The following is a 115021-nucleotide window of genomic DNA, read 5'->3' on the forward strand; positions in this document are numbered from 1 at the left end:
TGGTGTCCCTGAAGGTGAAGCGCAGAAGGAACGGGTTGTGGAGCTTGCTCCCACCTTGCCTTGAGCTACACTGCGGGGGGTTATTTCCTGATGCGCGGGGGCCTTTGCTTTGTAAGGCTTCCTGACAGAAGGCAGGGTCTCCTCTGAAAGCTTGACAGCAGCGTTGGGGCTGGCTGCTGCAGAGATGACCCATGTGGGCTACACTGGGGGTGTGGGGAAGGGCTCTGTGATGGAAGTGCCCGGTGACTGTGCAGGGGCATAGGTCCTCCCAGGGCTGGCACATCCCCCCCTGTCTTGGCTGCCAGAGGGGACTACATTTTTAATAGCAACAGGGAGAAAACAGCCGGAGGGACTTGGGGAAGGTAGGTGGCGTCAGCTCTGTCTCAGAGCCCCATGGCGAACACAGTAGCAGCTCTTGATTTTATCTCTGGAGGTCCCTAGTTCCATCCCTGGTGATTCAGTCCAGGCTGCAGCTGTTGCACCAGACGGCAAAAGCATTTGGTCTATATTTATCCAAGTGCCCAACCTCGAGCAGCCAAGCGCCTCCTGTCTTCAGTAATGCTCTGTCCAGCTCTGTCCCTCTCTCAAGGGAAAGGGCTTAGTTAGTTTGCAAGAGTCTGTGTGCATGAAGAACTGACCTCAGGGCACGAAGGAGGGCTAAGGCAAAGAGCTGAGCTAGGGTGTCGTGGGAAGGCAGTGAGGCTGGCAGTTTCTCCCCTCTTGCCATAGCCTGCTCTACAGTCTAGCTCTCATCACCCAGCAGGGAGATGGCACTGGCAGATGGTTCTGGTTACATGCAATGTAAAAAAGGAGCTGGGATAAGTTTATGAAGGACCCAGGAGGATGGAAAAGGAAGCTCTGGTGCTACAGCCAGGGTATGGGATGCATGGGGTTGCAGTGCAGAGTATGCCTGGCTCTCCCAGGCTTCTGGGCTTTGCTAGTCATCATGTGGGGCTGGGAAGGAATTTTTTCCCCTCTTGCTGTTATGGGTGGCAGGACTTTTTTTGCCTTCCTCAGCATCATCGGGTGTTGTCTGCAGCCAAGGCTTGGGATTGTGACCGGGCTGTGCCAGCACTCCTGCTGAGACCAAAACCCAGACGTTCCTGGCTAGAGGGGCTTGCCTCTCCGCTCAGGTTCAGACCGATCACCACATTTGAAGTCAAGAAGGAATTTTACCCCCTGGTCAGACTGACATGGTCTGTGGGGTTTTGCCTCCCTCTGCAGCAGGGGACATGGTCTGCTTCCTTGGGTCTTGAGCATATTTTAACCAGTTCCTTCCTGGCCTTGCAGGAGCAGGACATTGGCAGGACCCTACTTTAGCTGTGGGATGAGGTGAGACCAATACTTGTCTGGGAGGGTTTAGATGGGGCTTATCCTGCCTTGAGCAGGGGGCTGGACTAGATGTGACCTCCTGAGGTCCCTTCCAGCCCCCTCTGATCCAGGAGTACCACAAAGTCCACTATACTTCCTGCATCTCCCCCTCAACTGAGCTCTGTCTGCTTTGACCGGAGTCACCAGGCCCCCTTCCAGCTGGGCCAGATAATGCTCCCTGCCAGGCAGGTCTGAGCACCTGTTTTAAGGAGGGGTCTGTCTCCAAGCAGCACTTGAGGGCACTTACAAGGGGAGACCACGTCATTTCAGAGCGGTGGAGGGGATGCAGAAGAGGATGGGGCTGCGCAGTTAGGGCAGGGATGCTGGCTGTGGCTGGATGGGGATTTGTGTCTCGGGGAAAGCATCGCAGACCTCAGTGCATGTGGCACCAAAAGGTTTGGAGGATGCATATGGCAGGCATGGGATGACTCCTGGAAGCTGGTTGGATGCCTTCAGCCTCACATGGGCCAGAGGGAGCTCCGGGGGTTAGAGGCAGAGGCAGCCCCTGCTCCCCGCACAGGCCAGATCCAATGCCGTCTGTCTGAGGCCGCTCAAAGGACGGCGCTAATGAGGAACAGCGCTGCCATATGTTGTTTTTCTTAAGCAAGGCTGAGTTCTGGGTTTGAACAGGGTCCATCCGCAGTGCCTGACTTGCAGGCAGCTTTCCTGCTGGAGACTCCGCTGGCTGCAGGGCTGGGGAGCTGGGTAAAGGAGCACTTCCAAAACAAATATTTGAGCAGAGCAGCAACACATGTGAAAAAGAGAAGGGGAATTTCGGTTCCCGTGGCTCACGTGGGCTGAGTCGTGGGACACAGAACTGCTGCGGGGTAGGAGTGGCATTCAGGGCCTGGAGATGATGAGACACTCGAGGGGGCTGGGGTCCATGCATCGGCCACGGCTGAGCTCTCCCTGTGGCCTGGTCTCGGGCTGTCTGTACTGGGGGCTTAGGTCCTGAAGGAGCCACACCAATGCACTCTCCCAACCCAGATGCACATTGGTAGCAAGTAGGGATGTGCACGGGTGCAGAGGATCCCTTACACTAGAGTGCGTGGGCTCGGCTTGCTAAGATTCCCATACTCCTTCTGTTAAGGGGCTCAGGTCCTTGGCTCTTGCTTTCCCATGGCTGCTTGGCTTGTGGATAGGCCGAGTCCTTGCCCCTCTCTCCAAATCATTGGTCCCTGGTGAAGAAGAAAGTGCAAACCTGCTTATATGAGCACAATTCAGAGTCCCCATCTCAACTGAAGTTCCCACTCTTTCTGTGGGATGAACACCAAGGAATGCATGACTCAGACGGACCCGATCCACAGAGCCGTGAATGCAGGGGGACACTGTCGACTGGGCCTGGAAACTCCTGCTGGATTCAGCACAGAAACGTGCCACCATCCGTGGCAAAGGGACACCTGGTCCTGGATCTGTTCTGCCACAGCAACACTGTGGCTGCTTGGAGCTTCCTGGATGGAGCTGAGCTGCCCTCCACGGTCATTACTTTGCGGCAGCAGCAGGGATGCAGCTGACAGTCTCCTATGCCAAAAGCCCAGGCCCCTGTACTGTAACTCATTTTATGGGAGAATCCCCGGTATCTTCTCACAGTACAGGGCTAATGATACACGGCTGAGCAGTTCTGACTGCATCTAGTTGAGGGCAGCAGTGTGCACACACCTTCCAGTCTGTTCATTGCACTGATACAGCAGTGTCCTCACCTTATCACAGCAGCAGGGCTTGGCTAGGCTGGGTTGTCATGCCTGGCAGGTCACCCCAGTGGGCACGGGTATAAAATAAATTGAATAAAGTGACCCCACTTAGCACGGTGCCAGGGCCTGTTCTTTGAGGACAGGAGTAGTTGAGTCTCCTGCCTTGGAAGAATTTATCACTTGTATCCTGGTAGAACAGGGGGCATGGACTAGAGCCCCCCTGTGTGAACACAGAGCAAAAAGGTGGTCCCTGGCCCCAAGATTTCACAGCCAAAAGAAACCCAGAGAAGCTGGGATGGGTGAGTCATAGATTCATAGAGAAGCAGGGCTGGAAGAGACCTCCGGAGATCATCTAGTCCTTTCCTGCCGCCTTCCCTGGCCACTTGCATGGCAGTGCGGGACCTCCTGGCTTCCCCCCCACGGGCCAGGAGCTCCCTTTGGCTCTCCCCGCTCGCCCATCTCAGCAGCCCAGTCCCCTGGCCAAGCCACAGCTATGTGTTTGTACGAGCAGCAGAGCTGTCAGATTTTATTCTCTCTATTTTGTGCTGAGAACAGTGATTTTTTTTTCTGGTGCCAAAACAAACCCGGCCCCATCCTCAGTGATGGGTGTCTGCGAGAAGCTTTGCCCTGACTAAGCCAACCCAAGAAGGGGGTCTGCTCTGGCCAGGACACTCCACCTCCGCCTCTTCCCCCCGGCCTCCTCCGTGGCTGGTGGGACGGAGCTATCTTCTCCCTGGCTGGGTCACTCTGGACGTGACGGGGAATCCCTGCTCAGCTTGTTTGTCCCATTCCCGGGCCGTGGGATCACCCTGTACAGATGGCAGCAGAACTGCGCTGCGGTGGGGGGAAGGTGCAGGGATCCCACCCAGCGGCTTAGTCACCAGCTCTTCTCTCTGCTGGGGAGCCCGGCCACAGGAATGAGTGAAGGGATTAGTCAGGGATCGGGGGGAAGAGCTTGGAGAGCTCCCGGCACCCCCAGAGACAATGGGGCAAATTCTGGTTTTGGAGACGCCCTTTGAGGCCAGCGGGCTTGCGCAGGCATGTTCTCACGTCAGCCGGCCCCTTCTACCAGGCTGCTTGGCCGGACCGAGTGGCTTCTGGGTGTATCTGTGCTGCAGTCACTGCCACACGCTTGGGCACACACCAGTTAGCTCCACTCACCCCCATGTTTGCCCGTCTTCTTGGGCAGGCCGTGCAGCCTGCTCCGTGCTACATTGCTATTGGCACCTGAGCTCGTTCGCTCAGTGACCTTCACATGAGCTGCAGCTGCTGCTGTGACTTCAGTGTAGGCAACCCCAGAGTCGGAGCCAAGTCTAGCACTGGGGAACGCGGCCGCTATGGCAGTTCTGGGCGCTAGATCCTTCTTTGCTGAACGTATGCAGCTCAGGTGGTGGCTTCAAGCCTTGGGGATAACAGAAAGGCAGGGGGAAGGGCCTTTATCCCTTCCCCGTCTGCATTTCACCCTCTCCATGCCTTCATCTCTCTATCTGAAAAGTGGGGATAGTGATGCTGGGCTGTGACAATGCCGTGTGAGGGGGTTTGGGGCTGTGGCTGGAAGGGCTCGAATTTGAAGAGCAGGAACACCTCCCAGCTCAGCAGAAACATCGCGCTGCAGGCAGCCCTTGCAGAAACGCACCTGCTGCCCTGTCCTGCTCCGTCGCTGACAAAGCAGGAGAGAGCGCGGGGAAGGGAAAGGCAAGGACTTATGTCTGGAAGGTGGGTCAGTCTGTGACAGAAGGTGCTGGGATCTGGAGACCCAGGCACACGCGACCCGATTGCTGCTGCCCATGGACAGGAGGCAGATGGGCAGAGGCCAAGGAGGAAGCTTGAGTTGCCCCTCAGCTCAGGGAAAGCAGGTGCAGGGCAGAAGGGATTATCAAGCCAGCCCTGGCCCAGGGAGAGGGATCAACTAGAAACCCAAGGGAAGCAGCTTAGGAGGAAAAGGACCCTCCTGAAGCAAAAGCCACCATATTCCTGCCCTGTCCCTCCCAAAAGCACTCCAGGCTCAGCAGGTTTCAGCGTTGCTGGTATTTGGGTCCTGACTGCCCTCACCCCCATCCTCTTTCTATTAATAGTGTTTGACCCTTGGCTGGCCCGTACCTGCTGGGTGGCAGTGGACCGAAGGCTGCAGAGGCTCGTTAGAGCTTGCTGATATCACCCAGGAGTTTCCTGTTTCACCTGCCTGCTATCCGATCCCGCTGAATGCTTCTTGCCTGCCCCCGCCACGTCTGGTACGTTCAGTCCTTCCCTCTGCAGGGACTGGGAGCTGAAGGGAGCCGGGCTTTTTCCCTGGGCCAGTTCAAACCACAAAAAGCTATTGCAGGTTCAAGCTTGTTTTCCACCCTCTTTGGTTTCTTGCTCAGCTCCCAGAATAGGTCGGTCACCCCATTTCGCTCATCTGACCCCATTAACCAAAGCCTGTGAGTGAAAAGTAGCTGCAGCCTGCTCCCATCCAACCCTTCGCACCCCCAGCACACCGACCTCCATGCCTGTGGCACGCTCAGATTCCAGGATTCCTAGTGTTAATGGCCAAAGGTGTCCGGGGCATGCCGCTAACACGTGGCAGGGCTCAAATCAGCACAGGGCTGGCAGGGCATTGCAAAAGCTGGGGGTCGTGGCCTCGATTGGAGTAGGGAACTGAAGCTGCAGTGACAGCCCAGGCATGTGGCGGTGGGGAGGATGCGAGGCTGAGCAACCTATGAGCAGGAAATGGGAAAGGAGCAGGAACAGAGGAAGGAGCAAGAAGGGGATGAGTGGCTAGGGCAAGGGGCTGAGAAGTGAACCGAGCTCTGCCACAGACTTGTCCTGCCATGTTAGAGATAAGGCACTTCATCTGTTTGCCCTCAGCTTCCCTTTCCTCCCTGCCTCTGTTTCTTATGAGAGAGGGATCAACCCTCATACCCTTTTTTCTGGAGCTTTGGGTGCGATGCACGGACCTTCCAGGCTTTGCATCCAGCCTGGCATAAGCATCCCCGGTATTCAGATACATCCCAGAATAATCGGAGGGGCCTTGTCTCCCACCGGCTCCTGGAACAATGAGCATCTTTATCCTGCAGCCTGTCTCCAGCCTCCGCACAGCCCAACAATACCTGTCCTCTCCACCCCTCCACCCCCAGGCACCTCCTCCCCTGCCCCTGCTCTGCCTCTCAGCAATGCCGCCTGCTGCTGCCTGTTCAGGAGAAGCATCAGCACGATGCTGCGGGATGACTGAGGGGTCTGAGCCCACCGGTTGAAAACCACTGTCCCAACGCAGCCACCTCTTCCTTGTGCATGGCCTGGCTGTATGCTCTGGGCCTGGCTAGATCTAGAGAGCAGCTTCATAAGGAGCCTGCCCATGTTCCCATGGAGCTCCATGGCATAGGGGAGGCTGTGTCTCAGGCGGGACTAGCAGAGACCCTTCTGAGAGCCCCCGTGGCCACCTCTAACACCACAGCCTGCCTGTGAGCAGACGTGCCACGAAAGGAGGTTTGCTCATTGCAGACGGGAGATGGGTCTCTCCTGTGCTGGAGTCAGGCAGGGCAAGCAAGGGTGGCAGAGAAGGCCATGCCACTGCCACTGCCACTGCAGGTGACTCTGGCGGGCTCCTGTTGCTGCCGTCGCGCTGCTGCAGAGCTCCAGCCCCCTGGGCATTACAGGGTGGTGCTTTTCTTCCTTCCGAGTTGGAGCTGTTTCTCTTGGCTCAGGCCCATGGATGTCTGGCAGGGTGATGGACTCGCCTAGCTGGGCGGCAGGTCTGTACCACAGCAAGTGTTAGTCCTGGCCGGGGACCAGTGACTGTGCTGTGGAAAATACTGGGACATCCAGCAGGGCCAGGAAGGAGCGCAGGACGTGGGATTCTGTGGCCGACCAGGGAGTGCGCCGTGATAACAAGTGTCTGGGCTGCAGCCCTTGCCCCTTCCCAGCCAGCGCCCACCCTCATCTCAGGGACGGCGATGGAGATTAGAGGTCCAGCATGCAGTACGCTGTGTGCTGCAGCGTGCACTGGGATCTGTGACCCCCAGGAGCTGCCCTCCTGGTCAATTCAGGGCCGCTGTTTTGTTTGCATGCAAGGGTCACGGCTCTCACGCTTCTGGTGCCCCAAGGGGACAATGTATGAGCTCCCACTCTCCAGAAATCCTGCCAAGCTCGCTCCCTCCTGCATTTGGGTTTGACATGAAGATGCTCTGAGCAGCTGCATCCCCCATGGAAGTCAAAGGGCCCCCTGTTCATGGCCTCTCTGGTTGCGATCCGTGGGAAGGACTGCGGCAGGGATGTGGGGCTACATTTTCCAAAGGAGCTGCTCAGATGGCATCAACATAGGAAGACCTAATTTTTGGGTGGGGGGGCTTACCCGATCAGAAAGTCCAGGCCTCTGTACGGTACCATCCACAAGAACCAGTGACCTTCGAAAGTGCAGATGGATTGTAGGCCAAGCCCGAGTGCTCCCGCCCACCCCCCAAAAAATCACAAGAGTAACTTAACCCTCAGGAGGCTTTTAACATACTAGCTTCGGGCTTCCTTGTCATTAGCCTCCTACTCTTTCGAGTCTTCATTGGTCCCCTCTCCAAAGCTTTTCCTCTGAAACATGAGAAACTTGCTTTTCTCGTGGAAACAGAGAATCTCTTATAATTACCTGATTCCAGGAGCTGAAGCACTCAGCAAAGTCATGAGAGTGGGCACCAGGGGCTGTAGCCTGTCCCTTCCCGCTGTAGCCAGCTGGCAACTTATTCATGCCCTACTTTAGGCATGACTATGGTTTAATACTTAATAGTTTAATATATAATAGTTGAATATTTATGTTTACCGTCTTGGTCTCTCTGTAGTGAATCATGAATGTTGGCAAGGGATATCTGTAACCCTTTTCTCCTGTGTTTTTTGGAAAGACCCCAGTTTTTCCTTAGTGTTTTCTTATGCCTCATGGCAGCTTCCGAGTGCTGTGTAAACAGTAACTGGTGAACTGCTTCCTAGGAATTAACTGTCTCTTTCTGACAACTTGGGAGACAATATTTTACACTTAATCCATAGGGAGAGGCTTTCTTTGTGCTCTCTGTGCGCAGTTGATTGCGTCGGCAAAGGGTTTTTCGGGATGTGCGGTATGCGCATGTGAAGGATATGGCCGGCATTTGGGAACTGAGCCTAGGGGCGTCTGATGAGACCAGCATCTCAGTTTCTTCAAAGAAGCACTGGAAAATGGGAGGTGAGTATACCTGACACCTGCCTGAGTCTGCAGAGAGCCTGAAGCCTGTAGCTCCTAGAGTCTGAATTGTCTCATTCAGCTTTATTCTGAAACCTTCTGCCCACCCGTGGGGAGAGACGGCTGCTACGTGGGGCCGTGGCCAGGGCAAGCCACGTGAGGTGCACCCCGGGTCCTGCATTGCCTTTGTTGGACTCGAGCGTGACTGTACTCATCACCAGTTTGTCTTTACACTCCAAGTACTGTTTGTGTTCTTCCCTTTGTCCCTTTGTTGCTGCCCTGTGACAGTTCAGTGCCAACCATAGAAACTCCCGTAAAGATTCAAAGAGTTTCTCTGGCTACAACCTGGCATTCACTAATGCGGCTTCGGGGCTGGGCTTGGTTGCTAAGGTGTGTTCCCTTTACTTAAGCAAGGTCTCCCAGCACAGCCACAAACATCACTTGAACTCTGGGAAGCCATCTCCTTGCTAACCATGGCAAGCGGGCATGTTTCATGTAGCAACCAGACAGGCCCCCCCACCCCCCGAGTGTGGAGCAGGGTCTAAGCAGGACTGTCATGTGAGACTCAAACACAGGCCCCACGCTGCCTGGCTCTAGCTGGGGCAACCAGCCAGATAAGAATAATAGTTATAAAATATAGTTGGTCACATTTTATTAACCTTTTAAAAGTCATTGATAGCTGGAACCTTAATGCAAAGGATTAGTGGAGGCTTTAATAAGATTTCATAGACGTTAGGGCTGGAAGGGACCTTGGAAGATCTTCGAGTCCAGCCCCCTGCCCCACGGGCAGGAAGTCAGCCGGGGTCATAGGATCCCAGCAAGATACACATCCAAATTTCTCATGAAGGCGTTGAAAGTAGGTGCTTGAACCACCTCCGGCGGCAGTCTATTCCAGACCTTGGGGGCTCGGACAGTAAAGAAGTTCTTCTGTATGTCCAGCCTGAAACGGTCCTGGAGGAGTTTGTGACCATTCGAACTTGTTATCCCTTGGGGTGCTCTGGTGAACAGACGTTCCCCCAGATCCTGGTGAGCACCCCTGATAAACTTATAGGCAGCCACCAAATCACCCCTGAGCCTGCGCTTTTCCAGGCTGAAGTCCCATAGCTCTCAGCCTCTCATCATAAGGTCTGCTTCCCTGACCTCTGATCATGCGCGTGGCTCTCCTCTGGACTCTCTCAAGCTTCTCCACTTCCTTTTTGAATTGTGGAGCCCAAAACTGGATGCAGTACTCCAGCTGCGGCCTCACCAAGGCCGAGTACAAGGGGAGAATGACGTCCCGGGATTTGCTTGAGAAGCATCTATGAATGCAAGCCAGCATTTTGGTTGCTTTACTAGCCGCAGCATCGCATTGAAGGCTCATGTTCATCTCGTGGTCAATCGTGACCCCCAAGTCCCTTTCGTCCATAGTGCTAGCCAGCGTAGCACTGCCGAGGCTATAAGCATGCTGTAGGTCTTTCCTCCCAAGGTGGAGAACCTTGCATTTTTCAGTGTTAAACACCATCAGGTTCTCGTCCGCCCATTTCCTGAGCCTGTCCAGGTCAGCCTGGATCACCCTCCTGTCCTCAGGTGTGGATGCTTTACCCCACAGTTTGGTGTCATCAGCAAACTTGGCCAGTCCGCTTCTGACACCAATGTCCGCATCATTAATGAGGATGTTGAATAGTGTTGGCCCAAGGACAGAGCCTTGAGGGACCCTACTGGTCACAGCGCACCACAACAATTGACTTCTGTCAACCACCACCCTCCGGGTCCTACCGCGGAGCCAAGTCCCCAGCCAGCGGGTCGTGCTGAAGCTGAGGCTGCAGTTGGCCAGTTTTGCTAGGAGGTGATCATGGGATACCAGATTGAAGGCTTTTTTAAAGTCAAGATATATGACATCAATCTCCTCTCCCTTGTCCAGGTGATCGGTCACCTGGTCATAAAAGGAAATAAGATTGGTCAAACAAGACCTAACCGCAACAAACCCGTGCTGGCTATCCCTCAGGATGTTGGCATGGGCTAGTCTGTTAAGAGTCGTCTCTTTGATAATCTTTTCTACGACCTTCCCCGGGATAGAGGTCAGGCATATGGGCAATAAGTTGTTAGAGCATTCAGCAGGTTCTTTGTAACCCTCGGGAAGACCTGCCAGGCACAGGTCACAGCTCCGTGGGGTGTGTTACGCCTCTCAGGGCATGTCCTCTTCCTGGAGCTAAACTCCGTCCCTTTCCCCTCTCTTTACAAAGGTCCAAGGTCCAAGCTTGGATCCCTGGCTTCAGCACTTTTGCTTCTCACTGTGGCTTTTCCAACAGATCTGAAGGAGTTTAGGTCAGATGTAAAGCAGCCGGCGAGGTATTTGCAATGACACGGAACAGCAGTTTCCAAACAGGTCAGTATGTGTCATCTAACTCTGGAATAGCATATGCGGAGCCTTTCTGGTAGAATAATTAGGCAAGTTGACGTGCATATGCACGATGGCAGTACAATTTCCCTCTCCTGTCCTGGACTGAGTCCCCCAGCAGTGAGGAGAGCCGGAGTCCCCTCTGTGCTCTGTTTCCAGTTGCAGTTCTGCTGCATTCACATGACTCGTGCACGGCCAGAACCAGCAGGGGAGGGGGATTTTGGAAAGTGCCCATGGCCTGGCAGTCATGAGGAATGACCGGTCCAGTCCGGGTTCTTCACTGTGTCCCCAAAGTAACTCCGTTCACACATTGGCAGTTCTTGCTAGTTCATTCATACCTACCCAGCCATGCCTCCGTGACCAACAGCCATCTCTCCCTTCCCTGTCCTGGGAAAAACACAAATCCCAATGGATAACAATACAACATGAGTGGGCTAGGAACCAAGTCACACGTCTTCTTTGTAAAAATAACACAGAAATTTCCATGATCTCCACAGTTAACAGCCATCAGCAGTCCCTACTGCTCACAAGCTGTAACATGCTGAAACAATTAACTCTTCTCATCAACCAGGGATCAACAGAGCCTTCATAGGAAGTGCGAGCGAGCATGTAAGTTTTATGCCTAATGGCAGTCACTACGCTGCTGTGCGGTGCAGTGCAGACAGGCATGGGGCATAGATGAAGTACCTGAGTATAGGCACCAATTTTTATTTTTACTGGGGGCACCTAGGATGATGGACAGTCATCTTCCCGAGGGGGGCCAGGGCTCTCAGGCCCCCACGTACTTGGCACCTCTGACCTGTGTTTTCCCAGCTTCCTGGGTAGATTTACAGGCCATGTTTTGCTCCAAGCTGCCATGGCTAGACTGCTACTGACACTCAAGCTAGCTAGCGTGCATACATCTGCCTTACACTCCGGTGTAGACACAAGCTTACATGGTGCTTTCCATCCCCGGTGATCTACCAAGTAGAATGTGGCTGTCCCCCTTTTATAGACGAGCAAACTGAGGCAGCGAGAGACAACCTGACTTGCCTGAAATCATGCAGCAGAACGGGGTTTAGACCCGGTTCTTCAGAGTCCCAATGTTCACGTGCCTTTCCGTGCACTCACAGCCTGAGCACCTCTTCCTGGCCTAACCAGGGCTTCATTTTGGAAGCCGACCTTCAGCTGGGGAGAGGCTTTGACTTTCAGCTTAACAGGTCAGAGAGAATTAGGTGTCAGAATGGGGTGAGGTGAGGCCAGGCCAATTATGTCAAGGAAAACTCAGCGCAAGCACTTCTTGGGGTTTTCTTCAAAGTATTTCTCCATCTTCATAAGGAGCCAGCCACCCACTTCATGCCACGCCTCGGGGTGCAGCCCAGTCAACATCCATGCTTGCTTATGACGAGCAGTGATGCTGTCACAACAACACTCCCCTAATTGATGTTTCAGTCGGATAATGGCAATGAACACTAATGTAAGCAGGAGGCCACAGGGTCGAGATATCACTTCCCTCTGATGGTGGGTATTGACATTGAGTGTCATAAGCCCTATACTGCCCATAGTTCCCTGGAGACTTTCCTTCAGCTGAGTGGCTGGGCCAAGACAGTCACGCCATTTGTATGGTACCTTGGGGCAGAGCCTCTGCTGCCTGGTACCTAACATGAAGGGGATCGTTCTTCCCTGGTCAGCACTCAGTAAAGGCAGCCCCTCCAGGAGCAGGCCAGGTAGCCCTTTCTGTATAGGGAACCCCTCCCAACTATCAGGGGTTTCTGCTTCAAAGCAACTATTGGAGAAACCCAAATCATCTGCTCCCAGTAGCTCTTTTCCTCCCAACTGGATGGTGTGCATGGACCAGGAGCAGGATCAGTGGCTCAGATCAAAGAGAGGGAATAAGTGGGGGAGGGAGAAGGAGGGTAGATAGGAAAGGAAGGAAAAGAGTAAAAAGGGAGAGTGATAGAGAGAATGGGGAAGGGAGGAGCAACGGAAAAGGGGAGTGAGGTGTGGAAGGGCAGGCGGAGAGGGGCAGTCAAAGAGGTGAAGGAGGCAGGGGTGGCTGTCGAGCAGCTCTGGGCAGCCAGGGCCAGACCCTGCTGTGAAAACACAGTCCTTCTGCAGACGTTCAGCCAGGAGCTGAGCTCCTCTGCACAGTCGGTCCCAGCTGGGCATGTTGTGGGCTTTGGCTACAGGCTGCCAGATTGGGACAGGCGCGGGCAACGGTACACAGTACTGCACACTCGGGTCTAGGCCATGCCTCACGCGATGCGCTGTCAGCTCCTTCTCCAGGTAAAGCTCCTGGCTCCTGCTCATGTTCCTTGCACTGACACACTCTGGCGCCCGCCTTTCATTTAACCTGATTCCTTGGAAGCAGACCCGATGACTGGAAACACTCTCTCTGTGGGACCTGTAGCCATAGCACCTCCGGCAGTGATCTCATTAGGCTTCATGAGCTCAGCTGTGTTGGCCTGGTTAGGCTTTGGCTGGGAGACACCTTGGTATGGCAGGACATGGGGTAGAGGAGGATTCTTCTTTCCAGGCTCTTACTGATCAGTGCAAGGGGGTGGGCTGGGCTGCTGAAAGGTCCAGACAAGGCATAAGGCAGGACATGTAAAACAGAGCCCATAGCTGCGTGTCCCTGGGGGTCCCCTTGGACACGCTCTGCAGGAGTCAGGATGTTAAACCCAGCGTCCTAATTAAACGACCATGTCAGGGGTAATGACGCCTGCCTACCGGAATTCGCCCCTGCGGTCCCAGCTGACTCATTCACACCTTCTTACAAATCCAAGCATGTTGCTGCGAGCTGTTAAGGAGCTGCGAGGCCCCAACCCAGTGCTGCATCTCAGTGGTGGGACCCTTGCACAAACCTAGCACCAGGCCTGCTCAGAAACACCTGCCATTTTAAGCCTGCTTGGATCTGGATCCGGACTTGAGCACCCAGGCTCAGGCCCATGCAGCGGTTCTGGGGCAGCGGGGCCAAGCTGGGATGCAGGCTTGCAAAGTTCCCCCCCTTCAGATGGGCAGAGCAAGCATCGCTCACTGGGACTGATGCATCGGACTCCCCAGCCCACATTAAACAGACCTGAAAGGCTGGCGGGGGCCTGGCCAAGCTCAGTACAGGCTGACAGCACAGGCAGGAGAGGGCTTCCCCAGCCCGCTTCTCCATAACAGGAGTGGCTCCGGCAGCTCCCCCATGCTCCACCCTAGTGCTCCTCTCCATAAGAGGAGAGGTGCAGGGGAAGAGGCGAGAGGGGCCACGGCTTGGCTCCCCGGGTACATTCCATTCCTGCCTGTCACTGACTGATATAGTCCCCAGCCTCACTCCGTGCACACGTCAGAGGTGCCGAGGCTGTTTGCAAGGAATTTGGCTGCTGCAAGCACTCAGAAACTCGAGGCAACGGGCCCAGCCGCCGCGCGGGAGGTAGGCGCCTTGCTCAGAGGCAGGATCGGATCCGAAAGCCCGCGAGACCCGGGATTCGCCTTCGAAATAAAGCCGTGCAGAGAAAAGCCTGAAATTGAGACCTCCAAGAGCTCCGTGTCCAGAAGGCCATCAAGGAGGAGAAGCCCTCTAGAGTTAGTTTTAAGGATCATGCGATTTTTTAAACCAAAGTTGGGATTTTCCAAGGGACTGCCCCTCGCTGCAGGCACCACCAGCTGTCCACGAGCTGCGGCACGAGGGGGGCTCATAATGCTCTTGCTCAGACAACACTTAATGAGCAAGTGATTGGGACCAAGTTACAGCTCTGGTGCTGGCAGGCTGTGGAGGGCTAGGGAGAGCCTAGCAAGGGAACTCCTGATGTCTGCATCCCTTAGCTCCTCTGCTCCATCCCTCCCTGGTCGCGAGGCTACTGGGAAGGCATGGGAGCCAATGGACAACCCAGAGGCAGAGCCTTCCAGAGCCAGGATCCTCCTCAGACTCATTCAGCAGAGCTCCAAGCCTGACCCACGGCGAGGTTTAGCCAGTCAGCATGTGCCTTCCTATGCACTTGTCCTAATGCACTAACAATAGCCAGCCAGAACCGCGCTTCAGCTCTGCTGCTGCTGAACAGAGTGGGAATTGTGCTTAGCTGGGTGTTTGAATCGCTATTGTTTGGGCAGCGCTGGCAGGGCCGGAGACGAGCCTGCCTTCCTGCTCACACCCTCTGTCCCAGTTCCCACCGCACATATGCACACGCACACACACACGCACCCCTTGCTCTTTTAGACAGGCTTCCATTTTCTCCTCGGCGCACTGTCTTCCTGCCCACCCCACCCAAGCAGCACAGCTGCACTCATATCTGTGCACCCTGGAACAAGCCAGGGCACTGTGCATGCTGCCTGAGCAGCTGGTGCCATGGAAAGAGGACTGTGGGTGGTTGGCTTTGCATGGTGCCATGCACTTCAAGAAGGAACAGCGCCCCAGGAGAGGGGAGCAAATCCTTCCTCGAACCTGGAGACAGCCTGACACCTGTCCTGAAGGATGAAAGCCCCCAGGCCTGCCGATACAGCACTCCTGGCTAACTGCGCTGAGTGTGAACGCGTGCCGTGTTGGAGCTGAGTTTCACACTGGTGACAGGGCCTCAGAATCTGCATGTGTTGCACTGGCTTTGTATGTGAGCCCTCGGGGCCAGCTGGGCTCCCAGGGCAGCCGGCGAAAGGGTCACACTGCTTCTTGGCACGCTTTCCCAGCCTCTTGTGTGCAATGGCATTTTTCCTCTCACACCTAGGTTACACGTGGCTTCATGGGGCAGGGGGGCATCCCTTTGCTCTGTGTCTGTACAGTGCCTGGCCATGAGGGGCACAGATTCAGATCCCCCCAGGGTCAGATTGGCATAGGCTGGGGGGTTGCTTGCTCCTTCCTTTACCTAGGATCCTCTGAGCCTTTCCCTACTGTTGCATTGGCAGTGTCCTTCTCTCCCCTGCTTTTGCCTGTGGCACATCAAGGTGCCCCGAGGTTTTCAGACCTAGGGCCTTAGGACTGTGTGGGGAGGACTCGAAGACGTGATGCAGGGGATCCCTGGGTGACCGATGCCTGTGAACCCCGAGTCTTGACGGCCCTTTCTGCTCTGTGTTCCCGTGACTGGGGCGTCCAGGTGAGACTGCAGAATAGCTAACCCCACTGCTGCAGGCATCTGTCGTCTCAGGCACGACACTGAAGCAGAAGCATCTGCTGTCCCTGGACTCACAGCGTCTTTATGTCATCCTCCTGCTGCCCTGTCCGGTTCTGCCTCCCTTCGCCAGCAGCGGTCTCGCGTGCCTGGGAGCTAGAGGGGAGTGGGTGGGGGGCAGAGCCTCCCCTCCGAACGTAAGAACCATCTTTGCTGGTGAAGCTCCTTGTTCTTGGCATCAGCACTTCCTCTGGACGAGGCAGCAGCTCCTGCCAACAGGCGCTAATGCCTATAATGTAAACCACTTCTAGGCTGTTGAAAGGGGCCGGCTGGCCACAGCGTGAGCAGGGGAGTGTGGCTGCATTAGGGCAGCCAGACTGAAATAGATAGGCATCCAGTTCCTGGCTGCCTGGCGCAGCTACTATTCTAAGAGATGCCCTCAAGGGTGTTAAGCCAAATACTCAGGGCAGAGGACAAGGCTGGGCCGGTTCTGAACGCTGGAAAATCACCGGTTCTCGGTTCAGCCCAGGGCTCAGAGCCGCCGCGTCGAGGGCTCTGTGCTGCTGGAAGGATGCTGCTGTTCGCTCTTCCTGGAATGAGAGTGACGGCAAGAATCCAAGTTCCCAAAACCCTGCTCAGCGGGGGGAACGCGGGGTTTGAGCGTTGCCCTTCCCTCCTCAAACAAGCGTGCGCATTACGGGAAGGAGAAAAGTCGCTCAGCTCCCCAGATCAGCTCTGAGCTCTGCCAAGGCACAAGGGAGCGGGGAGGGGGAAGCAGAGAGCCCAGAGCTGAGAGCCAAGTGTTGTCGGGTACCCAGAGGAGCCTGCCACATTGCTGAGGAGTGGGACCATTTCCCTGATAGGCCTGTACGGGCAGGCCCCCTACTAATGGGATATAATGACCCATGGGTGTGAGCATACAGCAGGCAGCAAACCTCGGGCCTTCTGCAGGGAAGCACAAGGGAAATCTGGGACTGCTGCGTCTACACTCAGAAGCCTCATCTAAAAGTCCCAGCTCTGGTATATGAGACTGTGGCAGGGTCGTCAACCTCAATAAGGGGCGAAGGGGAGGACAAAGTGCTGCCTGCTCTGGGGTGGGCGTTACATCGGCACCGGGGACTTTCCATTGCCCCGCACCCCCCTCATACATCGATGTGCGGCTGCTTGGCTTGCACCCACCCTGTTCCAGTGGGAGCCACGTCCCCCGCTGCCCTGGGAGCCACCTTACCTTTGCATGGCTGAAGACATGTGCAGCTCAGTCCCGCAGGGGGTGAAGTGGTTACACCAGGTTCGACGCCAGGAGCAGGAAGGCCGGTGAATTAGGTGCGTTAACTTTCGAGGCAAAACAAACTGATTTTTAAGGTTTAACCAGATCAGTGGCTTAAGGAGCTTAGTCAGGGAAGAGGAACTAGCACAAGAGGAGCTTAAGCACAGGAACACAGGTGGAGGGAGGGTGGCGTGGCAGGGCGAAGACGGATGAACAGAGGTGGCAGAAACAGGCATGTAATACCTTGTCAGCAGCAGGGCTGCAGCCCAGCTTGCCATTGCAACCCCTGTCCTTGCCTCCCGGGCGGGCATTGCCCTGCTCACAGACCCGTGGCCTTGGCTGCAGTTGCTGTGCCTGAGGCCCGTAGAGCTATGCCCATCAAAACAGTGGCAGGGAGGCATGAGGAACCAGAAGCTGGAGACAGAGAGAGGGTGGGGAAGAGCTGGTCAGGTCGCAGCCAAGGCTCCTGGCTTCAGCTGTTCTCCCCACACCCAAGTGCTGCAGGACCCGACGGGGAAGTTGTGATTGTTATTTGCACTGAGCATTGCTTAACGACCCCAGGCGGGGTTCTGCACTACTGCACCAACACCGAGCAGGGGCACGGGACCTGCCCCAGAGCGCTTACGGTGTGGGATAGGAGACGACAGGTTGGACACGGGCACAGGCAGGTACAGGGAGACAATGCAGCGGTGCTGGTCAGTGTGACGGTCAGTGGTCTCAGCACACGCCAGCCTGACTGCCCTCCGGTCTCAGCCAGTGAAGGTATGCAGGGGACAGTGCATTAAGTAGCGGGGTGGCCATTGCCAGGGACCTGCTTCTAGGAGTGAAGGCTGCATGGGAGAAAGCACAGAGGCGGATTGGAGGCACGAGCCAGTTTTGCAGAACAGAGCGAGAGCTGATAGTGAAGAAGCCAGGAAGGACCATCAAGAAAAGACAAGTAGCTTGGGTCAGTAGTGCCAGAGAGGGGAGCCAGCTGGCAGGATGCAGAGACAAAACCTGGTCAGAGCAATGGGCTGGGAGAACGGTCTTTGCCCTGGCTCCCTGCATGGGCATGAGCAGGGCCAAGGCCAGAGAAGGACATTGCAATAATCAAGCCTCTGAGCCCCCATCTCGGCGTGGGACCTGGGGTTGTCTGGCAGGAGCTATATTGTCAGGGTGCCAGGAGGGGCACGAGGCCTCCCTGGGACGGGGATTTGACCTCACCGGATTCTCAGAGATCAGGGAATCTGTTGACTTCGTGGAGTCACCAAGGGGGACTTGGGGGAGCTTCCTGTCCCCTGTGTGGGAGTCTGCTCTGCTACGAGCTGTTTTGTCCACGTACTGAAGTTCAAACCAGAATCTGTCTTCCCAGGGTGCAAAGAAACTTGGGACTGATGCCCAGGTCAGGCCCAGCACCTATAGCAACAGGGAGATGCCATTTGGACCTGGCCTCAGCAGCAGAAGGCGACACGGTGATACCAGAAACCATGAGGCAATGCACCGCCACGCTTGTCAGAATTCCCCGTCGCTCGCGCAGGGGCCGGGACAAGGTGGACCCCGATGCCTGGGCCTTGTGAGCCGATTACCCAGGCAGGCAGTTTTGTACCGGTCAGGCCTTGCACAATTGCCCCGGGACATTATGCAGGGCGGGATGAGTAGGGCCTTGCCTTGCACCCTTGTGGTGCACGTGGTATGTGGCCCATGCGAGGTGTGGATCCCGGCCACTGAGAAGCTGGAGAGCCCTGGTCTGTACCGTAAGTCCAGCAGAGTGCATGATTACCATGAGCCTAAAACCCTTCTCCCAACACTTGGTCTTCAGGAAAATATTTCCCCCCAGCTGATCTAGCTGGTGGGGGTCCAGGAGGAGCCTGGGAAGGGCTCAGGGGAGGCCTTGGTGGAGTTTCTCGCTGCGGGGGAGCAGGTTGTTACCTTCAGCATAGCACTCCGGAGCGAGTGCTCGTTTCCCTCAGCACAGCCACGGCTGACCGGGCACACACATTGCACTTAACGAGGGGAGTTTTCTGTCAAGCCCTTTACTTCGTTTCCTTTTCCTGGTAGAAACCTGATGGGGTTTGATTTTACGGCAGCTTGAGAGAGCCGAGAAGGATTGCCTTGAACTCAGCGCTGAGGCAGTAGAAAAGCACGAGGAAGGCACCCGACGTGCATCTGGCCACCAAAACGTGGCTTGACATGCCGATTTACCACAAGCCTCACATGCTTGCTGGATGACATGCCTCTCACGTGATGGCTTCGATGGAGCACAAGGGCAGTACGTGTCTAGCTCGCTGCAGGTGTGGGGATGCGCACAGCTACCACTGTTCCTCACAGCATTTATGCAACCGGGGGGAGCGTTTCTAATTCACCCTCTGTTGAGCTTTTCCTAATTAGCCTTTGCTTCTGCTTGTCGTTCTGCCCGAGAACCATAGCCCACTGGACCGCGGTTTGGCCAACTCATCAGCCTCCACGCCAAACAGAGCTCCCAACGGCACAGAGCGCCAGCCCGTTCCTTAGGGCCTGACTCATTCAATAAACCAGTTCTGCGTCAACTGGACTCAAACCAAACCAAGGACCTGCTGCCAGGCCTTATCTAGACTGTGTCCCAGTGAGGGCTTCTACCGCCCGTTCCTGCTGGCAGGGGTGGAGCGGGTCCGGGGTCACCCCTGGCAGGTGCTAAGGTGTGGGTCTCTCCCTCCTCCCACTCACACATTGCACGAGAGGCATCACTCAGCCTACAAGGGCCCTGGGCCAGTGCCTTGGTTGCACCCACCGAAAACCATTTACCTTCTCCAGCAACCCTTCTGCCCAGCTGGGCCCCAGAGTCCTTCCTGGGTCCGGCCTCTTCCGCCCTGATGGAACAGGTGCCCTCTTCTAGGAAGCCTTGCCCAAGCTGGCACATGCCCTCAGTCCCCTGGCACAGGGCCTGGCAACCAAAGCTTTGAAACATGCCCTGGGATCAGGGTCCCGCTGAGCCCTGACCCCTGTGCATGCAGCCAGCTCCATACAGACCAGGAGACTGGGTACAAGGGGAGCTCCCTGGGAGTCCAGTCCCACCTGCCCAGCCAGGTCTGCCATGTCTGCAACGTCTGCTTCTAAGCCCAGTGTATAATGGCACTGCAGGCGCCGTGCATCTCCTGTGCTTCTTGTGTGGCTGAACGCCCCCTGCCAGCGGCTGTGGCTTGGGACCTGAGCCACGTTATATCACCGCTCAGCAATGCGCTGCCTGCCACATCCAGCACTCTGATAACCATCACCATGGCTTGGGAGCCAGCCCAGCTGTTCCCCAGCTTCAGGATCACACAGATGACATCCGATATAAATTCGGCGGCTTCCTGCAGAACAGAACTGGCAGTCCCTGCTCAAAGTGAAGGAGGTGTGGGGAGGGAGCCCACAGCCTGACCTTTCCATGCTCTCACAACCTGAAACCTGGTGGAGATAAACAGAGGAAAACCTCCATGGACTGATATTACTGATATCACAGCTCCAGCTATCCTGAGAGCCAAGATCCCTGTATCTCCACAGCCAAAAATACCGTCTCTGCAGGCAGAGATACACAGCGAACTCCAGTGTATTGTGGACCCTGCCGGAGGCGCACGTGCCGATTGCAGAGAGGTGGGGAACCATGTGGGGCTGAGGGAGTAGCCTTGGCACTAGGGCAGCGGTTCCCAATCTGTGGTACGGGTACCACCAGTGGCACGCTTTAGCAGACTTATTATGATTACTTCATATGACAGAAATTTGCTGGTGGTACTTAAGGCTGAACTGAACATTTTCCTGGTGGTACTTCAGGTATCGTTTGAAATGGGCGGCGTGCTATCTGTCAGCGTTTGGGAGCTGCTGCATGCATTAGAGGAGCTGGGTGCCAATCCCGGCTCTCTTATTGACCTGCTTTTACCGTGAAGGGGAGTGGGTCATCGCCCCTTCCCCTCCTTGTACCGCCCGCGAGCTCTGCAGGGTCGGGGGCACAATGGGGACCTCATCCTGGCTGGGCCAAGGCTTGCAAACCAATAACAAAAGAGGGCAGCTGGGTCTCCCCGTGGCAAGCAGCAGCGAGTCACTTCCTTGGAGCACTGAACAAGGAAGGGAGCATCCTGCCTGTTCCAGCACCCCTCTGCTTGGCTTCCTCCTGCAAGGGATTTAAGGTACCCCTCCTCTCCAGGCTTTCTCTGCCGTGCCTCCAAGGATGGATCCCCAGGCTCCTTCCAGCATTTCTCTCTTGCTGGCTCTCAGTACCAGGGGCTGTGTTCAGTTTTCCCACACGCTTGGCTCTGCTGTGTCCCATCATTGCTCTCCTCGCCCCATGAAGCCTGTGACTCACCAGTGCTGGCCTGGCCCAAACAGGGGGCATGTGCTTTCATTTAGCCTTGCTCTCAAGCACACCCTTGGAAACATGTCTCCATCCTCCACTTTGAATCCTGCTCCAGGAAAGCCCCGCTCAGATCCACCCTGGCAGGCAGTGTGAGGAGCGGGGCAGGCAGCCCCAGGGTAAAGGGTGGGGGGGTGTTGGAGGGGGATCATGAGCCCTGGGCTGACTTGGAGCCAATACAGGGTGCGGATGATCTGAAAAGATAGCCCCCCGTTGTTTTCAGCTCTGAGTCCCACGGTCTGGGAGGTGGCAGCCCGCGTGCACGTGTCTCCTGGGCAGGAGGGGTGTCCGGGTCCGGACTCGGAAGCTTTTTGCTCCTCCTAAACGCTGGAGGGATGTTTTCCAGATCACTGCTCCATGTGCAGCTATCCAGGTCAGCAGCCCTTGTAGGGATATGGTGCTCGGAGCAGTGTGTGTAGGGGAAGGAGACAGGCAGCCGGGATGCTTGCTGCCCCCTGCCAGCAGTAGACCGGATCTTACAGTAGAGAGTCCCTGTCACCTTGCTTCGTCCTCGCTCCTTCTATCTTCACTCTGTCCTTTCCTTCCTCTTCACTCTTTCTCTCTGCCTTCTCCCATCCCTTTCTCCTGTTTCCCTTCTTTCATGCCCAATCCCACTCCCTGGGCCCCAGGCAGGAGCTGAGACCTTCCCTGGGGAAGTCTCATCTGAGAGAGCCCGACAGTACCATCTAGCGGGCACCGGCAGCTCCTGCCACACAGCCTCTGCTTTGCCTGGCTGCAAACCAAGCCCTCAGCTAGGACCCAGCTCAAGCCTTCTTCTGCTTCGGCCTGATTCAAAGCTGCTGAATCCTCCGACGGTCCAAGAAGGCATCAGACGTTAACCCTGGCTTCAGCTCCCTGCTTCCCCAAGGACGCTGCTCATCCTGTCCTGGGGAGCCTGACAGGGATCAAGAGCCATCAGGGATGTGCGTTGGTCCTGGGTTTGGGGTCAGGCCTTAGAAACACCCTTGGGGACCGGGTTTGTGTTGTTCTGCTTCTCCTCAGAGATTTCTGAGGCTCTTGTATCACAAGCCCAACTTGGCAGGCGTCTGCTTGTCTGACTGGGACAGGCGCTTGTGTTTTACAGAAGCTGGAGGGTCTCTGGAAGATGTCAGCTTGGATCCCGATGGACAGACACCGTCCCTGCTGCCCTCCCGCCCCAGAGCACTTGCAAAGGAGAAGGATGTGAAGGTGGAGTCATCTAGCTCAGGAGCAGCGTGGAGCCCGCAGCAGCGCAGGACACAACACATGGCACCCACACCTCAGGTGAGAGCAGGGATGTCTTTGCACAGCACAAGTGGTGCAAAACCATCAGAAGAAGCCTTTGGGGCTCGGGGGTAAAGGCTGGAAAAAATCACTCCTCTCTAACCTGAGCTCCAAGGGCTTGTGGGCACCATCAAACCAGGAAGCCTCTGTGTCCTTCAGCATCCTTGGCTTTGGCATGGAGGTTCCCTCCAGCTTGCACTTGGTGGAGCAGGTGTTTGCCCCCCTGCTCTACTGTAGCGGCAAGCACTTTAGTCACCCATGCTCACCTCAGCCATGAGCTGGCCCTCTGGCATGGCTGGCTCAGGGCACCAGTGCCAGGCTAAGAAGCCCCTTGGGGCTGCTCCTAGTTGCAGCACACACTTGCCCTGTACCACCTGGAGGTCTCAGTGTAGTGCAAGCACCGGTATGGCAAACAGGGCCCTGGCAATGCCTGCGTCTCCTCTGCTTTGACTGGAGGCTGCTCCTGGTTTCGTGCTTTGTATGCAAGGTTTTGAAGTGATTTGGGGGAATTGTTCAGGAAATGGTTGTCTGTGAACACAGAGGATGGGGCTTGATGGCCCAGAAGGCCCCTTCCCACCCTGCCTTTGCTGGCAGCTTGGACCTAGAAACTTAGGGGTGAAAGAGCCATGGAGACACTTGATAGATCCAGAGCATGGTGGTGGTGTGAGCGGGTGCCTCAGGGAAGGAAGGACTCTGGGGTTCTCACCATGTGATCCTGTCTCCGTGCCTCAGTTTCTCCATCTGATGAATGGGAGCAGCTTCCCTAGCCTGTGGCATGGGGGTCTGGCCCCGCAGCAGAGGCAGGAGCCCCAGGAGGGGCAGGGGGCTTGGGGATGGATATGAAGGGCTGTGAGATCCCCAGGGATTAGCTAGGCCAGCTCCTTGCACTGCCATCACAGTGGGCGGGTTACTTGCCTTCTGCTCACTTTATTGCCTACTCTCTGGGAACAGCTGAAAACACGAGGGAGCCCAATGTGCCCCCTATGCCAGCTCCCACCCCCCAACCTGGCTCCCTCCATCATGCCTACCCTCGACCCCGGGGACTTGACACTTTGGGCCCACAACTGCTTCTCCCACGTCCCACGGGGAGGTGGTCAGGGAATGGGCCCTTCGTGAAGTCCTGCAAATCGTCCCCACCAGCCAGCGGCCTCCGCCCCCAGGAGTCTGAGCAGCAATTTTGCAATCCCATCTCTGCCTCCAGAGACACGCTGTGCATTTGCTGCCGTAGCCACGGCAGGTGGCTGTGTGGGAGGCAAGTGGAGGACAGCTGCCGAGTGCCAGGGGCTCGTGGCCTCACCCTCTGGGAACTGGCATGAGAGACAAAGCAGTGGCGTGTGAGCCAGGCGGAAGGCTCTGATATTCCCACAGCAGGGAGCTGGGGCTGTGCAGGGCACAGACAATGGGCACATTCTCTACCATGTGGGAGCCTGCAGCCCCTTCCCCTCTTCCCTGGGGCCAGACAGGGGGCAGCTCCGATAGAGGCTCAGTAAATCCTCCTTCTGCTGCTCGCTGGCGGCTGTCGCCACCAGCAAGAGTTGGGGCCGAGGGGGCTCCAGCCTTGGCACCCTCGCCCTGTCCAGCCACGAACTCCGTGCAGTGCCTGCTGTCAGGTGGGGGTGGCAAGAAATTGGGGTTTGATGCTGCCAAGCCAGGCCCCTTTCTCCTCCTGTCACTCCCCATCTCTTGGGCCCCTACTAGGCTCTTGCCCAAAGCTACATTAGCAGAGAATGAACCTGCCAGCAAGGAGCAGCCCCCCGCTTTACAGACAGGGTAGCTGGGGTAGGAGGCCTGGGGAAGGGAGAAGGCTGCCCTGTCCCTAGTCAGAGCATAGGTTGCTGTAAGGCAATAGCTAGGTTCAGGGAAAACTACCCTGAGCATCGTCTCCCCGAAGGAAACTCCATCAGAGGGACTTGCCTGGTTGCTGTGGGCTGTCACCGCAGCATCCACGTGCCTCACAAGCACCAGGCATTTCATCATCCCTGCAGCCGGGGAGATTGCGGCCCGATCTGCAACAAGGGTTTGGTTGGCAAGGCTGCATCAGTTGAGATGGTGGGTGCACATGTGCGTGGGGAAATGGACTTGTTTAACCCCATGGCTCCTTCCCCAGGCCTGTCACTTAGAGCAGGAAGAGAAGCCTTTGCTGCACCTCTTCTGGGAAATAATAAGATTACAGCCAAGGATTTAAGATTTCCTGAGCCCCAAGTTACAGGCCTCACCACAAAACCAGCCCTCCTTCCCAACAGCCAAGCTTTTGAAAGAAACACTCCAGGCCTGACTTCATAATGACCCTTTTCCCCACACTATTCCCTAGTCTAGATCCTGACTCCCACACCCTGTATTTCCTCCTGCTTCTCTTCTCTTTCCAAAACTGCATTTTTGGACGTTCTTGCTCCACTCCCTTTCTGTCAGTCATTGCATCACTGCCAAAATCTCTTGTGCTGCGCCCCAGCCTCTGGCTGCATCGTTCATTAGACAGGTTCTTACACTGCCCCCTGGCAGCAGCAGGATCACAGAAGCACAATTTCTTTGCATCCCAGGTTAGTCCATATTTCTAACCTTCCATGCTGCACGCACAGAGAGCTTTGATTCGTGCTGATTTTTAGACTTGGCGGTTTTAAATCAAGCTAGTCTCTCCCTTTGTATTAACATTCAGGGTAAAAACAGCACAATCGGGGGACTTAGCAGACAATCTTCTCTGAAAACATACAACTTCAGCTTTAAGAAGTTTCTCTTCTTACCAAATAGCTCCCCATCCACAATCCATCCTCTTCAACTGCTGTGTAGCAGGACAGTCTTTGGTCAGGTGTTTTTTATGTAAATGAATACGGCACAAGCTGGTTGCAACCAGGCTTGTACCACAAAAAAATGCCCCGATTTTGTGAAAGATCTTTGGAACGGCTGAAGGGAAGAAGTCCAAGGAATCCACCCTGCGTGCTGGGTACGAGCTTGAGGGTATGCCGTCTGCATGGGGGACTGGAAGAGGAACTGGCAGTATTGCTGTGGTGCTGAAGGGGGGAGGTTTGGTCACTTTTAGTCTCTCTGCGTTGGCCACTGGCTAACCGGACATGATCAGTAAAGCTGCTGTTTTGTAACCGTAACCAGTGACATGTGGCATGACTTTCAAAGCGTGTGCCCTCAGCTGCTGCAAATGCAAACCTGGAGTTTTGTGTGGACCAGCCCTCTGGAGCAGCGTGCCGCCTGCAGACCTGGGACTCTAGGCACCTTGTACACCTAGCAGTGTGCAGGGAATGCACAACTGGGGGACAGAGCTGGAGCAGTCTACAGAACCACATGGCTGGAGCTGAATACAGCCATTCTGTTATTATGCTCCACCGCAGATTGCCTGCCTCCCCAGCTCGTCTTTAAATCTAACGAACAAGAGCGGGCTCCACCTGCTGATCCACCCAGACCATTAACTCGCTTCCCAATCCCAGCACAGAAGACCTGGGCAGCAGCTTCTCCAGCTGTTTGTCCTACAGGCCTGACCTATCTGCGCTTCGGAGAGACCCGCCTGCCACCACTTCCCTGAGCACCAGAATCCATCCATCACAGACCGGCTTAATCAGAAATGAAAGGGGAACATCTAGGCTTAAGTATTAACATCGTGCATTCATTTTTTCTAGAAAGATTGTAACAAAATAATCCTGTAAAGCCCACAAGTGCTGGCGTTATTTATGTAATGTCATCGCCGGCCATTGTCAAGCAGATAGGGATACAAATATATGTTATATAAGCCCGTGTTCTTCAGCCCTGGGGCAGAAATATCCTCCTTACATGTGGGAGGCAAAGGGCTTTTTCTCCTTTGAGCGTATGCTGAATTTGTTAAGTCTTTCTTCTGTTCTCTCCCTCTCCCTCCATCTCCCCGACGTTGTGGCCAGAGAAAGGACAAATCTGACAACTCTCCCCAGTGCTCTTGCCTGTAGATAATGCTGGATGGGGACTGGCATTTCAGCTTTGTTCGAGTCATTGCCTATTACAATACCATCGTCCCTATGTCTTTCTGCTCCAAACCCCAGTCCTGGATCAAGGCCTCAGAGTGCTTGGTTCTGCACACGCAAGTTGCCTGTTTTTGCAACAGAATCGGAGTCATCCTGGCCATGGGGTTCACTCAGAGCAGAAGAGAGAGGTTTAAGATGGTTATTCCAAGGGGTTCAGTCCAACAGGAGGTGTAAAAACTAATAGGCAAAGGCTAGAGTTGTCCCTTGGGGGAATTAAAGGCAAAGGTGAGCAGGACTATGGAGAGCAAAGCCATGAGCCATGATGAGCCTGGAGGAAAGAAGGTAATTGCTGTAACGAAGCCTGAGAAATCCTGAAGGCCTGTGTTAGTAGGTGAAGAGACTCCAGGCAGCAAGAGGAAGGATGGTCACAGGGCCAAGACCCAGGGCACAGACTTGGGGACCTGGGTTCTCTCTCAGGCTTTGCCAGAGGCGTCACGTGCTACCCTGAGTGAGTCAAAAGCAGCCACTGATTTGGATGCCTCAGATCTGGGGTATATCACTTACCTGCATGCTTTGCAATGATCGTTGTCCCCTGGCTCCACCTTCACTGCTCACATCTTCTGCCTTAGTTTCTCTGTGCACCTATCAGCACAAAAGTGACGGAAGATGCCCCTGCTCTCAGGTTTCCCTACAGTGATGCCACGTGGGGAAGTCACTCCCCTCTTTCCTTTGGGTTTTCCATGAGGATCACAGTTTTCTCTGGTGTCCAGCCATTTGCAGCATGTGCTTATCAAGTAGGATGAAGTGTCTAGTCATTAGAGCAGGCAGCTGAATGCCTGGCTTCTCTTCCCGGCACTTGTGTAGGCTGCTGTAACCACAGACCCTGCCTTTGAGCTTCTGGTGCCCATCAGTAACACGGGGGATAGCTCTACATGACCTCCATCTCATGGGATGTTGGGGAAAAGAATTAATGCAGGTCTCAGCTCCTTAATAAGAAATGCCATAGAAATGCAAATCCTAACAACAGTGTAATGGCAGTATGACCAGTGAGTGAGGGAAGGCACCATTGCATCAAAGGCTTTGGCATTATTTCAGTCTTAACGGTTTACCAGGGAGGGGATTTCTTTCTTTCTGAAAGGTCCTTCCCCGCAATTCCTTTAAGCAGGGTGTGCTGTACTCGGTCAAAAGCTGATTTGCAAATAATCAGTAGGGAGTAAAAAATGGAAGGCTTTAAGCCCAAGCTGTGCATTTCATACTATTAATTGAAAACCCCTAGGAGATAAAGTGTTCCTGGTCCCTGCTGAAACCTGTAAGCTGCTATTAAAGTCGTCCTTCCCACCCTGCCTCTGGAGAATGTGATCTGCATGGGATTAAGGCTGTAGCAGACCCCGGGAACCTGCTGTAATACTAGCAGTCTTCCCCTTAGAGTCACTTGGTTTAGAAAAAAGGCAAGGCTGCAGGTCAGAGTGAAAGCAGTGCTAAGGCCTGTGTATCCAGCAATGAATAATTAGTGTCTGGATGGACATGTACCCATACTTGCCTTAATCAGTCTAGCATGGGTAATATAGCCAGGAAGATATATGGTGGCCTGGGCCTATGCCAAGGTCCAGGGGCTCCAGTAGCTTGTTCTGAGCTGGCTACATTAGTGTCAGTGGGCATCCCCAGTGCGACAGGACACCCAGGGCCAGGAGAGGTGAACGTCCCTGCACTACAGTCTCAGGCACAGGTTTTGAGCAACTTCAGTTCAAAGATCTTTCCGAGCGTTTTCTTGCAGTGGGGTGTGAACACACCTGTTGTAGCCAGTGATACACCTGCAAGGGACTTTCTACGCTGACTTCTTTGAGGGCTTGCACAAGTGTTGAGTCAGGGCTGCCACTCTCTCAGGCCTTGCTTATGCCAGCAAGTTGTAGCATTTGACTCAGAAGTCCAGTGAAAGCAGCTCTGTCCCCTCTGGGGTACCATTGTTCAAGTGGTATAAGAATGCTAATGCTAGAATAGCATCTCTCTGAACAAGAAGGGGTAAGCTATACCTCTATGAAGCACTCTCCTACCAGCATCACTATGTCCAGACTAGGGGCTGTGCTGGTATAACTCTCAGGGCGGGGAAACCATTCATGGAGCTAATGAGCATGGACACAGTGGTATAAAACCTGTGCAGGCACCTGGCAGGGAATGGACCTGGCATTGGAAGGCTGGAGCTGATGCCAGGTTCCTTAGGTTTTGGTTTTGACAGGGCTATCCAGTCACTTCACTTCTTTATGCCCTATTTCCCTGGTTTGTAAAAGGGGGTTGATACTAACAACCAGCCTCCCACGTAGGCTGTAAGACCCAATTACCTAATGTCGGTCAAGATGGTCGGGATTTCCAGCCTGTGTTCTGTAAGGAAGTCTGTCATCAAAGCCCTGAATTGCAGGTCTTGCAATTCATACAGGTGTATGGCTACAAACTGCTGTGAAGTAGGAAACTGGAGAGAGGCCAAATCCTTTGGAATAATGAGACTTTAGGACCCCTCTGACATTTGGGGGGCAGGGAAGGGGCCAGAGCTAAACTTGTAGCATGCCTGCCAAAGCAGTTGGCCCCCACACCAAGAATTTCAGACAAGGGCATCCCATTGCCTTGCACTGCTGCATCAGAACTATTGTTTCCCTTGATTTCTGTGTACAGCCTAGTGTTTTGTACAATTTTTCTGACCACACACTTGCACTGAGCAATTTTTTTTATTGACTTTCCCCACAGCAAGTCCCAGATCATCTTTCTAAGTGGTTAGAAGCTAATGGCACAAACTCAACAGTAAATTATTCAAATTATTCCCTCCAATATGCATTGCTTTGTACTCAAAGTTGAATCTCATCTGCTCCTGTGCTAGTCGGGCACTGAGGGTGTGTCTGCAGCAAAATGAAGGTGTTATTGCAGCATAACCACAGTAGCTTATTTGACCTAGGACAGGAAACAACAGCAGCATGTGCTGGCACTCAGAGTATATACCCAGGGTCTCTGGGGAGCCTCCGATTGCTTACACAGCTCTTACTGCTGCATCTTTACCTGCTCGCTACCTACAGCCATAGCTGCACTTGGGTATCTGGAAATAAAGGGTATGTCTATGTAAGCATGAGGCTTCCTGCAGCCTTCCCTAGTCTCGACTGATCTACCCCTGTATGCATCCTCTGAAAGCGTTCCCACTCTGTGTTCTCCTTGACCATTAACACCAGACTGGGTACAGAGCTCATTTCTGTAACCCAGAAAGACTACTCATTCTTTGTCTTGATTCCCTTAGCCAGTTTCTGATCCATGATGGGGCTTATCTTCTTCAAAATGCTGGATTGGGAGGGTACAGGACCTTTCTCTGGTCCCTGGAAGGACTGCGTTACCTGGTTCATGCTGCAGTGCAGTGAATAAAAGTTCGGACCGAGCGTGCCCTCAGGAGAATTAAAGCTTCCCCTTTAGTCTTGTGCTAGGACAACTCAGACAGGGCCCAATGGCAGCGAGAGGATGCACTGATGCAGGAAATGGATACAGCGCCACTGTCCTAAAACAGAGGGATTCAAGTGAAAAAACCTACGTGCTCCTGCCATGCTGCCTGCAAGACGGTGTCACCCGATCGTAGCCCAGCAGGTGGCAAGCTAAGATTGCTGCTAATGAGAGCAAGTTCGTTCCCTCGCCTCCTTTCCCCGCAACATGCACGCTGTCTTGCTTACGGGCATGTCGCGTCTTATCTTAAAGGCACAACGAGTCCTTCAGGACAAGACCTCTTTCTTTCCCTTTTTTTTTTTTTTTTGAAATGTCATGTCTTAGCCCAAATCAGCTCCGAATCCCATCAGCTGAGCAGAGCTCGATGGTTCAAGTCTATATGCTGCTACAGCTGGCAAGTATCCTACGTCCCAGACTGTTTGCAAGCATCTGAAGCCCCAGATACTCCCCAATCCATGGCAGGCACCAAGACCCAAGCCAGGAGGTCTCGGAGTTCAGATGCCCCCTGCTCTCGCTTGCTCCGCTCCTCCCCTCGCATCGACACCAACTCCGAAAGACGCCGGATACCACGAATAAAATAGAGATGTTTATTCCCGTGTATCCCGCCTTCCAGAAAGCGCCCGCTCCGTACGTTCAGTCAGTCCTGCTGCTGCCGCAGCGCCGGACCCAGCCGCCGTTAGCGCCGGAGGGGCGAGGGTTACAGAACAGACCCGCTGTCTCGCCGTGAAGGTAGTCTCTGCATACATTCGTGAGTCAGTGCGATCAAAAAAAAAAAAATCTTCAAGTTTTAAGAAACGAATAAAGGAACGAGCTCTCCTCTCAGGAGTCCCGCCACGCTGAAGGCCTGGTTAAGAAAAGCAATCGCTTCCCTTCGTAGTTTCCGCAGTTCCTCGTGCGCGCCCGAGTGTCAGCGTCAGCCGGGGGAGGAGGTCGCACGTCGCCCTTTCTCTGTCCCCAGCCTGGCATCGAAGCGGAGTCGCTGCGAGGGAGCCCGGCGCGTCACCCCGGCCATCGCCCCCGCTTGCGGTGGTGGTCCAGCGCAGCGCCACCGTGCCGCTCCGCTCCGGCCGCGCGAGCCCGGCCAGCACAGCACAGCACAGCACAGCACAGGGAGCGGGCCGGGGGAGCGGGACGCGTCGAGGGTCCTGGGGCTAGGCGGGGGCCAGGCCGCGCCGCCGGGGCGAGTCGGGCGGGTCGGGCCGGCCGCGGCGCAGCTTGCCGGCGGCCCAGGGCACGCAGCTGCCGAGCGCCAGGGCGGAGGCGAGCAGGGCGGGCGGGCGGCCCTTCTTGCAGCGCCGCAGCTGCTTCTTGAGGCGCTGCCCGTGCGCCGCCGCGAACAGCTCGGCCTGCGCCGCGCCGCCGCCCAGCCGGCCCAGGCTCTCGGCGCGCCCCGCCAGCCGCAGCTCGGCCGACACCAGCGCGCGGTGCAGCTGCTGCACGCGCCCCTCCAGCTCCGCCACCAGCCGCCGCCGCGCCTCCACCTCCAACAGCCGCCGCCGCGCCTCCGCCAGCTCCACCGCGCGCACGCCCCCCCCGCCGCCGCTCCCCGCACCCGCACCGGCCACGGCACCCCCCGGCCGCCGCGGCTTCTTCTCCGCCGCCGCCGCCGCCGCGCGCTCCCCCGCCGCCGCCCCGCACACCGGCATGGCCCGACTGCGCCTGCGCGCCGCGCGCCCCTTATAACGGGCCCACCGCCACGCCCCGCCCCTCGCAGCCACCCCCCCCACACACACCCCCTCTCACACCCTCCACACACCGCCCCCTCACCCTCCTCCACACCCCTGTGCACACCCCTCACGTCTCCATACACACCTCCCCCACACACCCCATAATACACCCCCCACACACCCTCACCCACACCCCTGTGCACACCCCTCACGTCTCCACACACACCTCCCCCACACACCCCATAATACACCCCCCACACACCCTCACCCTCCTCCACACCCGTGTGCACACCCCTCACACCTCCCCCTCACACCCCATAATACACCCCCCACACCCCCTCACCCTCCTCCACACCTGTGTGCACACCACTCACATCTCCCCTTCACACCTCCCCCTCACACCCTCCACACACCCCATACACAGCTCCCCCCACACCCCCATAATACACCCCCTCACCCTCCTTCACACCCACATACACACCCCCTCACATCTCCATACACACCCTCCACACACCCCCTCACACACCATACACACACCCCAATACACACCTCCCCCCTCACCAACCTTCACACACCCTCAGACCCTCATATATACCCCCTCACACTCCTTCACACCCCCATACAATCCCCTTCACACCCTCCTCACACACCCATATGCACCCCCTCACACCTACCTACAGACACCCCCATACACACCTCTTCACATCTCCATACACACCCCCTTCACACCCCATACACATCCTTCACACCCTCCTCACACACCCATAACGCACCCCCTCACACCTACCTCCAGACACCTCCTCCTATACTGTCCCCCTCCACACACGTGTTTCTCCCCCGTCACCCCCCACACACACACACCTCCCCCCCGTGCACACATCCCCACATACACCCCCTGCACATACACACCCCCTCCTCACATACACCCCCCTCCCCACACAGACACACACATCTCCGCCACATACACCCCACCCCACTCCCCATGTACCCTCTTGCCTTTACGTGCACCCTCCAGCCAAGACCTCCTGCCCTGCCCAGCACCCCCCAACCATGGAGATCTGCCCCCCTTCCCCACACATACCTACCTGCCCAGGCACACGCTCTGCCCCCCACACACACACACAAACACACCCATGGGAAGATGGCCACACACACACCAGCATCCTTGCTGAAACCAGTGTTACCAGCATGGAGCTGGTGATCCTCAAGCACCAACTTCCCTGGACCAGACATTGTGTGCGGATGACTCCCAGGTCCCAATACGAGTGCTCTACTCCCAGCTCGGTAACGGCCTGAGATCTGGCGGTGGCCAAAGGAAGCGCGTTGAAGGCAGATCTCAAGAAAACAGGTGCCAAAATCGAGAGTTGGGAGGAGCTGGCTGCTGAGTGGTGCTGCAACCTCAACCAAGCAGCGGCCCGTTTTGAGATAAAGCACCTTGTCCTCAAAGCAGAGAAGAGAGAGCAGAGAAAGGAAAAGGAGAGGGATCCCAGCCTGCTGCCTAGCCTTCCCTGCGGAAAGACCTGCAATTTCCGTGGACAGATCTATGGCTCAAGAATTGGACTCTTAAGTCACCTCAAGATCCATCGGTGAGCCGTGGTAGAGGTCATCCTCAAATTGATGGATTGATACATCGTCCCCTTACGCACACCTCCAAATGCATACCCCGCTCCAGCATACCCTGTCGGATCACACACCGAGAGCTCTTCCTTTCCACACTGCTGTTCTGTTCACATGTTTGTACCACATGCATCTCCTTGACATGCGTGTGCTAGCCCCCCTGAACACACCCAGACACAGACCTTCCCCAGACAGGCTCATTTTCCCTTGGAAATGAATCCTGTGCCTAACAACGCCTTTCTGTTCATGGAGCAGTGGAGGTGGTTAGCCCCAGAGTGGTACCATTCATAAAACAGACTGGGGACAAGGGAAGAGGAACGGGGAATGAGCATGTAGAAAAATGACCCCCTTTGTGCACGGAGGCATCTGAGCCATCCTCACAGCTGTCTACACAGAGAATTTCTTAGTATTGGTCATTCTGGAGATGTGTTTCTTCTCTAGCCTTCTCCTCTCAGGTGTGGTGGTACTGGAACGGGTTAACCAAACCAGGATTTTCTTGTTTGTCAGTGAGACAATTAAGAAGCTTCTGGTGCTGATGACTGTTTCTTTGCCCTCTGCAGAATTCAGGCGTCTGAGCCTCTTGTCGGGTTATGGAAAAAAACAAACTGAAATGCAGCCACAAGACTGATTCGATTTCACCCATGGCCGGAACTTCAGATGTTCTCGGTCACAGCGTTGACATTGGAGATGATGAAAGCTTTGCAAGCCTCCCTGGGAAGATGCTTCTGTTAAACCGAGCTGGCAGGGGTGTCGCAAAGGCAGCATATATGCTCTTCGGATGCAACCTGTGAGTCAGTTGTGAAATTAATGCCAATACAGCATGGATCAGCAGCCACTACCACCAAGGGGGTGAGTTGCTTTCAGCACAGCGACCTTGCTCCTTGTCACCCATTCCCGCATCCCATCACTCCCCAGGAGGAAGGGATGCCAGGGTCCCCATCTTCAGAAAGAAGTAGGAAATAAGCAGATGAATCAATAAACCAAAGTGCCCCTGAACTGAAGAACCTCCATTTCAGCACTCCCTAGGTAGCATAGCATGGATGCTGATAACATTATGAGACATGACTTTGTTAATAAAGCAGGCAGTATGTGGTGCTGACAGGAGATCACAAACCCAGGCAAAAAGAGAAAAAGTGCTGGAGTGGGGTGATGCCACAGGCACATCTCATCCGAGCTGCAGAAGTGGCTATCTCCACCCCGGAGTATGTTTCTATAAGGGTCCTGCAATTAGGAACAGTCAGGCATAGGGGTGTATGCAGCAGGGCCAGTTTGATATTGCTTTCTGTTGAACTTCAGACTTGGTTGATGCTGCCCCATGCCAGTGGAGACCTCAGCCTCACGTCAGGCTCTCCTGCGTCACCACTCTTGCGGGCCTCAGCTAGCAAACTCACCTGGCTAGGCATGCTGCTTCTGCCACAGCAGCTAATACCGAAAGCTGTGCCCTGCTCCTCGAAAGGAAGCAGTAATACTCTAAACCCACTAAACAAGACATCCGAGCACACATACCGGTGCTACTCAGATACCGAGCAGTGGTATTATTTCACCTTACAAACTGTTGCTTTACAGGTGTATGAAACGTGCTATTTGAAAGCAAAAGCAAAATCTTGACTGAGGCTCAGCTGTGGAACCACTGTCATTGCCTCCAGAATAAAGAATGCTTAATGATTATTTGAGGCACACCTGCTATCATACACCTTGCTATCACATACAAACTTTTCCCTTCACATTTTCTCCCTGAATCTAGAAAACTCATGCATAGAGCATGATCTGAATTTATGACTCAGAAAAGCCTTTACAGTAATTATCCACTCTACTTTGATGGAGCTTGTACCTCCAAGGACTCGAGAGAAAAGACTAGTTGCATCTTCCCCCAGCCCGTGGGATCAATAAAGAAAGGCAAGATGAGAGCTTCCCTCCCCTGGGAATAAAACCTGATGATGAAGTAATTGCTTGTTTTCATGTTCTTTTTCCTTTAAGGTAGAGAACTAGAATTCTCTGTGCTGTATTCTGCTCTCAGGTGAGCCTTTGGGTCATGTTTGGTATTATTCTGCAGTTATATTTTAATTATTCAGCGATAAAGGACCAGGTACATCAGTGTGTGCCTGCATTTATTTCCTAAAATATATGTAATCTGTTTTGTCTCAGTCCAAGTCACATCAGCCATAGCTGGTGAAATCTGTCACAGAGAAGTAAAAGGCAGACACACCAGGGGAAAGGGATAGGAAGATGGGAAATGGGCAGAGATCTGCTTACACGAGCAATATTTGGGGTAGTGGATGCCATGTGCCGCAGTCTGTACACATACACATGCTGGTTAGCTGCAATCATTCATTTTCAAGTTGAAAGGACAGTAATTGGTTTAAGGGTAGGCTAGCAAACAGGTCTTCATCCCATGGTGCTCAAAAACAAAACAAAACAGGGATTGTGGGCTGGCAGAGTCCACGGTCAGGTGGGTTGGGAACTGGCTAAGGTGTTGAACCCAGAGAGTGTTAGTGGATGGGTCTGTATTGTTTTGGCGGGAGGTGGTCAGTGGTGTCCCACAGGGTTCGGTTCTTGGCTCCATGATTGTCAACATCTTTATCAATGATTTAGATGAGGATGTGGAAAGCACGCTGGCCAAGTTTGTGTACAATACTAAGTTATGGGGAAAAGTGGTCACACTAGACATGGGGATATGATGCAGATCTAAGCGGACTTGGGCAAGCTAGAAAGGTGGGCGAAGCAGAACCAGATACAGTTCAATACAGATAAATGCAGAGTGCTTCATCTGGGGAGAAGTAACCAGCAACATGAATATAAGTTAGGAAGAGATGTCCTGGCCAGTATGATGGCTGAAAGGAACCTCAGGGTTATGGTTGATCAGAGGATGAACATGAGCCGCCAGTGCGATGCTGTAGTCAACAGAGCTAATAGCATACTGGGATGCATTAGCTGATGCCTAATGAGTAGGGCTAAGGAAGTAATACTTCCTCTGTACTTGGTGTTGGTGAGACCCCAGCTGGAGTGCTGTGTCCAGTTCTGGGTGCCGCACTTCAAAAAAGACATGGAGAATCTTGAAAGAGTCCAGAACAATGATGAAGGGCCTGGAGGGCAAACCTTATGAGGAAAGACTAAGGGATCTGGAACTGTTCAGCCTGGGGAAGAGAAGACTGAGGGGGGACTTGGTGGCCCTCTATAAGTATGTAAGGGGTGAATATTGGGAGCTGGGAGAAAAACTGTTCACTTAAGGCACCCCAGGAAAGGACAAGGAGCAATAGCTATAAACTGTTAGAAGATGGTTTCAATTTGGATGGAAAGAAGAACTTCTTTATGGTAAGGGTGACCAGAATCTGGAATAGACTTCCCAAGGAGACGGTGCAGTCCCCAACCCTGGACAGACACCTTGCTGGGATCATTTGATGCCAGCATTATTCCTGCCCAGAGCAGGGGGGTTGGACTTTTGAGGTCCCTTCCAGCCCTTCATTTCTATGATTCTATAGTCTGTGTTTAGCTCCAAGTCAGCTTCCACTGTGCTCAGTGGTAGCAGGAAGGTTCTCAAGGGACTTAGTCCGAGGGACTGATCCTGCTGCCAGTGAACTCAGTGGTAAATCTTCTGGAGTCTTAAATTAGAACAGTTCAAACTCTGTTCAGAATACTTCATCTCTACCTGTAAAGTGCCTTACAAAGGGCCATAGACATCATTATGCCATTCCACAAATGAAACAGAGATGGAAAGTGACTTGCCTACAGGCTTCTGTAGCTGGTGACTGGCAGAGCTGAAGATGCCCTGACTCCTAGTCCACCACAGAATCATAGACTCATAGAAAATTTGGGTTGGGAGGGACCTCAGGAGGTCACATCTAGCCCATCCCCCTGCTCCAAGCAGAACCAGCCCCAACTACATCATCCCAGCCAAGACTTTGTCTAGCCGGGTCTTAAACACCTCCAAGGATGGAGATTGCACCACCTCTCTGGGCAACCTGTTCCAGTGCTTCACCACCCTCCTCGTGAGACAGTTTTTCCTAATATCTAACTTAAACTTCCCTTACTGCAACTTGAGACGGTTGGTCCTTGTTCTGTCATGGACAGAACAAAGACCATCACAGCCACTGCATCCTACAGCAATGTTGACTGAATACAGATGTTAAGGAAGGAGCATTCGCATTGGTTTTAGGCATAACAGCTGTTGTTTTGTTATTTCCATGGCCAGGATTAGTGCTGGGAGCTGCCATCTTGATGGAATTCCTACTGGAAAAGAGCATTCTTGCATGGCTGTAACACCTTTTATCGGAGACAGACGGTAATTCTCACTGCTCCCCTTTGGATACACTAATACTTACCCTAATTTACAAGTGTCTCTTTAGGCATTACAGGAATTATTAATGGCCATAATAATGAGCAGGAGATTTAAAACATCTTGAAAAAGGGATGGGGGAGCATGAAGTAACAGAGCAGAAGGGCTGAAGTGTTTTAAAATCACATATGCTGGGCGGTTCCCTTAGATGTGTTGCTAACAACACCACTGATCGGGAGGCTCCCAAGCTGTGGTCCATGGAGAACTGACTCTATTCCTGCTTTCCAGCTGGTCTCCAGATCAAAGCAAAGGGGAGAAGTGGGGGGGAAGTGAATGAAGATGTGATTGAGGGATTAATTGCTTTCAAAACACTGAGCTCATGAAAGCTCATTCAGTACTTGACAACTGCCACTTTTCTACATATGCTTTTGCTGGGCAGCGGCCCCGTTCTTCTTGATGCATGGAAAGCTTGTGGCAAATCTGTTGTTTTAGTCTCAGCTATATCATCTAACAGGGCAGAAACTAGAGCCTGTTCTTAGCTGTAGCAGGGCAGCTCTGTGTTTTCTTTGGCATGCCCAGAGCCCTGCAGTGCCCTTTCAAGAGGCAATGCCTTTGCACTCTCCACCCACCTCCTATGTCCTTCTATATAGCATGAGCAGTGACTCCACACTGGGTATGTCTACAAAGCAGTCATTTCAACCCGCTAGCTTCGGCATTGTAAGCAGTGTAGCTGCAGTAACACGGAACTCAGTGTGAGCTCTGGCGATTGCTTCACTCAATGGCAAAACGTTGCTACCTCTGGTGCGCAAAGCAGCGATTTGAACAGCTCACAGGAACCAACAGAGCAGGGACTGTAGAACAAACCTGCATCCAACTGAAACTTGCCAGGAGATGGACTATTATAAGTCGTTTTGGAACCATAGGTTCATACAATTCTAAGCCAGAAGGGGCCGTTGGACCTTGTACTGTCCCTGTATACCACAGATGGCAAGGTAAATGGTCAGGGCCCAGGAAGTTGAACTCCTTTCAAGAAGGCATCCACTTTGGATCTGAAGATGTCACAAGATGGAAGTTTGCTCCAGGTTTTCCCTATATTGGGAACAGTCAGTGCTTTCTACCCATTTTGAATGCACCGTATCTGGTTTCAACTTCTAGCCATTGGCTCTTGTTCTGCTTTATCCAGTAATTGGAGCCCTTGAGGACACAGTGCCTTCTCTCCTTGAAGGCATGTACACACAGTGATCGAGTCAGCTCCCCATCTCCTTTTGGATAAACTAAAATAAAAGATGGAGCTCTGTAAGTCTCTTGGTACAAGGCATCTCCTCCAGCTTTCAGCTCATTTCTTCATAGACTTCATAGACGTTAGGGCGGGAAGGAACCTCGGAAGATCATCAGGTCCAGCCCCCTGCCCCAGGGGCAGGAAGTCAGCTGGGGTCAAAGGATCCCAGCAAGATAAGCATCCAAACGTTTCTTAAAAGAGTCCAGAGTAGGTGCTTGCACCACCTCTGGAGGGAGTCTATTCCAGGCCTTGGGGGCTTGGACAGTAAAGAAGTTTTTCCTTATGTCCAGCCTAAAACGGTCTTGGAGGAGTTTGTGACCATTGGACTTTGTCATCCCTTGGGGCGCTCTGGTGAACAGGTGTTCCTCCAGATCCTGATGCACACCCCTTCTGTGTCTCTTTCCATTCCCTTCTCCAGTTTTCACCAGCCTTCTTGAAATGTGGCCACCAAAACTGATGCAGAATTCCTGTAACTTGCCAGAACAGCCAAGTTATAGGTGAGCAAGACTTAGTTCCATATCCTTCTAAATGCTCAGAGACTGTAATGCTGTAGAGGGTCAGTGACTCGGTGCTCTGTCCCTTGTTTAACCAACTCGGTCTGCCTACCTCGTGGAGCCCCGCTAAGTAAGAGCTAGTCAAGGGACCTTCTTGCACTGAAGAGGGAGAAGCTGTCCTCTGATCAGGAGTTCTGCATCCAGGCCACTCCTTCCTCATCCCACCCAAGCTGACTCTCAGTGATTGTCATGATAGCAGTGAGGAGCCTCCCTTCACTGGGCTATGACTCGAATGGCTCCAGGGCTTGGAGTCCTAACCAGTGGATCCTCTAACCCTGCTCCACACCGGTGATTCCAGTTCCATGGGTAACAGTGCCGGAGCGCAGGTGGGAGGTCTTCAAACAAAGCTGTGGCTATGAACTCTTCCAAACCCTACAGCACTCTCCTCCTACAGCAGAGTTTCTCCCAGCCTTCCCTGGGAGTTATTAAGGGTTTCAGCCTTTGGCACTACACCTCGCAGCCAAACTGCCCATGAGCACTTGGAAATGGATTCCTACAAAGAGGAAGCATCAAGGCAGTACCCCCCAGCCTCCCCGAAGCAAATGTTGCTCCCCACACGCCTTCTGCCTGGATCTTGCTGCAATGCTGCAGGCTCTTCGCCCATGCTGACAGGCTATTCATAATTGAGCAGAGGAGTCTGAATTTAGCAGCACTCAGAATAAAGCTCTTTGATGCAGGAGCTGGGGCTTTGAGCTTTGTTCCTTTCTTCCCAGGAATAGCCACCCCACAGTAAAAAACTGTGCACATCCATGCACACACACCTCTCTCTGGCATAGGTACCCCCAAATCCTTTGCATAAGTGGCAGCTGAAGTCCCTTGTCACCACCCCTCCAAGCCTCCCAACCAGTGGGTAAAAAAGATTCTGGGGGCACATCTAGAAGCAGCCGCTCCAAAGTAAAAGTTGAGATCCCTTTGCAGGGAGGGAGCAGCTGGTTGGGGGGACATCCCTGGGAGCAAGCAGGGGCCTGGTTTCATCTTGTTCGATGGGTATGCACATTGACCCTTCAGTTCTTGCTAAAAGCAATCAGCTCTCAGGGCTCCTCTCTGCAGCAACCTGCGAGAGAAGGCTGGCCCAATTTGTCCCAACAGCCTCCTCCTGCCATCACCTGTCCTTTGTCCCCACTGCTCTGTTCCTCAGGTCTGCCAAGTAACAGTCCGCGCCCAGGATGTCTGTCACTGCTGTGCCTCTGCCCTGCTTCTGTGTCAGCCATTTGCCTTGGCACTTTCTGCGTCAGCAGCAAATGCTCCTGTGCAATGGTATCACAGGCAAGGTGGCCTGGTGCACCTCTCATTGCATCGGCACTGCCTGCTCTCCTCCGGGTGAGATTCCAGCACATTTATATCCAGACTGTGGTAAATCCACAGCTTCCTTGGGATTCACACTTTGTCCGCTATGACCACTTGTGGCAGCAGAAGGGAGAGAAATCAGAACCTCCAGCTCTAGCAGTCCCAGGCACTCTGAGCTAAAGGAGAATCTCCATCAGTGGCTAATAGTAGACGGCCTATGACACACAGCTGAGTACCAGTAATTATGATTCTGTCCTATAGGGGTCAGAAATGCAGTTGCTGGCTCTTTATAGTCTGATTACTCCCTGCAACAATTTAGGTGGGGTTGTCTTCCTTCCTTCCATCCAAGTGTAATGGTTGTGATTCTTCGATGTGTTATCTACAAAGCAGTGAGCTAGTTCTTCACATTAGAGGAGAGGAGACAGCACTGAAAGAGGCAGTCTGAACTCTGTAACCTTTCAGAGGGATTCTTTTTAGATCCCCAAGATCTGAACGTAAGTTGGTGGCTATGTTTCCAAGTACTACGCAGCCCCAGAAAAAACCTACTTGGGATGCAGCTGATCTAAAGAAATGTCAACAGTTTAGGAGTTGCAGTCTCATGAGAACAGCCTGTGAGATCTCATTACTGTTTAATTCGAGCTCAAACAACCCCCTAGCCTGGAGTCAGCCACCGGCTCTGAGCACTGTCTGCACTGAGTCCGGTTTTGAGCACTGCTTCTTTGGTCTATCCTAGCTGTGTCCATGTTGATGTACAGTATCTGCCTGACCTTCACTGTCTGTCTGAGAGAGATCTACACAGCACCTCGTAACTCTGAACGTGGCACACGTGGGCAGTTTTTGTTCTGTTTAACTCCTTCAGAGCTGCATTTTGCTGCAGTATGCTGGGGAGATGTAGCAGCAGCCCCATGTCTGGTGATGGAAACAGCTTGTTAGTGCTATAAAGATAATATATATTTCAGCCACTTGATGTTTATATGTCTGATCTTAATAAACTCACTCATCTTGATGGGAGGAATAGAGCAGAGTCCTGGCCACTTGCAGGATTGCGATGTGTTTGTAAGACTCCATTCCATCTTAAATGTCCCTATGCTTATGTTTCTGTTGCTGGTTTTAGTTGGATATAGTTTTCTTATTTACTTCTGTGACACTGTGCAGAAGTTGTGTCTTATGAAAACCATTGACATGCTCCACCCCAGATGTAGCCGCACTGGAGCAGTAAACTGATTAACTGGTCAGACCATGGGTTGCTCTACGCAAGGGCTGGCAAGGCTGGTGTAGAAGGAGATACAGGAGCTATCCTCACTTCTGAAGCAGGATCCAACCATAGCTGGCATGGACATTTAACATCCCAAAGTGGATCGGGGGGAGTAGTTCGAGAGCCCTTCCCCGTTAAATCTCCCCCACCTGCATTGTAGCCAGGAGACCTGATCCATCCCTGAGTCCAGATGCTGCAGCTGTTCTGCCTGGCAGAGCTCCTGCTATAGCAGGTGCTTCTCCAGAGCCCTCTACAGGGAGTGCATGCTGCTCCGTCCATCCCAAGGGCTTCTGCTGCAGCAAGCCTTGCATTTCAGGCTCCTCTCTCCCTCAGTCCAGCCAGTGTGATCCAGGACTCGGACTCATTGCACCAGTTATCCACGCTCTGGCTAGCTACTCTATAGTCAGCCAAGGTCAAGTGGAAGCAGTCGCACCTTGAACAGCACTCGAGCAGCCCAGAGCCACTACATCATCCCCACTCATGGGATCCCTATGGCATTATAAGCTCGTTTGGAGCCATGAACTATCCCTAAATATTTCCAGCCCATTTAAAATCTGTGGCTGGAAGATGCCCTAGAAACACTGAGAAATCTTATTATCATGAGTTAATTAATATTATCACAATCTAGCTGGCAGTCGCTCATGGGGTTTTTTGCAGGTGTCACTTGTACTAGCAGAGGAAACTCAAAGCGGCTGCAGTGCCTTCCCCGCAGCCACCTCACACACCCTGCCCCACTTAAGGAAGAGGACAGGGAGGAAGTCATGTCTAGTGGTGTCTGGATTGCTGGATCCTGCTCCTGTGTCTGCTGCTGAGTCACTGCGTGAACCTTTCTCTTTCTCTTTCCCTCTGTGTGCCTCTACCACTTCGTCTGTCAGGGATAAAGGTACTGACTTGAGGCCCAACAGGTCCGGAGAGGGTGAAGCTGTTCCTGTTTGTCCAGTGTGTTAAGCTCCACAGCTGGCCTGCGCAGGAGGAAGACAGTCACTGCTGGTCATAAGGAAATTTGGAAGTGATACTGGTTGATGCGCAACTTCTGGGTAGATTCCAGGGCCCCTCCTTCCACCCCGTCCTGTGTGAACCAGAAACCTTGAGACTGAATGATTGAGAGGGTGTCTGGGGTCACTGAAAGCCTTTGACATTTTGGCATAAACTGGAGCATGCTTGAATCCCACTGCAGCACCTGGAGCTCTGGGAGGGGCCAGGACTTTTTCCAGATTGACTGCAGCGGACAGAGCAGGCTTTCAAATAGGCCGCCCCCTCAACCTCCGCTAACGAGGCTTCTAAGCACTCTCCAAAGCTTCCTTCCACCGGGAGCTCAGAGCCTGCGCTGCACAGACCCCAAGGAGCCGGCCTGACGTCAGCTGCTGCCTTATGTGCCGCCAGCTGAGCAGCTCTCGCCTCCATGGTGCTGACTAATGCAGCCTGCTGCTGTCACACTGAGTAGAGCTCAGCAGCAAATTGATCTTCTCTTCCCACCCAAGCCACGTTCCTGCTGTCACTAGCCCTTGGAGTCTGCTCAGTGCCCAGCCTTTGCATAAGGCCCTGGCATTCCCTCAAGAAGCAACTTCCCCAAGCACCACAGAAACTTATTTTCCTCTGGCACTGTAAGTTGGCAAAAGTATCCTCTCTGATAGCCTCGTGGCCTGCACACAGAAATCCTGCTGGAAAGCACATGTGGACAGAACAAGTTCAGGAAGTGACCTGCAGCTCTTCACGGCAAAGAAAGAGAAGAGAACATCGGCCACAAGTTTGGAAGGACCCAACATGCGCTAAGTCCAGAACATCACACTCTCCCAGGGGCAGCATTAGCAGTGGAGCCAAATGAACTGGTTTAGTCTACATCCAGTTTTGCCTTAACCCAAATAAAACTCAATGCATTTACAGCTTAGAAGGTGACAGCGGGGGTTGGAGGAATCCAGCAGACAGGCAAATAGGAACCATAGGAGCCAAATGGCTTCAAATGTGGCTGAACCCAAAGCAAAATGTCAGAGCCCAGCAGCCCTGAACTCTGGGGAAAGTTGAGTTCACAGCTTGGAGCCAGGTGTAGCAATGCAGTAATAATGAATAAATAATGCCTGGGTGGCATCTCGCAGCCTTGCTTTGTATTTTAGGTGCCCGGTGAGGGAATGGGCAATGCATTTCCTAGCTGGGTTGAAAATGCACACAAATCAAATGCCAACCAGCCAAAGGACAAAGAGCTGGAATCCAGCACAGTGCTGTCATGCCAGAGGCTTAAACCAATAAGCAGGCTTTGTGCCCTTTAGAAAAAGAACCAGCTCCTGGTAGTAACATGGTCTTTTGTACTGATCCTTCTTTCTCTCTCTCATTCTTGCACACTGGCCGGCACATCTCAGACAATCTGCATCTGTCTCAACCGCGCTCTGACTGCATGGGTTCCTCTTCTGTCTGTTGGACGCCTGCCTCAATCCTCCATTTCTCCTCCCCCAGGTGTCCAGTGGAGGCTTTGTGCAGGTGATGCACACCAATTCCTCCGTGAAGAACAAAGTGGTCCCCACCACCATCCCTCCCTTCCTCCTCTTCTAGGGGAGTGAGTCACCAGCACTCAAAGAAAGCCAGTGAGTCAGTGGGGCTGGCAAAAAAACAGAATGAATGAGTGGTGCTGCCTGTCAGGCCTGCGCAGCACAGTAGCGTCTGCAGCACGCATAATTACACACCCCTCTGTGCAGAGGGACATCCCTCAGGGAGGACAAGCACAGAAACTCCTTGCCCTCAGGCTAGTAGGGAACATGTTTGCACTAGATGCATTTTCTTTGCATTACACATCCCTGCTGCTGCACTGCTGCCACTGCCGTGGGCACCACCCCAGCAGCACCAGTGTAAACCAGTCGCTGACATTCATTTCACAGTGTGCAGAGCAGGACCATGCGAGGAGGGGACTGAAATGCCAGTGACCATTGACGTCTTGTCTCTGCTGCAGGTATCATCGCTGCTCTCAACAGTGCGTCTGTGCCAGTAGAATGTGTTAAGCAAGAATATTCGGTGTGGACAGGTCTATGAGAAGTCCAGCTGACACAGGGCTTCATCCAGAGCCCCTTGGAATCAGAGGGAAAATTTGAAAGGGCTCTGGATCATGCCCAAGTCACTGCCATACTGCAGCAGTTTTCTGAGTTAAAACTTTCCTGCCTTTATGGGTCCTTGAAGACCCACTCTGGTCAGGAAGTGTAGGGGTCACTGGACACTTCGGAGGAGGCTTTGCTTCATGTGGTTTTGCTCTTTTGTTTCAGATCCTTCTGCATTTCTGGGCATTGCAGTCGGGCACTGGGAGATGAACGCCTTCCTGAATGCCCAGCTCTTACTGTTCAGTGACAGAGCATCAAGAGAGGATGCTGAAGCTAGGAACCACAGGAATGGCATGTACGGAGCACAAAGTCTATGACCACACACCTGCAAACCCTGCTGTGGGTAATGCTTGACTACCTGGCTATTAAGCTGAAGGCCTGGTAGCAAGAGTAATGGCTATCTGTAAGCATTGGAAAGATCAGATCCTGGGCAGACCAAGAATAAAACCAATGACATATCTTTAAGGCCCCAGTTAGTGATGCAGTTAAACACATGCTCATTTTTAACCACATGCTTAAGTCCTGTTGGATTTGTCATGTTACCAGGCACTTCCAGTGGAGGACTTTTCACTCTGGAACTTGCTTCTCCTCTTCATTCGTTATGATCGGAGATTGCTGCTTTCCTGGGCTCAGTGCTCACATTTTGCTGGCCCACAGAAGGCAGCAGGGTCCAGTGGCTGAGAGTCAGGAGATCTGGGCTCTGGTTGACAGGTTAAGTAACCTCAGAAACGTTCCTTCAGGACAGCATTTGCAAAAGGGTCTGATTTGGTGTGACTCCATCTTTGTGGGGCCCAGCCCCAGGCATCGAGGCCTAAATCCCCAAAGGTGTATAAGTTGTTAACACCCATGGGGGTCGGTGGGAGTCAGGTCCCTACGGACCTTTGATCATCTCAGCCTCAGGACCTGCTTCCCAGCCCCAATCCTAGGCAAAGTCACCAAGCGCTGTGGGTGCTCAGCTACTCTGAGAATCGGGCCTGAAGTGTCTCACAATGCGCATCCCAAGTCAGGGGCCTGTTTTGCAACTGTTGGCAATAATCCAGCTATTCCTCGGTTTCCTCATCTCTAAAATGAGGGTGGCCTTTGCGCAGCATTTGAGGTCCACGCACAAAGACCACGGTGTAAGTGTTATGTCTTAATGTGACCCAGGCTTTGGCCACAGCGGGTGACAGCAGGGTGCACTTTTGCTTCAGAGGGCATGTCTGCACCGCACTGGACAGCGCCCTGCCCACTCACTCCTGCTTCACGTGCCATACGCTGGCAAGACGTCACGTAGCCATTCCCTGGCACGAGCCCCAGGCATGCCCAGCGCTATTCTCAGGTGTTCTGGCTCGGCCACGCTCGCTAGAGTCACTACGTGACATTTCTCTGGCGTGCAGCACGCGTGCGGGAGGCAGGAACAAACGAGACGCGCTTTCCTGCCAAAGCACAGTCTGACAGGGTGTGCAGATGCTGTGAGAGAGGGGTCAGGCGTTTGGCCGTAGCAAGGAGAATTAGGTGATGCTTTCTTTCCCAGACATAGGCCAGGAAAGCATGGGATGCCTCTTTCTTTTTTAATCATCTCCAAACATAAGGACTTACAAGGCCCCAGCGAGGGTGGGGGAACAGCAGACATTACACGGAGGGGAGGCCGGCCTTCGTAGAAGAACTAGCTGTTGTTCCCGCAGCGGGAAAGGTGTTCCAGCTAATTAGTTTCATACCAGTGACTCTGGCGCTTTGATTTCCTATGTGCGTTTCTTTAAATTCTCTCTTCGGTGGCTTGTTATTTCCAGGCTTCTTCAGAGAAGGGTCTTTCAAGGAGGGAGAGAAGCAGAGAGCGGCGTGACTCAGGAATGCAGTCACCGCAGATTGCAGTAGCACATCCGTCATAAAAGGATTCAGAAGTCCCCAAAGAGCCGGGGGGTACTCTAGCCACTAGCCCACGCTCCCACGCAGACTACCGCGCCCATGCTTGGAGCTGTGGTGCGAATCGCGGCTTTCTGCAGGCCCTGCTTCCCCGCCGCCGTCGTGGCATCGTGCTTCGGGCGAGTTCGCTTCCAGTCCAGTGCAAAGGGGCCGGGCTCGTGCTGCATCTGCCCTGGCCTTCGGCTGCAGAGATGCTTTCCCTTCCTGCCTCGCGCCTCTACAGGTGTCACGGGCTGAGCGTCCGAGTCCGGGCCACCTTCGCTTCTGCACCCGCTCCGTCCCCGCTACAGGGCAGAGCTAAGGCTGTCCCGACCCTTTCAGGGAAACCCTGATGCAGTCCAACCCCAAATCAGCGGCGTGCTGCAGGCGGGGCTCGAGCCTGCGGCGCGGCAGCACGCCCATTTCACAGGTGGGCAAAGCGAGGCGCCGCTCCGCGCTCCGCGCAGGGAGGGAGGGAGGGAGGAGCTGGGCGGGGCACAGCGGGGAGGAGCTTCGCGTCGGCAGGAAGCGTGTCCCGCGCGGCGGCCCGTAGGCGCGGTCACGTGGGCGCACCTGGCCAGGTGAGGGAGGGGCCGGGCGCCGCTCACCTGGCTCGGCAGGTAACGCCAGGCCCGGGGACCCCCCCCTCCCCCCCCGCTGCGGCTCGAGGCCTCCCGGCCCCCGGGGCAGCATCGGGCCCCGGCCGGGCCCAGCCCGCAGGCTGTCGGGGCAGAGAAGGGGCCGGAAATCCCGAGAGCCCGAGCCCCCCCTGGTCCCCCCGCCTCCAGACGCCCGCTTCCGCTCCCGCGGCGACCCCGGGGCACATGCCCCGCGTCCCCCGCCCGCTCTCGCTGCCCCACGCGCGTGGTGAGTATCGCTCGCTCGCTGGCTCGCTCACCCTCTTTGCACCCCTTGGTTTCCCCGAGAGCTGGGGGCAGATGGATTTTAGGGTTTTCCTAGAACGAATCCTAGCGCGGGCTTTGCAGGGAGCAGGGTCTGACCGCTTAACGCTCGGCCCGGACGTTACGCGAGAAACGCGGCACACCGACGGGCCTCAAAGAGAGCGGGGGAGAAACAGCCCGGCAAGACGGAGACGGGAGCACGTCAGCCCAGGTGCCGGGTATTTAATTTTCCTCGTAACGAGGATTGAATTTGCTAGGCGTCCGGAGCTAACCGCCTGCGTGCCGTGTTAGAGGAGGACGCAGAGAGACGAGAGCGGAAAGGAAGTACCTTTGCAAAGCAGCGTGCGTTTCGGGTCCCCGGGCAGGAGTCGAATACAGCCGGACGCGTCGCGGCGTACGTCCGAGGCCTGGCTTGAGACTAACTCGACGACAGCGTTTTTTTGTTCGTTTTCACAAAAGCGTCGGCGATGCAAACAAAAACGAAAGGCGGTCGAGTCTCTCCCCGAGGCATTCGGCACGATACCTTGTAAACAATTCACGCTAGCGCTAAATCCCTCGAATTCGCTCGACGCCAAGTAGCTGAGAGCTCCACGTCGGAGTTGGCTGCTTTTATCGCGATCGATGGGTTGTCATCTTCTCCTGGGCACGGGGTGTTTTGAAACGGATGCGGCTCGTTCTTGGAGCCCAGCTTAATCCCAAAGAATGCGAGACAAAGGGGAAATTGTTCACAGGTAGGATGTGCAAAGGGAGGCTGTCGGGTGGCCCCACCTGCAGCGGTGCCGGCCATCGTTATGCCTCTTGAACAGCAGCTCCGGAGGCAAACTCGCCTTCCAGCTGTGCCAGGGAAGCATTTTCTGAAGGTTCGAGTGACCCCGATGCCTCTGAAACTACCGCTGAAGTTGCCTTAAAATTGCTTTTCCAATTTGCAGGTTTATGCTGGAAGATATTTAAAAACTAGACAGACGAAAGCCCTGGGCAACGTGTTGTAGGGAATGAGCCTGGCCCAGAGATGGGTTAGAAGATGATTTTCTTATGGTCTTTAGACACTGGCTAGCGCCAGAGGCACGGTGATAATGGCCCTGACTTTGATACAAGCCCCTTTTGTTCTTCAGGTGTCTGAGGTGGGCAGCCATGTGGGGAAGGCGAGCAGGACACCCTCAAGAATTAAGCAGCAAGTACCCGATGAACCTGTTGCACCAGGATGCTGTGCCCCAAAGGTGCAACCCGTCCAAGGACAGTGACATCAGTCTGGAAGTGTTTAGTGGCTCAACCCCTGAACTCAAGCAGAGCCATAAAGCAGCTCAGCAAGCACGGGGCAGGAAAGCCCGCAAAGCTGACTCCAGGGACTCCAATGGGAGGGAGACGGAAACAATTTCCTTTATCTCTGGCAGTGCAGAGGCTCCGCAGGCCCAGAGCTCTTGCTGTTCCTCTTTGTCTCAGGCCTGGAGCACCTACAAAGCTGTCTTCTGCTGTATAGTGACCTGTGGGGGCTGCTTTCAGGACTGCAGCGTTCGTATCCCCTACACCGGACATGCTGAGATTTTGGTAGATGATGGGAAGAACAGAGAGTATAACGGACGGCTGTCTAACAGTAGTCCTGTCAACCTGTCCCCCACTGAAAAGAATGGGAACCCAAGCAGGAAGCCTGTTATGGGGAGCAGCTTCAGTTACCCAGATGTGAAACTGAAGGGTATCCCTGTCTATCCCAATCGGAGCCCCAGCCACCAACTAGAAGCAGATTCATGCTACAAGGAGCCCCTACCGGAGAAGACCTTCAGGAACAGCATAGAAAAGCCACCGCTCCCTGGCAGCCAGCGGAGCTCTGAGGAGTATTACTCCTTCCACGAGTCTGACCTGGACCTCAGCGAGATGAGCAGCTCCATGTCCAGCAGGGAGATTGATGTCTTGATCTTCAAGAAACTGACGGAGCTGTTCAGCGTCCATCAGATCGATGAGCTGGCCAAGTGCACGTCGGACACAGTCTTCCTGGAGAAGACTAACAAGATCTCAGACCTCATCAACAGCATCACTCAGGATTACAACCTGGATGAGCAGGATGCGGAGTGCAGGCTGGTCCGAGGCATCATACGCATCAGCACCCGGAAAAGCAGGGTCCGGCCACACGTTTGTATCCCTGCGACCCAGAGCCACGAGGCGAGGACAAGCAGAGGCAACCCACCAGACAGCGGCAACGAAACCATGCCGGAGTCCATAGTCATCAGCCAAGACGGTACGTGCAAGTTCCTTTCCTAGAGCAGCTTTGCTGCTCTGCCCCCTCTCCAAGGGCTGGCTTCATCCTGAGGTATTGAAGCCCCAGACTTGAGAGCAGTTGGATTTGGCAGGGCAGGCAGGGGGGCAGCTGATAACCGAACTGTGGATTCAGGGATTGCTTCTGGGTTGGAGGAATCCTTCATTCCCAAAATGCTAAAGAGTTTCAGTTGGCACCAGCCACCCCCGATCTACAGTGCACACTTCTAGAAAACACACTGCTCTTTACTCTGGCAGTGAGCACTATGAGGGGCCAGTCACTCTGACCCTATGATAATTTGACTTCTCTCCCCATCTGTAACCTAGTGAGACCAGGAGTCAAACTCAACAGGTGTGACCCAGCAATGTGGCATAGGCCAGAGCCCTTCCACTAAGGCTTCTCGGCTGGCCCTCTTCATCAGGGCTTGCCCAGTGCTGCTAGACAAGGTTTGCTTCCTTCTGTTGCTTTCTTCCCTGTGCCTTGCTTTCTGTCTGTGCGTGGAGCCTAGAGGACCTTTCCTAATCTGGTAGTAAGTCATGGAGGCGTAGAAGAGTAGAGCTGGAAGGGACTCTGGGAGGTCACTTCAAGGCCACCGCACTGCTCAAGGCAGGATCAGCCCTGTCTAAACCATTCCAGATGAGTGCTTGTCTTACTTGCTCTTAGAAACTTCCAGGGATGGAGATTCCCCAGTCTCTGTAGGCGATGTGTTCCAGTGCTTAACCACCTTCTTCCTCGTATCCAACTTGCATTTCTCTCATTGCTATTTAAGGCTGTTGCTCCTTGTCTTGTCCCTCGTGGCTGCGCATCAGACACTTGTTCTCTCTGAGCCTGCCTGGACATGGGGGTGAGGTTTCTCAAGTCATGTGGTTCCTAGTCCTGCCATGTTTACTCTTCAACCTCTTTGGTTGTCTTGAAAATTATTCTCCCCCAACCCCGTTTGTAACTTAGGGCTGGTCTGTGTCGTGGCAGTGGTGCATCCTGGGGAGGATGCACCGCTGCCACCCCAAGTCCACAGACACACTCCAGAACCAAGGGTTGGCCACTGAGGCTGCTGTGGTCTCGTTTCCGAGCCGCTGCCCTCAGGCCACTGAAGACTGAGACCAGCAGACTTGGTGGGCATGGTGTGTCCAGCCCCGTGTTCCCTGGGACGTGCTACTGCTGTGGCTTAAACAAATGCTTAGACTTCAGTAACGTTGCACATCATCTGGGGTGCGTGGTGAGACTGCTGATCAGGCTGTCGTCTTTACTTAAATTTGGGGGGAGGGGGAGCCTGTTAGTTACCTGCTGATATCAGAAGTCAACAGAGAAGGGGGACTGCTTGCAGACTATGAAAGCCTCTTTCTATCAGATGTGCTCTCCTGCTTCTCTGTAGCCTGAATCTAACCAGTAGGATCAGCTACAAGGCACGTTGCATTAGAGACACTTGAAGAGGTGAGTATTAGTGAGAGGGTGTTTGAAGGGAAATGGGGAAAGCTGGTCTACTTGTGGTCTCCTAGTTTCATTAAAATGTTACTATTCCTTGCATTGAAGTAATTAGCAGAGGGACCTGCAATGTTCAGGTAAGCATCTGTCCTCTTATACAGCTACAGAATAAACCAATACCTGGTTATCCCTAAGAAACAAATAATCGTGACTAGAGAGGGAGAGCTTATTATACTAGCATGCGGCTTTGGACACAGGGTTATGCACACCTTGAGGTATTTCTCTTCTCAGCACTTCCTAATCTTCTTTCTAGATTTGGCTGTGCAGATATCAGAGGAAACAGCAGCAGATGTCATAGCCAGGAACATGAGGCGGCACAGCGCTGCAGGTAACCGGTCCGTCTTGGGCTCCTAGGTTTATGGTGATGGTGGTAATAATCAGTGATAGCAGTGATGATTGGGCTTCCCCAAGTGTCAAGAGTGGGATGATACCTGGCTTGGGCATTGGAAGGTATATGACTGAGACTCGTGGACACTTAAACATTTAAATGGAGTTTGGGGTTTGTGTTCAGGGTGTTTCCTATGTAGACCTTCACTGGTGCAAAAGGCAATGAAACAGCAATCAGATCTTAGACCTCCTGCACACTGCTCCTTGGACCTGGGAATTTTCAGGCCCATATATTCTGGCAGTTTGAAAGGAATCAGAATCCTAATTGAGGATGGGATTCTGGATGCATTATACAAACTGAGGCAATTTACCATGGAAGTGAAGCAGATGGAGAACATTAGCAGATCTCTTGGGTTCTTTTCCTCACCCTTGTTGTTAAACAGCTCTGGATCAGAGAACTGCTTTGGGCTAAGAGGCTGGTCCTCCCTATAAATGTACAGTTTTGGAGGAGGAAGGGAGAACTTCACAACTCCAGGGTTATTTCTTGGCTGAGGGCTTCATGAAGCTCTCTTCTCCCTCACAGTGCAGGAGGCCCTTTGGGGCAGCGCTGTTTGTCTTCCAAAGACCTTCTAGCCACAGCGGGTGTGATTCTGCGAGGACTTATCTATTCTCCTTTCTTTTCAAGGATCTCCAACAAGCAGAGATTCCTCCTTCCAGGACACAGAGACTGACTCATCCGGGGCACCTCTGCTTCAGGTTTACTGTTAGGTAAATGGACCGAAGCGGCGTGCTGTGAGCGCAGAGGTTGCAGAGTCTTATTGCACATGGAGTTCCTCGTCCTTTTAACACAAAATATGCTGTGCCACTTTATTTTTTCAATTACTTTTCCTTGCTTCACACCTAACTTGCTCCTTGGCCTGTGGGTCATGTTGGAGGTTTTTGGACTGTAACATAACCCTAAGGAAATGGACTGTGAAACTAGTGAGCAGCAAAGGAATCTGTTGTGCCTTTGTGAGAGCTTGAAATTTTATTTCCACTCTCAGAGTTCAGCTTAGCTCCCAAAGGATCTCTGTTGTCTGACAGTTGCTCAGCTCTGAGTATAAGCTGTATAGTTTTTACTCTTCTGGCACTGCAGGCGTTATGTAGCTTTTCCTTTCACCACTCCCCCGCCCCAGCAGTATCTTTGCATTTATAGCAGTTTTGTTGAGGGGGACTATCTCAGGAAGGAGAGAGGGTCGTTTAGTCTCCACAGTTCATTTAGTGCTTGGTCTCTTTATGGAGGCGGCTGATAAAGCAACCAAATGAAATGGTGCCACCTGTTATATGGACAGCTTCGATGCGATGCACTCTACTGAGAGCCAGCTTTCATCACCGTTACTAAACAGCCAGTGGGTACCTTGCTTTCAGTCACTGCCAAAGTGGTGTGAATCGCTGACACAAGGAATTAAACAATTACAGGTATTGGTTTGTAACTTGTATGCTAATTGGGATCCCCTACTTTCCTCTCACAGCATCAATGACTTTGGGGTCTATCGTTCACTTTTTGGGGAGACCTCAGAACTCGGGTCTTGGCAGGGAAAAGAAAGACCTGGTTTTTAATTGCAAAGCTCTGCCCGTTAGCCCACAGAGAAGCTCTGCCTAGGTGTTTGAGAGCTAAACTGCCTTGTCATCCTTTCAGTTACAAAACAAGTAGCTTGTCCTTTGCTACCCTATAGGCATTACCACTTGAGAGGAGGAGCTTTGCAGCTTGCAAAGCTCCATACATTTATTTTTTTTTTTTAATCAGAACATCAAACAAAGCTGGCTGTGAGATTTAAGTGCCTTTGAATAGAAGAATGGCTGGTGGTCGAATGGACCAGCAGTAAAACCAAGGAGTCCAGTGCTGCTAGCGTGTGTGATAGAAGCAGAGGTGGGTTCTGGGCTCTGTCCTTGGTGTGCAGCCCACATCTGTACCTATGCAAATTTGAAGGTGGCCTTGGCTTAAAGGTTGACTCTACAGTCTCTGTACGTCTCCTAGGCTTGAAAAGATGTGGGTGCTGTAGTTCCTTGTCCACTCCCTGGGGCCTTCTGTACCTGACAACGGTGAGCAAAAGCCTTTGAATCGTGCGGTTCACCTGACCCGTTTCAGTCCTCCTTGGACTCGATGTTCTTGTAAAGTACTTGTTTTAAAAAAAGAGAAGAAAAATCTATGGTATTTTTGTAAATAATGGACATTGGAAATGCTTAATCATGACGACACTGACTAGATGATTGCATGTAGCCTGTTTAATGTGATTTTCATATCATTTAAAGCTGCTTCCAACCTCACCTGTTTCTTTTGGGCGTCTGTTTTGGTTTGGACCTTTGGCAGGCTCGGAGAGAGGTTCTGGAAATTTGGGGGGGTCACTGAGACTCTGGTGGCTTTGAGTGTCTTTTTGGCTTTGTTTTTAAAGCACTTGAATGTAACATTTTTAAAAGCTTCTCTCAATCATGGGAGGAGCTGATCTGGGTTGGGGCAAGGTCTCCTGGGAAAGAGAGCTTGATTTGTACATATGTAACTTTGCGTGCTGTATTTACTTGCTGGGCCCTGCCGGCTTCTCGCTTCTGAACTGATTTGTCAAGAGGTCGCTGGACAAGTTTCCATTTTTAAAGTGCTCATGTAAATGGCACGGACGAGCCCAGCAGTTTTGTGTGGGTGGAACATCTTGGATAACGCCTGAAGACGTGACTTGGGGAAAAGCTGCCGGAAGTGGCTACATGGATGCAATAACAGCTTTTCTTTTCACATGTCTCTACAGTCACTTTTCTAGCCTTTGTCCTCAGAGTGCCTTCAAATGTATGTGGATTAGCTTTGTAAAAAAAAAAACTGAGTCAGTCCCCAAAACTGGTGTTACTGTGGTATCTCCTGGGGGTCCTTCTTCATGCCTTGCCTTCCAAAAAGGTCTCTCTCATTCTTTGGCAGTTTTAAATTGCTCCATGAGTGATTGTGCTTTTAAATCGGATGGATGGAGGGCACTACTGCTGGGATCAAGGAGGGAAGGGGAGGGTGCATCGTGGAAAGGGAGCTGTGCCCTTCAGATGGTTAGCAGCAGCGCGTGGGTCTCTGTATTTAACCGTTCGGAAAAGTCTGCGTATGTTTGTTGAGTTGATCCGATGCAACCTGTTATCTGGGGAGCAGCAAGGGTCTGTGCCAGTAAAGGAGCTTCTTGGGAGCTGGCTGGGTGTGTGCTGGGAATTGTGCGGACTTATACAGGGGACCACCCTTGAAAGAAAGCTGGTACTCAGATCCTCCATGTTGAGTGTCCAAATCCTCTCCTAAAAGGCCAGGAGGGTGGGGAGGGTAGCCAGGGCTCTTTTCTTCTCCTGACCCCCTGACTTGAAGAACCAGTTTTACACTTCATTTCATTTCTCTAACTGACAGGTAGTTTGCAAAGTCCCAATCCCTGCTACAGACCAGCTCCTGTACCCAGTGCTGCTGGGACGGAGTGATAACATGGAGCCTTGGCTCCCAAGACGAAGGCAGGGCTGGGCGCCTGCTGTGTTGGAGCAACTACCTTCTCAATAGATTTTTTTTTCCCCCCCAAAGGTGATAGTGGGAGTGGGGGGATTAAGAATCAGTATCAAGCCCTTCTCTCCTTTGTAAGGTGCATCCTAGCGACGGGCAGGCATCAATAATATTGACTTAGCGCTCACTGTTTGCCTGGAAGTGTTTTAAAGCCACAGTAACTTCCTGGGTCAGGGCAGGGGCCTCTTCCACTGAACCCTGCGGTGTTTCATTTCTGAGCTGTCATTTGAACGATACTGCAAACCTACCATCTCTGTTCACTACATCGGGGCAGCCTTTTTGGCAGGTGTGCTACAAATTTAAGGCCCGCGTCCTCCCTGAGTGCCACTCCGATCCCCCTCCCCTGCTCGAGATGCTGCTCTCTTCTGTTCCCTATCTGCCACTGTGTACCAGTCCTCTTTTCCCCATTTATGAATGGGCATGGCATGACTTTGCAGCACCTTTTCACTACTGAAAGCCAGTGATGCTTGCTGCTAGTCAAATGATCTCAGCCCCTTAACTGCAGCTGGTGCCGCAGTGCTGGGAGGGGTATTCAGTGATCCGGAGGAGGACTGGAGACTGTCAGAGCAAGGACGTCACATTACAAGAGAAACCAGCAACTGGGGAGGGAAGGGATGGGATTTTCGGGCTGGCTGTTTTGATCATCATCACATATGCTTCTCCCTCGTGTTGAATAACCACCTCTGAGACGAGGCCTTCCTCCCTGCTGTTTAGCTGAGGTCTTGTACAAAAAAGCCAGGGGGGATTGTTCTTCTGTGAGACTTGTCAGAGTCATGATGGTCCCGAGTGTTAGTGCTTCTAACTGGCTCAAGCCTCTTAACTGCACATACATCTGTGGGCTCGACAGGAGCCGGTCCTGCTGAGCACTCACCTGGCAGCCTTTAGCTTCAGCCCTCCACAGGCTCGTCTAGGAGGCACACCTGTGCAAGGACTTCCTTCTGGGAGCTTGAGTCAGCAGCTTTGTTTCCCTGTTGGTTTTGTTTAATGAAGCTGGGGCTTGGCTTTGGAGGAAGAGGAACAGCAAGTCTGCTCAGAGAGCAGCACCTTCAACCTGTTTCTCTTTATGCAGTTGCAGCCTAACTGTGCCCTTGGTACAAGCCTGGTAAAGTGCAAGTCACTGACCTGAGCAGATGCACTAGTACCCCCACCGCAGGTCATGGGTGATGCGCTTGGACACGGGCTCTCTACCAAAGTACGAGACTTGTGCAATCCATGTGCACAGTCCCCCGCCATCAAATGTGTGACACCAGTTGCAGCGTTTTGTCAGCTAGGAGAGGCTCTTTCTATGAATGAACAAGCGCCACAAGGAGTTTTCCAACTATTTTAGTTGGTCTAATAAAAGATATCAGATTTACCGAAAGAACTTTGTCTGCCTAGGTCCTTAGACCAACAACCCCAAGCTCCACAATGTGTTTTAATCACTTTTAGAAAGTACCATGATCTTCCCCTGCCCCTGGAGCTCTTGAATGGCTTCTTTCTGTGTGGGCCAGCAGTTGGGAAATGGCCATTTATCTGGATTTTTACAGCTCAGTCCCCAGCAGTTTGTCCCCATCACCTTAGGACTGGGGACCTCTCTTCCAAGTCAGAGACTCATTTAGTTGGGTTTTCTCCTTCAGGGCTCTGCCATTTAATAGCTTTGTTATAAAGCCCAGGATGTCTCCCAAATGATTTAAGCTACTCTGCAAACCTCAGAAGCTGAGCCAAGGCTGGGGTGAAGTGCGGTAGGGGAGGGGAATCGGAGAATCTCCTTTGAATCTGGCAAACTCCTTTGCAATGAGTCCTACAGGCTTGTCTAAGTAGGAAGGAATGAGGCAACGTCTGCAGTCAGGACCACCACAGGGCAGTAGTCAGCTACTGATGTAAGGCAGTGTTTCCCAACCTTTTCCAGCCCAAGGCGCACACACATTAATACACATTTTCTGCGGCACACCTGTTAAGGTACTCCCCATCCTCAATTGTAGGTCGCTGCCCTAGCAAAATTCCACGGCACACCTCATTTCTGACGGCACACCATTGTGCCGCCACACATTGGGAAACACTGGTGTAAGGTACCACAGTGGAGCCCCAAGGGCTCCAATTCGAGGCTTATAGACCCATCCCTGTTGTTTGTGCTTTTGCTATTACTCAGAGTGGTGCAAGCTCCTCTTCTCTGTCCAACCTTGGCTCCTGTTAGAAGTCTGATGTGTCTCTTGGGCAATGCCAGTGCCTCTCGCACAATGACCTTTGCTCAGTTGGAGCCTGTATCCAGAGCAAGGCAGTGGGCCTGGGGGGTATTGCCCTCACAACCCTATTCTGAAAACACCAGTCTTTCAAGTTAGACCTGCTCAGCCTCACGTTTAGGACTCTGTGGCAGCACGATATCGAATGTGCTCGTGTGCCGAAAGCACTTCTCCTGTGGGTGGCAGTAATGCCCCAGGTTGTCCAAGGGTACCCGGATCCAGATTCTTCCCCGATCTCCTGCTCAGCGAGAAGCCTCAGTGACTGCCAAGGGCTTGTTAGTTTGATACTTATCCAGCTTAGATGCGGAAAGGTTGGATGTAGGGTCTTGGGCTTGTGGAGCATACTAAACTATTTAACTGCTGCCTTCTCATATGGGAGGGTCTGCAGCTTGGTCACTCACTGAACATGTACCACTCAGCCACTGAAATCACCTGGAACCAGAAGCTCTTTTCCCACTTTTGTTGCAGTTGTGCTGAAGGGAAGCGAGCAACTGGGACAGCTTTGTTCAGAGCTGTCCCAAGGGGAAGTCAATGACACCTGGGTAGCAGCACAGGACAAGGGCAGCAGGGAGAAACACCTTCTGTTCCGCTGGCTGGCAGGGGCGAAGTCCAAGGGCTTGGGCCCGAGGCCAGCTTTGGTTCATAAACAAGCCCGGGACATTCACCCGTCCTCGGATTATAAGGATTGAAAACTGTCCTGTTCCCCAAACTGCCTTGGCTGCCCAGAAGCTAACCACCACCTCTTTCATTCTCCAGATGGCCGTAGGCCTGCTTTGCTGTGGCAAATTTAGTCACTTATTAGCTCCTGCAATTGGCCTCTGTAAAAGGGGAGTCTAGTGCCAAAATGGAATAGGAAATTATTTGACTTGAGATAAGGATCGGGGTTGCCAAACCAGGCCACCAGGTGCTGTGCAAGCTGTGATTTGTACGTGAACACTCGCAAAGCGATCAAGGCCAGCCGAGTCCAGTGCAGGGAAGGGTCAGTGAAGCAAAGGAAGGCTGCGTTTAAATCGAGATGCTTCTGTCTGTTTCTAATCAGTTCAGCCACAGGCTGGCTCCAAGTAGCCCTGAAGATGAACCAGGATGTGACCTCCTGAATTTTCCACTGCTACCTATTTTGATTTGCTCCCCATAGCTATGGTGCTAGATCAGGAAGGAGCCACAAGATTTTAGTGCCTTCAGCTGGGTATCAGCCCCCCACCAGCCCAGGACTTGTTTAGGGCTGAAGCTTACCTACCCTGCTTCCACTCCTCAGTCAAGCCAGGAGGCAAAACTAGAATCTCCTGGCACTGACAGCTCCCAGACAGGGCTGAGGTGGCACTGGTGAGCTCATAAAGATGTGGCTCAGGGAGCGGTAGGGTGCAGCTACAGGCTGCTCTGCTGGATGACCAGCCCCTGCACCTGCCTCTACTTGCTCGTTAGGAGGGGCTAGATGCTAATCCCAGGGCAAACACATGGGCCAACCTTGCCTTTTACAGCCTGCCAGTGTTCCAGGTCAAGAGACAGATCCAGGCAAGTGTGGAGGGGCTTGCCCTTCGGTGACTCCTGCCTCCCTGAACTGCAGTTCAGAATAGGGACAAGCCTCAAGGCACGAAGAGCTGGCAAGCTAGGGCAGCAGACTTGGCTCGTTTGCCTCTCATACTGCAGCGTGGCTGAGGAGAGCCTGGCATAAATAGACACTTCGGGAACTCAGTATAACGCAAGGAAACTAGCCTTAGGTCAGCTACCCAGCCAGCAGGGGCAGGGGAGAGAAGAAAGGCTTGTGTGCACCCCAGATATCTGGCTTGGTTGATGTACTCCTCTGCAGTCATTTTTTGCCAAGATATGCTGTGTAGCGCCTCACTAAGCACTACTAGGACTGAAATACGGCAGGGCAGGAAGATGCAGTCATAGCCCCTATGTGAGGGTTCAGGTAATGTAGGCAGAGACTTTAAAATAGCACTAACTACAGATGAGGGTGTCTGACAACAGGACAGTACAACAGCCCTCTGGGTAGCTTACCAGCCTGGCTCCACATTTCCTGTTCCAAGGCCCATGCTATTGTGGGAGCTGACTGGCCTTGGGTCAGTTCAGCCTGGCCCGCTCTGCCTCCTGCTACTATAAAGTGGAAACAAAGAGCCCAGGCACACTGACAGTGGACTTCAGCCCTTTGTCCACCCAGTTCCTTGGCTGATGCCAGAAGGCAGCTCTCCACCCCCCACACAGGAAAGTTACAGGGGCAAAACGAGTTCTACTCCCAAACTCACAGCCCCATTCACGGCTGCAGAAAGTGGGTGGTGTGGAAAGCTGCTTCCTTGGTGGATCAGATTAGAAGAGGCCTGTGGCAAGGGTGGTACTTGGTGCAGGCTCACAGGCTCCTACTCACAGAGAATGGCCCCACACGGGGAGGGCGGGGAGTCCTCTGACCACATCAGTCTCAAGTTGCCAGGATCTGGGCACTTCAGTACAGGCCACCCAGAAGTGGTTGCTCAAGTGCTAAGGCTGATTTCACTTCTTCCCTCCCAGGTGTTTAGGACCCACCATCCTGTCCAGAACCAGCTGGCCTAGGCACAGTTAGAGAATCCTGACCCAATCAGTGAAATCTTTGGTGGTCTTAATTCTGGCTTTCACTTCCTCTGACTGTAGCAGCATCAGTCCAGGTCCTTGGCCTGACATCCCCAGAGCTACCGCCGATACCATGGCTGCCTGCCTGCCCCAGCGCCCAGGAAGTGACACATCCACAACGCACGTCTGTCACCTTTTTCCTTTATGTTACAGCTGCAGTTTTAACAGGTTTGAACATGCAGAATACACCTCACTCTAGTCAGCAGCTCAGCAGGGAGACATTGCAGGGGCACTCACTGGTCAGTCACCACTCAGAGAAAGACTCTTGGAAAATGCTGACTGCAGGTGGGTGGCAGAACAGCTTCCCTGAAGAATGCCAGCTGCACGGGGCTCCATCCTGCCTCCCTAACTGGAGACCCTCGGTGTTCCCCTTCCACAACACGGGGATCCCAGCACACTCTTCAGTCTCATCAGGGTCCCAGCCCTACAACTCAGTGAGGGTCAGCTTGTCTCACTTTCACCAACAGCAGCCAGCAAACCAACCCATCTCATACATGACTGCACCAGCGTCTGTCACAGGTAAGAGGTTATGGAGCCAGGGCTAACCGTCTCCCCACACAAGTGTGAGCACTGATGCAATGGTTAGGATGGGACAGTGACATAGAGCTGTACTGGTCTGGATCCAGGGGGCTGGGAAAGAGAAAACTTCTATACTGGGGGAACCAGTTTTTAAGTCAGTAATGTTTGCCTCCACTAAGGACCAAGGGTGACAGCAGTCTGTGAGGTGGCTGGCTCCCCTCATGGCAAGGACATGAAAAATGAGAGCAATGGCCAACTATAAGCTAGCAAGCCTTTCCAGGAGGAAACAGGCCAGCCCAGCAGGAACAGTTAAGGGACTTAGCTAGTAGGAACAGGGGTATATCACTAGAGACCAGACCAACAGGTGACTCAAGAACTGACATAACCTGGCTCAGCAAACCTCTCAATACAGCTGGGGGAGTGCTACCCTGTCAGGTAAGAATTCCAGAGGTGCTTTAAAGGCATATGTACCTGACTGCTTTGAATAATATACAGCAATAGGCACACTGAGGGAGGGGAAGAAGTGGAAGGGGGAGTTTGTTCGGACGTGCCGTGACTCCCCATTTTCAAAGCAGGAGCTGTGAGACTATGCTCCAGCCATGACTCAAATGGTGTTAGTCAGGAGATTGGAATGGTAGCCCAAAGAGCCAGATGAGAGCTGAGCAGCCTCTCCCTCCCCCAGGAAGATGTTCAAGCACATCTTACTCTGACTCTGCTGTACTTCCCTCCCCCTGCCCACAGCACAGCAAGGTCCTCCCTAACTGGGTAACATGCTCCCATAGACTATGTAACCGCTATACACTGGTACTTCAAACTGAGCCTTGTGTTTTGCCAAGATGACAAGTGAGGAGATGACACTCATGAAGCTGTTTCCACAGCAAGCTGGGTTGGGGAGAGGGTGGGGGAGAGAAGGGGTGGGGAGTGTTTATTCACCCAAGGCAGGTGCCTCATCTGCCGATACACATCCTGCCTGTACTCAGTGGATTGGCTGAAGAAAAAGGGGAAAGAAGAGGAGCTCAGTTGAATTTAGCTTTTGAGAAGTCCATTTCTGGGTGTTGTTCCATGAACCTGCAGGAGCAAAAGAAAGGGCGAGTCACGAACAGGGCAGTACACGTGCAACGGGACGCTGTGGACTGACTGTAGAGAGCGCAGTGTTACCTAGGCATTGTCACATCAATCTCTGTGCACAACCCAGCCCTGGGTCCAACGTTAGTCTCATTATCCACATGGCAGGGGTGTCCAATAAAGGAGATAGTGATGCCTCACTACTTTGTGTCCTTGGGCCTCCCTTTCACTAGCCTGTGGGTCTCATTATCCATGCTGACTTGTGCAGGGAAACTCCAGATGTGACATTATCCTCTTTCCTTCAATCCTCTGCCAGTAACACGATATTACCCCACTATCAAGGCTAGCAGGTGTAAACAATTAGCAGTTATTAATTATCAAACATGCCCTTGGTAACTATTACCTCCAGGACAGACACGTAGCAGCTGGAATATTGACTGTAGGACATAGGGGAAGTTATGATCTATGCTTAGATCATAACTGCATTCTTGCATGGTACTGAGGAGGTCAGGGACACCTCTGCTGCGGTGATGGTCAGAGAAACACCGCTCTGTCAGGCCAGACCAACTGCTCTCCTGGCAAACTAGGTGAATCTGCTTGCTGTGTCCCCACAGCAGGCTTTCAACTTGAACAAGCTCCTGCAGTCTTGACCTAGAACAAAGCTGGAAACAGCTCTACCAAGAGAGGCTGAACCTGTGGAAATAAGCCCAGGAAAGAGAACCCATAGGAGATGACCCTACTACGCTAATCCTCGTTTCACCCTGGAGGCAAAAAGCAGTTATGGTCATACAAGGGGAAGCTGCATGACCCCTAGTTACCCCACTGCCAGGCCCAGCAGCTGTGTTGCTCACCCTACATGGCCTTGGAGTTCTGTGAGTAATTTTCCTGCCAAGGTGCACTTACGCCAAACAGAGCTATAAAGACATAAATGAGCTATTGGCTTGGAGACAGCTAAGACTGGATGTGGGGAGGGAGGAGAAGAGATTATCTGGGCTACTGGATAGAGGGAGATTAAGGAACCATTGAGATCATATTAAAGTTCATTGGAGATGGAGCCTCCAGCCCCGACGCCACTGACTTCATCTTGCCCCCTGGACTTGAAACCAACCTTAGGTCAAGGTTGTCCCCAGAATAATTGAATAGAGTTGTCTACTGCTGTCTCTTGTTAACCCAAGTCTAGTGTCAGTGATTCAGCCTTCCACAGCGAGCGTTAGACAATCTCAGGTCCAACCAGTCATTCCTCTCCCTCCTAGGTATGCTATAATGTGCAAGGTGTTTGAGGATGGGGAGTACTCTCAAAAGGAACTGACTCTACATACTTTTTCAGTATGTCCTGCTTCTTCTGTTCATCCGATGTTGGGAGCCCCATGGACTTCTGTCGTTGGTCATACATCATCTTCTCTACCATGCTGCGAGTTTCACTGTCCAGGTCTGATAACTAAAACCAAGGCAATTCTGTTATAAAGGAATACACCAGTCCCCTTGTGTTCATGCATAACTGCAGGTTACAGTGGATTACATTGCAGTAAAAACAACTTTTAGGAGAACACAGATCCTTTAAAAGCAGGACAGAAAGCAAACTGCAGATATGCTATTATGAAAGCTAACCTTAATTCCACTGCAGTAGTTCTGTTCCATTCAGATTTCTAACGCCATCTTCTTTAAAGTAGGCAAAGCAGTTGCATACTTTTGCATTCTTCTGCTTGTAGTACAGCAACCCCCCTCCCCCAGTCAGATACTATACACAGTCTCAAAACATTCAGCTTCAGCAACACGCAGAAGAACTGTTTCCCAAGGATTCAGGGTGGGTCTGTCTCCCTCTTTGCATTCTCCCAGGAGAACACTCAGTGGATACAGTGCATACAGCCTTTCTAGCTAGTGGCGTGCCTACAGTGATACAGGTTGAGACCAAGTCATAAGAACAAAGATGCACACCTTTTTCCTCAAACAAGTCTCACGCACATGTGCGCCTTGATCAGCAAAGGCCAAAGAGATGACAGATGGAGTTTTACCTTCGAGTTCTCTGGGTTGATTTTCTTGGTGTTAATCTCTGGATCCGTGGAGACAAGCTTGTTCCACCATTCCATCTTATTGATCTGATGGCAAGAGAATGCAGTAAAGATCACATCACAAACACAACTGTTTCTCTGCATATGCTCATATGTAGAGAGAAGCAAGTCTCTCTAGAAGAACCGTAGTGTTTTGACAATGGCCCCAAGAAAGCCTGGATGGAGGAGGCTTCCCCATTCCCAGCCACTGTGAGTTAGCACCAGCTAGCAACGATTTCCACCGCTAGCAAGGCTGCAAGAAGCAGGGTCTAACCATGACTTATACCATCAACTGAAGGGATACAAAAAGGATACCAACATCAACAGAACCTGCTAGCAGGCACCATATACGTTTCCACGGACCCCAGCTGCAGTAGGTTTATGTTGGGCCTTCATCATTACTGGACCGGATATAATCACTAAAGACCTAAATTCCTAAGTCCCTTTCACCCTGCTGTACCTTCTCCAGGTGCACAGTGACTGTTTTCCCATCTTCAATCAGCCAAGAGCTCTCCTCCACCTTCACTTCATTGTAGAAGTCTCCATCAATCACAGGGGGGTGACCTTTCAAGCCCAGTTTCAGATGCCGTCTTTGGATGTCCACAATCACATCTTTCCCCTTCAGCCGGAAGTTCACCTTGAATGGGACTGCCAGCTGGGCAAGAGAAAGCCAGGTGTGAGGAGAGGGCAGTGACAGCTCACTTGCTTCTCCCTCCGTGCTGCTGCTTTAAGACAATCTACCCCGCTAGAGGCACATGAGGTAGAAGAGGCTCTTTGTGGGAGTGAAAAGGGAAGGCAGAAATTTGGCAACATGGTGCCCAACGTGCTTGAAGACGACGTCACAGAAGAGGCGTAACACTTCACTGAGATCCTATCTTAGAAAATAAAGGAAGGCAGAGGCGAGGCTGGCAAAAAGCTCTTGCTTAACTATCATGTCCTCACTGTGCCATGGGTGTGCTACAGCTGGACACCGTTATTAACCGCTCTCTGGGCTAGCTGCCTTGCCTTTGAGCAACAGCTTCACAATTCATAGCGGTATCTGCCCTCAGGTATCCAGGCTAGAGTTCCTCATAGCCCCAAGTGGAAGCAGCACTTACATCCAGCTCCGAAAGGGTCTGTGTCCATCTGTAGTTTGGAAGGTCAGCCCCATTCCCGGAGTTCGGTTTCATTTTCCCTTTATCCTTCTCGTCTTCTTCCTCCTCCTCTGACTCCTGATCAGACAATTTCAGCGTCAGCAAAGAGGTTGCCGAACCTGCCTATACCTTCCGCTACTAACATCATCCCTTTATGTTCACACAGGGGTCAGTACTGCATTTGCTGGCCCACATGCTCCCCAGAGATCCAGCCCCGAATGTGAAAGCAGAAGTTTCCATTACACCAGGTTTAAACATTCCTGGGTGCCTCTTGCACTGTGCCAGGCAGACAGAGCGCAGAAGGCAGTCAGTAAGGATCTCCAATACCCACTCTCACAACAAAAGCAATGGAGCGACCCCTTGGATGGCACACCTCACCCAGGCCACCTCAATGCTGGTCAGACTCTGACCCACCTCCTCTCCCCCACCACCCAGCGTAGGGATGCGTCTCTGTGGATACATTACCTGCTTGCTAGAATCTGGAGAGTCTGTTTCATGCTCAGAGGGCTTTGTAGAGACATTGTTATTCTCTTCTTCTTTTCTCTCTTTTTTCTGTTAAAAAAAAGAAAGACACCACCCCCACCCCAAAGAATGACTGGTCAGCCGATGAGGCCTGTGGCACTAAGTGCTGTTTCGAACTGCAGCACTAGGTGGCCCCGTCTCCTTCTCGAGATAAAGCAGCGGGGTTGTACATGACTCAGAGCCACGTGAAACTAGAGCTAAAGGGTTTCCAGTCCTCAGTGCACTTTGTAAAACAAAAGCCCTGGCATTCAAAAGGCTCATTCCCCTCCCTGTCCCCCTGATATCTGCATAAGAACAAAGCTTCTGACGGGATGATAAGTCATTTCTCGTGGGGCTGCACGTAGCCAACCGAGCAGACTCTAGCCCCAGATAAGCTCTCTTACAATACAGATGGCAACCCACACATGCTGCAGCTGTCACCTGGTCAAGTTCCAGTTGCAACCTTTCCGCCTCCTCCTCTGTAAGCTCTTTGATCTTTGGCTCGTTGGCTTCCTGCTTTGCTTCCTTGGCAAGTTTTGCAGCCCGTTCTGCCTTCTCACGACGTTCAACTTCCTGCCGGGCTTTTTTCTCCTTCCGCTCCTTCTGTGCCAGCTTGTTGTGGTGGTTGAAAGTATCTGTGATAAGCTGAAAACAAAGACCCCCTCAGGGACTGCTGACTTTTAAAGAGGCACCCAAATGGGGGCTGGTGATAGTCAGCTCCCAACCCCCAGCTGCATGGCACATACCTGTTCCTCAGCAGTACTCATGTAAGGCTATTGCCTTCCTTCCCCCCTTTCCCCCCCAGCATTTGACAGAATATTTGGGAAAACTCAGTGTCCAAGGCTTACTCCCTGCCCAGTTTTACTTACGCAGAGCGCACTACCCAGTCCAGGAAGTAAGGACTCCTGTGGTGCACATACTCACACCAGGGCAAAATGAATGCAAAACGATAGGCCAGACAGAATATAACCACTGCGGTTCACAGATGGACATGGCAGGATGATGCTCCGGACCCAGGTCTGGGCCAGAAATTCATTGTAGCATCTTAAGCTATTCATGTGGTCTCTGTGCCTCGCTCCTCTGCAGAAGGGGGATAACACCACCCTAACTCATCAGGGGACTCATAAGACTTTGATAACTGCCAGACTTGTCAAGTCCTTTGAGAACTCCAGATGGAAGAAGTCATGCAAGTGAAACATGCTTTCATGAACTGGATGCAGACACGAGCCAGGCACATTAAGGAAGGCTTTGTCAGCCTGAACTTTCCCCACGTGCTAGAGAATGTGTGTTCAGTCCATTCTGTAAATCCCCCTGCCAAAATTTCTAGGAGAGGCAGCTGAAAGATGAATGATATCATTGAGGAATAAATTCATATATAATCTTCTCTCCAAGCAATCTCAAGTCTCTTGTATCGCAAGGGCTCAGGTACAGCTGTGAAAGGCAGAACATCAAAGTCTACGATGTAAAGGGCTGTAGCGTTCAGAGGCAGAGCTAAGTAAACAGGCAAGAGGCCAACCTGGAGCAATAACCCAGCTATTGATAATACCACAGGTACCGTGCAAGACAGCACGTAGTGAAACTCAGCCTTCCTACAGGCATCAAGGTAATGCTTCCACAGGAAGGATACTATCCAGGGTCAGGAGCCAGATGGGAGGGAAAAGAAGATCTCTTATGCCAAGGAGTAAGATATTAATTCAAAGAAGTTCCAAGGACATGATCAGCCCCTTTCAGGATGAACTATCCCAGAGCAGCTTACAGAAATCAAACCCCCAGCTAGTTACAGCACTGACTGCAGACTGCAACGATGAAGAAGAGATTATGAAGCCTTTGCCTACAAACATGGGAGAACAAGCAAGTCTCCAAAGAGCCATAAAAATACCAGGCAGGTCCATCATGTTGGGAGGAGAATGGAAGGGGATAGGAGTCCTTCCACAATCTTTCCCCAGTCTCAAAAGGTGGTTCAGCCTGGTGGTTTCCCTCCTGCTAGATTCAATTAAATGTTTCAGGCCCAAGGGGCTGTGTTAAGAGTTCCAAAGGGGAAGGGGGAAGTGGGAGAGAATAAATGGCCTCTTCAAGCTCTAGCTGGGGGACTGTGTTGACAGAGACACAATCAGCACGGGCTTGTATTCAGTGTCCTTCGTTCAGAGGCTTGCAAAGCACTTTACAAAAACCAGTATTCTAGTCCAGTTCCAGAGGGGGCACTGGGGCAGGGAGCCATCCCCTCCTATGTAGCGCACAGCCGAAGCCAGGCATCCTGACAGTCAGTCCCTGCCTCTAGCCAATGCCTCAAAGCTCCTCTTGCTTATGCTCTGGAGTGCCAATCGGCAGAAGCTCTATAAATACAGTGCTAATCATCGTCACACATTGATTCTACACATATATGCCTGTCCCTGTGAGATGGGGAAGATTTGTTCCTAAAAAAACTCTTGCAGCTCTTTTGCAGATTTCACTCATTTTCACCCTAGCTCTGTGTTGGGGTTTCCCCATCTCCCTCCCCTTGCAGGTTAGGCAGCAGGTATATTCTATGCAGCACTGGCAATTGTAAGCTTTCCCTCTATATATGACATGGCAATGTTTCCTGAGCTATGTTCTGAAGCCACCCACTGGTGGGGTTGTAAAGCATCAAGTGTGTATCACACGCTGCTGGCTTTTCCTTATTTTGACCACCTCCGGTGCCCCCAACACATTTGGATTGTATCAGCCCTGCACTCAGAGGCACAGGGGCAGCTGCATGGGCAGGGAGACGGACTTTGTGCTTTTCTGAGATGAATAAACAAGGTAACTTAGGGTTATTGATCCCGCGGTGTCTGTCAACGTTAAGTCAGTGTGTCTGGCAGGCTTGCTTTTCAAACAACCCTTTGGCCACAGCGTGACAAAAACCTTCACCATTGATATTATTCGACAAGCAAACAAGCTCAGCCATGGACAAGGGCAGCTCACTCCTACCTTGTTTCACTGGTATATTTCTGCAGCATCGCAAACATTGGGCACAGTTTGAAGATACCACACGGCAACAGGAAGAAAGCACTTTGTGGCACACAGGTCAGATGTCTGCCAGAGGCAGGAAGCATCTCGACGTGAACAGCTGGGCCCGAGCACATAAAAATGACACATAAGGGTCTGTGAGGGGGAAGGATTAGTTGTTTTTTTACCTTCTCTGCCACTCCGTCTTCTCCACCTGTGAAGAAATCCGTTTTCCGTCTCAGGAAACTGAAGAACGTGTTCACAAGCTGGAAAAAGAAAAACACAAGAAGACAGGTAACGTCAAGAGACCTGAATTAAAGAGTCTGAGCTGCAAGAGAGCCTACAAGGAAAGGGAGCAAATCTAGATCTTAGCAGTATTGCGATGAGCAAGTCTTCACTCAGCAGGTAGCCGAGAAGACAACTTCTCGCTTCCTTGTTCTTACTTCCAAGCAGCTGATCTAGCAGAATCTTTACATGGTCGCTCCAACGATTTGGTGAAGCATTTTTGGCCTTTTCCTCTAATTAGGTTTTCACAGGGAGCCCACGGACAGAGAGAAGTAGCAGCTCGAACTGAAGAACGGCATTGCATGCTGGTCCAGATACATGGGACATGAAGACAAAGAACCACTTTTATCAGTTGGCTCTGACGGACTAGATTAGAGGAGACAGCAGAGCACGTGGTGCTCACCAAGATGGTCTCTGCCCACACCTCAGCTGGAAGCAGCGCAATGCTGGTATAAATAGTGTTGCTATTCGTTTCCATAGCCAGTGTGGGCAGACTCATTCCCAAGAACCACAATGACTTAGCCTTCCTATACCTTATCCTCCTAGGTTGCTTGAAGCGCTGTGCACCAGTTGCCACAGCAACTGTTTGATTGGGAGGATCAGCAGCAAAGAAACCCCTTCTATAGGGGCCAGAGACATCGCATTTGTGTTTCAACAGTTTCCTTCCACCATGGCTACAGCCAGAGCATGGCCAGGCTCAGGGACCCGAGTGGCAAACGAGCCACCCGCCACACCGCTACTCACCAGCGAGCTTTTCATCCCTCAGCCTGGACGCTGCCTAAACTGCAGCACGAGGCGAGACCCTCGCCTTTCTTGGATAGCTGTTCAGCCCCCGCACGCCAATGGCGCCATGCTAATAATTAACGTGACAACCCGTTTAAGTGCGAATGCTTTCCCAGCGCAACCGCCGATGCCTCCTTTAAGCGCGGGGAGTTAAACGGAGGAAAACATTTGCAACATTAAGGAATGCACGGACTGCTGGCAAACACCGGGAGGGCCGCAGGCATGGCGCTGTCACGAATGTTCGGTGCTCCTAAAACGACCCCGGAAGACGGGGCCCGAGCTGCTTAAGGCCTCTGGATCTTTATGAAGTGCGGTCTCTTCGTGGACAAATCCCACGGCACTTCGCAAAGGTTGATGCCTTTGTTCCCATTTCACAGACGGGAACGTTTGGGCACCCTTCTTATGTACTTCAGGGGCTTTACTCCAGGGCATCCCAACTTTTTTAGGCTGCGGACCGGCAAGCCACGGACCGGAAGTGACCGGTGTACTGGGGAGCGACAGCCGACCCTTTTTTAGGCTCAATCTAAAAAGAGGATTGGCTGCCGCTCCACGGTACGCCGGTCGCTTCCGGACCTCCAGCGCGGCAGCCGACCCGCCGCGACCTAGCGGTCGGGAGCCTCTGCTTTACTCGCTCCGCCGGAGTCGGTGCTTCGTGCTTCTGAGAGCCCGTGAAAACGACGTGTTTGGCGGCGGCGGCGGGGCTGAGACTGCGTCACTCGACGCCTGTAGAAGCAGCTGGCAAAACCAGCAAGTCCCCTCGAGACACGCCGGCGCTCGTCCCACGACGGGCGCGAAGCCGGACTGTCCGCACACGCGCAAGGAGCGGGGGGCTCCCGCTGCAGCAAGGGGAGTCGAGGTTAAGTACGGGCGGAAAGGGGCATCAGGCGCCGAGGCGAGGGGCACGGCCTAGAGGCTGCAGGAGGAAGAGGAAGACCCCCGCCCCCCGGCCGCCCGGCGCTACCTCCCGCACGCCGCCCGGGTGCTGCTGCGCCATGGCCAGGAGCATGCCATCGAAGCGGTCCTCCTGCTCCGCTACCTCCTCCGCGCTCAGCCCCATGGCGACCCGCAACCGCTGCCCGCGACCCCTCGCCCGGAAGCGGAAACGGGCTCCCCCACCAATCAACGCGCCGCATTCCTCCCGCGACCCCTCGTTGATTGGCCGCCGCCGCGCCCAATCCGCAGACGGGGGGGGGAGGAGGGCGGGCGCTTAGCGCGGCACAGGCGCGCGGCGCTGGTTGCTATAGAGACCGGCGCCGTCTCGCGCCTTCCAGAAGGCTCCGCGTGGCCCGTTGGGCGTCGGAGGGCAGGGGTCGCGGCTGGGTTAGGCCTTTAAAGGGATGGTTGAAAGGATTCGTGGGGGAAGGGGGTGACACGAGTGATGGGGTCACAGCCTTGCCTGGAGGTCAGGGGTCACAGAGGGAGAGGTCACCCCTAGCAGCGCAGGGTTGTGGGGAGGGGAAGGACCCCCCCCACCTTCTCCCACACAATTCCTCCCTTGCTCTCCCGCCTGGGCGGCTCCGCAGCGCAAGAAGACGGCGCGGGATAGATCCGGCGGGGTGCGGCGCATTGCGACGCGAACGCCACGGCCCAGAGCAGCTGAAAGCAGTGGGCCGGCAGAAGAGAAGGCTGAAGCGGGATTCGATGGCGGCTTCAACTACCTGAAAGGCGACGCACGGAGAGGATGGAGACGGGCTGCAGGCAGCGGGGCTGGGAGCCACGGACTCAGTCCCGTGTCCCCCCCGTGTTCCATAGATTCATAGATTGCAGAGTCGGAAGGGACCACAGTGGATCATCACGTCCGACCCCTGCCCCTGGCAGGAAAGAGGGCCGAGGGCAGACGACCCTAGCCAGGTGACTATATCCTCCTCGTGAAGATCTCCAAGCTAGGTGATAGCACCACCTCTCTTGGGATCCCGTTCCAGATCCTGGCCACCCTGACTGTGAAAAATGTCTTCCTAATATCTAACCTAAATCCACTCTCAACTAGTTTACACCCCTTATTCCTAGTCACTCCCTGGGGCGCCCTAGTAAACAGCGCTTCCCCTATCCCCTGTTGACCTCTCCTAATAAATTTATAGGCGGCCACAAGGTCTCCCCTCAGCTGTCCCTTGTGAAGGCTGAAGAGATTCAGCTCTCTCGACCTCCCCCGTAGGGTCTTTCCCGAAGGCCACGAATCATGCGAGTGGCCTCCTCTCGATCTCTCCAGATTCCCCGCGTCCCTCCTGAAGTGCGGCGCCCAAAACTGGACACAGCACTGCAACTGCTGCCTGACCAGTGCCACGTAGAGGGGGAGCGTCACCTCCTTTGATCTGTCAGTCATGCACCTGCTAATGCACGACAAGGTGCGACTGGCCTTGTGGATGGCCTCGTTACACTGCCGGCTCACGTTCATCTTGGAGTCGATTACGACTCCAAGATCCCTCTCTGCCTCCGAGCTGCTGAGAAGGACACTCCCCAACCTACAGGTGTGCTGGGGGTTCCTCCTTCCCAGGTGGAGCACCTTACATTTATTTTTATTAAATTGCATCCTATTTCTCTCTGCCCATTGCTCCAACCTGTCCAGGTCAGCCTGAATCTGCTCCCTCCCCTCCGGTGTACTAACTTTGCCCCATAACTTGGTATCATCAGCAAACTTGGAGAGGGTGCTCTCCACGCCCTCATCCAAATCGCTGATGAAGATATTAAATAATACCGGTCTGAGGACCGAACCCTGCGGGACCCCACTGCCCACCTCCCTCCAGGCCGAGAAGGAACCATCCACCACCAAGAGAAGGGAAGGGAGAGGCTCTCTCGAGATGTTGGTTTAATGAAATCTGATTCTCAAACCCCCCCGTGTTTTTCTGACACCAGGTACCCCAGGTCCCAGCCTTGATCCGAGAACCAGATGCCCTCAGTCCGTTGGGTTTCTTTTCGTTATCTGTAACGACAGCAGCCTGCTGTCAACAAGGTTAGACAAACAACCTGCTGATAACATGACTTCCAGGTTGCTCTTTCCAAGGCCAGAGCCTACAGGTTGTTTGCCACCGGGCTCCTGCTCCAGACAAGTGCTGTGTGTGCATGTGCGCGCTCCTTGGCAATGACACCTGTCATACAGTACTGCCTGATTACGCATCGGGGCCTTGGTACCATGGTACAGGCTGGGTTATCGACATTGTTTATCCTGTTTGGACAACCGAGATAAGCCAGCTGCCCAGCCTGCCATTCTGTCCCGTCCTCCTGGCCCTGGCTGGCACTTTCATTGAGAAAACACTTCTTGACGCCACATGAAGAACTCGCTTCCCCAGCCAATCAGGCGAGAGTCAACTTGTTTTTTAATGAATGCTGCTTTGTCAAAGAGAGGTCAAGGGTGGAAGGGGGTGTTCCACTCACCGCCAGCGCCTTATAAATACCACTGAGCGTAGCAGCCAGAGGGTTGAGGCAGCTGAGCTCAGTGGAAGAGGCTGCAGTCGGAGAGCTTTGACGGGCACAGGAGTTCGCGGTTGTGCTCACAGACTCAGCCTGTCAAGTGCACCCAGATCACCTCCTCCTTCAGAGTCAGTGGGATCTGCTTGGTGGGCAGAGCTCTGAGTGCAGGCAGCATGGACGTGGACTATGAGAGATGCCAGTGCCACAGCGAAGAGAACCGGAACGCCATCCTCTATACCCTCCTGAGCCAAAACCTGAACCACAATCATAGCCCATCCCAGCAGCGCTGCCGGTGCCAGAAGCGTCGCACCGTCTGCCTCCAGACACCCCAGGTCACCTGCCAGGCGGCCTCTGATGTCCTGGTGAAAACAGTCAGCTTCATGAAGAACCTGCCCTCCTTCCAGCTGCTGCCCCGGGAGGACCAGCTCCTCCTGCTGGACAGTTGCTGGGCTCCTCTCTTCATTCTGGGGTTGGTTCAAGAGATGGTGACATTCGACGTGATGGAGACCCCGGCCCCCAGCATGCTCAAGAACATTCTCCTCAATGGCCAGAGCAAGAGGCAGGAGCTTGAGAGGACACAACCCACCCTAGCCGGGGTGCAGCGGCTGCAGTGCTGCCTGAACACGTTCTGGAGCCTGGACCTGAGCCCTAAGGAGTATGCCTACCTGAAAGGAGCCATTCTTTTCAACCCTGGTGAGTGCTCTCAGCAGGGCAGAGGGTACTACACAGAGAATCTGGTCTGGGCTGCTTGAAAGCACGCGTGTACGTGTGTGTGTGTGTGTGCGCGCACGCACGCACATACACACGTGAGCAATGGGGAGGATTATCTTAATGTCATTAATCCATAATGTTAACATTTCACACTTTTCATTCCAGTAGCTCAAAAGTAGGAAGAGTAGCCCCATTTTACAGACAGGTAGACCGAGGCCCAGACTGTTGTAGAGGCTAATTTCAGAGGTGCTAAGCATCCTTAATTCCCACTGACTTCTGGAAATCAGTCCCTTGCCATATGCTTTGGGGAAATATTTTGAATAAGACCGTAGACAGTAAAGATCCCAGGGCACAATTTGGAAAGCTGGAGTTGTCCCTGGTTTCACCGGTCAGTATTTCTCTTCCATGGTTATGCTGCACGGTAGTAAAGAGCTCCTTCCACCCCAGAAGTGGCTGCATCTCAGTGGTGCTGCCTTGCATGGTTTATGAAGTACTTTAGGGTCTCTGTGCTATAGATGGTTAAGGTGTGTGTGTTTCTGTCTGTTCACATGCGTGTGCTCAGTAGAAAGAAATTAAGCTTGATTGCAGCAGCAGGAATATGCCAAAATATTCCAGAGAGGAAGTCAAGTGCCAGTGAGTGGGATTGAGATTGGTGCTTAGGCTGGGAAGCAGAGCCCGTAATTCACATTTCAATTGTTCCTCCTTTCTCTCTCCCTAGACGTCCCAGGTTTAAGGGCCTCCTTGTACATAGAGAGCCTCCAGCGGGAAGCACAGAGAGCGCTGCAGGAAGTTGTAGGACCGCTCCACCCAGAGGACCAGGGCCGCTTTGCCCGCATCTTGCTGATGGCCTCCACCCTGAAGTCCATCTCTCCTGCCCTCATCACAGACCTCTTCTTCCGCCCCATCATCGGCAACGCAGACATTGTTGAGCTGATCACAGAAATGCTGTATGAAATAACTGCCAAGTGGTCAGCTCTTTCATCACGCGTGGCATGCTGATTCTGCAGTTGCTTTCACAGGTGTCTCCTGCTCACCGAGCTGAGTGTCACAGGATGGTAAAGTTAATCTGAGAATGGGACTTAGTGGAAAAAAATTGGACATTACTGAGAGCTGGCCTGGCATGTGTCTTCCACTCAGACTCTGATCACAGATTCCTCAGCTAAGGCATAAAATCACTTCCTAACTTAACTGTTATTCAGCAGATGTTTACATCGGGCCTTGCTCCTGGTACGACAGCAAACTCAGACTGCCAAGCTGTTTCTAAAAGTGCGTGTGCATGGGAAGATAATGGTTCTGCTTCACTCTCCTGTAACTTGAAAACAGTTTGGCCAAAGCCCGTCAAACTTGCCAGACAAAATCATTCTCTGAGCTGATACTTTCCATGGCAAATATTCAGGTCAAAGTGCATCAGTGGGAGAAAGGAGGGAATTGAAATTAAGGCTTCTAACCAGAGGAGGAGGTGACAGGAAGTTACAGCTTTAAAGTGTCATAGAGCATTGCCATCACACAAAAAGAACGTGGTTCCTAGATGTGCTTCCCACCCCCAGCACCTCGTCACCTCAGTGGGAGCTGGGAGCGCCACAGGAAATGACCCTGCAGTACCGAACGGGTCAGATCAGAGCACAAGCCAGACTCCGTGAGTCAGGGGACATCCTGGTCTCACTGAAGTGAATGGGACTTGATCAGAACCGGGCTTCCCCTCCTCCATTCCAGGTGCTGACGGAGAGAGAGAAAACAGGCTTTGGACTGAGCTCAGATGTCAGTATTTGTGAGCGAGTGGTCTTCTGTGATTTGTACATAAGTGGCAGTAAATTATTATTTTTTTAATAAAATGATTTATGTTTTGGAACATGGTGGTGGCTCTGTTTCGAGGCACACATTTGCTCTGTTGTGTTTGATGCGAGATTCCAACAACCTGCCACTCAACAGATGGCTCAAAAGAAATCCAAAGGGGACGGGGCACAGTCATCCTCAGAGACCCCCGCCCAATGCAATTTGTTTTGTCATTTTAAAGACAGCGCAGTACAGAATGAATCTTGCATCCAAACACTGCTGGGGAAGGATGTCTGATTAACAGCCTTGCAAACTAAAGTCCAGTTATATGGACAAGTACAGCACAGGTGCAAAATCATAACCTTTCCCTACCGTGCGCCCCGTCATTGTCTCATTACCCTCAAAAGGCACTTGGCACAAACACTTCATGCTCACTGAGGGGGTGGATTATGTTAGAAAATATTGTTGGAAAATTAATGTGACGTTTGTATGACCTTAGGTCAATGCTGGCTGATGCAACCTTGCGCTAAGATTGCCATGGTCTGTCAATCTAGGTGGGCAAGCAAGGTGATTGGGCCCAACCATGTGGGGTGAGCAAAGTCATGCCATTTTAGTAATTTTCTGCTGGGTTTTGCACGTGTTATGGGAAAGGCTTATGTAACCAAAGTTTATAAATATATGTGTTGAGGTGCAGTCGGGGTCTCTCTGCCCTTACGAGGACAGGGGAACTTCGGCTGAAAAAACTGAAAAGACCACACTCTCGTCTCCCGCTTATCGGAGTTTCAGCTGGGATACGAGCCCTGAAGAGAGTCTGCAGGTGTTCCCTTACCAGATTGGGAGCCTGATCAGACAATTTCTCTCACAATTTGGCGAGCCAGCCAGGAGCACCCACCTCGTCGCATCACCACTGCCGCCTGAACCCAACCTCCGGCCAGCCATAACAGAGGTGAGTTCACCATGGGAGTCTTGGGTTGAGGCTGCAGACACGGCGGGACGATAAGGTGACTCCTTCAATTTTACTGGCATGGTGTGGTCTTTTATATGTTGTGTATGTCTTGTCTAATGTGTTATCGGCCAGTCTGTTCTCCGGTTCCTCAAACCTGGGCACACAGGCAATTTTAGTTAATTGCCCGTTCGACTCTTTTGAGCCGATAAATCTGTGTGGTGCGTTTTATGTCTCCATTCACACACTGAGGAACCGTCTCTGTTTCTGATCTTTTAACTGGATAAGTCTTCCAACCTGTTTGAGGCACTCTAGAACCTGCCTTTCCAGATTGGTTAGGTCTAGGGCAGCCAAGAAAGCAGGGTTTTTGGGGAGCTTTATAGTATATCAGGTTATCTGGGAAAAGGGGACGTCCGCCAAGAGTGACGATGGGACAGAAACAGTCAATTCCCGCCAGTAGTCCTCTTGGAGAATTGTTAAGCAACTGGAATAAGTTATCTGGACGTGGCCAATTAAGTAAGAAGCGCGCTATAGCCTTATGCACTAGTGTCTGGCCTGGCTACACTTATAAAAACCCCGAACTTCAGTGGCCAGTATTGGGATCCCTCAGTGTAGATAAATTAAGGTACCTCAAGGGGTTCCTAGAGAAACCCCATCCCCAACAAATGGATTATTAGTATCTCTGGTGCGATTTGATGCGATTTGATGAATTTAATTCCAAAAGAAAGAAAAAAAAGCAAACAAACCCGACCACTTCTGGCCGCTCAACAATGTCTGCGGTGTCTCCTCCCCCTTATCCTCCCACTATGCCACCACCGGTGACCAGAGGACCAGCCGCAATAAACCCGGCCACTTCGGCCATGGCCCTTCCGGCGCCTCCTACCCCTCCATCGGGCTCCTCTCCTCCCGTAACAGGAGTGTCAGGGTCTGTACCTGCATCCTCGCAGCCTACTTTCAGTCCCATAGCAGGACATACTAGGTAGCGTTTAAATCGGGTCATACACCTGCTCTTGTACACATGTAATCACATGTGCACACCCCCCATCACACATGCCCTTACAGACATGTGCCTGCACACACACATACACTTGCACATGCAACCACACCGTCCTACACACATGCCGTGACACACTTGCACACAAATGTGCACCCTCGCACACACGCATGTGCACAATCTCACGCACCCAGAGCCCAGGTGCCTGTGACACATGCGCATGTTCACACACACACAACCCAGGTGTCTGACACACATGCATATGTGCTCTCGCACACACAGTCTAGCACACATGTACAGAACCCAAGTGTCTGTGGCACACAGGCAAGTACCCTGACACATTCACATTCACACACACACACAACCTCACGTGGGTAGATATGAATCAACCTGCCCCCAACGATATGTGCAATTATTGTAAACAATTGGGGCATTGGAGACGAGAACGCCCAAACCGCCCTAAGGGACCTCCCTCCCCCTTATGGAGGAAGAAAGGGGGGAACCCAGGGAAACAGCCGGGCTGCCAGCACCGATCCTACAGATCCCTGGGTCCGGGGTTTGACTCTCAATGAAATAAGGGGGGCTCTTCCACATGATGTATCTAGGGGAATCTTCCTCATTTGAGTATACCTGCGCCCCTTCATCCCCTTATGTACCACTTCAAATAGCAGGGAAAATTTATAAATGTCTTATAGATACAGGAGCAGATCTGTCCTCACTGGGAGAATCTAAAAAAAAAAAGGCGGGAATTGCAGTCTCAGGATCTGAAAAGATTATGGGAGTAACTGGGAAATCTATGTGAGTGCCCCATGGCACTGAAACGCAAGTGCAGATAGGACCCTTAACCACTAATCATGCTTTCCTATTAGCTGAGGGAACTCCAGTGCACCTCCTTGGCAGAGATCTACTCTGTAAACTACAGGCTACTATCAAATGCTCTCCAAGCGGTAATACATTGTCCCGGCCATTCCAGAGAAGACACCGAAACTGCTAAAGGAAACCGTCTTGCAGATGCTGCCGCTACAGCCACTGCACTACAGACTAAAGAAAGTCTCCTTGCATCTCAAGTTGTTCTTCCACCCTTGTCTGTGATTTATGACAAAGTCCCAGCGGATGAAATATCCATATGGGTCCAAAGGTAGGAAGCTGTGCAAGGAAAAGATGGAGTGTGGCGTGTGCCAGATGGTAGACCAATTGCTCCTCGCACCTTGCTCCGAACTCTGGCTCAGGATGCCCACAGATGCAGCCATTTGGGAAAAGGAGAAATAGCAGAACAGGTCCTCTCCACCTGGTTTGCTCCAGGTATACATCTAGAAGCTGCTCGAATAACTTTGCAAAGTTCAGAGTGCAGAGCCTTCAACAAATACAGAGGAACAAGGGGCCCGACCATGGGCCTATTTACCCTTTGAAAAACTACATGGATTTGCTCAAAGCTGGAAATTTCAAGCACTGCCTAGTAGTGGTAGATCAGCTAACAGGATGGCTAGAAGCTTTCCCCACTTGAAAAGCAGATTCAGTAGCAGTAGCTAAACACTTATTAAAAGAAAGCATTCCACGCTTCGGTATTCCAGGAGAAATAAATTGTGACCGGGGAACTCATTTCACAGAAACTGTTTTAAAAGAAGTTTACAGAGTTCTTGGAATAACAGCACACTTCCACACACCCTATCACCGTCAGTCCTCGGGTCAGGTAGAGCGTATGAATCAGAGTATAAAATCCCTTTTAGGAAAGATCTGCTCCCAAACTAAATTGAAATGGCTAGATGCTTTGCCAATAATGCTGTTCGCTATAAGAACCAAACCCAAGCAACCTCTTAACCTGTCCCCTTATGAGTTGTTGTTTGGTCACACTCCTGTTATATATAAAAGATGGGAAAATCTGCATGTTAGCTTACTCGGTGGAGATGAAGCTTTAACTAGCTATGTTTTATCCTTACAGGAGTCTCTAGTGTTTACACAGGTCAGCTGCTTTGGTTCAGCCGGTACCCCTGGACTGTAACCTTCATCCCTATCAGCCAGAAAGCTGGGTTTGGGTGAAACAACATCAGCGAAAAACTGCCTTGGCTCCAGTCTGGGCAGCTTTCTCCAGTACCACCCAAGCAAAAGAATCTGAGCCTTTCTGGGGACCTTTTAGCGAAAGTAAAATATAAAAGAAAAAAAGAAAAGAATTACTTTTTGAGAGCTAGATGACTAAAAGCAACGGAGAAGATCCACGATCTGGAAGTAGGATGGAGCGTTTTCAGCAAGGAGTCTGGAAACGTACATTAATGGAAAAAAAGAAAGTGCAGAGCATAACAAAGGATGATGTTAAAAGCTACTTACTAAGGAATGCCTTTGTGCTCCTAACCATCATTGCTGTCATTGTTGGTATAATCGTTGGATTTTGCCTCCGACCATACAACATGAGTTACCGAGAAGTCAAATACTTTGCCTTTCCAGGAGAACTATTGATGAGAATGCTGCAAATGCTGGTCCTTCCCCTTATTGTATCCAGTTTAGTTACAGGAATTGCTGCCCTGGATAGTAAAGCATCAGGGAAGATGGGAATCCGAGCTGTAGTCTACTACATGAGTACAACGATCATTGCTGTATTGATTGGTATTATCATTGTGGTCATCGTCCACCCTGGGAAAGGTACAAAGGAAAATATGCACAAAGAAGGCAAAATTATGCATGTGACAGCAGCAGATGCCTTTCTTGATTTAATCAGAAACATGTTCCCTCCAAACTTGGTAGAAGCCTGCTTCAAACAGTTCAAAACATACTATGTTAAGAGAGAATTTCAAGTAGCAATTCCACCCAGTGAAACCTCCACTATGGCTTCTGTAATCAGCAACGTCTCAGAGGCAATGGAAACCCTAACTCAAATAGAGGAGGAGATTATCCCTGTTCCAGGATCTGTAAATGGAGTGAATGCACTGGGACTGGTGGTTTTTTCAATAAGCTTTGGATTGGTGATTGGGAGCATGAAGGAGCAAGGGCAGCCATTAAAGGACTTCTTTGATAGCCTTAATGAAGCTATCATGAGATTGGTAGCTCTAATCATGTGGTATGCTCCGCTTGGTATCCTTTTCTTGATTGCTGGAAAGATTGTTGAGATGGAAGACATGGGTGTAATTGGTGGACAACTTGCCATGTACACTGTAACAGTTATCATTGGTTTGCTCATTCATGCAATTATTGTTTTACCACTTCTCTACTTCCTGATCACCCGTAAAAACCCTTGGATATTTATTGGAGGATTGCTTCAGGCACTGATTACAGCTTTGGGAACATCTTCAAGTTCTGCCACCCTACCTGTTACATTTAAATGCCTAGAAGAAAATAATGGAGTGGATAAGCGTGTTACAAGATTTGTACTCCCAGTGGGTGCTACAATCAACATGGATGGCACAGCTTTGTATGAGGCTTTGGCTACAATTTTCATTGCACAAGTTAACAATTTTGATCTGAACTTTGGGCAGATTATCACAATCAGCATCACAGCTACAGCTGCCAGTATTGGGGCTGCAGGAATTCCTCAGGCCGGACTGGTCACCATGGTCATTGTGTTGACATCTGTAGGTTTGCCTACGGATGATATCGCTCTCATCATTGCAGTGGATTGGTTCTTGGACCGTCTTCGTACCACTACCAATGTCTTGGGAGACTCCATTGGTGCAGGAATTGTTGAACATTTGTCACAGCATGAACTGAAGAGCGGAGATGCTGAGATGGGTAATTCTGTGACAGAAGAGAATGAAATGAAGAAACCATATCAACTCATCTCACAGGAAAATGAGAGTGAAAAACCATTAGACAGTGAAACCAAGATGTAGGATCAAACAGGCATGTATCCAACACTAGAACTGTGGGAAACATACTGCTCCAACCATTTATACCTTGTTTTCACCAAGTCCATTTAGTCCATGTTTCTCAATATTATGCAAACCTGGGAAATGGCCAGCAGGCCATAGGCCTTTGGCCATAAGGGGGGATTGTTAGAAAATATTGTTGGAAAATTAATGTGACCTTCGTATGACCTTAGGTCAATGCTGGCTGATGCAACCTTGCACTAAGATTGTCATGGTCTGTCAATCTGGGCGAGCAAGCAAGGTGATTGGGCCCAGCCATGTGGGGTGAGCAAAGTCAAACCATCTTGGTAAATTTCTGCTGAGTTTTGCGCATGCCTTATAAGGAAGCTTATGTAACCAAAGCTTATAAATACATGTGCTGAGTTGCAGTCGGGGTCTCTCTGCCCTTACAAGGACAGGGGACCTTCCGCCGAATAAACTGAAAAGACCACACCCTCGTCTCCCGCTTATTGGAGTCTCAGCTGGGATACGAGCCCCGAAGAGAGTCTGCAGGTGTTCCCTTGCCAGATTGGGAGCCTGATCAGACAATTTCTCTCACAATTATGACAGTTGAGGTCCCTCCCAAGCTTATGATTCCGTGTTGCCCGCTTACTGATGCACAAGAGAGGCTCTAACGTGAAAATTAAAGGATGACGCTGCCTGTATACTTTTCACTCTGCTCTTAGTAGTTTTATGGCTGCGTTTCTCTGCTTTGGCTTCTAAAACTATATGACTTTGCCCCACCTAATTTCCCCTTGCTTCTGTAGGCTCAGCAGGTCAAACACGGAACTGACAGGTAACGACAGGGCAGCACAGGGGTACACGTCTCCAGCTCCAGTACACGTCTACGCTGCCCGGGGTGCGTGCGGCTGGAGCTGGAACGCTGCCCGTGTTGCAACACGTTAGACACACCTTGACGTTTAACTCCAAGCCACCAGGGATGAAGGGAAGATGCAGCCTGTGACCTTTTGGCTGGAATGATCTAGGTGGGGCTGGCCCTGCTTGGAGCAGCAGGTTGAGCCAGATGTGACCTCCTGAGGTCCCTTCCAACCCGAATTTTCTATGATTCTCTCTGCTACGGTTGCCAGTGCTCCGGCTACTGGGTTAGCCGTGCTGGCAGCAGTGAGAACCAGGTCGCCAGAGGCTGCAGGCATAGGGCGTGTCTACATGTGCACCTTAATGCACGTTAGCCTACCTTAATGAGCGTGAAAGCACCACAAAAACATGCTCTTTAGTCAATGTGCATTACAATAGCCTCGTGCACATTTTTTTAGTACGTCACAATGGAGGTACTGTATTTAATGTGCATTACCTAAAGTGCATTAATGAACGTGTAGATGTGCCCAGACTAATTGTGCGAGGAAGCGATGCCTGCCCCGGTCACGGCACAGGGCAAACGAAGCAATGGCGCTGTCTGGTTACCGACCCGTGGATCGCAGCGCCTGTTGGTGTCCAATTTAGGCTTCAGCCACTTAAGCAGTAAATAGTTCAGGGCCTCACAATATGAGAGGCCTGGACATAAGGAGGAAAAAAAAGGATATTTTCTCTCTGACAAATATATACATATCTATGACTCCACTCCCCTTGAGTTCATACGTTTGTGCAGCAATAATAATTCATTTTAAAATGCCATTTTCGTGGATTATTTTGATGGCAGGGGGCGTAGTTTAGGGCCCCAGCATGTCATAATCCGGCGGGGCCCCCGGACCCCTCGGGCCTGCCCCGCTTCCCCCAGCACCAGCCACGTGCGCCCTGCGCGTGACATCATCCCCTCGCGCCGAGCCCCACCCTCGCGTCATCTCCCGCAGCCGCCCGAACTCTCGCGAGATGCCCGCCCACGTGACGGAGGCACAATATGGCGGCGCCCAGCACTGAGGGGCCTGCTCAGTACTGCCTGGTGAGCCGCGTCCCGGCCGCGCTGCGCTCCCCGCAGCTCCGCGCCTACTTCAGCCAGTTCCTGGAGGCTGGCGGCTTCCTCTGCTTCCACTACCGGCACCGGCCCGAGCGCGCCGCCCCCGCGGGGCAAGGCCCGGCGCCGCCGCCGCCCACCTGCTGCTGCCTGGTGGCGGTGCGGCCCGGCCAGGCCGCCCGCCTGGTGCGCATGTACTCGGGCCGGCGCTGGCTGGGCCCCCGCGGCGAGGCGCTGCCCGGCCGCTGCCTCATCCGCAGGGTCCGAGTCGCCCCGGACGCAGGTGAGGGGGTGGGGGGGGCTGTCCCGCGGACATTAATGCCTGATTTTTGTACCTGATCTGCACCCATCGCCTCGCCGGCAGGGACACAAACGGACAGGAGAAGGCTGCTATGCGAAGCGTGTCTGGAGAGCTGCCCCATGTTTGCTTGATTTTGCTTTTTTATGGAGGAACGATGTAAAGCAGGGGTCTCCCACTGTCTTAAGTAGGAGACCGCTTTAGGCATTTAAAAGCAACCCGAGGTCTACCGTGTGCTGCTGCTGCCATGTGCCCCCCCCCACCCCCCTCCCTTCTGCCCAGCAGGTAAACTGGGGGGAAATCAAAACGGGGGGGGGGGGGAATGATTTGGGGGCTCACCTCCCCCAGCAAGTAAGTCCCACCCAGCCGGGACCCCGCTCAACTTACCCCTGCTCCTGCCTCTGGCACTCGCCATGGGGGCCTCAATCTAGCCCCCTCCCCTTCTCTTCTCCCACCGACTGACCTGCTGGGCTGGGGCGCGCGCGGGCATGCACGTGGGCACTCGGCCCCCCACCCCCAGATCGACTCCAAGAGGCGCCGAGATCTACCGGTGGATTGGCTGGTAACCGCCGAACTACAGTCTGACCTGGAAACGAAAAGAATGTTGTAAAGCGGGGTTCTGACGACACTTACCTCGTGTCATTGGCCTGAGCACTTCCTGCCATAGAGCAGTATTTAATAAACCAGTTAATGCTTTGTGGTGTGACGCATGGGTTATCGTGCGAGTAGAAAGGCTTTTATTTTTCAGTTGTTTTGCCTGATGCATGAATCTATTTGGTGAAGCGTTTTTGGGAAGGAGGAACCCCCCCCCCAGCACACCTGTAGGTTGGGGAGTGTCCTTCTCAGCAGCTCGGAGGCAGAGAGGGATCTTGGAGTCATAATTGACTCCAAGATGAACATGAGCTGGCAGTGTAACGAGGCCATCCACAAGGCCAGTCGCACCTTGTCGTGCATTAGCAGGTGCAGGACTGATAGATCAAAGGAGGGGATGCCCCCCCTCTATGCGGCGCTGGTCAGGCCGCAGTTGCAGTGCTGTGTCCAGTTTTGGGCACCGCACTTCAAGAGGGACACGGGGAGTCTGGAGAGGGTCCAGAGGAGGCCACTCGCATGATTCGTGGCCTTCGTGATAGCCCCTATGGGGGGAGGTTGAGAGAGCTGAATCTCTTCAGCCTTCACAAGAGACGGCTGAGGGGAGATCTTGCGGCCGCCTACAAATTTATTAGGGGAGGTGAACGGGGAATAGGGGATGCGCTGTTACTAAGGCGCCCCAGGGAGTGACTAGGAATAAGGGGTGTAAACTAGTTAAGAGTGGATTTAGGTTAGATATTAGGAAGAAATTTTTCACAGTAAGGGTGGCCAGGATCTGGAATTGGGCTTCCAAGAGAGGTGGTGCTATCACCCAGCTTGGAGGTCTTCAAGAGGAGGCTAGATAGTCACCTGGCTGGAGTCATCTGACCTCGGTCCTCTTTCCTGCCAGGGGCAGGGGGTTGGACACGGCAGTCCATTGTGGTCCCTTCCGACTCTACAATCGATGAATCTGCCTTGCGTGATGGGTACTTGAAGGTTTGAAACAAATGTCTGAGAGAGAAAAGTAACATTGCATCCATTGAGAACTTCTAACAGAACAGAGCACCCTGCACTGTATGAGCTCTGTATCTCCCAGGTGTTAAAAGCCATGTCATAAGCATCCTTCTCCAGTCTGATTTTCTGGGTGAAACCCTTGTGTTTACCTAAGGCATGGCACAGTCTTAACCTGCTGTCTGTTTCTCCTTAGACGTGGACACATTCACCTACAAAACTAAAAAGGAACTTCAGAGTAAAACCCAGAGCGAAACTTTCACCCAGACTGACTTAAAGTGGCTGCCTGAGCTGAACCCTCCTGCGTTCATGCCCCAAGGCAATGTGGGAACCCCTTTGAGTGTCTTCCTGGAGCTGATCAGGACCTGCAGGCTGCCACCCCGAGTTATCAAGAAACTGCAGCTGAACTTCCCCAAAACAGGCTCCTCTCGTCGCTATGGGAATGTGCCCTTCAAATACCAGGACACTGAGACTTTTGCACAAGAGCTGGTCTATACAGCTGCGGGTGATGAGATCACAGAGGAAAGTGAGCCTGTGATAAGCTCTGGGGTGTCGGATCAAACGCATGATGATGATGATGACGGCATTGGGGAAAGATCAGGAAAGGAAAAATCAGAAGAGTCTCACTCGGACGATGTAAGTAGATTTCTCCTATCACATTGCTGGATTAGCCAGGCCTGTGAACAACAGGGGAAGAGCCCTGCTGCTTTCTGGGGAGTTTGTCTGAAGGGATGTTCAGTACCGAGTAGATTTACTCGGTTTAAACCATATGCCTGTTCCACTTTTGCTGCTGCGTAAAGCCAGTTTAAACCCGCTCTAAGCTGCATCATGCGTGAGAACATTTATCCTCTAATACTATGCCCTCATCTGTACCTGGAATTATGGCTGGGGGACTTCTAGTGGTATTTTTACCTTGATCTTAGGTAATGAAATTTGATGTTAAATCCACCAGGATGAGTTTTTCAAGCTGCAGCACACTTGCTGTGTTGTGCTTGGAACTCCAGACTGAGTCCAGGTTTGGGGGGCTGGAGCTCTGAAAGGCACAGAGACTGGCCTGGGGAAAGCCAGCCTGGCTCTGCTGCCATTACAGAAGAGGTGTGAGCATTGAAGTATTTGGAAAACGAAATGTGAAACCAGTCAAATGTCACCTCGGCTGCAAGGCAAACCTTGCACTATGTGTCCCTGAAGTGACCTTCCTTCCAGGAGCACCAGGGTCTCTGATTTGGTCTGGCTGTTGTCACCACATTACATGAATGCAAAGTCGCTTTTTGTTTGTGGAATTGATAACAGCTGCTTAAAGGATCAGGCTCATGAGAATTAATGAGCTTCCGTTCATAACTCTGTGCAGAATGTGGCTGCCTCTTTTGATAAGGATCCTTGTGTATTTGTGGACTCCTCTACTGTTAAAAGCATTTGAGAGGGTGCATGTAGTCAAGTGTTTAAGCTCTCACACAGCATACGCTGACTTTGAAGGCTTGTTTAGGCTGTGGACAGAGGTAATTTTAAAACCCTTTGAAAGCAGATGGGAGACTTGCCACTCAGGAGTCTGCATCAGGTGCAGCTGTTCCATCTGTCTGCTCTTGGGCATATGTAAGTGGGGATAAGCAGCTCTAGCTCTAAACATCATAGAAATCCTAGAGAAATGGGGCTGGAAGGGACCTGTAGAGTTCATCTAGTCCAACCCACTGCCTGAGGCAGGATCAGCTCTATACAAGCCATCCTGTATAATCCATAATCTAAACTTCTTGTAAGACTACCATCAACCCTGACACGATGCAGGACATAACAGCCTGCCACAGGGACAGCAGGGGGACCACAGCAGACTGTCCTGCTTCTATAAAAGGTTGTTAATTAAAAGGCAAATTTCTACTTCCACTCCCAAGTCCGTACCAATCTGACCAAGGGGTAAAATTCCTTCTTGACCCTAGATATGATGATTGGTCTGGCCTTGAGTGGAGGGGCAAGACCTACTTAGCCAGGACCCCCTCTAGTCCTGAGGAAGAGGTTTAAGGTTGTAACAGTCGAGCTTCACTTACTGGTCTGCTTCTGTAGTGGAATAATTGGAATGACACTGCTAAAAGCCATTGTAGGAGGATACCCACGTCACTTTGAAGTGCAGTGCCTTTGGTTGGGTACAAGGGAGAGGATGGAGTGATCACCCAGGCCAGGATCTCTGTTGTCCCTGTTCCTTTGCAGGACGACGACCGGTGCGAGGAGTGGGAGCGGCACGAAGCACTGCATGAGGATGTGACCAAGCAGGAGCGTGCAGAGGAGCGGCTGTACGAAGAGGAGATTGAGCTGAAGTGGGAAAAGGGGGGCTCGGGGCTGGTCTTCTACACCGATGCCCAGTACTGGCAGGAAGAGAAAGGAGGTAAGGCCAATCGTATGTCTGCTTCTCACTGAAGAGTTGGGCTGGCTGTGAGCAAGTGGCTGAACACCCAGCTTGGCAGGCCCTTCTCAATCCATCTGAGAGCTCTGTGTATGTTGGCTTGCAAGATCTGTAATATTCCATGTCTCTCCATTGCTGGAGAAGAGGAGTTATGTTGTGGTTGGAGGGATGAAAGCTGGGGGTGGGGCGGGCTTGTGCTCCTGGCTGAATGTTGTTCCTGTGATGGGCTTCTCTCCGAGTCACCTGACAGACCAATGCTTCTTTCTTGCCAGACTTTGATGAGCAGACAGCAGATGACTGGGATGTGGACATGAGCATCTACTATGACCAAGGTAACAGCTGAAATATGCTGCAAGGTAGAGGTGGCTCTTGGCAGGTCTGGCGATGGTCCTCCAGTTAATCTGAGATGAGCTGTAAGGCTGAGAGACTCCCCAGTACAGAGAGTCAGAACTGCTTCCTCCCTGGCTTCTATACGAAAACGGGGGATCTGAGTATCAAGCAGTGTTTGAAGCTACAGCAAGCTTAGATCGGCTGGGACCTTGGAACAGAAATCTGTAGTGAGGCCATAGTTTGGCAAGAGGAAAGAGTATCAAGCCTGCTCCATGGCGCACACCTTGGGCAGATGTTAAATCTACCAAGGACTCACATTGTTCCACTTCCTATAACAGTCCAGATGCCTCAGCTCATGGTAGATATGAATCCAATAAGTTGCAACTAAAGCACAGGGCTGGCTTGTCATGCATGTGCTCCTATAAGACCCTGACCCTTCCCAAAGATTAACACCCTGTGGTGCTCTTTTATGCAAATTGGGGTCCTCTCCAAGCATAAACTCTTTGGATTTAAGACCTTTTGAAAGACGTAGCAAAACAGCTGGAACAGCATTTCTCTGGCCGGGTGAAGGTTTCTGCCCTGCTGCATCCTCTAGGAAACATGCTGGCAATATCATGGCTTTCTCTTCGTGGCTCTGTTCTGAGGGCCTTGTGTTTTTTTTCCCCAGATGGAGGTGATAAAGATGCTCGGGACTTGATGCAGATGAGGCTTGAGCAGAGGCTGCGGGACGGCTTGGAGGATGAGTCCATTGCAGGGCAACGGATTGGGACCTTTGAGAAGTATACCAAGGTGAGACTGAAAGTCTCTTGCTACTCTGTGGCTGTGCAGGAGACCAGTGAAGGTGGGGTGGTAAGAGCTTGAGGCTGGTGGACTTGGGCAAAGTGATCAACCCAACTAATCCAGGAGAACAACACTAGTCCCTGTCAGGGCTGTGGGAGCTAAACAGATGGGTTTGACCATGGACAGCTGGGGCTTAGAGCTCCATGTAATGGCTGGAAACCAAGTTGGTCTGGGCCTGGCTCTTCCTGTTCCTATGACACGCAAACAGCCTGCATTGGCATGTCTGTAGGTCCTGAACAAGAGGCTCTGCCTAAAGCTTTGTGCCCTGAGGTAGGAGTTACTCCAGCTGATTATCTGGCTTGTTCTCTCTGGAATCACTAAGAGTTGATGAAGGGGTTTTACTTCCAGGGGATTGGCCGGAAGGTGCTAGAGAGGCAGGGCTGGATGGAGGGCCAGGGCCTGGGCAGCAGCACCTCGGGAATGGCAGAAGCACTGGACAACGAGGGTCAGAATCCCAGGTGCAAGAGAGGATTGGGGTAAGTGAAGCAACCTGGTTCCCCCTCCCCCAGCTCTCGCAACCAGAACGCTCTAGCCACAGGCTCTGCTCTCACACCTCCTGTACCCCACGGGGCAAACACTCATAGTGAGTGGTGGCTTACAGCAAGGGCTTGAGGCAAGCATGAACTGGAAGGAATCCCAGGGACTTTGAGGAGATGTGCTCCCTCTTAGCAGGGCCCCTGCATGTGCTGTGAGCACAGCCTGAGCACTTGAAGCTGAATGGAGAACTGCTCTACCCTTCCGGCTGAGAGGTGCAGCATTTGCTGTTGGCCCTTGTTCTCTGGCAGCTCTCAGTCAAGAAGTGAACTGGCTGCAGTGACCCGGTGAAGCCTAAACTATCCTGGGGTTTCTTGCTTTGTAAACTTGTTGCTGTCATGGGGGAGTGGGCAGAGCTGAAAGCCTTTAAGAAGCATTGGGGCTGAGAGAACACAGCTTGCATGACAACCTCCTTGGACTGTGACCTAACTGCTGTCTCTAGTCCTAATGGTGGCAGTCAGGTTACCAGTTCAAGTCCCGCAGACCCGTACATCTTCCCCCCCCCCCCCCCCTCCCAAATGCAGTATTACTGCTGACATCCACAGTCTTTAATGATACCGGTTAGTGGGCCAGCTGCAGGCCATAGGTTGCCAGCCTCTGCTCTAAGCCTATGACCTCTGCCCTGGTCACCAAGGAGGAAGGCAACCCACTGGCTGTGCGTGGACCTAGAGGGTCAGCTCAGGCTCGGCCTGAATCTTCTCTGCCCCTCCCATGTGTGAACGCTTTGCAAACATGCCCGCTTTGTAGGCTGTTTAAAGGTGTTGGCTCAGTCCAAGGTAGGCAAGGTGGAATCGCTTGCCAGTCCATGGCAGCCAGGATTTGGACAAGAGCGCACATTCCCAGGCCCAGCTCTGGTCTTGCCTGTTGCTTACTGGTACTTAATTCCACTGATGTTAACATTCCTTATATGTCTGCTTCTGCACAGGTACCACGGGGAGAAACTGCAGACTTTCAGCAAGGCAAAGAAACCTCGCCCAGACAGCCACATCCTCATCTCAACGGTGTATGACGAGCCACAGCCCCAGGACACCTGGGATGAGCTATTCAGATGCCAGCCACCCACTGCCATGAAGTACAGACGGGACATGGCATTTGTCCGAGAGACGCACAGTGCTCAGAAGAGCCCTGGCGCCTCTTGAGAGCAACCACTGAATAGAGACTTTGAGACTCCCTTCATGTAGCAATAACAACCTTTTTGTACCTGGACACCAGCTTCTGCCTGGTCTGCACCAAAGCAAACTACCAGACTTTTAACAGAAGTGTGTGTCTGTATGTGTGTGAAAAGTGTCTATGTGGAACCAGGGAAAGTGTTCCTGTTACCCAGCTGAGCTCTCTGACCTTTTCTGTTCAGCCTGGGGTTGTTTCTGACTTGTGCCTTTGCATCAGCATTCAGGACTGCTGTGTGGAGCAGCCGGTGGGCTTGTTAAGGTTCCTGGAATGAGATGGCAGTAGACAAAGGACCTGAACCCAAATCTTTAGCCACAAGCTGATTATTTTTCTTTTGATATCCCAGAAAGAAACTAGTACAGACAAGGCCACCTAAGCACAGTAAGCTTCTGGAGGACTGTTGCAACATAGTGTGCTCAACATAACCTTCACTGGAGCAAACATCCCTTTTTTTAAACTTTGCTATTTCTATTGTTGAAGACAAACTGCTTTTGAGAGGAGCGAGGCTCCTTTCACAGTGAGAACTAGCTTTGCTCCCTACCTGGACAGCACCTGCTGAGACTCACTTTACACAGCTGTGCAGGTATGGACAAGGCTCTGCCCTCTCCCCTGTGTCTAGTGCTGCAGCTTCTCTTCCACCAAGAGCCCCCCTAATCTGCTGCTTGTGGCTCTGGTCTCTAGCATTAAGAACTAATCACCAGCAGCATCTACCTAGGAAGGCTGTAGCCTGTGCCTGTTGAGTTGCTATCTCCTTTTCACTAGCTCCAGCTGCTGTGAGTGGGGCTATGCCTATTTATTTAATTTTCCCTTATTCCAGTGCCATTTCCAGAGTCAACCAGCACTTTAGAGCATAAGAATTGCCAGTTACTGGGTTGGGCTATCTGTCCACCTTGCCTGGTTTCCTGTGTCACACAGAGCAGAGGCTGGAAGGGAGGGTGACCTGGGTCTGACCAGGATTATTCCTCCTGTTCCTCTCTCACTTGCAGCCTCCAGCATTTAAGGTCTACAAAGTTTTGAATCAGAGTCCAGTGCTCTAGGGGCCATTCTCCCATTTAACCTGTGTGACAGGAGGAGCTGGTCTCTGCTCCCCGGCCCCGGGTATTGCTCTGCTCTAAATAAATAGGTTTATCAAAAACTAGTTGCTGCCACCTTCCTTTGTCTGACTTCAAATACCTGCTTGTCCATGACCTCGAGCTGCAGTGTATTCTCTGCTCAGAGCCTCTTCCAGCTTGGTGCTGGAGGGGAGCAGGGGAGACCCTGCCAGGGCTGGATCAGGGGTCAGGCAGGTACTTGCAGCACGGAGCAGGAGCCAGAGCCATGGGATGGTGGCTTTTCCCTGGATGTGTGTGCTGCGGCTGGAGGGGCTGGGGTGGAAGTGGATGTGAACGCAGCACAGAGACAAAGCTTGTGTCAGTTCATTTCCCGCATGGATTCCCTGGGTCTAGGGCAGGGCTGGGCTGGGCCAGGCCAGGACACCCCTGCCTGGTGCTTCTCTTCGCCCTCTTCCCGCACTCCAGCCGCCAGGGGGCACCAAAGCCCGCCCGCGCCTCGGCGGCTTATGGCGAGGCCTTCCCTTCAGCAGGCGCGGGGCGGGGCGGAACCTTCCTGCCCGCTTCCTCTCGCCCGCCCGGACTCGCCAGGCGGCTACACCCACCGGAAGTGCGGCCGGAACTCCTGTTTGCTGCGGCAGGCACACCCACCGGAAGTGTGCCCGGAACCTTCCTGCCTACTTCCTCTGGTTTGCCCGGACCTCGCAAGCGCGCACACCCACCGGAAGTGCGGCCGGAACCTTCCCGCCGCCTTCCTTTCGCCCGCCCGGCGAGGACATCCGCCGGAAGCGGCTGAGGGGGTTGCACTCGGGGTGAGTGTGACGAGGCGGCGGGGTCTCGGCGCCCCTCAGCCCCGGCGATGCGCTGAGATGGCGCAGCCCGGCCTGGCCTTCGGGCAGGCCGTCATCGGGCCGCCGGGCTCGGGCAAGACCACGTACTGCGGGGCCATGCGGGAGCTGCTGGCCGCCCTGGGCCGCGCGGTGGCCGTGGTGAACCTGGACCCGGCCAACGACGCGCTGCCCTACCCCTGCGCCGCCGACATCGGGGAGCTGGTGACGCTGCGCGACGTGATGGAGCACCTGAAGCTGGGCCCCAACGGCGGGCTCCTCTACTGCATGGAGTACCTGGAGGCCAACGCGGACTGGCTGCGGGACAGGCTGGCCCCGCTGCGGGGCCGCTACGTGCTGTTCGACTGCCCCGGGCAGGTGGAGCTGTACACCCACCACGCCGCGCTGAGGAACGTCTTCGGCCGGCTGGCCGCCTGGGGCTTCAGGGTACGCGGGGCAGCCCCCCCCACGGCGCCGGTCACCTCTCGCCTTCTGCCAAGCGGCCGAGTCCCTTTGCGGAGGGTTTTGCAGACGCGTCAACGCCGCCGCCGCGGTTCTCTCCTCCCGGGCGCACGCGCGGGTTGCCCCGGTGGCCGTCGCGGCTCGGGGGAGGGAGGAGGGGTTTTACGCCGGCGAGCGTGGAGCCCCCGGCTAAAAATTAAAACGTTTGTTCCGAGATTTGGAGCCGGGATCTCGTTCAGGTGACACAAATGGGGTGGAAGTTGCACGTTCGTCTTTATTCGACGCAGGTTGCGCGCGCGCAGGGAAACGCAGGTGCGAAGGTTCCCGTAACCAAGCGAACTCGCTGGTCTCGCATCTGATAAATTGGGTAAATGTGATATCACGTTTACCCAAAGACTCTTGTCTACAGCGTCCTTAGACCAACGTGGCTGTAACCGACACCTCCGAAACTAGCTGGTTTGCACGTGCCTGGTAGCTGGGATTACTGGCCAGACCGCTAATGTGCAGCCACACCGCGCGAGCGAGGAGGCAACGTTGAGCTTGTTACGGAGAAACTCGACACTTGCGTTTTTGCGTGTGCTCGAATCAACACGTTCCACTTTGCATTTGTCTGGTGCTTTGTATTTACTTTCCTTTTGGGCAAAGAGGTGAAAAATCATAGCTCTAGCATGATGGGCTTGCGTAGCTGAGTGCTTGTGACTTTCTGAGCTGCGTTTCTGAAGTGTTAAGCTTCGCTACCCCGTAGATTAAGGAAGAGAAAACAACTGTGACACGATTGAGCTTCATAATAGGGAGCTGCGCATGAGAGCAGTGATGTCTGATGAGGTAATATCTGGAACACGATGAATCAGGTTGTCTGTGACTAGATTTAGTAAGTGTTTTTTCAAACTACATTCGGGGCTAGAAGTGGTTGATTTAAAAAACATGAAGAGGTTGATTAAAAAAACCTTCTAGAGGAGGTTGATTTAAAAATGGTTTTGTTACTGCATTATTTGTGCGTGAACTAATAGTTCTGTGGGGAAGGTGGAGCACTTTACCTAGGTCCCACACATCAGAAGTAGAGTTAACTCAGATCAGTTGTCAAAACCTCTGTTAGGGCAGAGAACAGACGTTAGCAATCGCATCCGCGGAAGAAGGAAGTTCAGAGCAAGTGAAAAGGGGGGTCTGGGGTGCAAGAGCACTTCCAAGTTTAACTGTCTCTTCCTGGTGAAAAAGCCTGGTATTTCTATAATGCATCTCGTGGTCCAGTACACAGGCCAGTAACCTATACAGCAGCCTCAGTTTGGTAGTCATAGTTTTGCATGCTTATACATCCTCTTATCTAGGAAGGAGCTAACTGATAATTTTGGTTGTGTTGGTATCTGATTAACCCCAGAGTCTGGATTAATTTTCCTTTCTTTTGTATCCTAGTGCCCCCTTCTCAAGCATCCCAAATTCTGGCAGGCTCTGATCTTGCACTGTTTCTCCTTTGTTTCTGTTTGCAGCTGGCTGCAGTTCATTTGGTGGATTCTCATTACTGCACGGATCCTGGCAAGTTCATCTCTGTTCTTTGCACCTCTCTTTCCACTATGTTGCATGTGGAATTGCCTCATGTTAACATCCTTTCAAAGATGGACCTGATAGAGCAGTACGGCAAACTTGGTAAGAGCCCTTGAGAGGGGAATGTGGGGGAGAGGGAAGGGGAGTTCTCTGGGGCTGATCCTTGTTAGAGCTGTGCTCACTTCTCTGTTGGGGTAGATGGGAATGGTGTACAGGGAAAAGTTATAACAATTCCTTGGGTTCTTGTGAAATGCACTGGCTTCTGCAGGTGAGTGGGTTCAGGGGTTCTGAAGCTGCTTCTCTGATTTCTCCTTGCAGCCTTCAACCTGGATTACTACACTGAGGTGCTGGACCTCTCTTACCTCGTAGACCATTTAGCTTCTGATCCCTTCTTCAAGAACTATCGTCGCCTCAATGAGAAGTTGGTGGAGGTGATTGAGGACTACAGCCTGGTCTCCTTTGTTCCGCTCAACGTCCAGGTAATTCAACCTAGGGGATGGATTGCAAATGATGGGAAGTATTTTACTGGAGCTGCCTAGCTCATCAGCTTCCTAGGTCAGTACTGTGGCCTGGCTCTTTGCTAAAAGGAAACCCCTTGGGTTTCTGTGCACATTGTGTTAGAGTGACGTTGTAGCTATGTTGGTCCAAGGATTATATGAGAGGTGAGAATTTCTTACAGCGATATCTTTTATTGGACCAACTGCATGGCTGGGATAGAGTAAGAGAAGCTTTTAAATGCAAGACATTCTTCATCAGGTCATGCCTTGCATTCAAAAGTTTGTCCGGCTTTATCACAACATACAATTGGTCCAATAAAGGACACCGCCTAAAAACACTTGTCCACATTTTAGCTTTTTTCCCCAAATCTTGACTGTATCGGGCAGAACTGTGATTCACAAGCTTATTTCTACAGCATTGAAGAACAATACTTGTGTTGACATAGACGCATATGGGCAATGCAGATAGATTTTAGATCCACATCTACTTAATTTCTTCAGTAACAGCCTAAGGCATTGGACAGGATGCCAGTGAAACTCCAGTGATACTAAACTAGAAGGAATTGCAGATGCCAGTGAGGACAGAGAAATGCCAGAGAGAGTAAAGCAGATGGCAGAGAAAAATACTAAGGAAAATGCAGAGAGTATTGGAAGGGATTTGGAGAATCCAAAACATAAAGATCCTGAATGAGAAGGCAAAAGCTGAGGTGCTGCAATTCTGAGAGCCCTAGTACAGTTCTGAAAGCAGCAGGGCTGAGAACAGAGGGCAGATCAGATACGCTTGTAAATGATGTAGAGCAGTATGCAGAGCGGGAGGAAAACGCAGCTTAAAGCACCCGGAGCAGGGAACTGGGAGTTCCTTTCCCTACAACTCTTCTGTGACTGTTTCTAGAATCCAACCAACTTTTCCAAGACTGTTTTACTTAAAACATGCAGATAAACCAGAGAGCTTAGAGAGAAAAGCAACAAAGCCAGTTAGGAGACTGGAGGAAGAGCATTCCCAGGATGGACTAAAAGAAGCGCTAATATTCTGGTTTGCTAACAGAGGAGGATACGTCTTCAAATATATGGAGGAGGCGGGAGGGAGAGAGCTTGATGCAGAAAGTCACGTTCAGAGCTCTGTACAGGAATTCATGTCAGTCCTAACACGACACAGGGGTTGCTGCATAAGCATCACTGTTGCTATCTTATGGACAGACTGGGAAACTGAAGCGTAGCGAGACGGATCCAACTCTTGTTCTAGTCAGTGGAAAGGCTGCCAGCAACGTGTTTGGGCCTGGAGAGCCAAAGTAAATTGCTCAAGGCCGCCCAGGGAGTTAGTGGCAAAGCCCTGATGACCAGTGGGGACTTGTTGCTCTTCCAGCCTTCGTTCACCCCTTCAGACTGCACTGCTGGATAGGAAGACCCTTGGCCAGGGGCTAGTGGGGGCCATTAGGTCCTGCCAGCAATTGTGGCAGAATCTCCTTGCATGGGCTTTTGAAACCAACCCAGGCAAATCCCTAATTAGAGGGGATGGCTCTGCCATGGAAGGAGCTTTGAACTAGGTCTTTCTCATCTCAGGATTTCAGGTGTTTTGCAAATGTTATTCCTTGTGCATACTCCACAGTAGAGTTCAGCATAGGTGTCACTCGCTGCACTGCCCAGCTTGGCCATCATGGCAAAGAAGCTGAGAGAGATTGGCACAGGGAGCTGCCCTCACTTTTATATCTTTGTCCTGTTCGGGAAAGCGATGACTTCAGTTTGTTAAACTCAAGCTGCCCCACGGAGCCTCTAACCATAAAGCTGAGGCTGCAGGTTTGTGTAGGCCGGGGCCTCCTAAACATTGGCCAGGTCGGTCAGTCAGACAGCCAGCCCTCTGGGGCAAGGATCCGTCACCGAACATGATGGGTCAAACACATGCAAGTTCTGTTAAAGTCATGATGGCATTCCAGCTGCTGTTTGTGGAGCCGGTAGCCAAAGGCTGTTCCTGGGTTTTAAGCCCTTGGATTCTCTTCCAGATGGGAAAAATGCATAAAACAGCTGTTACAGTTTCCTCTCAACGGTCCCCGAGTCTTTTCTTCCTGGCTTGCGAGGTGCTGACATGTCATCAGCAAGTCGCTTGCCTGTGGATTGCTGTAAGGTTTTTTGATCTCCCCTGCCTTGGCTTGGCATGTTCCCCTAGGGCTGCATCCACCCTCCCTAGCTCAGGCCCGACTCTACGTTGCAGAACATTGTATCATGCGCAGATCACCAGTGTGGTTTCAAGCATGCTCCTCTAGACCTGCTGCGTATCCACCCTGCCCCCACTGTGTGTCACTGTTCCCTTCCTTACAGGATAAGGCAAGTATGCGACGGGTTATGCAGGCAGTGGACAAAGCCAATGGCTACTCCTTTGGAGACTCGGAGCATAGAAGCCTTGAAGCCCTGATGTCTGCCGCAGTGGGAGCCGATTTCCACTTCACGTCGTATCCTTTCCACTGTTCCTCTCTCCTGCATGGAGGCTTAAACTCTGATTTGTGTCTCTGGGGATTTGGAGTAATCCTTTCATGTTGAGGCCGCAGGTTTGACTTCGGTTCAAGTCCCGAGTTCTGTTACCTGTCATGTTATGCTATGCATGCAATGATTTGAGAGGTAGTTTAGCTGTGTTAGTTTGAAGTCAGGCAGAAGGCAGCACAGTGGCACCTTAGAGACTAGTTCAGAATTGCATTGAGTTGTGAGGCCTCAGCCGAGGTCCTAGTGGACAAGAATGCGCATCAAATCTGCCATGATCACATTTGGCTCTCTGATGTCCTGCATGTGGAGAGCTCTGCCTGCCTTTTTCTAATTCAGGCTCCCTAGAACATATTCTTCCTATTTTGCCCAAACTATGTAGTTAGTTGGTTTGGACCTTTATTTTTCTTTTCTTTTTTTGGATTAGCTGGAGCTATGAACCCCTCGGCTGTTGTATCCTCTCACCGGTGCTGTTAGCTCCCGTGGCAGTTGTCAGATTGATGTTAGTGCTCCCCTGTCTCGGGTTTCCTGAGCCCCAGCCCCTCTTTCTGCCTTATTTTCCTTGACTCCAGGATGACCAGCACTCTTGCTGTGCAGGAGAAGTATGTGCAGCCTCAAAAGAAAACTGTGGAAGAAGAAGCAATGGCAATATAATGCTCTTGCATCCGTTCTGTAGCTTATGGGAAGGGAGCTTCTCCCACATTGTAACACATCTCCCATTTTCCCATCAAGAGCAGGTGAAGCCCTCTGTATGGTTGACACAGACCTGGTAGCTGCTGAGTAGTAATTTGGCTCTTCAGCTTCCTCGTCACAAAGGTGCAGCACAAGCTGGGCAGTTTTTTGAATGTACGGTGAGACCAGGAGCCTCCGCAGCTTCAGGACAAGACCAACTTTAAGATCTTCTTTCAGGAGCAGGAGACTTTTAGGCCAATGTGGGCCTTTGCTGGGTGAAGGAGAGAAGAGACCTAGGAGAACACAGATGTGGAAAGTCTCCTCTGTCACACCAGGAACAAGTCCAGATAGGAGGATTTGCTGCAGCAAATGGAGCTGCTGCTTGTGACACGGCTTCACTGTTTGCCGAACAGGTCACCTGGGTTCTTGCAGGGTGGGAGTGCTGCTGTCTCTGTTCATCCCTGCTTGCACAGGGCAGAGAGCTTTATTTATGGTCAACTCTTTAATAAAAGCACTTCCCTGCCTCTCCGTTTCCCCCTGGGTTTGCTAGTTGGCTATAACCTGCTCTGAAACAGAGAAAATAAAGTGCAGGAATGTTGCAAAGCATGGAGGATGCAGATCCATGACTGAGACCTTTTCGCCAGCTGCTAAGTGTTTCTGTAGATAACCCCTTTATCGCACCACTTCTAGGAGAGCATAGAAGGAAACCAGCGTGCGTGGGGTGGGATGAAGGGAAAGCAGATCACTTGCTGCACTGTCTGTGCCAGTCAGCGGGTCCTGTCTCCTTGCTCTGCATGACTGAGGCTGTCAAGGTCCCATTGGGAGCTTTGCACAGAACATATCGGGGGCTCATAGGCTTGTGAGTGAGGAAGAGCCTGTGTGAGTCCACACATGAATGCGACTCCTCGACCACAGTAGTTTATATCTTTCCAAATCTCTGCTATAACCTCTCTCTCTCTCTGAGTTTGCTCTTTACAATGGTATCTCACCTAATACGCTGCATCTCCCCTGAAGGAGGCTGTTTAAGCTGGTGATAACCAATTAGCCTGTTCAAAGTAGTTTAGCAGTGGAGTGATCCTAAGGCCACCCCTGGGACAACTTGAGTTAAGACCTCTGGGGGAGCCTGGAGTTGAACTCAAACTGGCAGCCCGCTGTGTTTGTCTTTGTGGCTATTGCAGCCTGGCCTAGTTCTCTCCAATGAGCCCGCCTTTGCAGAGAACGCACCTTCTCTTTTGCAGAGAGGAACTGCCGTAGGAGGCTGGTGAATGGGTTTTTTTACAGTTTCATAACACTGCACACATGGTGAAACTGAGACATTGAAATGCCAGAGTTTCAGCAGCCAAGCAGTTCTCGTAGGTGCAAGGTCTTGGCTTGCAGTCCTGTGTTCAGACCATGGATCTCCCAGCTGTTACTGTCTGAAATCTTGCATAGTTGCCTGTGGAGCAGAATTTAGCAAGTTTCCTTTGCTTCCCCCCGATCTTTCCCCCCAACAAACTCAGCAAAGGAAGCTTAGACTAACACTTGGTAGTGAAAATGGATGTGGATGCGGCTGCGACTTGCTAAAGAGTGAGATCTGTCTGGCAGAGGATCGACTAGGCCTTCCTGCCTTGTGGCTGAGGCTCAAAAAGCACCTGAGCTGGAATATTTATGGGGAGGGAGGAACCAAGGCCCCCGTACCCACACGCATAGCTGAGCATCCATAGGTAACCTTATAGCCTGTGACATGACGTTTAGAATTTGAAACCCAAGCCGTCTGCCCCATAAGAGAGAGCTTTTCAGAAGCTTTCCAGAAAAGTAGGGTCTTGCCCTGGTGTGTTTGCTTATAATTCCCATTCCCCAAGCTGTTGTGCACTGGGCAGCAGGACAGCTGTCTGCCCCAGAGCTGGCTGGATTTCAGCCACGTTTTACGTGTATGCTCTGAAGAATACCTACTTGTAATTAAGACAGAAACTCCATCTTTTTCTCATCCTGTGTCTGTGGTTCATGGGGTAGATAAACTTACGTGCTCTGCTGTGAACTAGGGGGGTAGCGTAAAATGGAAACAGGTTGACTTTGAGAGATTTGGAGTTTAAATGGGTATTATTCGATCAAATGTGAATAACCAAAGAACTATAGCTGCATGCTTATTGCTGCTTGGTGTTTTTAAATGCCCAGGGCAGCAGTCTTTTCTTTAACATGCCCCCTATCCAACCAGGGAGAAATGCAGGGTTCAAAGAATCCTTGTGAAAAGTACAAGGTCTAAGTCCCTGCTCTAAAATGTACTCAGGAAGCCGCGTGAATGGTAACCGCTGCGTACCTCCTCAGAATACTCCGTGTTACTTTCTTTCCAACTTCTCGGTTTCTTTCTGCCTAACCAGCAGAAGTTGGTCTTCCTGCTTCTCATCGCTGCATCAATAAGTTGGGTGTGGTGTAGAAAGTCTGTCCTGGCACACGGAGGGTTTAGGACCCGGGGAGATGGATGCGAGTGGAGAGCATGTGGCCGGAGAAAAGCAATGTCTCACTTGGGTATTGGAATTTTCTCATTAGGTCAACCCCGAGATCACAGAGGGGGGAGACTCCAGCTGTGCAATCATCAGCGCTATATACGGCAACAGCCCCCATCAAGAGCAGTAAGAGATGGCTCCAGTTCGTGAGCTAGGTGAGTCAGGCAGGGAGTGTGCTGCAATTACATTGTTCCACTGTTATCGCTGCCTAGCTACAGCTGTTGCTGGCATCAGGACTGGGCCAGCGTAATGGGGTGATCATGCTGGTAAAAAGCTAATGGGGACATGCCACTGTCAACATCTCTTGGTGCAAGCTTGGCCTCCTGAGCCCTTGGTCTGCAGTGTACACACCAAAGTCCAAATTACTGGGCAACAAATGCAATGTGGGTGAGGACACAAAATGGCACCCAGCATGTATGAGTAGAGCGGGAGCGACTGACTCCCTTCCTGTCTCTGTCCTCTGGGAATAGAGTCCAAAAAAATTGTGGGGTTGGGAAACTCATGGCAGTAGGTGGACATGAGGTGTTTGTGGGCTACCCACATCATACAGCTGATGCTTCCCGGTTGCAGGACAGGGCTCTCTTCAAAGCACATCTCTAGTTAGACAAGGCCTGGTGGGGGGTAAAAGACCATAACGATTTGATATAAGTTTGATAATCTACAAGCTGTGGTGCCTCCAAAAGTGCTGCTGGGTGTCTGCCAAGCCCCCACCTTCCCGGCTGCATGTACTAACAGCGGCAAATTCCTATGCGTCCACCCCCTCCCGAACCTCCTTTTGCACATACCCCCGAGTTCAATGTTTGTCGACAAAGGAGCCGCGCTGGCCTTCTGCGGACACCCACGTGTGAAATAGCTGCGCTCCTGGAACTCGGCCTCATTCCTGCTGCCCTGGATCATTTTAAGTCATTCCCCTAAAATGGAGCCATGAGTTTTTAGCAGAAAGCTGCTGCTGCTTCTGCGAGCTCACGGCCCCAAAATGTCCCTTGGAACAGAAGGGGGCCCCGGCTGGGACACTTATCTGTTTTGCCGGCAAGGATCAAATGTGGTGGATTGAAGTCTATTTGATGAATATGGTCTCATGGAAAGTAAAGTGTGAGCTTGCTCTCTCCCTCTTCAGGGGCATGCTAAATTTGACCTGCTTTCAGGTTGGGAATAGCGGTCCCTGCTATTAATGAGTCTATTTGGTCATTCTTTGCCTAATTGTGGCTTTGACTCTGGGACAAGTGGGAGGGAGAAGACTGTGAAGAAAACAGAAACCCAGAATCATGCTAGTTAGTAGCTGGAAAACTTCTCTTTCCTGGAGCCCGTGATCTTCCCAGCAAGAGCAGGCTCTAATCCCCAATCAGGGAGCACAGTGTATTTCAGGGCATCCCAATACATTTTGTTGGTTGCTGTTCTCCTTTCCCAGCGGTTATCTGGGAAGGATCGGGATAATACAAGGAGCTTTGGGAGTGGAGGTAGGAGCTGCTCCCCGACCAGGTCACCCACTAGAACCTGGAGGAGGTCCTCTAGGCCAGGGCCTGATGGCTTGTTATGGGTATGGATGAGGGCCTGTGCTACAGTCTGAAGTGATTTGCCGAACCTCAAAGGATCGGCATGCAGTGGGCTGCTTAGTTTAGAAGAAACTTGGGCCTGGTACCAGTGCCCATAAGGAAGGAGAAGGAGTGCTAGGCTGATGATAAATCCCCTGTGGCCAAAAGATTGCACCTCAGACTTCCTTTTGCTTCCACCTCAGGCTTCCACATGCAGAAGCTCTGGGAGGATTTGTCTGGAGCAAAAGAAGAGCAGGAGCTTGTTTGCAAAAAAGGTTTATTTACAAGTAAAGTTCTACACAGATCATACCCAGAGCTTGGCGGGGCCCTGGGCGGCACATGCTTATCTGTTCTACCGCTTTGGCGGGTCTCCTGCTTGCAAGAGATGACGCGCTGCCTGGATGGATTGCGATCTTCTGGAGTCTTGAGCAGTTGGAAAGAACGTTCAGTTGTTCAGATATCTTTCAAGGCAGCCAAGATACATTTGTCGTCTTGGCTTTCCAAACTCAGGGAAAACAGATTCTCTCCTAGAAAGCCATCTCCTGGTTCTGTTGAATGCAGAGTGCCACCTGGGTCATCCTCCAGTCACTCAGGAGGCTTTTTAGACTTCCATTTCGTGCCATGGCTGCTAAAAAGCAGTGAAATTGGAGAAGCATTCTCTTCTGGCAGAAGGTTGCTCTCGGCACCAGTCTGAGAGACTCAGGGTGCTCACAGCCTTGCCTTGGAGAGGATTGAGCTCAGATGCCCCTTGCGTTGCCCTCTGCCTGTTACCCTTTAAGAGGACAGGAGCCATCTTCTCAGCCTCAGTAACTCTGAGTGATGGTTGCCCACGTGGATGCCAGGCGAGCAATAGTGGAGTCGTACTGACTATCACTTGCAGGCATCTCTGGCAGAAGAACGTTGTCATAGACTGGGGAGGGCGAGGGGGCTGGGAGAGTAGGAGCCAAGCTGCTGTAAGAGACTGGAGAGCCTCTCAAGAAGGGGGGGTTAGAGCTGGACTGGGGAGCAGGACTGATGGAGTTGCTGGTGAGGGGCCACAGGCTGGGATATTGGCTGAAAGGTGAAGACAAAGAAAGAATGAATCATAGAAAATGAGGGCTGGAAGGGACCTCAGGTCACATCTAGTCCAGCCCCCTGCTTCATGCAGGAGCAGTCCCAACTAGATCACCCCAGGCCAGGCTTTGTCTACCCAGGTTTGGAAAACCCTCCAGAGACCCTTCTGGCCTTTAACATCCTGATTCTGTTGCTCCCTGTCAGCTCTGTAGCTGATCCTTTCTCTCCTGGGCTTCCTTGCTCCAACACCCACTCAGTGAAGGAGTGAGAGGCTTCTGAGTACACTTTTCCTCATCTCTCATGTGCGCGGCGGGCTCAAGGGAAGGGGCCGCAGCGTGCAGGCTGGGCAGGACCCAGCTCTGTTGGAACCAGGTTATGAAGCCGGTCAGGAGCCATGTCCTAATCTTTGTCCCAGGTGTCACCTGGGTTGGTTCTCTCCCCACGACACACCTTATTTCCAGTCCTTGGCAGGGGAGACTTGCAATGAAGTCTGGACCCTTCAGGACAGGAGAGGCTGTGCTCAGAGCTCACCCCCTGCCCTTCCCTATCTATGGAGCGGGAAGGGGAAGACCCCCTATGTCCTTAGCACAGGGTGGGAATTCAGTTTGCCATCTGCTTGCCCTTATAGTGTTTAGCTCCTTCGGTGCTCATCTCTTTGCATAATGCCTCTTGTACAGTCTGCGCGGCTGCCCCCTCTGCCTGTTATACCCCTTGCTGCTCTGTTCTGGAGGCCCCTTCCACCTGGTGGCAGCTGCCCCCCCAGCCCGTGCCTCTGTGTGTCTGTCATCTTCTCCCACAGCCATATCCCAGCATTACCAGAGCTCCTGTGCCCTGAGCTGACTTGCTCCCTCAAACCCCAAACCTACAGAGAAGGCAATGTGCTGGTGCCTGGCTTATAAACCAGCCTCTGCTTGGAGCCAGTCCTAGTGGCCATAGCTTCTGGGATCAACTCCTCCGGGGAGACTGACCGCTGCGGACCCTTATCCATGTTTAGAGGCCTTAATTCTTCTAAATCAGGATAAAATCTCTGTCCCTCACTGTTGAAGACACCAGAGTGGCTTTTCCTTACCTTGTGTTAGAGGCAGCGGTGGGCAAGACCCCAGCGGAGCTGGAGAGACTCAGTCCTGACCAGCTGTCAGGGGCAGGCAGCATGGAGAGGCCAGCAGAGCTATCCACATAATTAGCTGGAGAGAAAGATAGATCCTTTAGATGGAGAAGAAATCCTGATGTGCTGTGGTAGCAGTGACTTAAGTGACCAGAATAGAGGGGTGGCCCCCTCCTCAGGAAGCCTGCCTGAGAGAGAGATGAGTGACACTAGGACAGGGCTGTGTGCTGTGTCCCCCCCAGCCTTTACACTGGTGCAACTGCATTGTATATCTGCACCAAGACAGGGCAGGGCAGGGCAGGGGGCTGTGCCCATGCGTGTGTGGGGTATTCTTACTTGGTGAGGCATTCCTCTGGCTGTAGGGACTTGGGTAGGGAGCGGGTCTGTGGCTCCGTAGGCTGGAATACTGCTCGCAGTACGAGCTGGGGCTGGGTGAGAGGCCAGGACCTCCTGACAGTGAAGTCTGGGCAGCAGAGGAGCAGAAGGGGCTGGTGCCTGGCAGGAACCAGCCCCCAACTGGGAAAGAAGAAAACAACAGTGTTAACCCAGGACCCCTTCATCCACCGAGAGTATCCCTACCAGAGACACCCTGGCAGGGCATGAACGCAGGGCACAGACCTGGACTCCACTCAAGCAATGGCTGAAACGCACAGATGTTGATCCAAGGGACACATTTGTAGAAGAACCTAAAGCCCTTTCTCAAAGTGACATCAGCGCTTAGCAGCCAAAGAGCAGATTCTCCAAGGTGCCTAAGAGCCTGAGTCCCAATGATTCCCCTTTGGATTCACACCCCTCTGTCATCGAGCTGCTTTCGGCAGTGTCATGTGTCCTCTCCCAAACAGGTTGATGGTATTCACTTCACTTGACACCACTTTGAGCTTAGAGGCGCAAAGCCAGGGACATGTGCTGAGCCAGCCTGATGTAACTGAGCCAGTTTCCCATCTCATGGCTGGAGTTCTGGCCTGCTGTGCTTGGAGACCAGATCACACAGCTCAAAAGTGCAGATTCCCCGCCTGAGGCGACTTCCAGTGCAGCATTGAGGGGCTAAGGAAACCCAGGGCCTGGCTGGAACGTATCACAAAGAGCCCCAAGCTATAGGGACCAGAGCTCCCCTGACTCCAGGGGAGAGGGGATGGGACCTTTCCGTACTCCCGTTGGGACACTAGATTTGGATCAGAAAGGAGACGGCTCACTCTGTGAACAGGCAGCCTGGGGAGATTCACTGCTGCTTTCGAGAACATCTTTGGAGTTGCACCTAGGTGGAGAACACAGAATAGAAAGGCTTCAGTCAATAGCCAACATCACGCGCTCAGCCATCATCTAAGAGCATTGAGGCTTTGACAACCAGCGATCGCCCAGACTGACCAAGGGAGGAGCAGAGCAGACAGTGAGGGGACCCCTGCTCTTTGTCCCTGGCTCTACCACCAAGGGTTTGGGGTGGCCTTGAGCAAATTTCCTCAATGTCCCCTGCTGTAAGGAGCTCCCAAGGGGGTTGTCCAGTTTAATCCATCCCTATTTACCTGCAGGTTTGGATGAAAGGAGCTAGAAAATGGCAAAGAGTGCCAGTGACTCAGGTGAAGCAGCCATCTACACAGCACTCACCTCTCCTTGGCATCCAGGAAGGCTTTGGCAAAGGGATTGTGTTTAATCTTCAAGGCGGTGATCTGAAACGGGAAGGCATTGGCAGACTGGGTTTAACTACAAATGCCTGCCCACTCTTTACCCCTTTTCACACCTCTTCTTCAGCCCCCCTTTTCCTCCCCACACACGTGCACACGCACATGCATACGTGTTCTGCTCTTGGTTGCACTGGCATGAAACGAGGCAGCTCCATGGAAGTTTCTCTTGGGTGAGCACGGTGGGAACTGAGCACAGTTTGACCCAGGGATTCTGCTCTCTCGGTTGGATCTTGCCAAGGGACTTCTCACGAATTCTTAAGCCTTTGTTTTTACCCTGTGGAAACCTGAGCTGAATGCTCCTAGCTTCCTCCCTCCTGGTTATTGCAGGGCAGCTCACGGCTCTGGCGCCAATGCTGTGATGTTTTATCTTGTATTAAGAAGTGCTTGTCTGGGGCCTATTTTATTCAAAGGACTTCACCGACACTGGCTAGTACAGCTGCTCAGCTCCTCTGCCTCTCCCATGGGGCACATGCTTATTATCCTCCTTGTTTTGCAACGGGGAAGCTGAGGCGTGCAGAAGGGAGTGACTTGCCCCTGGTTTCAGAGCTGGGAGTAGCCCTCTCCGGGTTCTCACCCTGTGCTCTGCCCGTCAGGCCATGCTGCCCCAGTGCCTGCTTTTGGACTAACATTCAGAAGAGAAGCAGCGAGGGAAGGGAGAGGGATGGACAGGATTTAGCGTGTCCTCAGGGAGCGCTATGAAATTGCTGTGTTGTCACCTGGGCCTGATTGCAGTCCTGGCTTTCTATGGGCTTTGCTGTGACTGCAATGAACACAAAGGACTGAGATGTCCAGCCTCTTCCAAGATCCTAGCAGTTGCCTTGGGGAGAGGTCCCAGTAGCAGAAGGGTTAACACCTCCTTTCCCAGTAGGGCCCAGGTGCTGAGACCCAGGGCTCGGGATTGCCCTCGGTGCAGACCCTGCTGCTCGGTGACAAAGTTCCCACTGACCTGGGCAGCAGGAAGGGAATGCGCAAGATGCATGCACCTTTTCCTGCTCCCAGGACCAGGCCTCAGCTCCAGACCAGCTGGGTATGTGGTTGCTGGAGTGGATTTACGAGATGCACCATAAAGAGCATTCCACAGGCAGTGCCGACTGTGACATGCCCGGAGGAGAGGGGGAAGGGGACAGTGACAGGACTGAGTTGTGCTTGGAAAGTTTTAGAAGGTTTTGGCTGAACACAATTTACTTCTTCACCCCCTGTCCCCAAACACTGTGCTGCTAAACTGCCCCCACCTTCCACCTGAGAGGCGGCCACGGCAGAGTCTCAGGGAAAACGGTCCGTGAGTCTGCAAGGGCTCCTATCCCCACCACCGTGCCCTTCCCCAGCGCCCTCCAGTCTCCTTTACCTCCTCGTTCTGGTAAGCAGTGACGGCAATAAACTGAGTTTCCGGGAAGGAAAAGCTGCTGATCATTTTCTGTGGCCTCCCAACCTTCACGATGTGGACACGGGGCTCGTACTTATGGAGGGAGTTCAGCATGATCTGAGAGACAGAACAGGTGCGTTAAGCATTGCTCTGTGGGCTCGGCCTCATCAGCTTGGGGCCTGATCTTTCAGTGCATGAGAGAAAGCATGGATGCCCAGGCTGGAGATGCGCCCACCTCCTCCACCCTGCTGCAGGCGCACGGAGCTTGTGCCCGGACGGAGCCCTTTGGACACCGCAGCGGGGGTTTTTCTGTGTTGGTGATCTCCAATCTGGGCATCAAGGAGCACATTGCAGACAAACAGCATCCTTGGGCTGCTAACTTCCAACTTGCCTGTTGCAGGATTGAGGCACTGGCTAATGCTCCAGCTACAGTAATGCTAATATTTTCTTTTGGCACTGCTTTTCTTTTGGCAAGTGAAACAGGAACTAACTTCCTGCTTTGACCAACTGAGCCCTTCAGAGCTGTGCTCTATCCCTCACCGCCAGGGCCCCTTGTCACAGTTACCTGCCCTCCTCCGTTCATCTTGTTGGAGAGTTTGACTTTGCTGAAGGTGATGGCGGCTTTCATCCAGTGAGCCCCGAAGTTGGGGGATTGAGGATGGATGTAGACACAACTTGGGCTCTGGGGCTCCGGCTTCCCACCCGGGATCCACTCTCCATTGACGTATTTCCAGCGATTCCCATCTGCAGCCACAAAGTCCAGCAGGATCGAGTACATGGAGTTGGGGTCCAGGCCTGAGATGCTGACTTTCAGCACAGGAAACATTCTCCTAGGACGGGACAGGACGGGAGGAGGAGATGATCAGTCACCTGCTTCTCCTTTATTCACTTCTTCACTCCTCTTACCAGTCCCTAAAGCCATATTGGCATGTCAGTGGTTAAACCAGTGGTTCTTGCCTGCTGGCTCTCAGGGCAGCCCTGGTGCCACAGACTCCCACTCCAGCCTGCTCCTGGGGTCTGGCACAGCTGCCTCCCGCTCCCATTCATGCGTGTCCTGGGAGCGCAGCCTCTCCTTGTGATGCAGCAGAGAGGGGATAACACGGGTCAGGCCCATTTCACAGCCCGGGACAGGTGACCAGTGCTGCGTAGCCAGGCCCATACCGCTGTGGTGATTACAGTAACCAGGAAGCGGCCATAAAAGGTGGGGCCTTATTTTATTTCATTTGAGCCTAATCAATCTCGCCCTTTGCTCCCACTTCTCTTTCCTTTGCAGCCGAGCAGACGTGTCTGCCTCTGGAGGCGTAACAGAGGGGAAATGCCTAGAAACAACCTATCCTTCCCTTGTGCCCTCTACCTTCCATCACATCAAAATGATCAGACCTTGTTGTTTCCCCCAATCTTTCTTGAGGGTTGGGGGTGGCTCCCCTGTTTGGGAGCCCCGATTTCTCCTCGCCAGAGGCCTTTGCAACCACCCACAGCCACCAGCAGCCTCTTCTCTGCAGTGTTTGCCGCACTTCTTCATCCCAGGAGAGCTTGTCCTCCATGCAGGGGGATGCCACGCAGACCCCACCTCACTAACCTCCCACTTTGAGCACAGGCCCCACTTAGCCGAAGGGAAAATGAAGTACGTGAGGCAAAGGTCACCGTGCTGCTCTGCTGCCTCTCCCTGTGTGTGTGATTGACAACCAGATCCAGCTGTCCTGAGCCATGCCAGAAACCACACACCTTCCCGCGGGACACATCCGGAGGATGAGGGGGTTAGACAAACTCTTGTCTAGGATGCTTTAGCCAGGGCTGATCCTGCCTCGAGCAGGGGGCTGGAAGCGATGGACTCCTGAGGACCCTGCCAGCCCAATTTTCTCAGAGGACTTCTTGGAAAAAGACCCAGGTTTGCAGGCTACAGCCCACGGCTTCTGAACCTGCCCCATCTCAGGGAAAGGCGGTTTCTAACCTACCTCCATTGGTACAGGGCTTGCCCTCAGCACAGAGGAGTGGTATATTTTCCAAGGGACTAGGGGCCGTATTCTGATCTGGAATATGTGGGTGCCATTCAGCCAGAGCGCGTGTAAAAGGTGGCGGCATCTACTGAGATGAGGCGCGGGCTGGGCTGCACGTTCTCTCTTGGGCAAGTCCCTTCCCTGCCCTGTCCCCCAGCCTTCCCTCACTGTCTGGCCCATCTGAGCTCTGATGTCCCCTGGACACGGGCCGTCTCTAACTGTGTCTCTGCAGCGCTCGGCACTGGAGAGATCTGGCCTCAGCTGGGTAATTGCCCCTGTCTAGAACAACCCGTCTGGGCCTGGTCTCTCCAGGGGTGAAGTTGTCCCATTCTGTTTCCCTCAGGACAACAAAGACTCTCTCGTGCACATGGAGTCATCTCCATCCAATTCAAACGCAAGTCCTAACCAAGGGTAAATGCTCTGCTCTCCTGGACATTGTTTCCTATCCTGGCTGCAAAGGAAGCACAATTCCTGTCGGGGAGAGAGGGGCAATCAACTGTGGTTTTCAAGTAAGGTGCTTCCTGACCCCCAGAGCTGGAAGTCACGTCACAAGTTGCTCAGAGGCTTGACAGCCACCAAACCACCAGTGGCACCGTCCTGAAGACGGCGTGTGAACATTTAAAAGTAGGTCTCTGGGGCTTAGCTGCCGTGACAAGAGGCACCTTCTAGGTGCTTAAGGAAGGGGGGAAGCTGGTAATGCTCAGAGGGTCCAGAGAAGCCTTTCACTCACCGGCCCGTCTTGGTGACGATCATCTCATTGGTGAGCTCCTTGAAGTTCGTCCACAGCTCCTTCTCCTCCAGCTCCACCTTGATCTCCCTCTCCAAGGCATCCCCCTTCTCGCTGCCCACTTCCAGCCCGCTCTCCACCGCGCTGAAGACATGGTCCAGCTGCTGGTGGCTGGGAGCCGAGCTCATGGTGTCCAACGTCGCCGCAGTCCTGCTGCTCAAGTCTTACGCCCCAGCCCTTGAGCCCAGTGTTGGGAGTTGGGCCCCAGCCTTGCTTGTCAGGCATCAGGGCTCATTGAGGAGGGGCTGGAGTCCCCCCTGGGATTTAAACCTCTTCTGCAGCAAGCCCGGAGGCCCAGTTCCTTTCTCACTGGCTGGAAGCCTTAGCAGGTGCCCCTCCCTGCCTGCTCCAAGGTGGGTGAGGCAGGGATTGGGCAGCCTGGGGTGGGGGGAGCTACGTGTGGGCCTGCAACTTCTCAGCTCCACGATGGAGGGGGAGATGCTTTGATGTCTGTGTGAAACTCAGTGGGAAACCCAAGCCACCTCCCAGCACTGGCAATAGGTTCATCCTCCCCACACAGGCCCCTCCTGGGGGGCAGGTGTGGGGCAGAGATTGCCCTGCCATTGGCAGCTGATCACCTTTCATCCACAGCCTTCAGCGTGAGCCAAAGAGCCCAGGACCCCCATCCCAGGGCCGGGGCAGGAGGGAGGACCAGGCCACACCAAGGACTTGACCACACTCAGAAAATATATCTGCCAAGTAACCCGAGAGAAACCCGTGGGGGTGGCAAGGAGGGGCTGAGCAGAGCTGGAAAGGGGGAGCCCAGCCACACGAGTCCCAGCCCAGCTGCTCAGACAGTAGGATGTCCTTGAGTCCCAGGCGCAGACCTGCAAGGACACCTATCCCCAATTTATGGAAAGGCACCTGGAACCCCGGGGGCTAAAAGCTTCTGCCGAGGGGGTTTGGACACCCAATCTCATAGGCCTGGGGGTGAGAGGCATGGTCTCTGAATCAGAGCTTTCCAGCCATTAAATGCTGAAGGCTGCAAGTGAGAGAGGAACGGGCAAATATCCTGGTCAGACCCAGGTCACTCTCCCTGCCGGCTGCAGTGCAACACAGGAGACAGGGCGAGAGGGACCCGGGGTCTCACCCAGGCCATGGCCGTGCTTATGTTCTTCAGCACTGCTGGAAACCTCAGCCTAAGTGACTTGCTGAAGGCCCCATGGGGAGTCTGTGGCAGAGGCAAGGAGGGCACCCAGGTCTCAGCTCCAGGCCTTTCTCAGTTTGTTTCCCTCTGCCGTGCCGTGCCTGGCGGCTCTCAGCGTGCTTTCACTGGCCCCCGCTGTCAGGCGTTGAAGGAGCTGCGCGGGGTGGTGACCCACCACCTACATGTGAAATCTAGCAGGGGGCTGGCAGCCCCGCTGCAGCGTCGTGGAGCTCCCAGCTCGGGATGTGGCTGGTGAGGGAGGGCAGGAGCCGGGGTCGTGTTCCTGGTGATGGATACGTCGGTTCCAGCGTTCAGAAGTAAAAGGCACCGGTGCTTAGTTTGCAGCTGAGCAGAGCCCCATTGGGAGCAGAGTCTAAGTAATGGCCTTTCCCCTTGGTGAGACGGGTTGACGAGGAGCTTTCTACCCTGCAGATGGCTTTATTCTTCCATTGACACCTCTCATCTTTTAACCAATTCTCCATTTCCCCTTAGAAGCATCCAGCAGAGTATCCTCACATTCCCAGGGATAGAGGCAATGACTTGAGCCCCTGCCTAGCATGTTCCAACGTAGACCTGCAGTGCCAGGTCTGACTGGTGGCCCAGCACACGGCGTGTCTTGTACCCCTGGGACGCCAGTGCTGGATGCTTTGGATTCATAGATTGTAGATTCATAGATGTGGCATTTGGAGGGCATTGAGAAAGAGCATGGTATACTTCCCCTCAGTGGGATGCCCTGTCCCCAGGCCTCCAGGAGGACCAGGCCTGGCGGATTTGCAGCAACACTAGAAAATCTCCAAGGTGCAGCAGTGCATGGTGATGAGTTCTGTCCATGGGGCCCCTGCGCCTGTCTGACAGCTCAGGCTTCCTGCCCACTTCCCTTCTTAAGTGCCTGCTTTCATTTACACGACAGAAGTCATTAGCCTGTTCTACCTGGTGTTTAGCTAAGGCTTCCTAAGACCTGGGGAAAGGCATTTTGTGTCTGAAAGCTTGCCTAGCCTCTCTCCGGGCTGTAGCACTGGTCCGATAAAAGATATTGCCAAAGCAACACTAGGACACCGCTTCTAATTCCTCACTGGCAGTCACTCTGCCACCGCCGCCTCCCGTTCTGCATTGGGAATACAAACCCAGCCTCAAAGGCCTTCCCTTGGTTTCCAGTCTGATATGGGGGGGTGTCCTGCTTCTCTTCTCCCAGGTAGTTCTGCTTAATCTCCCCCAGGGTGGGAGGTTTAGGGGCAGATTTGATTGCAGGGACAAACAGCAACCTCTGTGGGGCTCTTTGGAGACAATGGGAGTCACTCTGGACCATGCAGGGCAAGCAGTGGTGTTTGAATCCTGACACCTGGGGGCCTGCTGAGACCAGCCTTATCTACAGCAGACAGGTGCTGGGAATTACGCCAAGGAGCTGAGAAATTCTTCAGGCCGTTTACAAGGAGATGGATCTGTTGGGAGAGCAGATGACCACAGCCACTGACTTAGCTGCCCTCAGGTTTCCATCTGAGGGTCACGGGTGGTTTGCAGGGTCCCCAGGGGAGGTACTGGGGTGACGGCTCTCTGTGAATGGGCTCCCGATCCATCCTGCCACCCGGGGCACCTGGGAGAGATCTGGACTCTCTTGGAGTTCCCTCTTGACTGCAGGGGGGGATACTCGAGCTGGGATGCCCTCACCTGGCAGCGGAGCCTCAGGTGGTCGCTTTTGCCGCTACAGGCCGACCCTACAAGATCTGACCCAAACCCTTACCCCAGATCTTATATCCAAGCCCTGGGCCCATCTGAGAATTGGTACTGCTTGGAGATCTCTCTCTCTCACACAGAATTCTCCGTTTCTCTTCTGCTGCAGGATTTGTCCATAGTTCCCCTTGCAGAAAGCTCCAGGACCACACAGAAAAGGCCATTGTTTGGTTCAGCTGCAAGCTGGAAGCACCCTAAGTCTCACGAGGAAGCGAGCAAGAGCACGCGACTCCACAGCACAGGCGAGTGGGAGAGCATCGCACAGAGGAGCAGTCAAAGCCCAGAGCAGAGGTAGGTAGCGCTGGTCTTGGAAAGGCCTGGATTTTATCTCGGGGCTGAGAGTGGCGACGGCCCACCGGCTGTCATTGCTGTTTTCCTGGGTGTTCTGTTCTGTGTTCTACGACTTCAAAAAATAGCACCGCACGGATGGCCAGGATTGAGATTCATTAAAGGCTTTGGGGGCAAATCTTTGCATCTGCAAGAACTTGCAGCAGCTTCTTGCTTCAGTTCCCCACCAACCGATGGGTGGTAGATCTGACACGGAGTGCCTAAATGCCATATGCATTGTCTTCTGGTGTCGCATACTCCTTCCTGCAGTGTTTTCCTTGTCCTCTGGCTTCTGATCCTGAAACCTGTATTTGTGGAGTGGTCTCACGAGTGCCCCGTGTACTGAGGAGCTGGTTTCAGGGGGTTTTAGCTGGCTGGAGTGATGTAGTGTAGCACTGACTTGAAATCTGCTTCAGTTGAACTGACTGACTGGGGCTGCAGCTGTGTCTCCTGGAGCTTAGAGCTGCCTGGCTGATGTACCAGAGGCTTGGAAACACCCGAGTCTCATCCACTCAGGGCTCTTTAGTCCATGGCCACAAGTAATGCAGTATCTGAGCACCCCTTTAACACTCACCATCCTCAAGGCAGGGAGAGAAGTGATGCATCTCGATTTTATATATATATATAGAGAGAGAGAGAGAGAGCAGTGGGTCTCAATCTTCGTAGACTTGAAGCACCACTGGAGAGACTTGAGCCTCCAGTAAACTCCCAGCCCCCCTGGGAAAATGCCAGCTTTAGATTCCACTCTATTTTTGACTACAGAAAAATGACAGAGCAGTTTTTCCATTGCAAAGAAGTCAGAAAACCCCCAGCTGCTTTTGGTTTATTTGAAGTCTCTGGTTTTCTCTCATGAATCACATTTGTGCACCTAACAGTGCTAATGTTGTGGAGCACCCCACAGCCCCCTGAAAATGCTCTTAAGGCCATGGCACCATGGTTGATCTAGAGAAAACCCAAGGGACATGGCCAGGGCCCTAAGTCAGTGACGGAACAGTCCTGGGCCACAGCTGGGGTGTCCCACATGCTGACTAGAGCACTGACCATGCGGCCGCGCTTCCTCTGTGGCTGTGCTTGCAAAAGGTGTCGTCGTTCCACCTGGGAGCCAGGGACATTGTCCTGCCAACACGCGCACGTGTAACTTTGCACCCCCAGGTCACTCCCTCGACTGCAATTCACGTGGCTCTGTGCACAGGTAACGTGTCAGCTCGAGCACGTGCTGGGCCATTCCTGCGTAACGTCTAATTGTGGCGATGGGCTTCGTCTGGCAGTGGAAGCAGAGCAAAGCATCAGTTTTGTGCACACGGCATGGGGCTTTGACCCGCCTGAATGGGCTGAAGGGCAGCACTGGGGCCTTGGCACCGCCTTAGATTTGTGACCGCCTCTTGATGGCTGCTGTCCTGCCTGGGGTGTTTGTCAGCATGGAGAAGGTGGTGTGTCAGTCTTTGCCTCTGGAGAAGTGCAGGGTTTGGGCTGCACATGCCACAGGCAGGGCTGCCACCTTCCAGTGTCCCCAGGTCGTTTGACTGCTTAAGAGCTGGATTCTTCTCTCCGTCTTGTGGGTCTGGAGCCCTTTGGCACCATGTTTCCCAGCATCTCTTCACACTTGGGAGTGCCGCTTGGTGGGAACGGGCTGAGCTTGGGTATTGCTGAACCTCAGGGCTGGAGCTTCCAGCACGGCAATGACAGGGCTCTTGATACATCACAAGGACGGGCCAGGGTGACTAACAGCCGTGCCAGGGGCACCTGCCTTCTGCTGCATGTCTACAGTAGGACTGAGGCCTGGCATTCGGAGGGATTAGGCAGGGCTGGCTCAACAAGTAACCATGGCTGTAGGGTACCCAAGCTGGCTGGGCGGTTGGGAAGACATAGGACTCAAACAGGTTTGCTGGTTGATAAGATAGTTTCGGCGTCGTCAAAGAGGAGGTTGCACCACGCACTGCCTGGGACTAAAAGCCAGGGACTTCCTGTGCCCAGCAGGAGAGAAGGGGCCGTCTGCCCCCCTTGGGATGAAAGGGCTTGGGGGGTGGGGGACGTACCTCCATGAAGTGATGCTGTTGGAAGGACATGCAACCCTTCAAGGCAGCTGAGCTCCAAGCCTGTCCCCCTCCCCATCAGGCCCTCTGGCAACAGC

The 115021-nt window shown here is 52.7% G+C and overlaps 8 protein-coding genes across 9 annotated transcripts; 5 read left to right on the plus strand and 3 right to left on the minus strand.

Moving 5' to 3' along the window:
* Positions 1–30526: 30526 nt before the first annotated feature.
* TRNP1 (TMF1 regulated nuclear protein 1) lies at positions 30527–31599 on the minus strand. The gene has a single exon (XM_059730319.1). The coding sequence runs from the start codon at positions 31597–31599 to the stop codon at positions 31105–31107; it is 495 nt and encodes a 164-aa protein (XP_059586302.1). The 3' UTR covers positions 30527–31104.
* Positions 31600–47472: 15873 nt separating this feature from the next.
* KDF1 (keratinocyte differentiation factor 1) lies at positions 47473–54668 on the plus strand. The gene is made up of 4 exons (XM_006270197.4): positions 47473–47713; positions 48861–49978; positions 51732–51806; positions 52491–54668. The coding sequence occupies exons 2-4, from the start codon at positions 48880–48882 to the stop codon at positions 52571–52573; spliced, it is 1257 nt and encodes a 418-aa protein (XP_006270259.3). The 5' UTR covers positions 47473–47713; positions 48861–48879; the 3' UTR covers positions 52574–54668.
* A 5629-nt stretch (positions 54669–60297) lies between these two features.
* NUDC (nuclear distribution C, dynein complex regulator) lies at positions 60298–70571 on the minus strand. Its single transcript, XM_006270199.4, has 9 exons — positions 70432–70571; positions 68591–68668; positions 65880–66083; positions 65403–65489; positions 64902–65015; positions 64265–64459; positions 63769–63852; positions 63076–63194; positions 60298–61759 (listed from the first exon to the last, which is right to left on the minus strand). Exons 1-9 carry the CDS (start codon positions 70525–70527, stop codon positions 61708–61710), a joined length of 1029 nt encoding a protein of 342 aa, XP_006270261.2. The 5' UTR covers positions 70528–70571; the 3' UTR covers positions 60298–61707.
* A 662-nt stretch (positions 70572–71233) lies between these two features.
* NR0B2 (nuclear receptor subfamily 0 group B member 2) lies at positions 71234–75435 on the plus strand. 2 transcript variants are annotated; one of them, XM_019488936.2, is made up of 3 exons: positions 71234–71321; positions 72321–73568; positions 74305–75435. In XM_019488936.2, exons 2-3 carry the CDS (start codon positions 73049–73051, stop codon positions 74583–74585), a joined length of 801 nt encoding a protein of 266 aa, XP_019344481.1. In that variant the 5' UTR covers positions 71234–71321; positions 72321–73048; the 3' UTR covers positions 74586–75435. The 2 variants fall into 2 exon arrangements, with proteins under 2 accessions (XP_019344481.1, XP_006270262.2); XM_006270200.4 differs by lacking the exon at positions 71234–71321 and having other exon boundaries at positions 71328–73568.
* LOC132251112 (excitatory amino acid transporter 1-like) lies at positions 71257–81601 on the plus strand. Its single transcript, XM_059729504.1, has 2 exons — positions 71257–71321; positions 79236–81601. The coding sequence occupies exon 2, from the start codon at positions 79483–79485 to the stop codon at positions 81112–81114; it is 1632 nt and encodes a 543-aa protein (XP_059585487.1). The 5' UTR covers positions 71257–71321; positions 79236–79482; the 3' UTR covers positions 81115–81601.
* Positions 81602–82984: 1383 nt separating this feature from the next.
* GPATCH3 (G-patch domain containing 3) lies at positions 82985–91312 on the plus strand. The gene is made up of 7 exons (XM_014610508.3): positions 82985–83321; positions 85111–85550; positions 87111–87285; positions 87576–87635; positions 88301–88422; positions 88822–88949; positions 89933–91312. The coding sequence occupies exons 1-7, from the start codon at positions 82985–82987 to the stop codon at positions 90144–90146; spliced, it is 1476 nt and encodes a 491-aa protein (XP_014465994.1). The 3' UTR covers positions 90147–91312.
* Positions 91313–92041: 729 nt separating this feature from the next.
* GPN2 (GPN-loop GTPase 2) lies at positions 92042–98213 on the plus strand. The gene is made up of 5 exons (XM_006270222.4): positions 92042–92497; positions 93997–94153; positions 94370–94530; positions 96862–96992; positions 97599–98213. The coding sequence occupies exons 1-5, from the start codon at positions 92093–92095 to the stop codon at positions 97669–97671; spliced, it is 927 nt and encodes a 308-aa protein (XP_006270284.3). The 5' UTR covers positions 92042–92092; the 3' UTR covers positions 97672–98213.
* A 3751-nt stretch (positions 98214–101964) lies between these two features.
* On the minus strand, positions 101965–112217 carry LOC102576623 (T-box transcription factor T-A). The gene is made up of 8 exons (XM_006270201.4): positions 109632–112217; positions 107470–107734; positions 106887–107021; positions 105465–105526; positions 105056–105117; positions 104199–104378; positions 103827–103941; positions 101965–102757 (listed from the first exon to the last, which is right to left on the minus strand). The coding sequence occupies exons 1-8, from the start codon at positions 109814–109816 to the stop codon at positions 102508–102510; spliced, it is 1254 nt and encodes a 417-aa protein (XP_006270263.2). The 5' UTR covers positions 109817–112217; the 3' UTR covers positions 101965–102507.
* Between the last annotated feature and the right edge of the window lie 2804 nt (positions 112218–115021).

The sequence above is a fragment of the Alligator mississippiensis genome, chromosome 6 (genome assembly GCF_030867095.1).
Source record: "Alligator mississippiensis isolate rAllMis1 chromosome 6, rAllMis1, whole genome shotgun sequence".
NCBI lineage: Eukaryota > Metazoa > Chordata > Crocodylia > Alligatoridae > Alligator > Alligator mississippiensis.

What these genes read in the sequence shown, in the direction of transcription:
- TRNP1 (XM_059730319.1), bottom strand. Translation starts at nt 31,599, where the DNA reads ATGCCGGTGTGCGGGGCGGCGGCGGGGGAGCGCGCGGCGGCGGCGGCG.
- KDF1 (XM_006270197.4), top strand. Translation starts at nt 48,880, where the DNA reads ATGTGGGGAAGGCGAGCAGGACACCCTCAAGAATTAAGCAGCAAGTAC. An exon ending in CATAGTCATCAGCCAAGACG is followed by an intron (nt 49,979 to 51,731) that starts GTACGTGCAAGT and finishes TCTTCTTTCTAG; the next exon opens with ATTTGGCTGTGCAGATATCA. An exon ending in GAGGCGGCACAGCGCTGCAG is followed by an intron (nt 51,807 to 52,490) that starts GTAACCGGTCCG and finishes TTTCTTTTCAAG; the next exon opens with GATCTCCAACAAGCAGAGAT.
- NUDC (XM_006270199.4), bottom strand. Translation starts at nt 70,527, where the DNA reads ATGGGGCTGAGCGCGGAGGAGGTAGCGGAGCAGGAGGACCGCTTCGAT. An exon ending in TCAACCCAGAGAACTCGAAG is followed by an intron (nt 63,195 to 63,768) that starts GTAAAACTCCAT and finishes CCTTGGTTTTAG; the next exon opens with TTATCAGACCTGGACAGTGA. An exon ending in AAGCAGGACATACTGAAAAA is followed by an intron (nt 61,760 to 63,075) that starts GTATGTAGAGTC and finishes TTGCTCCTGCAG; the next exon opens with GTTCATGGAACAACACCCAG.
- NR0B2 (XM_019488936.2), top strand. Translation starts at nt 73,049, where the DNA reads ATGGACGTGGACTATGAGAGATGCCAGTGCCACAGCGAAGAGAACCGG. An exon ending in AGCCATTCTTTTCAACCCTG is followed by an intron (nt 73,569 to 74,304) that starts GTGAGTGCTCTC and finishes CTCTCTCCCTAG; the next exon opens with ACGTCCCAGGTTTAAGGGCC.
- LOC132251112 (XM_059729504.1), top strand. Translation starts at nt 79,483, where the DNA reads ATGACTAAAAGCAACGGAGAAGATCCACGATCTGGAAGTAGGATGGAG.
- GPATCH3 (XM_014610508.3), top strand. Translation starts at nt 82,985, where the DNA reads ATGGCGGCGCCCAGCACTGAGGGGCCTGCTCAGTACTGCCTGGTGAGC. An exon ending in CCGAGTCGCCCCGGACGCAG is followed by an intron (nt 83,322 to 85,110) that starts GTGAGGGGGTGG and finishes GTTTCTCCTTAG; the next exon opens with ACGTGGACACATTCACCTAC. An exon ending in AGGTGCAAGAGAGGATTGGG is followed by an intron (nt 88,950 to 89,932) that starts GTAAGTGAAGCA and finishes GCTTCTGCACAG; the next exon opens with GTACCACGGGGAGAAACTGC.
- GPN2 (XM_006270222.4), top strand. Translation starts at nt 92,093, where the DNA reads ATGGCGCAGCCCGGCCTGGCCTTCGGGCAGGCCGTCATCGGGCCGCCG. An exon ending in AGAGCAGTACGGCAAACTTG is followed by an intron (nt 94,154 to 94,369) that starts GTAAGAGCCCTT and finishes TTCTCCTTGCAG; the next exon opens with CCTTCAACCTGGATTACTAC. An exon ending in GCCGATTTCCACTTCACGTC is followed by an intron (nt 96,993 to 97,598) that starts GTATCCTTTCCA and finishes CAGGATGACCAG; the next exon opens with CACTCTTGCTGTGCAGGAGA.
- LOC102576623 (XM_006270201.4), bottom strand. Translation starts at nt 109,816, where the DNA reads ATGAGCTCGGCTCCCAGCCACCAGCAGCTGGACCATGTCTTCAGCGCG. An exon ending in TTCCTGGATGCCAAGGAGAG is followed by an intron (nt 105,118 to 105,464) that starts GTGAGTGCTGTG and finishes TTCTCCACCTAG; the next exon opens with GTGCAACTCCAAAGATGTTC. An exon ending in CCAGGCTGCCTGTTCACAGA is followed by an intron (nt 104,379 to 105,055) that starts GTGAGCCGTCTC and finishes CTTCTTTCCCAG; the next exon opens with TTGGGGGCTGGTTCCTGCCA.